Source organism: Pecten maximus, chromosome 13, assembly GCF_902652985.1.
Source record: "Pecten maximus chromosome 13, xPecMax1.1, whole genome shotgun sequence".
Taxonomy (NCBI): Eukaryota; Metazoa; Mollusca; class Bivalvia; order Pectinida; family Pectinidae; genus Pecten; species Pecten maximus.
In genome coordinates, this window is record NC_047027.1 from 18,570,742 (window position 1) to 18,704,527 (window position 133,786).

The following is a 133,786-nucleotide window of genomic DNA, read 5'->3' on the forward strand; positions in this document are numbered from 1 at the left end:
ATTAAATTTGATATATTTTTAACAACTCATTAAATAATTAAGATTTCCATTTCATGTTTGATTAATAAAGTTTTTCTTCCACTTAATTCGGATCTGCAAACTTTCTGTTGAGGGAAAAAGTAGGATGTAAAAAAAAAATTGTCTAGAAATTTTTGTAAGAATTTTTTTCTGGGAAGTCCAGAGCACTATGATTTCCAAAAATATTGATGGGTGTTAATTCTGAAAGATAATTAATGGGTATTTCTAAATTAAAATTTGAGTGAGTCACACACAAGAAGTGGCGGACAAGGACTTGAATACCCACCAAAACCCCTGTGATGCATCTTTGTCGACTTTGAACAGAGAATTATTTTAACGAGGCTAGGAAATTATGGTATTGTATTTTAGCAATAAATCCACACCTGTTAATAAGCCCATCCATGTCTATTCCTGTTCAGTCAAAAGATGTTAACAAATATACTCTATATTCTATTGTTCTGTGATAAACCCATCATTGTCTTTGGGTCAAAGTGTATATTGATCCTCTCGGCTTATTTCAGGACAGATACATATCAATATTCGCAATTTGAGAAAAAAACAATTGACACTTAATTTCCATGGTTTGATTTTAGTTGCTATTGATGTAAATATTTAAGTGAAAGATGTTAAAAGATTACTGCTTAATTATTGAGAAGAAATGTACAAATCAAACCATTTCCAATTGTGTAGATGACATATTAACAGAGTTTGATTGAATGCCGTATCCCTCTTGATCGGTATGAAAACCACCCATTAAGTTCCGGCCCTGTCAGTACCTCCAACGTGCCATACACTAACGAAGGGTCAATTATCATAATGAAAACTGATACTACAAAACTCATAGTAAATGAAATAAAAACACTCTTTTGGAAGAAAAAAAGACTTCATTCAAGTTTTCAGTCAAATAATAGTTGTCTACTTCAATTTGTAATGGAGAATTTATTTCACCTATCTTTTCTTTTTATCGACAAATTTCTGATAGAATACCTTTCCGAGATTGATAAGGTTATAAACCGGCCACCATAGACCATGGCCACCAGCAGCTACAGATCTTTAACCTGTAATCTGGATATTTTTTTATGACCTATCAACAGCTATTCTATTAAATCCTGTCCCCTCAGGGCAAAAATCCCAATGTAAAAGGGGGCCGTATTAGTCACAGCGGCCCAGGTCTCTAAAATCCAGCGTGCCCTTTACAGGATCAGAGACTTACCTGCCTTTGTTGGGTTCAAACCCTAAAATGATTAAACATTTCACACTTAATTTGAGTACTGGTGAGAATACAGATACTAAAATGTGTGTTTTTGGTTGTTTCTGATCCGGGAGTATGACCCAAGGCGATTCGTCTATGGATCGTTGATTAAACAGGTATTAACCTCTGAATAGTGAGATCTTTAACACAGGACTTGTACTTATATGACAAAGGTATTAAACAAAGTTGGGAGGAAAATTAGACCCATTGAATATCTATACTACATTCTATCAGTATGTCTGGGGGATTAACAGTTTGTCACTAATAGTATATTTTGTAACCAGGCTTTCCTTAATACTTGAACATACTGATTTTGCTTGAATTTTTTCTCTTTTTTTTTTTTTTTTATTAAATATTTGTCTGCAATGAATATAGCCATAATTGGAAGTATGTATAGAAAAAAATATGGGACTTGTTTAAGTCTATAGACTGTCTAAGAAAGCCTTCATACTGTTTTAGAACAAGAAGCCTGACTTAGTCTAAAGGTTTATCCATCAAATATGTCTTGATATTGCTATAAAACCAGGAGCCTGTGTAGACTAAAGGTAGTTCTGAGTCAGCCTTGGTAATTTTATAGAACCAGGAACCTGTGTAGACTAAACATAGTTCAGTCAACTTTTGTACTATTATATAGAACCTGGTCCCTGTGTAAGTTTAGATATAGTCTATCCACTTTTAGTACTATTATAGAACCTGGCCCCTGTGATTTCATGGTCATCGAATCAGTGCATACTTGTATCTATTATAGAATCTGTGACTTGTGTAAGTCTAGTAATTGCCTCGCCATCCTGATAATAGAATTTCAATCTTAACTAGTTGTAAGGGTTTTATCACTAGGACAGCTAAACTGAGATGATCGAGAAATTGTTCCTGTATAATGTAGCAAGGCTGGATACATATATACATACTAAGAAATAATGAACACACCTGTAATTTTACCTGTGCTACAGGTAGAGGATGTCGGTGTTACAACTTTCCACCGATTTGGTGTATATTGTCACTAATGGACCAATAAATAATCACTTTTGACAGTCTCCGATTTCCATTTCTATCCGATAAACATCTTTTTTCTGTGTCACTAATCCTATAGCCTCTCAAAGCTACTGCCAATTTTCAGTTCCCTTACAATACGGTCGGACCGGAAGTCACGGCCACTTCATTCAATAGTGAAGACTCGGAGCTCGGAAATTGTCAGAGTTTTGGACAAAAACACTTTGATATACTACCCGAGGTCTATAGTTATTGGATTTTTTCTGAAGAAGAAAAACGTAACTTAAATTATAATTCTATGACAAGTCCATAATTGGATTTAATTATCCTTCCATCATATATCCAACGGTTATCGAATTTACAGTAAAGAATGTAACAATTGTATCTAATGGACTAGAAATGATGGTGTCTTCCCGTGGAATCTTGGATGTTTTTGTAAGGATAATTACTCCAACAGACCACGAAGGTTGATGTTTTGGTGTGGATAATTTACCTCGATGAATGACTAAGGTTCATATTTTGATACAGATAATTTACTTCAGTAAAATGATGGAGGTTTGTGGTTTTATATCGATAATTTACTTCAGTGGGTATTAGAGGTCCCATGTTATCTTTTGTCTTGAGCTGCATCAGAAAATTCTAGTTGTCTGCATCTCCACTGAACCAAGACAAACACTCAGGAGACTCTGGGAAACAATATACACATCATATTCAGCTGTAATCTTGAATCAAATGGAAATCTATGTTGCAAATTAACCTTTGTAAAAGATGCTACACTGCTGACAGTGTATACACTGCTTGTCACAAAAAATGTATAAAATGACATCCAATGGTATAGAAATACATCTATTAAACACCAACAAATGAAAAAAATAATAAAAGTGTCATAAAAATGATTGATTACAAGACAGAAATTTATATATAAAATATAGAGACAGAGTTTGAAAGAATTTCTTGGGGATGAAATTATTTATTGATTCATGTTAAATGTTAAATCTGAAAGATAAAAGGAGCTAGGTACTTAAACATTTAGAGGTAATGGTTTAAAGTATGTAACTTTTGTTATAATTATATACAACTGCTTATTGTTTTGAATCAATTGTAATTGGTCCTTGTGGAGGATATAAAAATTTCGGAGGGAAATGTTTTTTGAGAAATTTTATCAGCAGTGAAGTTTTAATGACAATTTCATAAATCCCTGAAGAATGTGTTTGCCATTGAAGACAACATTGAAGAGATGTCTCCATTCAAAATAAAGTAGGGTTCCTTATAAATATACAGATAACAATTTTTGCCTTAGTCTAATCCACCCTGGGTGGAGATAGGGATCACCTTGATATCAAACCGTAACAGTAATCCCCTCGACTGAGACATTAAACGTCAAGCGATCGTAACAATTTGTCGATTTAAGATCTGGGCGGATGATTCTGACCGTGGCCGTATTGTTCGAGGGACAATTATCTGTAAATTTATGCTAAATTGTCCATCCCATAATACCTGTGATTTACTGACACTTCGCGTAACAGGAGAACACAATCCTAATAAGGTGTCCATCGTGGGCCAAGGCTTCTGATTCGGGTCTCTGTAGATAGTACAACACTATAGCAACTGTAGGCTCTCAGGTCAGAAAAATTCTACGTCTCTGTATGCTGCATTTATTTTGGATTTCATCAAGGCTGTTTCATCATTGCTCACAGGTCAGAGAAGTTCTAGGTCTCGTGAAACGGCAGTTATTTTGGATTTCATCAAGGCTGTTTCATCATTGCTCACAGGTCAGAGAAATTCTAGGTCTCGTGAAACGTTTCATCATTGCTCACAGGTCAGAGAAATTCTAGGTCTCGTGAAACGGCAGTTATTTTGGATTTCATCAAGGCTGTTCCATCCTCCAGATATTTCGTTTATATGTATGACCTTAAGGTTATCTAGCCTCAAGATTAGTGGAGTTGATGGGAGACTAATGAGAGTACTGTCAAACTGTCTATAAAGGACGTGTAAGTATGAATATTAAGGACCTTTATAGACAGGTGGCTGTAATATGGAGGTTCGTAGGACCCCAAAGGTGACCTTATATATACCGACGGCTGAAATAGAAAGGTTCAAAGAACCCCAAATATGACCTTTATAGACAGGTGGCTGTTATATAGAGGTTCATTGGACCCCAAATGTAACCTTTATAGAGAGGTGGCTATTATATGGCCATTCAAAGGACCCCAAATGAGACCCTTATAGACAGGCGGCTCTTAGATGGCCATTCAAAGGACCCCAAATGTGGCCTTTATAGACAAATGGCTGTTAATCTAACCTCCGGCTCAGGTTCATAAAACCCCAAATGTGGCCTCTATAGACAGTTGGCTGTTACATGGAGGTTCATAGGACCCCAAATGTGACCTTTATACACAGGTTTTTGTTACACAGGTGGACTTATAGATTTTACCAAGGTTGCATGCAGGGTTGTCAGGAAATAACAGGTCTGATGGTATTGCAGATTTCATCTAGGTTCTTGAATGGATGTATATGAAATGATAAATATTCTAGATTTCATCAAGAATCTATGGTCGTTTAGAAGTTGCAGTCAACATGATTAGAGGGTACTTTAGATTTCATCGAGGCAAGATGATTCCCATTAGTCTAGAATTCAGGAAAACATTATTGGAATATCCTTCAAAGGTATTTCTAGTTTTCATCAAGGTTCCATGAATGCATGACTAATGTAATGTATAGAAATTGCAGTGCAACCTGAGAGCATTACCAACTAATAAAGGTTGGAATTATCTTAATATAGATAAAATTTATATGCAAAAAGTGAAGAATCTTTAAACTCCTGGAAAATCAGTGCTTTTCCGGGCCAATAATGGGCCCCATTCCCAATTGAAATTATTTCATATTTTAGCCAAATTTCCAAAATTTGCAGTTTAATTCTTTAAATTTCTTTCCGAATTCACCAATTTTCTTCTCTAAATGAGATACAAAGGCTCTGATCCAAATATTTACAAAGAAAAAAAATCACTGAGCTTGATTTCCTACAATATATGAGGAGTAAATTGATTAAAATGAAAATGTCCTTGTGATAAAACATCTGTGAGGAAGGATTTCAGATAATATGTTATCTTGCATTTGGAGAATTTCTTGATATTGGTAAGTGTTTGAATTTGCATTACCCTGAGCATTTTTAGGTCATCTGACCCAAAGGGTCAGGATGACCTATAGTCATCGTGCTTCGTCCGTCGTCGTCCGCCGTGCGCCGTCCGCCGTCCGCCGTGCGCCGTCCGTAAACTTTTTCTTTCAAAACGCTACTCCTCCTTAACGCTTGGGTGGATTACTTCCAAATTTGGTTTGAAGCATCATTGGGGGAGGGCAATCATATTTTATATAAATGAGGCTGGTCTGACCCCTGGGGCCAGAAGGGCGGGGCCCCAAAAAGGGAACTTAGGTGAATATTGCTATAAAATCCTACTCCTCCTTTACCCTTGGGTGGATTACAACTAAATTTGGTGTGAAACATCATTGGGGGAGGGCGGTCATATTTTATATAAATGAAGTTGGTGTGACCCCTGGGGCCTGAGGGGCGGGGCCCCAAAAGGGGAACTTTGATGAAATTTTGCTATAAAATCCTACTCCTCCTTAACCCTTTAGTGGATTACAACCAGATATGTTGTGAAACATCATTTGGGGAGGGCGGTCATATTTTATATAAATGAGGCTGGTGTGACCACTAGGGCCTGAGGGGCGGGGCCCCAAATGGGGAACTTTGATGAAATTTTGCTATAAAATCCTACTCCTCCTTAACCCTTTAGTGGATTTCAACCAGATATGTTGTGAAACATCATTTGGGGAGGGCGGTCATATTTTATATAAATGAGGCTAGTGTGACCCCTGGGGCCTGAGGGGTGGGGCCCCAAATGGGGAACTTTGATGAAATTTTGCTATAAAATCCTACTCCTCCTTAACCCTTTAGTAGATTTCAACCAGATATGTTGTGAAACATCATTGGGGGAGGGTGGTCATATTTTATATAAATGAGGCTGGTGTGAGCCCTGGGGCCAGAGTGACGGGCCCAAAAAAGGGAACTTTGATGAAATTTTGCTATAAAATCCTACTCGTCCTTAACCCTTTGGTGGATTTCAACCAGATATTGTGTGAAACATCATTGGTGGAGGGTGGTCATATTTTATATAAATGAGGCTGGTGTGGCCCCTGGGGCCAGAGGGGCAGGGCCCCAAAAGGGGAACTTTGATGAAATTTTGCTATAAAATCCTACTCCTCCTAACACCCATAGTGAATTATTACCAAATTTGGTGTGAAACATCATTGGAGGAGGACAATCATATTTTATATAAATGAGGCTGGTTTGACCCCTAGGGCCAGAGGGGGCGGGGCCCCAAAAGGGGAACTTTGGTGAATTTTTGCTATAAATCCTACTTCTCTCTAACCCTTGGGTGGATTAATACGAAATATGGTGTGAAACATCCTTTGGGAAGGGTGGTCATATTTTATATAAACGAGGCTAGTGTGACCCCTGGGGCCTGAGGGGCAGGGCCCCAAAAGGGGAACTTTGGTGAATATTTGCTGTTAAATCCTAATCCTCCCTAACCTTTTGGTGGATTACAACCAAATTTGATGTGAAACATAAGGTGACAGCAATCATATTTTTTAATGAGACAGGTTTGACCCCTGGGGAAAAAAAGATGGGGCAAAAGGAGCGCTTAGGTTAAACATTTCTTAAAAATGCAATTCCTCCTTAATGCCTTAATTGATTACAACCATATTTAGTATGAAACATCATTGGGGAAAGGCAATCCTAATTGATATAAATGAGTCTTGTCTGACCCATTGGGACAGAGGGGCATGCCCCAAAAATGGGAACTTGGCTAAAATTTTGCTTTATGATGCTGCTCTTCCTGGACAAGCTAAATGGATAAAAACCAAATTTGATCTAAAACATAACTGGCTGCGATAAATAATTTATGGTAATAATGCTGGATTGGGGTGTGTGTCCCTGCTGTAAGTGTAAGTGTTTGTCAGATGACCGTTAAGGCCCATGGGCCTCTTGTTATCGTCAGAGCTACTTTACGAAATTTACCATTTCTTTTTAATTCTAGATCAAAATGTCTGTACGGTATGTCACTCTCTGGTATCAAATGTAACATTTATGTACAATCATACTGGACTATGTCTATATATTATGGCATGACCATAGATACATATGTCTACATATTATGGCATGAGCGTATCCAATGATTTGAAACTAATGTATCATTCCTAAATTTCACTGTCAAAACTCACCCAATGAGTTTGACGTTAAGGGATTGTCGGGTGACACTGTCAAACTTTGGGTCACGGATCGTTAAGTGTTACACAGGGGCAAAATACCACCTTTCTGAAAGGTCTGTCAGGACACAGCTTCACTGATTTTAACAGTTTATAAATTTCAAGGGCCAGCAGTTTTGTTTTCCCTGCCATACATACCAATTTATATGACATATTGTGGCCCGCACGATCACATTTTTGTCCGTGAATGTTGCGTGATTTGATATAACGTTCTCTGGTCTCGAGATTGGCATTGTTTTTATCCTGACTAATGCAGTGTGTGGTTTTTAATGTTTCATTGAACTCCCTGCAGGACATTGTGTGTCTGTCAGGTGTGTGTTAAAAACGTATGAATTCAACACGTTATTTTATGAAATTTGAATTCTGATTTCACAAGGTAATCCCCCGAGTACCAGATAATGAATGGCTGAATAGCCCATTGTGAATTAAAAACATATTAATCTTAAGTGTTGTTTTCTAGAGCTTGAATTCTTATGCATTGCAGTGTTGGCGGAGTGGGAAGACTTGTGAGGTTTGCGGTAAAAGATATCGTATCTGTCGGAGAGTTAGGTAGGTACACACAATCATACTATACCTTTAAAAATGGGTGGTCTGACAAGAAAATTAATTACTTTTAAATGTGTATAATGTCCGTATCAATTTCTGGAATCTTCTTTTTTGGAAAATTCAGATTTTTGTCTGGTGTAGCATTGAAGATCAGAAATAATCTGACAGTTTTTCTCCAAGATAACATAACTGGGGTGTCACTGTGGCAGTTATCCAAAATGTCTGACACATTGATGAATTTGACTCCCGGGTGTCCAGATGTCCTACCAAGCTGATACAGACTCCTGTCTGTCTGACTGTCCGAGTATCCTGAACTTAGGACCAATTTGATAAATGGATATTTTTAACAATCCAAAATGAAATGTATATATATATACTGTATATGTATGGGTGGATTGTCTTGTAAACTTCACACTTAACATGTCTGTACTGTTGTTGTTACTTTCATTGATCATATATATGATAAAAGTGTTAAGTATGATCCTTAAAGTATTACATAAAGAAACACTTGACAACATGTCTTTAATACTTTTTCCACCCAACCCTCCAAAATAGTAGACCCTTTCTCCACCCAACCCTCCAAAATAGTAGACCCTTTCTCCACCCAACCTTCCAAAATAGTAGACCCTTTCTCCACCCAACCCTCCAAAATAATAGACCCTTTCTCCACCCAACCCTCCAAAATAATAGACCCTATCTCCACCCAACCCTCCAAAATAGTAGACCCTTTCTCCACCCAACCCTCCAAAATAATAGACCCTATCTCCACCCAACCCTCCAAAATAGTAGACCCTATCTCCACCCAACCCTCCAAAATAGTAGACCCTTTCTCCACCCAACCCTCCAAAATAATAGACCCAATCTCCACCCAATCCTCCAAAATAATAGACCCTATCTCCACCCAACCCTCCAAAATAATAGACTCTTTCTCCACCCAACTCTCCAAAATAATAGACCCTATCTCCCTTTTTGTGAACTGAATTTTGATTTTAATAAGAATCAAATTTACTGAAGTTCCATTATACTATTTTAATGAATAGTATATTTTGCTGCTGTACTCGTTTGTTCCCGTTTGAAATTGTTGTAGATAGTGTAAATAAAAGTATTTGAAACATGTTTTCAATTTGAGAAAACTTTGATATTTTGTGTTGATTTTTGCGACAAGATTTCTGTGATTTTCAATTCTCCAAAAATCCATATCATAGATTTTGTTCTGAAGGGAGAAAAAGAAAATCATTTTCATATTAAAGAAACAGAGGTTCATCTGCAGCATTATCTACATGTTTGGATATGATCAAAAGCATTACAGTGCTGATTTTAAATGGCCAATATATTTGTATGGGAGACATGCTTGTCTGATTTCAAAATGATATTCAGGTATAAAAACTTGCATCAAAATTGATGAAAAAACAGTTAATATTGTAGCGTGTTTCAATTTTGTTGCCGATATTCATCGTAGATCTGATTTTGAAACAGATAGTCTTTATAATTTTCAATTTGTACCTGATGTGCATCGCTCTGGAGTGTCATCGTATTTGAGTCTCGGTGTTTATCATCGCCGATCTTCGAGGTGGTTTAACTTTTAACAAGTTGAAGACAGACAATCTTATTCTAAGTTACCGACAAGAAAGCTATTTAATTTACAGAAAAAGTTTCATATCAGAAGAGAAAATCTGTTATTTCACAGTCTCCAATGGTTTAGTATACAGAAAATCTTGTTACCTGATAGAAGGTCTACAATTATAATCAGAAGATAAAACTCCATGTTGTACCAAAGTGATATAATTTATAATACCGTATTTCTCCTTAAACGAACCCAGGGACCAAAGAGATAACATCTGACTCAAACAAGTTGCCAGGCTTATTGCAGGAAAATTAAACATTGTTACCATATTTATATATGAATAAGCCTCTGCCCGCAGATAAGTCCTTGTTTACAAATCGGCCCCTGTCTTCAAATAAGCCCCTGTCTTCAATTAAGCCCCTGTTGACAAATATGTCCCATTCTATAAATAAATCCCTGCCCATAAATAAGTCCATGTCTATAAATGAGTTGATGTCCACAAATAAGCTCCTGCCCACAAATAAATAAATTATAAAATTAAATCTTTCAATTTAGAGCTTTAAGATGAAATCTGTCCATTCTATTGTGTCAGCTGTTTTATCGTAGAATTCACCATAAAGAAGTTAGACGGTACATTTTTGAGGGATATGAATTTATATTCTTTAGTTCTGATGAATTTTACAAGGTTTAAGTTTGAATCACATGCTTGATTTCTAAATAAAATCTGTATATTATAACATATGTTGTAGTATATTTTTCACTCAATCTGATCTGTAATGTGTTCATGCGGTTATGAATGATATTCATTGAGGATCAATCAGGTGTGCTGTATAAGGTTTTGTTAAACGTTATATAAACGATCATTTTAATAGAGCTACGTACGAGTGATATACAAATAATAAAAACACCCGATTAATTTAACCAGTTATTATGTTGTGCTCTGTTCTGCCAGAAACGATATCAATTTTGTCATGGCTATTTTGAACATATGAATATATTTCCTTTCATACTAAATGTTCCGCTTTTCTTCTTGAATTTGTATGCTTTCATTTAAAACATAATAGTCGCGTGTACTCTGCTTGGACTGCTCATCTTCACATACATAGCTTTCTATTATCCCTTTGTAGATGATATCTCGTATTTCAAAGCGTAGAGACGAATGTCTTGCCATTTATAAGCCTGTTAGAGACAGGATGTAAATAAACCCTTTCTTTTTTTAGTTTTCGTTAATATTCTTTCAACCTTTCTCAGCTAAAAGGTCAAATCCTCCCTTGTGAAGATGACACGTTCATCAAATAACTTTAATAAAGAGAAACTGAACTATCTGGTACGGCTGAACAGATCGACATGATGATAAAAATTGATGTCTGGACTGATTTTTTCTTATCATAGACAATTTATCAAAAGTGAAGAAAAAGGTGACAGAGGGAAATGATCTGAAGAAGGTTAATATCATTAGTGAAATTATGTATTATTAATGTTAAAAGAAAGCTGTTTAATCTTTTTGATGAAAACTGGATGAGATTTTTCGGAGGTGGTATGACCTTATATTAACCGTCAAAGCTGCTTTCACACCTTTTTTTCACTTTGATAAGAGGCCTTGCAGTATTTTTTTCAATTTTGTAAGGGGCCTTGTATTACTTTGATAAAACGGACTAACTTCTTTGTGATCTTTTTTCATTTGCATAAGGGACCTGCATGCAAAGTTAATTATCACTATAGTGACATCTGATCAAGCCTAAGTGACTTATGTAAAAACTGTTGTCTATAATTCCATGATTTAACCGTTGGATCTGTTTTTCGAAAACTCCATTCGTCATTTCACTTTATGCGGCATTGAATAAGTTCAATGAAATATTTTCTGTATCAATTCAAAAATCTTTTGAAATCCTTTTCATGAAATCAGTGTTCACTGTTAAATTTACTGAATTACAACACATGGGGAAATGCCCCCTAGAGGTTCCAAGGCAATTATCGGTATTTAATTGTGTCATTCAAACAAATTACACAACTGATATGATTCTGACATGTCAAGCTTCGTTAACTTGATATGACATTTATCGTGGTATATTTAGAATCAATGGAATTTTTATAGGTATGAAAATTGGAACAAAATGTACATGTTCATGGCTTAAGCATGGTCGTAGTAAGACAACACAAATAAAATAATTATATTTCTGGGAATTGAGGAAAAAAACTTAATTAGAAAAATAGATGAATTTGTTAGTGAAGCAGGGTATACTGACTGTCTTGTAATAGTTATTTTTAGCAGTAAAGGATTTCTATTAGTGAGACAGGCATAAATTTAAGTAAATGAGTCATTTTTTTCGTGTTTACTTCCCTCATATCAAAGTGTAATTGTACATAAAACATTGATTTTGACAAACAGATTTTGTTTCAGATTGGCGACAGCTTTCCTTAACATGTCCTGTATGGGAGATATATTATCACACATTGCATGGGTAGAAATCTACTTTGAAAACAATAGTGGGGAAAGAAAATATCGGAAATGACAGATGGATCAAGTTTCTTATTATGTCATAAATACATGAATATCCTGATCGTCCATCACCCAGGAAATGTTTTACCAACAGGGTGGACTTTTTCTATTCAAATTTGTCATGATAATCAAGCGTATCATAATTCCAGTCGGTTTTGCTGGAATTAAAGGATTGCTGAAAATATGGAAACCGATATGATAGTTATCTTGATTGGACAGAAAGCATTCTACCTCGACAGGGATTAAGAATCTTGATATTGCCACTATCGGTTAGAATGAAATTAAACAATATGAAGCCATATATGTTAAGATTTTACTTTACTTGATAAGATGTTAGCTAGTATTGTTTCAGCTATCAAGTTAATTGTTTCAGCTATCAAACTTGTGCTGGTTCAAAGTTCAAACAGATCGAGATGTTGCTTCAAAAGTCAAGCTGATATTGGTTCAGAGAGATCAAACTGATGTTTCTTTAAATGTCAAACTGATGTTTCTTCAAAGGTCAAACTGATGGTGTTTCAAAGGTCAAACTGATGTTTCTTCAAAGGTCAAACTGAAATCTCTTCAAAAGTCAAACTGATGGTGTTTAAAAGGTCAAACTGAAATCTCTTCAAAGGTCAGACTGATGGTGTTTAAAAGGTCAAACTGAAATCTCTTCAAAAGTCAAACTGATGTTTCTTCAAAGGTCAAACTGATGGTGTTTAAAAGGTCAAACTGATGGTGTTTCAAAGGTTAAACTTGTGCTGTTTCAAAATCAAACTGGTATTACTTTAGATATTAAGTTAAAAATAGGTACCTCTGAATGAACTAGCATTGAATCAAGGTACAAAGCAATTTTTTTTTTCAAAATTCAAACTGTGTTTATAAGGTATTGAAATATTTTGATATGGCTGACTCTAAAATGAAAAATCTGTTTACCATACTTGTTTTATCATGGTTAATCTAAGAGACTTTATGTTCTAAGTTACAACAATACCCTTCACTTGAGAACTCTTCACTACCAGCTTCGGTCCAAGTTCCCACCATATTCATATCTTATCAAAATTTTATAAAATTTTACAAAAGTAAACTTTGGAGTATCTGACTGCGTTATAATCTATTACAAAGTTAGCGCTATCAATATTGATTGTTTGCCAATGATATAAGGGGTCAATTGATTGTTTGTCAATGATAGGAGGGGCCTTATCAGAGCAGAGAGAATCATGTATCTGTCCGGTCCTATCTCAGGACAGCTGACTATTGACAAGCATTTCTGACCTAGTTGACCGAAGCTCAGTACAACTCCACAAAGATTTATCTTTGGAAACCTAGGGATATCTGTTTGTCAATAAAACAAAAATCATTATAACAAATAATAATTTTGTGTTAACAGAATGGTAATGACTGAGAAATTTGACATATATGATCACGGTCACCTAGTTTCATACAAGTGGGATTTCCCTTCGACTCGGTCGGTACAGCTGATGAAGGCAGTCAGTGGCAGATAGTTTTATCTCTGGTTTATCAAGGAACACATATCTGTCTTCTTAAAAAATGCTTTCAGTGGTCCTCTCTGTAACTACACAAAACAAAATGAAAATGAAAATTAAAGCAATAGAGGAAGATAAAATTATCAGTTTGAAATTAAGAATGAAATTTGAAAAATTGAAATCAGCAAAGTTCCCACCAAGAACGTACCAAGAAAACAGAAGCGATATACAACTCTGAAGCCTAATTACCTACAGGAAGTACTAAAGATGATATAATGTCACGATCATGGAGGAAGAAATCCGCCCATCATGTTGAAGAACTGGATTGGAAGTGTGATAAGGAAGATATTCGGGATAAATTGGCCAATTTAAAGTTACGTTCTGTCAGTTAAAAAATCTACATGATAAAGATGCTGTCTACTTTTGGTATGTGATGCTATTCCAAGATGGAGATGTTTTCTGCTGAATTAGATATACCCAGTGTCTATGGTAAACATGGGAAGGATCTGATATCTTGGGTTTGGTTATAATTTTAATGGTGTGAGCAGTAAATTTTCAGTTTATTGTTTTAGCATTAGAATGTCTTGACATCTCTGATCTACAAACTTTTCATTAATGTTACTTAACTTACAGAATTCCATCATTTAAGTTTTTTTTTCCCACAGAGATCTATTAAAGTGTTTGTGGATTTAGGAGAGAAAAAAAAGAGCAGTGTCCATAAATTGTGAAACTACACATCAACATTTCAAAGGTCAAGAAAGATAAAAGGTCAAGGTTCAAAGTTACAATGGAGGCAACATGGGTATGTTGTCATGTAAACCTTAATGGTCCTGTTCATCTAGTTGTCTCCCTTTAATTATCTCCCCTTGTTTTAGACTGTAAAATGGGTAAGATTTTTTATAGACTTGCGCACAAGTTTTGTTGTTTATCGTACTTGGTGACATTTTATTGTTGTGACATTTTTACATTTTGACATCAAAACTTGTAGACATATACTGTATTTGTAGATACTTTATATGTTGATTCAGACATTAAAAACATCTGGACATTTACAATAATTGTATATATTTGTTATCATGAACTTGTGGAGGTTAACAGTAATTGTAGAGATTCTGACATCAAAACTTGTGGATATTTACCATACTAGTAGACATTTTGTACCAGAGGCTGCATTATCAATTGTGACTACAGCCAGGCAGACATACAGAGCTAACGGTGCTGCCCCCTGGTGCCTGTAATCGGTGCTGCCCCTGGTGCCTGTAATCAGTCTGCACAGTGCAAGGTAAACCAATTATCTCATGATTATCACTCAATTTATCTCTGTGTGATCTTGACCTAGCCAGGGGGCCGTTTACACAGAACCAAAAATTGATATTTCACAAAAATCATAAACTGCAATCAATGTTGATGTACTCCAGTGTAAGGATGACAGTATTTTGGTATAATTTGTCAGACAAATATTTTTTTGTTTAATAATGCTTTGAAAAATGATATATCCAGCATGAGATTTTGAATGATAAAAGCATTATCAGGCTATTCATCAGGAGCTTATTATTTCTGCATTTGACTGTTTACAGATAATTTTTCCCAATATAGCAATGAAAAAAACTGAGAGATATTTCTCGATATTAATGACATTTCCTCAACTGCTTAATTTTTGATCAATTACAAAATGATGTTGCTGTTTCATCCGCATTTTCCGTTAACTGAATTGGCACTGAAAAATGGACCCTTCACAAAAATGATAATTTTGTGATAATTAGGACAAAAAGGAGGTTTGTCAATATTGTTCTATTTGTACAGATTATGAGAAAATTGTTTATTTTGATATTCTTCTCGTTTACGTCTAGTTCCCCTAGCTCACTGTTGAGTCATGTCCAAGTCATTAATTCAATATTTGTTCAGTTATATTTCCCTAATGTCTGGTGAATAAACAGAAGTTTTACAAATTTTTGTAATTATTTTCCGTAAACATCATATCTCCTAATAATTGAAAAGTGGACCCTGTGCTTTGTTATTGACAGTTTCATTGGATTGACATCCTATTTGAGATTATAATCCAAAATCGATAACTAGTAATTAATAAATCAAATGTAAAAATTCATAATCCAATATTGTGAATCTACCATTTCATGTATTGAATGAGGCATGAAAAGAAAAAAAAAAATGAAAAAAAAAATGGCAAATTAATTAAAACATAATACAATTTGAACTCTACTGGAACCTGAAGATACCAAAGCCAAAGTAAAGGCAAAGATTCTCTTATCAGTGTTTTCTAACATCATTTGCTTGGGACCAAATTCTGTCAAACATTCCAGAACTTGTAGATGACCTTGAACTTGACCTTGGCCTCAACCTCAAATGACCTTGACATCAAATGATCCAGGGATTTTTCTCATTGGTTTGGAATAGGCCTTTCTGCCTCATTTTTTTGGAAAATTGGTGATTTTGGAAAGATATCTTCAGGAGTAAACAGCAAATTTTGGCTGGAGTATGTAAATTGGGCCAATCATCAGCCCCAAAATTCCTTCAGAAAACGCCCTGCACAGTGTGCTCTTGTATCATTGCTCTGTTGCAGCTTTCACAGCACCTGTTTTTGTATCTAGGAGGACACCATTATCTAGTGGTGAAGATCTGGCCAAACATATTTGAAACCATGACATTTCCTCTGTTATCAGTCGGTGCAGACTACAAACTGTTTTGTATAATCCAGATAGTTTTATATGAGATCTTCCTGGCTACAGATTTTTTCTGTTTCATAGCTAAGATGGGTGTTTCTGGAGGTCATATTATACGAAAACTTGAAATGCAATTTCAGAAATCTTGCCAGACTCGTCATAAATATTTTGGGCTGTTTACTGAATTTTTGGTATCATGCATAATTCACAGCTGTGCATGCATTCAAATGAATTTCTTGGGGATTTGAAAATAAAATTTTGGTTGAAGATCATTTCTGGATTTATTTTGGAGGATGGGATTACATTACTTAATATGTTTAAATTGAATTTTCACCAATAGTTTCAACATAAATTTTTATTATCTGTACAAGTTCAGAATAAGATTGTTTTATATCTATGAGGGAAGGCGACATATAGGATAAGGAAGATGGAAAGTTCTACAGAATTTAATATTTCTTTTAACCATTCTTTATGTAGTTTTGAAGACCTCGACATGATAACACATTTTTGGGTCATTCCTTTCATAACTGTTGTATTTAATGTCTTTTTGACATGAAATTTATAAATTCTTGCATGGAATGTGTAGATGATATTTCTCTAGAATATATTTTCTCTTTTGAAATGTGGAAAAGAAAAAAATGTAGTACCACTTTTGGAGATTTTGTTCTGCAATGTTTGAGATGATAAGGTTTAAATAAGCTATTGTTTAGCATGACTGTTATTCTTCATTCTAAAAATAGCAAATTTAAGATATCTTATGAAAAAACAAAATAAAATAAAAGAAGAAAACAAAGTTGTACTCTGAGATAACTGGATGAGAGAAGCTGTGATTTTTTTCTTACCTTTCCAACTGTTACGAATGCTACTGAAAATGCTAGATGAGTTCAGCAAAAAAGTCAAGAACTAAATTTTCTTTGGGCTCCAATGGTTTATAGATTACATTTGTCTGGGGACGAATATATATATCAGACTGTGGTTTATCCTAGGGATGATAAGGATGCGTATGATTCAGTGAATCATTTTAGTTATTTACACAGAAGGTAGGTAGAAACACAGAGAATCAGTGTATAAATTGTACAGATATTTTTATTTTGAATGTATAAAGATAAGAGTTTATAAGTGTACAGAAAAGTAAATTTAGTAACAATCTGACAAGCGTGTAGGGAGATCCTAGCCTTTGGAAGTTGAAGAATAGAAAGGTTGTTTAGCTTGAAATGAATTAAACACAAAATGTATTATCAATTGTTTTTCTTTATAATCCCCAGATGTCAAATCTGGAGTCCCAGCCTATACTACATTGGAATTACTTCTATGGTCTCTGATCCCTTGGCTTCTAACTTAACCTGACCTCACCCACCAACATGAACCCCTTCCACCCCTCAACACCTCAACCACTTCCACCCCTCAACACCTCAATCCCTCAACCCCCTCATCAAGGTTCTAGCCTTCTAGTGTTTCCATTTCCTCCACTCCCACACTCCACTCCAACCATACACTTACTCACTCCACACTCCACCCTTCACACCCACACTCAACTTACACACCCCACTTCCATATTCCACACTCCACTTCCACTCCCACACTCCACCCTTCACTCCAACCATACACTCCCTCACATCACACTCCACACTTCACTCCCACACTCAACTCACACTCCACACTCCACTACCACACTCCACACTCAGTTCCCACACTCCACACTCCACTACCACACTCCACCCCTACCTCCAATCCCACACTCCACTACCACACTCCACTACCACACTCCACTCCAACCCCACATTCCACTACCACACTCCACTACCACACTCCACACTCCAATCCCACACTCCACTACCACACTCCACACTCCACTCCCACACTCCACTCCACACTCCACTCCCACACTCCACACTCCACTCCTACCTCCAATCCCACATTCCACTCCCACACTCCACTCCACACTCCACACTCCACTCCCACACTCCACTCCCACACTCTACTCCCACACTCCACTCCCACACTCCACACTCCACTCCGACCGCCAAAGGCCCACAGGCCACGCCCACACGCCACGCCCACACGCCACACGCCACGCCCACACGCCACACGCCACGCCCCACACGCCACACGCACGCCGACAGCCAAGCCCACAGGGCACCCCCACACGCCACGCCCACACGCGCCACACGCCACACGCCACGACCACACGCCACACGCCACGCCGACGCCAAGCCCGCACGCCACACGCCCACACGCCACACCACACGCGGCCCGCCACGACCACACGCCAAGCCCACAGGCCACGACCACACGCCACGCCGACCGCCAAGCCCACAGGCCAGACCACACGCCACGCCCCACACGCCACGCCGACCGCCAAGCCCACACGCCACGACCACACGCCACGCTCCACAGGCCACGCCCACACGCCAAGCCCACAGGCCACGCCCACACGCGCACGCCCACACGCCACAGGCCCACACGCCACACGCCACACGCCACGCCGACCGCCAAGCCCACAGGCCACGCCCACACGCCACGACACAACACGCCACACGCCACGACACACTCCCACACTCCACACGCCACACGCAGACCCACACTCCACACTCCACTCCTACCTCCAATCCCACATTCCACTCCCACACTCCACTCACACTCCACTCCCACACTCCACTCCTACCTCCACTCCACATTCCACTCCCACACTCCACACTCCACTCCCACACTCCACTCCCACACTCCACTCCCACACTCCACACTCCCACACTCCATTCCACACTCTGCCCTCCACTACCACACTCCAATCCCACATTCCACTCCCACACTCCACTCCCACACTCCACTCCCACACTCCACCCCTACCTCCACTCCCACATTCCACTCCACACTCCACACTCCACACTCCACTCACACACTTCATTCCACTCTCCACTCCCACCTTCTATCCCCACCTTCCATTCCCACCCTCCATCCTCCACTCACACAATCCACCCATCTTACTTTAGACCCATCTCCTCCCTACCTTTAGACCCATCTCCTCCCTACCTTTAGACCCATCTCCTCCTTACCTTTAGACCCATCTCCTCCCTACCTTTAGACCCATCTCCTCCCTACCTTTAGACCCATCTCCTCCCTACCTTTAGACCCATCTTCTCCCTACCTTTAAACCCATCTCCTCCCTACCTTTAGACCCATCTCCTCCCTACCTTTAGACCCATCTCCTCCCTACCTTTAGACCCATCTCCTCCCTACCTTTAGACCAATCTCCTCCCTACCTTTAGACCCATCTCCTCCCTACCTTTAGACCCATCTCCTCCTACCTTTAAATGCTTTGTTGGTTTTCTCTCCATTTTCACATAAAGATATAATAAATTTCATATTTCTATAACTTAAATATAACTGGCATGCTAAATAGTACCTGTATTAAAACATCGTTATTTAAGATATTGCAGAACAAAATCTTCAATAGAAGTAATGCATATTGTTTCTTTTCAACATTTCAAAAGGAAAATATATATGAGACAAATATCATATTTCAATTTACAACAGTTGAAAAAAAAAGAAATATCATCTTATATTAACCATTGTTGGGCTGGATGGAAGCATGCGAGAGGTCTTACTGTAGGTGTTCCTGGAGAAAAGCCACTTGCTCAGGCAGGTGACCCCTATGCCTTTTCACGTCTGATCCAGAAATCAAACTCTAGCTGCCTAGGTGAATTACAGGCAAATATGTTATCACTGTGCCACCCGATGATAGCTGTTGATAAGATGTTAAAAAAACCCAAAGTAAAATCAGAACAATGTCTCCCCCTCAGCCTCTTCTTCCCTGTAGACCATCCAACCCTATCTTAGTTTTTAACCGTGTTAAATTCTCTCATTCTTTCTGAGTTTTGGACCCCCAACCTCAAACCCACAAATTTCAGTCTCTGCTGTAGTCTTCCCCTTCCTCAAAACTCTGTTCCTCCCCTGTACACTCCCTATAAGACACCCCTTACCTGACCCCTCCTCTGTACACTCCCTATAAGACACCCCTTACCTGACCCCTCCTCTGTACACTCCCTATAAGACACCCCTTACCTGACCCCTCCTCTGTACACTCCCTATAAGACACCCCTTACCTGACCCCTGACCCTTCCTCTGTACACTCCCTATAAGACACCCCTTACCTGACCCCTCCCCTGTACACTCCCTATAAGACACCCCTTACCTGACCCCTTCTCCCTCCTCTGTACACTCCCTATAAGACACCCCTTACCTGACCCCTGACCCCTCCCCTGTACACTCCCTATAAGACACCCCTTACCTGACCCCTCCCCTGTACACTCCCTATAAGACACCCCTTACCTGACCCCTGACCCCTCCCCTGTACACTCCCTATAAGACACCCCTTACCTGACCCCTGACCCCTCCCCTGTACACTCCCTATAAGACACCCCTTACCTGACCCCTGGCCCCTCCTCTGTACACTCCCTATAAGACACCCCTTACCTGACCCCTGACCCCTCCTCTGTACACTCCCTATAAGACACCCCTTACCTGACCCCTCCTCTGTACACTCCCTATAAGACACCCCTTACCTGACCCCTGACCCCTCCCCTGTACACTCCCTATAATACACCCCTTACCTGACCCCTCCTCTGTACACTCCCTATAAGACACCCCTTACCTGACCCCTGACCCCTCCTCTGTACACTCCCTATAAGACACCCCTTACCTGAACCCTCCCCTGTACACTCCCTATAAGACACCCCTTACCTGACCCCTGACCCCTCCCCTGTACACTCCCTATAAGACACCCCTTACCTGACCCCTTCTCCCTCCTCTGTACACTCCCTATAAGACACCCCTTACCTGACCCCTCCTCTGTACACTCCCTATAAGACACCCCTTACCTGACCCCTGACCCCTCCTCTGTACACTCCCTATGAGACCTCCCCTTACCTGACCCCTGACCCCTCCCCTGTACACTCCCTATAAGACACCCCTTACCTGACCCCTGACCCCTCCCCTGTACACTCCCTATAAGACACCCCTTACCTGACCCCTCCCCTGTACACTCCCTATAAGACACCCCTTACCTGACCCCTGACCCCTCCCCTGTACACTCCCTATAAGACACCCCTTACCTGACCCCTGACCCCTCCCCTGTACACTCCCTATAAGACACCCCTTACCTGACCCCTGGCCCCTCCTCTGTACACTCCCTATAAGACACCCCTTACCTGACCCCTGACCCCTCCTCTGTACACTCCCTATAAGACACCCTTACCTGACCCCTCCTCTGTACACTCCCTATAAGACACCCCTTACCTGACCCCTGACCCCTCCCCTGTACACTCCCTATAATACACCCCTTACCTGACCCCTCCTCTGTACACTCCCTATAAGACACCCCTTACCTGACCCCTGACCCCTCCTCTGTACACTCCCTATAAGACACCCCTTACCTGACCCCTGACCCCTCCCCTGTACACTCCCTATAAGACACCCCTTACCTGACCCCTTCTCCCTCCTCTGTACACTCCCTATAAGACACCCCTTACCTGACCCCTCCTCTGTACACTCCCTATAAGACACCCCTTACCTGACCCCTGACCCCTCCTCTGTACACTCCCTATGAGACCTCCCCTTACCTGACCCCTGACCCCTCCCCTGTACACTCCCTATAAGACACCCCTTACCTGACCCCTTCTCCCTCCTCTGTACACTCCCTATAAGACACCCCTTACCTGACCCCTCCTCTGTACACTCCCTATAAGACACCCCTTACCTGACCCCTGACCCCTCCTCTGTACACTCCCTATGAGACCTCCCCTTACCTGACCCCTGACCCCTCCCCTGTACACTCCCTATAAGACACCCCTTACCTGACCCCTGACCCCTCCCCTGTACACCCCCTATAAGACACCCCTTACCTGACCCCTCCCCTGTACACTCCCTATAAGACACCCCTTACCTGACCCCTGACCCCTCCTCTGTACACTCCCTATAAGACACCCCTTACCTGACCCCTCCTCTGTACACTCCCTATAAGACACCCCTTACCTGACCCCTGACCCCTCCCCTGTACACTCCCTATAAGACACCCCTTACCTGACCTCTTCTCCCTCCTCTGTACACTCCCTATAAGACACCCCTTACCTGACCCCTCCCCTGTACACTCCCTATAAGACACCCCTTACCTGACCTCTTCTCCCTCCCCTGTACACCCCCTATAAGACACCCCTTACCTGACCCCTGACCCCTCCTCTGTACACTCCCTATAAGACACCCCTTACCTGACCCCTCCTCTGTACACTCCCTATGAGACCTCCCCTTACCTGACCCCTTGTCCCTCTGTACACCCCCTATAAGACACCCCTTACCTGACCCTGACCCCTCCCCTGTACACTCCCTATAAGACACCCATTACCTGACCTCTTCTCCCTCCTCTGTACACTCCCTATAAGACACCCCTTACCTGACCCCTTGTCCCTCTGTACACCCCCTATAAGACACCCCTTACCTAACCCCTGACCCCTCCTCTGTACACTCCCTATAAGACACCCCTTACCTGACCCCTCCTCTGTACACTCCCTATAAGACACCCCTTACCTGACCCCTCCTCTGTACACACCCTATAAGACACCCCTTACCTGACCCCTGACCCCTCCTCTGTACACTCCCTATAAGACACCCCTTACCTGACCCCTGACCCCTCCTCTGTACACTCCCTATAAGACACCCCTTACCTGACCCCTTCTCCCTCCCCTGTACACTCCCTATAAGACACCCCTTACCTGACCCCTGACCCCTCCCCTGTACACTCCCTATAAGACACCCCTTACCTGACCCCTGACCCCTCCCCTGTACACTCCCTATATGCCATATGAAGACAAATGATAAGAACAAAACCTATATGATAACAGAGACACCTGCTGCCGTAGTTTACGCAATAAATAAGTATAAAAACATCCACATGTGCTAATCACCATCTTTATAGTAGCTGTTTGTGCTTCTGGTCCGAGATTGTCATCGCCAGGGCGAACTGCCACCGAAAACTCCACAGGCGTTGTCTTATCTCAAAACGCTTATCATAGGGGCGTAAACGAGTTTCAAATGTTTTTCGGGTTGATGTTTCATTTGCATGGGAGAGTGAGGTAAAATTGCACCACTGCTCACGTTTTCTGATATTTTTCATGAAGGTTTATCAGTGGTGCCTGATATAGGTTTCCATTAGATTCTTTACATCTATTTCACTTAATTTCATATTTGCTCATGCATCTGGTTACTATATATAATTATGTTCATACAGTCGTAAATGCCGATAGTAAGCTGTAGTTCAATGCTTCTAATTGAGGAACATTTTAATAGCTGATGACTTAGAAATATACTTCTTAAACTTTTGGTGAAATACCATGTAGATTTTAGTCAGAGTTTTATGAAATATTTTGACTTTTTTTTCGAAATTAGATTTTAATTTTCGTTAATTTAGCAAAGATAATTTGTTCTTTAACAAAGATTGCCTTTCCTGAGGTAGCTTGGAATTTTTGGAAATCAGAAAATGTATCATAACATTTTGGCATGATGTCAATTTGGATAATTTTATGCAAACATTATCTTTGAATTTTTTTTATTTAATTGCAAAATTTGAAAACACCCTTGAGATGAGATATTGCAGAATGATAAATTGAAATGTCAAAAATTAATTTTGTATCTGGAAGATAATGTAATCAAGCTTTTCAAATTTTTGATTTGCTATTTTCTACATCAATTAAAAAAAAGATGATTTTTGCAACAAAAAAAAAAAGAAAGAAAAAGAATTTTAAAAATTATCTGGAATACTGGCCATTTACATTATAAAATATTTTTTTCCATCGAAATTGCAGATAAAAAGCAGTAATACCCAACAAACTTCAGTAAATCAAAGCAAGCTAAGCTCAACAAAAAAAAGAAAAGATTTTTGAATGATTAAATAAAAATATGACAGATTTCCCCTCCGATGGCCCCTTTCAGCCCTGAAAGAGTGAGACAAGTGTTATGATAAGCCTCCCCCCTCCTGATCCCCCTCCTCCTACTCCCCCTCCCCTCAGTATTGAGACTATTTACACTAACTGCATTGATAAATCTTCAGAGCTGTTGTTGATGTGGGGGAGTTAACACACTGTTATTTTGATTCCAGCCTCTGTATCATTCCTGTGGATTTATACCCTTACTGGAATTAATTAAGCTGTTGTCTTCAATTGGTAAGTAGACTCCCTCTTATCCTGTTAGCTGTGTTGAGACTTGGTGAATGACTTTGTCATTTTATGAAGCTGTGTCATGACTCAAATGTCAAAATAAATATATGGAGCATTTTAAAAATTATTTTCAGCTATTTTGGGATAAAACAAATTTTTATTTGTTTTTTTTATTAAAAGATTAACAGTGAAAAAATATATATGAAATTATTAAATTTTAAGTGGATTATTGAAAAGATTCTGAAGTCTGTGCATTGACATCTTGAGTCATTGTTTCTGATAGTTACAAAGGAAAGTCCTTGAAAAATGGAAAAACTATTTGAACCATTCCCACTTAGATAAAAACTTTTAAAGTGTTTAATGAACTAATTAAAACCATGTAAATCATCATAATTCAGTATTATGTACTCGAGATTGAACCCGCTACCCTCAGGTCCTCGGCTCTATACCTATAGAGCTAAACGGAAAATCCATGTAGTTTGAAACTAGAAGGCGACTGTGTTGCTATTTACAATTAAAACCTGAAAAAACAACAACAAGTATATATTGTTAAGAAATTAATGTAATACAGAAACTCCGTTGTTGAATGGAGACCGAAAATTAAGAAAACAAAATAATCGGTTAAGTTTCCTATGTCCGTAACAGCTAATCGTGTATCTTTGAATTGACGAAAAGTAAAAAGTATACATACATACATGAGCAGGTGGATGGACTCGAATGAACAGATTTTAATTTCACAGACTGCTGGAGTAGACAGCTGTTATGTTTTAATAACTTATATGTCACCTTTATGTAAATCTTACGATTCCAAAGCTCCCCAGTGGTAGATATATATTTCATCCTTTTGAATGGCACTCATATTTCCATATTAACCGTCAGGGATTCAAACTGCTAACATTATAAGAGCTCCCTTGGGTCCACCTGTGTACAGATATAGCTTATTTCATTCTTTGCGACAGGTGAAAAGCTCGTATAAATTTCAATAAACTTTCAGCTAACCAAATGTTCTCTATTTAAAATATGTTGAAAAGGAAATATAAAAACTCCATGTTGTTTCAACCAGGATTCTGTGGAATTGTCTTGAATGGTGTAAATGATATTTTATTTGCCAACTTCTTCTGTTGCAAACTGTTGATGCTCCGATTCGTTCAGGCGGAAACTATAGAAATGGTTGGTCTTTACGAGGCTGTATTATCGTAAAAATCACATGTAGGGTTCTAATAAGCCATAGTGTGGATATTTAATAGGTTAGCCATTTCATAGCCCTGTTAATACGTTTCATAGAGAACTATATATCCGAACGGCAACCCATGTCTCCAAAGAATGAAAATATCCCGTATTCAATTCTAACCATGTCGAAAATCTATCAATCAAGCTATTAGAAGTCTCCTGAGGTGCTACAGAATGTGTTTTATATTTTTTCTGTCGTTGCAAGGCTGTCGATGTCACCTATGAATATTCCTAGTCAGCAGACCGTTTACTGTGGATAACATTGAGCATCAGATACATAGACATTGTCCTTTCAAGCTAAAGCTGTGTTTATGGTTGAATATGTCGCGACTTCATCTGATATTGATTAACATAAAGGAAAGAAAATGTCTTCGGTCCTTTTTTTTGTAGAGTAAGAAGATCAGCGTCTTTTGCGTATGTATACATAGAGATAATCTTTATCTTTAGAATGAAAAGTGAGAATGCCGCCCTGATTGACAAAAGGAGAGGACAAATTACCCAAATATAAAAGGTTATTAGATTTATAAAGACCGAATTTTCAGGTCTAATGCGTGAATTTATCAGATTCACGGTTGTAACCTAATTGAAAAATTTTGTATAGGAACTCTAATCCACTGTTTGATCAACTTGTGTATATATCCCGAAAAAAATTAACTTCATCTCGCATTTAAATTTTTGGTGGGTTAGTTTAAGGGGAGTTGATGCACTTCAGGCTAAATGTATGATCCAGTTCATGAGGCAGTCAGATGTTAGGTAACGTTTTTATCGAGGATCATTAATCCATAACTACATCAGAACACTTCAGTCAACAACTACATTATAGCACACTTAAACAAGAAGTCAGGTTTATAAAATGTCTTGTCACCATCCTGACACAAGTCAATTAGCTTGAGTCCTAATTCTGATCTGGAGCCCTGGTAGCTTCATCAGTAGAACATCAGACCATTAATTAACCTGAGGTAAAGGTGTGAGGTATATGGTTCGATCCTACCCAGGGTAGTTTGTATTTCACAGGAAGACTAGCTCCTTGACCGTCTTGTACTGCTGTGCTGTTGTGATTGTTTCCCTGGGACAAGACTCTATTCAAATAATTGCCCTGGAATCATGGCATGTGCCTCCCATATATTATTCATAGAGGTAGCCACCAGCTACTACAAGGAGGTCTGAGCCTCAAAATGATTCTGGCTGTCCACTTGAGTGATAAACCCCTGATTAAGACCAAGCAAACTGTTCTGAAATACTCAAGGTCATGCTTACAGCTTTGACATACACCCTGACATGCACAGAGGGACATACAAATAAATATTTAAAAATTAACACATATTTACATAATGTCTACTAGCTCTGGTTTTCAGGGTAGTGGAATCATGCATTTCTGATTGAAATGTCACATCATTGTGGCATATTTAACTCCATTATGCATCTCCTAAGTGAACTGCATATGAATGGGACCGATGAAGCAAGTTCGTACATCCCAACGACGTGTACTTTAGTGAGAGTACTTATGTTAACGCATATCATGTCTGATGGACCACTTAAAACAACCAAGTATAAGTGATGTTTCTCTTCATACAAACCGTGGTATGTTAACATTATGAGGCTATCAATACAAACAAGTCTTTTTTCATGAAAACATATGATCTAGGTGATTTATGTCTTCAAGTACCCAAGGTTGTCGTTTTTTATCAAATCTAAATATTTTGGTTTGAGTACTTGTTTGTGCAGCTCCACGGACTTAAATCTACCCATTTATATGATAAGTTATTACTGTTTGAGCACACTTGTGTTTTTACCCTGGTAATATGTCATGATTATGTATACAGATCATTTCGACCCTCTGTTCATCTGTCATGGAAAGTTACAGAAAATTTTAATCTTTGATCTATCACACAGAGAGCGAAGATTAAAACTTTCTGTAAATTTCATTGGAAATTACGTATGATAGATTGAGGATTCAAACTTTCTGTAAATTTCAGGAGACTGAATGTCCATCTTTTCAATGAAGTTCTTCATAAGATCTTTCTAAGATTATATATATAGATTCCCCTTGTTCTCAAATAATTAAGAGTAAGAGGGGAAAGAAAGGGAAATGGAGAAAAGATCAGCCTTTCATAAACCCTAAAGATCGTTTAATGGTGTTTGCCAAGATCCATCTGGGATCTCTTGTTAATGATTAGGGATACTGTGTGTTAGATACAGGATATCATTGGTGTATGTTAGAGAGACACTGGTTCTGTATTGTGTATGAAATCCTAGGGTGGAACATTAAAGGGGTGAGGGAGGTTGAAATCTGACTTCAAGTTCAGTATTACAACCCAGAATGGGAGGAATTACTACATCAAAGATGCTGCTTGAAAAATCGAACCCATAGAGACAGAAAAAGGGGGACAAGGTATGCCCTGACAGATCATCTTCAAATTTTAGGGGCCGAAAAAAAAGGAGGTGAATGTAACGACAGAGATTGATTTTAACTTATTTTTCTTCTTTTCATTCGTTGACTCATCTTTTGAAAACACACCTCGAATCCCTGTCGGGCCACAGTGGGGCGAATCAATCATTAACATTGAGTCGTGTTGGGTTGATCGATCGACCACGAATACGTGTATTATTGTTACAATATAACAAAGATTGTATTCAAGTTTTAAGTTTTAAATGACCCCAAACATAAATGGTTGTATTTAAATACAAGCTCTGTTTATTCATAGAGTTGGAATTTTTTAGAGTTAAATATTTCCGGAAATGAGAATTTCGTTTGGAACATAGAATGATTGCTATAAAGTTTGTGCATCTGTTACATCTAGAGAAGATTGATAGAATTTGATACAGTCTCTTAGGGCTTTTAAATAGTCTGGTAGGCTGTCCTTCAAATAGAGAAACAAAAGGTGGGCAGGAATTGTCTTCGCTGTCTTCAATAAACTGGTTACATTGTAAATATTTCCTACTTTAACTGGACAGAAATTATTTTAACTTTGTGAAGACAAGCTAGTTGTGGGGATGATTATTTTCTAACTTTGAGAATGTGATGTGGAAATTTGACCCTGATTTCAATGGTGGTGGTGTTGGTATTGCTGAAACAGAGGACGCTTACTCTTCCTTAACACCTGGTCTTGTTCTCCTTGTCAATCCATATTTGTGTTCATATCTTCCCCTGTGTATCCATTGATATAAGATATGCGCGGTGCAATTTTCCTTAATTCTTATTGGTTTTTAGTTTTGGTTTGTTGTTTTGAACGTCCTATTAACAGCCAGGGTCATTTAAGGACGTGCTAGGATTTGGAGGTGGAGGAAAGCCGGAGTACCCGGAGAAAAACCACTGGCCTACGGTCAGTACCTGGAAACTGCCCCACGTGGGTTTCGAACTCACGACCCAGAGGTGGAGGGATAAAGTTTTGGGACACCTTAACCACTCGGCCACCACGACTCTTAATCTTACTGGTTAAAACATCTGCACAATGACATGGAGGTCACTATTTTAAGACATTGATATGATGTTTCTGTTTTTAGAAACACTAAGTCAGATTTGCATTTCATATGCCAACATGGTAGAGTCTAAAATGTTGACCTAGAACTTCGCCATCAGTCAATATTGGATTTTACGAGGTTAGTATAACACTATATTGACCTCACAAAACATTCATAATTGAGTATCTTATTGAAGGATATAGACACTGAAATTGCACAAAACATGTTGAATTCACCACCTGATTCAAAGTAAAAAACAGGACAATAAAACGAAAATTGAAATAAAAATCTTGTTTACGGAAGTCGCAAAGGTACATCGTAAATATCTGAAAATTAAGAGTTACAATGAGAATGATTGTTTTTTTTTTAGGAAGATTGAGTGTTGTAGACAAAGTTCTGTTCTCCTTGACAACAAAAGTTAGTGTTAAAAGTTGTGTTTAGTTACAATATATCATTACGGGACGTGTCGATTAATCTTGTGTTTTAGTCGTCGACTCAGTCATAAAAATTATCTGAGCCACAAATGTCAAAGTATGGTAACATTTGTTGATGTTTTAACACTTTATGTACAACAGAATATTTATGGCCTGATGAGTTAATTAATGATCAGTACCTGTGTGAATATAATTTCTTTTGTCCTATTTACCTGTATAAAGTCCATAAAGTTAATTACCTGGTAACAGGAAACGACAGGTGCTTCAGGAACTGCCTACCGTATTTATCAGACAGTACACCCATGCCTATAAATAAGCCCACCCCTGATCATTTTTTATTGCAATTCAGTAAAAACACAAACAAGTGCTGTTATATATAGATGGCCTGCAGTAAGGAACTCTCTACCATATTTATCTGCAAAAAAGCCTCTGCCCTCAATTAAGCCCTTTCTTCCTTTTTACAGAATCATCATTTAAAAGCTAGAGGTGGTTCACAATAAGCCCTCTCAAAACTTTAATACTGAACTTTTACACTGGTTTAGTGGGATTATTTGAGGATAGATACGGTACTAAACTTTTATTCTAGGGAAGGGGGTTTATTTGAGGGTTAATATGGTACTAAACTTTTACAGTCGGTTAGGAGGCTTAATTCAGGAGAGTGATACTAAACTTTTACAAAAGGGAGGGGCTTATTTGAGGATATATACAGTAATAAAACTTTCATACTAGAGGAGGGGGTTTATTTGAGGATCAATATGGTGCTAAACTTTTACATTAGGGGAGGGGGTTTATTTGAGGATAAATACGATAATCAGATAATAAACCCTATCATTCAACCCATGCCCTAAAATAAACCCATCTCGGACAATATTTCTATTGCAGTTTAAGTAAAAACAAATAGTACATGTATTCCGTTGTCCTGTAATAAGCCCACCCCTTGTTGTGAGTCAAAAGTTTCTATCACTGTATGTTGGTACCCTGGACTTGTTACAAGAAAAATTACTGTGAGGCTAAGTAAGACTGTTTGTATATACCATAATCTTTTGAAGTTTCAAAATGTGCTGGGGAAAAAGAACAAAAACTAGGCTGAATGTATTTCTTACAAGAAATTGATTGCGGTTTATCTTTTAAAGATAAAAGACGTGTCAGATTTTAAGTCTGGGGGGAATACCCTGATAAATCATGCCAGTATCTGTAGCAATGACTATAAGACTCGGAGGAGTATTCAGGGATACTTCTGGGTATACAAATCACAGATCTACTTCCCTGCATATGAAAATGCATTTTTGTAACTGCATGGACTGAACTTTTGAAAATAATTGGACATCTATTTATCAATTTTTACTGGCAGTAAATATCATCAAGCTTACTATATATTTGGCAAGTTTCTTTGTCGTTTTTATTTCCTGGAAACACTAAACATTTTGTCATTCCTGTCGCTCCAACATATCTAGTTTTTCTTACCACTGGACATTAATACTAGCGGTAAATCAAGTTGGTACTGTAACTTATAAAATCAGATTGGTTTAATTAATTAGTAACACATTTCATTGATAAGTAATTTGTTTATTACGACAGATTGATAAACCTGTAAAAAATACCTGTAATTAAGAATCTGATTACAATTGAGAACTCGTTAACAGGTGTATTTGTGCCGAGTTGGCACAGGTAAGCAGCGCGTCATAAACATGTCAGGTTTCACCTGTAATTATAGGGCACACCTGTAAATAGGTATAGCAAGGTCGTTAACGTGTGGTCATCACGGACCATTCATCGTTGACCATTCATCTGCCTTAGCAATCTGAAACGAGGTTTAGATGATTTGGTTAGCTTCTCTGTCGTCCCTAACATTCCGTACTGAAAGGTCTTGTCCACCAACAATATAAGTTGCTACATTTGGGGATGGAAGACTCAGTTTTCATGATATATAATTTTCAAAATGGCATATTTTATGAGAATTATTATTATCACAAAAGATTTGGAAACCAGGTTCTTTTTCATAGGAATATGTTAAACCACACCTGACATTGGGTCAATATTCCACACCTGTCGCTTACATACTCGTTAGCAGATACCTGTTTATATCATCTACAAATGGTACAAAACATCATAGGCTATAATCGAAAAGAATATCAAAGCCTATCTATAAAGGTCACCTGTACATAACAAACCTGTCTGTAAAGGTCACCTGTAAATAACAAAAACCTGTCGATGAAGGTCACCTGTACATTACAAAAACCTGTCTGAAATTTCAGCTATATGTAACAAAATTTGTCTATAAAGGTCACCTGTACATAACAAACCTATCTATAAAGGTCACCTGTAAAAACAAAAACCTATCTATAAAGGTCACCTGTAAATAACAAACCTGTCTATAAAGATCACCTGTACATAACAAACCTGTCTATAAAGGTCACCTGTACATAATGAACCTGTCTATAAAGGTCACCTGTAACCACATTACAACAAAACCTGTCTTTAAAGGCCACATTATATAACAAAACCTGTCTGTACAGACCACCTGTTTCAGTACCAGATGTAACACCATTCTCACTGAAAACATTAAATTTTAAGCAGATGCCAGTGCAATTTAAATGATGAAATTATATACAACATTGATATTATAAAAAAGATATCAAGAAGTATTAAAGGTTTGAATATAATTATGTTGATATTTTTCACCTGTAACCTTAGATCTTGTTTACAAACACCAGTAGAGACACTGAGTGACTAGCCGCTGGTGGTGGTCAAGTTATGGTTATAGTGGTCAAGTTATGTTTTACGACCTGACTATCAGTCTTGTCTCTCCATCACTGACCTGCAATAATCACCTGTTACCTGGACCTTACCTGTACCTTACCTGAGATTGATTGATAGGTATACAGGTATATAGGTATTGCATATGTCTATATATCTGAAGCTTATACCCCATTTGGTGTATATTCCCCACCAAAGGCATGATAATGTATTTGTATATGATACACAACATATACACATAGCCTCACATCCCTAAATTCTGTAATCAACTCCCCCACTTTCATATACAGGTATGGGTTTATCAGTAGGAAGTGATACCCATGGAGGGGAGAGAACAAGGTAGACTCTTCCACTCACAGAGGCTTTCCCCAACACAGGTAAATCCCAGCAGTAGTAGTTATAGTAAAACTGTCAAACAGGTAACATGTGACACAGGTAACGCAGCTAACGAGAAACATACTACAGGTAAAGGTGTACCGTGACATAGATATACAGACGACTTATCTGGATAAGAACCGACACATCTGTTGATAGCAGCGATCGTGTTTATTTAATCATCAATGTTCCTACAGGATTTAACTACCCCACTCCAATTGTCTTCAAGCATTCGAGGATAAGTGCTGTGTATTTTCCGGGGAATTATTTACTTGGGAGTGTGAAACTAATGCCCATTTGTGGACAAGACTGACCAATTCACTGGTCAGTTGTATGGATATTTATCATAATTAATGGTCAGTATCATTTTATAGGTGGATGTTAAACATTATTATACTGAATATTTACATCAAAGTGGAAAATTTTGGATAATTTTGTGACTTCATTACCGGATTTTACAGGGATCTATTCATTAACATTGAAACAGGTTGGTAACGTTTTTGAAAAAAATATATATATTGGAAGATTCAAGGAACTACATTGAAATCTATTAAAATGTTAACTATATAGCACATACAGGTGTAGAACTTCCTACAGAATGAATGTCTGATACACATTCAAAATTATAAAGCAAGCTGACAATGAAAACAAATCCTAACATTGTTATTTGTTATAAGAATTGGAAATAAGTATTTATAAATATTTGATAAACAAATTTAAATAAATCTTAATCCATCTAAAATGATAAAATAGAAAGTTTTTAAGTTTTTAAAAGCGGAACAAAAATCATGAGGAAAAACAAAATTCATGCTAATATGATACAATATTTAAATTTCTCCTCTGTATATTACATCTCTTTTGATGAATGGTCTGAATTCATTTGAATTGTTTTGATTTAAGACTTCAATCTTTCATGCAAGTTCCTGTTAGAGTTTATCACCTACACAGTACAGTATGGATTTTGATGTTGATATGAATTAATGCAGACTTGATGTTAAGTTATTCCAAATATTAATTATCTAGTCATATATTCCAAATATTAATTATCTAGTGACAAATTTGATTAATTAGAAAAAGTTCAAGGTTTTCATTGTTTAGTTTGTTGTAGATATAACAGGAGAGGGCACGTGTCCATCGAAATAGCTATATATACTGTATATATATAAATTATACCTACATTTATTTACGATAATAATACTGTAATAATCTACCTTCAAAACATAATCATAATTATAGAAACAGAATGTTTGGATTTGACTCTCTAACTGGACACTTCCCTTCAAATCACAAAAATAGTAATTCCATGTCAGACTGAAGCTTTTCTACCAATCAGCTTTAAGTTCAGAGTTGAGTATAAAAACATATCTATAACATTCACAGTTTCATGAAATAATTTCATATTTGTCTGACTTTTAACAATTATTTCCAGTAATTTAACCAATGGTAGATTTCTCTAAGTTAAAACATAATTAATTTGTGTAAATACAGACTTTTCAGTATACCTTCCACTTTTCTTTGAAGGACATATACATGATGTATATATATACGTCATTTTAGTCCCGCTAGAGTGAAATTTAATTACAGAATAATTGAAGGCTTTCTTAATTTTCTCGTTTTCCCCTTGTGATGTTCGATCATATATAACCTAAAATTTGTTGGGGTAATTTTCCGTATTATTTTTTTTCACGAAAATTTTTTATGTGGCTGTAGAGTGTTGTTCTGTTAAGCGTTTGTGTTGACAAGCCTGGGAAGTGAACAGGCTAAGTGGCTGGCTGGCTTTATGTTCTGATACTACAATCTGTTAAAGGGGTAGAAAATTGTGTGGCTGAAATGAAATCTAAGATATGAGGGCACTAGTAGTAATATAACTCGGGAGACTAAGCCTCGATACCCTTCGCACACATAAAAGATTTTAATTCAAGCTTCGCTGATTATCGTAGTTCACCATTACATCCCAGGATTCAGTATAAATGAAAACTCTAAATAACGTTTTTGCTGAATATGAATTTTGGTTTGATACATTTGAATTTAATTTGTCATATGTATACACTTCACTATTACATCCCAGGATTTAATATAATAGAAAAATCTTGCACAACATTTTTGCCGAATATGAATTTTGGTTTGAAATATTTAAATTTAATTTGTCATACACTTCACCATTACATTCAAGGACCCAGTATAAAAGAAAAAATCTTCAAATAATATTTTTCCTGTATATGAATTTGGGTTTGAAATATTTATATTTGTCATAAACTTGCACATTTAATACCGGATTCGTTCAGTTTTAGTAATTTTGTATAAATATTTATGACAGGGTACAAACAGTTCAAAGTGAATACTGAAATACTCCTGGAGTGAGAAATGTTACTGACTTAGAGGCCTGGCTCTATAATATTCTTACATCAGTTATTAATCGTTCACAACTTCATGCTCGACTTAACTGTCTATAAAATCCGTCTCTACGGAGCGTAAACAATTTTCTGACAATGTTCAGAATGAAACCATGACCATAAAATTGTGGAAAACTGTGTTGACGAAATATTAAACTGCGGAAGCTGACATAATTAATTTATAATGACGGAAGTTGTCATAAAGCTCTATCTTCCGTTGTTGAATATCGTAGAATTCAAATATTGACCAGTCTAGTGCAATATAGATGTGATAAACCTCCTTGTGTGTGTGTGTGTGTGTCTGTTTTTGTTGAACATAAACTAATCCCAGAATTTATTTCTTCAAAAACTTGATTTGTTATTTTTGAAGTCTGCGTCTGTCTACTGTGTACATGTTTCGTGGCAGGAGATTGAGAAATCACAATAATGTACTATGTCTGTGGACAAATCAGAGAAGATATTTATCACCATGACAACATATGCTCTACTGTAGAGTCTATGTAAATATTTTTGTTAAATGATATACATACTTTTTTGTATTTAATGGCATTATTTAATACTCCATGTCAGTGGATTATTTTGACTTAGCATAAGGAACGACATTTTGATTGAACTAGATTTTTTGTTTTTATCCAGAAATCACTTGGAAGATCTTTTTCTCCGTTTATGGACAGAGGGATACTTGGCTTAACTGTATAAAATCGATCTCTAGGGCGTATAAACAAAATTCTGACAATAATTGTGGAAAACTTTATACTACAGTCTTTAAGGACATCCTGTAACATCCGACCATTTCCACTGGAACAGAAACATGCTCCACTTTCACTTTGTGACACTGACTTAACTGACACACCGTCATATCCTACACGACACTGACTTAACTGACACACCATCATATCCTACACGACACTGACTTAACTGACACACCGTCATATCCTACACGACACTGACTTAACTGACACACCGTCATATCCTACACGACACTGACTTAACTGACACACCATCATATCCTACACGACACTGACTTAACTGACACACCATCATATCCTACACGACACTGACTTAACTGACACACCATCATATCCTACACGACACTGACTTAACTGACACACCATCATATCCTACAGTCAGGTTTCAATGTTCACTGTGATTCAGATAATTTTGACATTTACAATCAGGAAATACATTCACCATCTCTTTACAAGTAATATTTGAAGTTTTAATTTGATAGATGACAGCAGTTTACTTTATCTTTAGGTATTTTATTTTTATTGTGTAGGTAATACAAGGGTGGGTTTGGTTGGGTAGGGTAGGGTTGGGTTGGGTTGGGTTGGGTAGGGGGCTACAATTTTGATGTTGACATGGAGGGAACGTGACTACAGGTCTACAGGTCATTATCTTGTCATGCTTTTGATCGTGGAAGGTCAAGGGGGGGGGGGGGGGGGGGGGGATGACTGGATGAAAAATGTAAATGTTGACATACAAGATGGAAAAAACATATGGACATGAGAGGCCAGATATTTTGAAACAGCTACTGGTCAGTGAGATACTGACCACCTGGAAGTGAGAGGAGGGATACTTCTGATATGGGAGGAATTTTGATACCAGTTCGGCTAAAATAACACACACCATGTGTTCCAGTGCACCATGCTGTATGTTCCTGTCCAGTTCAGATTGGAGGGGGTGAAATTTATATCAAGTAGACACCACACAGTGTTGAGTGACAGTGATATTGTAAAAACAGCTGATTATTAAAGTGTAGGGTTCCTATTCATCTTGACATGTATACCTCCTCCTCCTCCACTGACAGCTGCTTTAGAGGCAGACAGTAATACCACCAACCCCCACCCACACACCCCAACCCCATCCCCCTACTTCTCTCTCCTCTCCTCTCCACTCAGGAGTCAACAACAATTACCAATCTAATAAAATTATTATTTAGTGCTGTAGTGGAGACGTCTCGGTCCCTAAATGTGGTCCCCAAAAGCTGGTCCCTTGATCTGACCCCCAAAACCTGGCAGCTAACTCTGGTCCCTAGATCTGAACCCCAAAAGCTGGCCCCTAACCCTCTGTCCCTAAATCTGACCCATAAAGCTGGTCCCTAAATCTGACCCTCAAAACCTGGTCCCTAGCTCTGGTCCCTAAATCTGACCCCTAAAAGCTGGCCCCTAACCCTCTGTCCCTAAATCTGAACCCAAAAAGCTGGACCCTAACCCTCTGGTCCCTAGATCTGAACCCCAAAAGCTGGCCCCTAACCCTCTGGTCCCTAGATCTGAACCCCAAAACCTGGCAGCTAACTCTGGTCCCTAGATCTGAACCCCAAAAGCTGGCCCCTAACCCTCTGTCCCTAAATCTGACCCATAAAGCTGGTCCCTAGATCTGACCCTCAAAACCTGGTCCCTAGCTCTGGTCCCTAAATCTGACCCCTAAAAGCTGGCCCCTAACCCTCTGTCCCTAAATCTGAACCCAAAAAGCTGGACCCTAACCCTCTGGTCCCTAGATCTGAACCCCAAAAGCTGGCCCCTAACCCTCTGGTCCCTAGATCTGAACCCCAAAAGCTGGCCCCTAACCCTCTGGTCCCTAGATCTGAACCCCAAAAGCTGGTCCCTAAATCTGACCCTCAAAACCTGGTCCCTAGCTCTGGTCCCTAAATCTGACCCCTAAAAGCTGACCACTAATGTGAATCAAGTATGCTGTGTGGCCAGTAGATTTTACTGGTCAGTAACATACTCATTACAGATGTCATTACATCATTGTTTATGTTAGGCTAGGTTACAAAATAATGGTAACAGTTTTCATACCCCAGCCTCTTACTCTCTAATAAAATAAACAAACCCTGCTGACACACACTCCAGTTAATGTGTTAAAACAACAGTTTATATATACATATAACTTTTCCTTCTAATTCTCCAGTGATATCAGCTCTTTAAAGATCCCTCATTAGTCCTTATCTACAGATACCCCAATCCCCAATCCCCACCCCCAAGTTCTGGGCGGGCAAATTATCTCCAAACATTGGGGTTTATTTGACAGAATGAAGACCATGTTGAATCAGGTTTATAATTGGTCTTGACATATTTTTTGAGATTACAAAAGTGTTGGGCCAATTTATCAGAAGTGTTAATTACATGACTAAAACTGATACTTTCTGTTATATGTTATAATTAGTTAGAGGTAGGGAGGGGTGTGTACCATAGTAACCGTTATAGAAGTAGTCCTTTCTCTTACTCTCTGTTATATGGTAGTGAGGAGAAGGGGGGGGGGGGGGGGGGTTATAATAGTTATACAGTATTACCTATGCCTGGTAATAAGCCCTGATGTCCATTTCAGTTCAGTAGAAATGTCATCATCCTCAAAACCAACCTTCTCCTGTAAAGTACTGCACTCGGATGTCATGTCTTCGAACCATTTTGGTATGTAGGTCTGTGGTGGACTAGATATACATACTAAGTTCAGTGGAACACACTGCATTTCAGAACACTGCATTTTAGAATTAATTCTCAATTATCCAAACTTCTTCTACATAACAAAAAAACCCAGAAAATACAGACTTAATAAATACAGACTTAATATATCAAACTCAAAATCAATGAAATAAGGGCAAATATAAAATAAAATAAAGGTTTCCATGGAAATCATTGAAAAAGCTCAAGGGGAATAAGACCAGGTGTTCCGGAAGAGTAAGAGTCTTCTGCTTCATCGACACATATGCCATACGAACCTAACTCATGTGTTGATAATTGAAGTGACATATCGGAACATATGCATAACGGAACAATATACATGTCTCCAGATTGGCTCGGATATACAGCCTTCTACTGTAGGATGTTTCAACCTGTAATAAATTTTGATTGAATTTAATGAGGTATATGATAGATTTTTTGGTCTGTTTACAAGGTCTCATCAATCATCCGATCTCATAAATCATTTCTACATCAAGTGATTTATTTACTGATCAATGTTTATAAAACATGATAAAGCGTTTTGAAATTCAAATTTTAAGTTTCATTTCTATCAAATTTAGGGCTTGAAATCAAGTTTGATTGGGCTTGAAATTTACCAATATTGAACATGTTGACATATCCATGACCCAATTGTAAAAAGTTAATTAGGGTAAAGTTTTTCTTTCTTTCTTATTCTTTCTTTCTTTCTTTCTTTCTTTCTATCTTTCTTTCTTTCTTTTTCTGTTTCTTTCTTTCATGTGGCTTTAATTCTGAAAGGATTTTAATGTAACTTTTACCAAAAGGTTAGGTATGAAAATAGTGAAAATGAGGTCAATCTAGGGTCATTTAGGCTGTTTGTGAACATCATTACTTTTGTAAAAGTTGGTCAAAAATGACAGCATCTGTGCACGTCAGTTGTATTTGGAATATGAAAAGAAAAGAAAAAATCTGATGAAAATATTCAGAGTTCTTGTTAACAAAAAAAACCCAGTAGACTTGCTAAGACAGATTTTACAAAAATTGAATGTTGCATGTCACATTTAAAATTGACGCATATCATTTTCATTATTTAGATCCCATTTATAATGGAGAAAGTACTTCTGGCCTGAAATTTCTCTGCTCTATTTGTTCTCTTTGTTTAGTTTAGAAACACACTCTAAATGACAATATGCCAGTTAACCTGATGAAGAATTGAGTAGAGCAATTAACGATGTTTCATCAGACTTGGAAAGAGCAAGTTGATTAGGTAATTCTATCATTCATGATATTTCATATGCCATATGATAACTTCAGTTTAAATAATATGTTTAAAAGTGTAAATTTTAAAATTTTACAACATTGCTGTTTTATGGTAATGTTGATGTCAGGTGGTGCCTTGTGGAGATAATTTTTGCCTGTAATGGACAGATTTTTGCCTGTAATGGACAGATTTTGAGATGTACGTCATGTAACACGATATGCTTGCTGTGAAATTTTAAATTGTGTTGGGTAGTGTTTCAAACTTCTGAGTTACTCATGGAAATTCATAAGACTGTTGGTGATATACGCGTGCTCTGAATACTGGAGTTATGTTGGAGATATACATGGCACAACTCATTTTTAGATGAAATTTAAGATTATAATTATCTGAGGTATAGAGCTCTCCAAGTGCATATGTTTCAACTTGCAAGTTCATAAAAACAGGAGACCAGTTTCGGCTGAAGGATATATATACGTAAATGAAAAATCTGTTAAAAAATTCTACAGAAGTCAGATTTTTTAAGTTAAGTCGATCACAGCATGTAATCTAGTGTACGCCGATTATAAAAATTTCTGAATTTAACTGATAATCATTTGCTCGTTCCAACATTTATATTGATTTAAGTAGATGGAAATGTATTCTGAGGATGTGCAATAAAATGCTGGGAGAGAAATAGGTGTGAATTTATATCCCCGACAGCTTGGCAGACGTCTGTAATTTGAGAGAGAAAAAAATCATGAAAATGTCTTATCCTAAAGAGAAAAATATTACAGTGCGAAATTAAAATTAGATTTTTGTCCATCTGATATAGAGAAATGGAATGGAATTTTTTTACCTCAGTTGATGTTCATTGAAGAGTTCCACAAAAGTGCATTGTAAATTTGCCTTTTCATTTGATCTCTAGTGACATGCATACCTCATTCCGCCACTGCAAAAAAATATGACACTGAAAAATGTCTGTCGGATTTGACCTAGGCATACGTTTATATCTACATTCTTTCGGCTTTCAAACCGATTAGATTTCGTAAGACATAATGATGGTTTACATTGGTATTTTAGACTCAAAACTGCACCCAGTTTTGAAAGTACAAGATATTATGGCAAAAACCAGATCATAGTTTACCTCTAATGTACATATAGTCTCATTTTGATATATGATATCTCTTAAAAATCTGAAAAAGAACCTCGGGGAGATGGGAAGGAAATATCAAATTTTGGTAGAATTATAGATCAAAGCGAACACATACATATACATGTACTTTCATTGTTTTTTTTCTTCATTGTTTTTTTTTTTCCTTTTGACTGTAGCCATAAACCAGACAAAAAAAATTGTTGTGAAAAAAAATTAACATTAACTCATTTTTATTGATGTGTAAGGAACAGTTGATCACAGAAAATGAGATATATGAATGAAAATTTGAAGGATTAAATCTGTTTACAATAAAAGTACAATCTATATATATATGCGTTACACTCCAAGCTGATGAAGGTAGGACTCCTAGCATTTCTGCCAAGGAATTAACTTGTAGTTGGCACCTTTAAAATACAATGCCTGTCTCACAGTAGACATGTGGCATATACAGCCCTGAAAAAAGTCTTTTAAAAAAGGGTACTTTATAAAAAAAAAGATCTTTTAAAGGGTGGGATGTTACGTGAAAGTGCATTTTATACGAGTTAATGAGCTTTCGTTCCCATGAAATGATTTCTTAAGAATATTCTATACTAGGGGAGGTTCACGCGAGTTTTACATCTGTTATGGTTCACCGATTGGATCCATTTCACCGCACACAAAAGCGTTATTGTCCAGTTTTTATACGGAGCAAATTCAAAATACCTCTCAGTGTTCAGTCAACGAAGAATATTTGACCTACGGGAAGATCATGTAGCATCTAAACAACATATTGAGTTGATTTCTGAAAACATATACCGCATTATTCATTCAACAATAGGAATATTTACTGTAATATGATACCCAGATCTTTTTCATTTATACAGCAGTCACGACCCTTCGTTTCCAACAATAATTGCTATGATCTGTATCGTGCTCCTATAGAAAATGGAGACATATTTCATAAAGAAATGTATATTTCATATCTGAAAACCGTGACGAATGTACTTTCTTGTACATAGACATTAACAATACGATACAGATTTTTTTTTATTCATTTTTACAAGTGTACAGGTCTGAAATAGAGATTACTATTACTTCTTTATCCAATTTATGTTCAGCACATCTGGTTTCAGATTAAATATAACTTTCAATTTTGGAAATATAAGTGTAATTCAAAATTCCGTGACTGGAGATTTCTAGCTTTGTCAGCCAGGTTTTATATCCAACCTCTTAAATCTCTTTCGATAATATGATAGCTATCAATTTTATAGAAATATAACTTCTGTGCCCCTGTATCGTGTTTTAAGGTGACAGCTATTCCATGGCTTATAATGCTCGAGTACCTTTGCCTCATTTTAACATATTCAAAAAAACAATAGTCTTAATTGTTTTGACAGAACACATGTGTTTAACAATAAAAATTTCAATGACATATTCCTGAAAAATTGTTTATACATTGATATATGATGATTTTACTTCAATTTTCTCATGAAATGTGATTGATTTCATTCTGATGAAAATATTATAGTTAAAATTTAATGATTTTATATTATTTCTTGATTTGATTTTGATGCTTTATCATATATACCATTGACTCTCTTCAGGGCCTTCACAAGCAGTCACAATAATCATGTATCACACATTCATTCTATCAAATACATTTATTTGTATACACTTCTTTTTAATTAATGCAGTAGTTTCAGTTAATGAGTATGGTTATCCATTCTTCCTTAGCTTTAAGCTTGCAAAAGTCTTGTTTTTTCACTAGCATATGTATGGTAATTAACTCTAAATTTATTTGTAAGCTAATTAGTTTGAGATTAAGTGTGTTTTCACTAGCATATGTATGGTAGCTCTAAATCTATTTGTAAGCTAATGTAGCTTGAGAAAAAGTTCTTCGTTTATTCATCTGTAAGCTAAGCTTGATAAAAAGTCCTTCGTTTATTCATCTGTAAGCTAAGCTTGAGATAAAGTCTCTATTTTATTTTAGAATAATATTATTGATCTCAGCTTGTGGAGACTTAATGACACTGTTGATGATGCTTTAGTTAAACAACTCGTCTCGGAAATAGAAATTAAATTATTTGACGTTTCGTAGATTTATATGATGATTTTATCTAGATCAATCTAGGTCTAAAGCAGTTTCATGTTTAAAAGTCAAATATGATATTCGATGTCATAATAGAGTTCACTTTCACAAAATGATAACGTTTTTCATTAAATTGACGGTGTTTAAATATCCCCAACTCATAAACTACCATTATGTATACATATTCTCTCATACTCCATTCTTGTAGTTTGTGTATAGAGAAACCTCTTCTATACCAAATTGTCCTAAAACACACCAAACTTGTCAGGGAGCCTCATGTCCTTTAATGATCACAACCATCTGTACTTTGAACTGGAGATCATGAGAGGAGCTCTCCTGTCTCATGACTCGTCCTTATTTAAATAACAAAAGCTAATATGTTTTATTTATCTTGCTCTGGTTTACAAGCTGGATCACAGCAGGTGAAATTTCAAACCTACTGCGGAATATGACACCATGTCATTATAAAACCACCATCATGAAAATTTAAACAACCTTCATTCTTGTCTTTGAGCTCGAGATGTATGTCCTTTCTTTGACCGGAGTTGCCATCTCAAAGACGAAAAAATATATGACATTTTATGTAACTTGCCTGGTTGATTGACAGGTTTAGGCAACTCCCAGAAATATTTTATTATAATAACTACTTTTTATTTAAAATTATTCACATTTTACAAAATTTTACTCTTAAAATAAATTATCATTGGTTGATGTGCACTGTTAGGTGATTTTCTTTCCTTGGATAAATAATTTTACAACCAATTTGTTCTAAGCACTTAATTCTGTATTGATTAGACAACAGGGAAGGGAGTACCCAAAATCTTGTCCAGTATACTAGACAACAGGGAAGGGAGTACCTAAACCTTGTCCAGTATACCAGACAACAGGGAAGGGAGTACCCAAAACATTGTCCAGTATACTAGACAACAGGGAAGGGAGTACCCAATACCTTGTCCAGTATACCAGACAACAGGGAAGGGAGTACCCAAAACCTTGTCCAGTATACCAGACAACAGGGAAGGGAGTACCCAAAACATTGTCCAGTATACCAGACAACAGGGAAGGGAGTACCCAAAACCTGTTCCAGTATACCAGACAACAGGGAAGGGAGTACCCAAAACCTCGTCCAGTATACCAGACAACAGGGAAGGAAGTACCCAAAACCTTGTCCAGTATACCAGACAACAGGGAAGGGAGTACCCAAAACCTTGTTCAGTATACTTGACAACAGGGAGGGAGTACCCAAAACCTTGTCCAGTATACCAGACAACGAGGGAAGGGAGTACACAAACCTGGTCCAGTATACCAGACAACAGGGAGTTACCCAAAACCTTGTCCACTATACTAGACAACAGGGAAGGGAGTACCCAAACCTTGTCAGTATCCTTGACAACAGGGAAGGGAGTACCCAAAACCTTGTCCAGTATACCAGACAACAGGGAAGGGAGTACACAAAACCTTGTCCAGTATACCAGACAACAGGGAGTACCCAAAACCTTGTCCACTATACTAGACAACAGGGAAGGGAGTACCCAAAACCTTGTTCAGTATACTTGACAACAGGGAAGGGAGTACCCAAAACCTTGTCCAGTATACCAGACAACAGGGAAGGGAGTACACAAAACCTTGTCCAGTATACCAGACAACAGGGAGTACCCAAAACCTTGTCCACTATACTAGACAACAGGGAGTACCCAAAACCTTGTCCAGTATACTAGACAACAGGGACCTTGTCCAGTATACCAGACAACAGGGAAGGGAGTACCCAAAACCTTGTCCAGTATACTAGACAACAGGGAGTACCCAAAACCTTGTCCAGTATACTAGACAACAGGGAAGGGAGTACCCAAACCTTGTCCAGTATACCAGACAACAGGGAAGGGAGTACCCAAAACCTTGTCCAGTATACCAGACAACAGGGAAGGGAGTACCCAAAACCTTGTCCAGTATACCAGACAACAGGGAAGGGAGTACCCAAAACCTTGTCCAGTATATCAGACAACAGGGAGTACCCAAAACCTTGTCCAGTATACCAGACAACAGGGAAGGGAGTACCCAAAACCTTGTCCAGTATACCAGACAACAGGGAAGGGAGTACCCAAAACCTTGTCCAGTATACCAGACAACAGGGAAGGGAGTACCCAAACCTTGTCCAGTATACTAGACAACAGGGAAGGGAGTACCCAAAACCTTGTCCAGTATACCAGACAACAGGGAGTACCCAAAACCTTGTCCAGTATACTAGACAACAGGGAGTATCCAAAACCTTGTCCAGTATACCAGACAACAGGGAGTACCCAAAACCTTGTCCAGTATACTAGACAACAGGGAGTACCCAAAACCTTGTCCAGTATACTAGACAACAGGGAGTACCCAAAACCTTGTCCAGTATACCAGACAACAGGGAGTATCCAAAACCTTGTCCAGTATACTAGACAACAGGGAAGGGAGTACCCAAAACCTTGTCCAGTATACCAGACAACAGGGAGTACCCAAAACCTTGTCCAGTATACTAGACAACAGGGAAGGGAGTACCCAAAACCTTGTCCAGTAATTTTTTTCAGGGACAAATGATACACAGCATTTGATTGGTGCTTTCTTTTTTTAAAAGTTTTTTCCACCTCAAATGAGGTAGGGTTATCTGTTTCATTTCATCATAGAGACTAGCACTGGCTGTTGTCGGGAAGGACAGTATTCTCAGTCAACTAAAATTTTATTGGAGGTCTAAATCTTAAATGGTTTGAAATCTGTCTCTTGAATACGATTACAACAAGGTTTTATTTACATTTAAATCGTGTGCAAATTAAATTTTCCGTATTTGAAATGCGGGACAAATTATGTAATACGATCTGCAGGTAAGGCTTACCTGACGACACTCTGGACTTTACCACTGAATGAATTATTTATTTTATGTCTATGCACGATCCACAGAAAACGTTTTAGTAGAAATATCCTACGACTTTTCCTGGCATGTCATCTTAATAGCGCAGTATAATGAACCTGTCTAGGTTATAGAGTAACATGGCTATCATATATAACTTCTGCTTTTGAATGCAGAATGAGATTTTCATCCATATTCAAGAGGTTTTTTTCATATTTGAGAACACAATAATGACAGTGTCACATTGGCGGAGATCACATTGTAACCATACACTGTTCTCCGGTTCGTGGTAAACGTCTGACCTAAACCTATCCTGTATTACACTTAGGATTCCTTAATTTCCTGCATGGTACCTGCTCCAGGGGATAGTCTGCAAGAAAAAAATGAATCATAATTTTTTTTTAGCAATTTGTAAAAATATTTCAAGATGTCCAGCACCAGCAGACTACCGATTGGTAGTACACTGAATCCTCTCTCTTACAAAAGTGACATTCAGAAATAACTATTTAGCATGTAGGGTATATGTAGAAAGTTATGGTAGTCCTTTAGCATTGATGTTCACTATTATTTGGTTCACATGACAACATCATGAGCTATTCCCTTGACCGAATCTCTTCCCTTAACCAAGACTCTTCCCTTGACCATAAGTCTCTTCCCTTGACCAAGACTCTTCCCTTGACCAAGTCCCTTCCCTTGACCATAAGACTCTTCCCTTGACCATAAGTCTCTTCCCTTGACCACAAGTCTCTTCCCTTGACCATAAGTCTCTTCCTTTGACCAACACTCTTCCCTTGACCATAAGTCTCTTCCCTTGACCAACACTCTTCCCTTGACCATAAGTCTCTTCCCTTGACCACAAGTCTCTTCCCTTGACCACAAGTCTCTTCCCTTGACCAAGTCTCTTCCCTTGACCACAAGTCTCTTCCCTTGACCAAGTCTCTTCCCTTGACCACAAGTCTCTTCCCTTGACCACAAGTCCCTTCCCTTGACCAACACTCTTCCCTTGACCAAGTCTCTTCCCTTGACCATAAGTCTCTTCCCTTGACCAACACTCTTCCCTTGACCAACACTCTTCCCTTGACCAAGTCTCTTCCCTTGACCATAAGTCTCTACCCTTGACCAAGACCATCATCTTTATGTAAGCCTAGCTGTTATATCTCCTCCGAGATGAGACAAAAGTATTTATTTTATAAAACATTAAAATCTCTTGAGAATTCTTTCCAAATGTCAGAGGGGGGAAAAGAGGCATTGTATACTTTTGTTTAAATATTTATTCCAAAAGAGAAAAACAGAGGTAGTTGTTTCATTTCTGTCTGCCATTTCAATTAAGACACTCACGTCTTTGTTCTATGAAAGACACCAAGGTTGTTGGGGGCTGATATTTATATAATAGTGTGTAGGTTCTATTATATATAAATAATAAACAATATTTGTGTGTGGTTAGGTGGCTGCCTGTATGTCGTATAAACAATATTTGCTATGTGATACAGTCCGGTTGATTGACCTGGGAGTGGACCACATCGACAGATTATCAGCCGATCTTGATGTGATACCTGAAGTATATATATATCGCCACTCTGATAACGATTACAGACTACTCACAATAACAGTCAGTTAATTTGGAGCGGCTGATGTCACAATACATTATAAAAAGTGAAATTTTATTGAAATAATGGCAACAGCTGGTTTTTAAACAGCACATAAAATTTAAATTACTGGTTAGATGAAATGAAACTCTTTAGAATTATGTTATTCTATTTTAGCGAGACATTGATAGTTTGAGGTCCAGGGCGGTCAGAATGTTTTTCATTACTGACCTGCCCATTACAGATTTGGTGCCATGACCACTCTGATTGTAAGCTTCGTCAGAGTGAAGATTTTGTGAAGAAGGTAATAGTGTAAAAGTAGATTCTTTAGAGACAAAGAACCTGGGCTATGGTTGTCGTCAGGGAAAAGATTTCGTCAAGAAGGTAGTAGTGTTAAATTAGTAAGTACAAAGTCACCTTACTAGCTCCAACTAATGTGAATTTACCTTTAGCCTAGTGGTAGGGTGTCCTGGAGACTCGGAGGTTGCTTGTTCGACCCCCATCGCTAGATGTCATTTTTCATTACTCTTTCCTATAACATTGTGTTGCTCTCTGTTGTGACTGCATGGTATTGTTAGACATGGTTTGTTGAATAAGGTTGATGGTAGCTTTTCAGTCGTCTGAGACAAAGTCTGACACTTTGCTGTAGTTTATAAAGGGAAATAACATTTTTGACTCATTTGTTTGATTTCTATTGGAATTCGCTTTAACTTATTTGTCAACATTATCAGTATGGGATGACAGCCTGGTGGTATGCACGTGTTGGCCCTGACTGCCCCCTGGTCTGATGGGCAGGGCCAAAAAGGGTCAACTTCACTTAAATATTTCAAAACTCAGGTGACTCAGGTGACCGTTAGGACCCATGGGCCTCTTGTTCAGTCATGATCTTGGATGTTGTTTTCCGTTGGACACTAGGTATTGTTAGACATGGTTTGTTGTATATCGTGGATGGTAGTTTTGAGTCAATATGTTGGATATTTCTGTGCTGTTTTCTCACTTGTACACAAGGTGTCATTAGACGTGGTAAATTGCTGTGTACTGTGGGTGGTAGTGTTTTGATCGTGTGCCGTTTATTATAAAGCCATCGGTTACTAGAGCAAGTTTGAGTAAAGAAGTCTAAGATCCCAAACCATGTGACAGTTTTATGTGTACTTTCATTAACCTTAACACTGTACGCAGACTGTAAGCCTACTGTAAACCATCACACAATCTCGGATACTGTAAACGGTCGTCACAATCTTCTGTACTGTAAACGGTCGTCACAATCTCTGATACTGTAAACGGTCGTCACAATCTCCTGTACTGTAAACTGTCACAATCTTCGATACACCTCAGTAGCTGTTAATTATAGGTTGACAAGTGCACAATGATTTTGTACACCAAACTAATACATTACAGTTGGGTTGTGGGTTTTAGGGCTTTCGTGGACATGATTATTTAAAATCTAGGAAATAGCATTGATAATATTTCTTATGTAGTCTAAAGCTGAAAATTGAGTGGTCGGGTGGTAACACACTTGCCTTAAATGCAACCAGAGTTCAATTCCCCATTTGGACGTGAAAAGTTATAGGGGTCACGTGCACCTGCCCGACCACATGAGTTCTGGTTTCCTCAGTGTGGTAAGACCCCTTAAGATCCCTGGTACGCTTCCATCTGAGCAAATATAAGATTGAATAACTTTTTTTCACAATTGTTGTAAAATTGATAAAGTTTAAATTTTAAAGCTAGAAAGTAAAGATAATAAATTTTGGCTTTTAAACTATTATCAAAGATATAACAGGATTATAATATTGCTGCTAAAGAGGTACAAAGATACTTCTTAACAAAATGGTCTAAGGTTTATATATTGTTTCTCTGTTTTACTGTCTGCATGCCCTCAAGTTGAGAAGGTTATCAGAGATATGGTACTGTCAGGAATCATTGATATAGATACTGTACTGAGGTCTTGTATCAAGGTTGTTCTTTTTGGGTTAAGACATTATTGGTGTGTAGTTGAATTGGAATTTGTTTTCTCTTCCATATTTAATGACTTCTCTTTAACTGATTAAATACAATTTTTTTAAAAGCTCATTTTGGATCTGAGAGGTTTATACATTTATATTTATTTTTATCGAAGTCGGAATCAGCTGTACAATTTTCACAACCCTTCTCCGGGTTTTTTCAGGATCATAACTCTAAATTTAGCCCATGATAATTTTAGTTAAGTATCTGAACTGTAAATCCTCATAGATACTGTGATTGGAGGGGTCATACAATGTTCACAGACATTTTCCAGTTTTTTTTCAGGATCGTAACCCATAGTCCATAGTTCAGTACTTATGTTGTGAATCTAAATCACGGATCGTCCGATGTATCTTACTTATATCTCAGACAATAGATTCTATGTTTGTATATAGACTAGGATTTGTATTCAAGTTTTGTTGATGTTTACTCTCTGGTAGAACCAGGTGTTAAATCTTACGAAAACATAAGTATTGTCCCGCCAGACGTTTCTATTGGCCAATTGAAATCTGTTTTCCTCAGTAATTGTCAGATCTATTGAAAACCGTGTTTGTAATCCCTTTAAATGTGGGATAATGCTTTCTGAAACGTGTTTAAGAATAGGTACACTCACCTAGGCCTAGATATAAAATAAATATTTGCTTGGTCACTGAGGCATATTGACCAGGCTGGACCTTAGTGTCCAGTTAGCAATTATCTGGGCGTAATGCTACAGTGGTTTGTGAGCATAATCAAGAAGGTGCGTAATACTGAAAATGAAAAGTATTCAGTCAACTGTCTGCATGTTATTTATGTATTTGTTTGTTTATTTAGTTATTTATAAAACATTCTTTATAATGGTTTATAAACTTGTATCAAAAAAGTTTATAAAAACTATGAAGAATGTTTTACATGTGAAGCTTCGATTCATGTTGGAACTTTTTGGAAAAAGAAGATATGTTTGTTAGGAAAGTAGCATACAGCCTTAAGCAAATATTGTTCCATACAGTTCTACCCCATTAGAAATGTTTGTTAAAAATATTTGTTAGAAAAGTAGCATACAGCCTTAATCAGATCTGTTTCCCTACAGTTCTACCCCGTTAGAAATGGACTGCCTCCATTTTCTTCTCACCTGGAATTAAACCTAGGATGACCTGTCACAGGTATACACAATAACTGACCATGATTCTCATTTCCTAGGCCGAGAGGATGACATAAGCTTGTAGCAGTCCAGTGTGATATTGACCAGTATGTGGTCTTTTCTTTGACAATGTTTGTCCAATGTTAGACTGTTCTCCATAAAATCGTTTTATTGACCATTATGTAGATATAGCTGTTTCAGCTGTGACCATAGTGTGAAACTGACTGTCCAGTCTAAATTTTTGGTGACCAGTATAAATCTATAGTTGTTTGAAGATGTCTTGCTGTGCTTTCCGAACACTTCCACTCCCCATAATAGTGTTTTAGACTGATTTTGTGAGCCTCATAAGGTTTTGCCACAAGTCCACGATGGAAATTTTTGTCACTTTACGTCAAGACTTTACCAATGTGTGTTTACTGTATGAGAGTCTTTTGTAACCTAAAGCTCTATTCCTTACAGGCCTATGATAAGCTCTGCAAGACTTCCTGCAGGTGTAGCTGTCTAATTTGATCACCAGTCAGACTTTATCAATGTGTTATTTACTTCATATACGACTGTTTTGCGTACATAAGCTCTAGATATGGTTTTGCCACAAGCCCAGGATGAGCTGTGTGATACTTCCAGCCAGTGTAGCTGTCTATTTGTACCACTTGTCAGACTTGACTACTTGTAGACTATAGGCTCTATATTATTGCCACAAGCCCATGTGAGCTGTGTGAGACTTCCTGTTTTGTAGCTGTCTATTTTTACCACTAGTCAGACTTGACCAATGTAATACTGGACATTGTCTACACCTATTGTAGATTGACAGGGTGAAAAGAGATAAAGATCTTGGGACAATTAGTTTGACCACTGTCCAGTGCCTCGGGACACTATCCCTATACACCTGGATTAGCAGCTTGACCATCTAGTCTTTTGTGTGGCCAGATTAATGGGAAGATTTACCTGACAGTCGGCAGATATCTACAGAAAGTCGTTACAGGTAAACAACAACAGCTCGTAATCCCTAAATTGTCAGGTATCTATCTAAGACAGACAATTCTTATTCATTTTAACTCGTAACTAGTCATCCATGACCCTTAAGAAAATGAGAAATTGAAATTTGAAGATGCTCAATTAATTTAATGTTTTATTAGCAAGAACTTTTATACGTCTTTTGATTGGATGTTTCATGATAATGTATAGACGATGCCTTTGACCCCTATATGACGATCCACAACCATGGAGCCTTACTCACGTTCAATGAACCGTGAAAGGGGACGATTGAGAGGTCTTAATCAATCTGTCAGAATTTGTCACCAGCAGTCATCAATGGTTGACCCGTTAGTTTTATTACGAGTCATTGGACGAGTATAAGCCTCTAGCACGTGTTATAGGACAGACAAAAAAAAGGTGTCGGGGCAGATCATCACTAGAGAGACTTGACAAAAGTAGCATGACGATAGACAAAGAAGGTGTTCAGGTGAATGATCTATGATTTGTGTGAAAAGATTTTACAAAAAAAAAAAAAAAAAAAATCTTAAAAGATAGATCTAAAAGTTTCTGACGTGACGTGTTTTGTTTGGAAGCGTTTTACTGAAAGACAAACTGGATTAAACGAAGTGTTGATGTGGATGGATTATCTCTGTTCTGGCTGAAAGGATTTTATCAAAAACTCTAAAGGATATAGACTGAAAAGTGTTGAGGTGAGTTATTTGAATTCTGGTTGAAAGGATATTATTAAGGGGGAAAAAATGAGAAAAAGACTGCACCAAAAAGGTGTGAGACGAAGAATCTGTCTGGAGAGAATTTAGACCCTGAAAAAAACAAACGATAGGCCAAGAAATTTGTCATTGGTGAATTATTTTGTGTTTTCCATATGAGAGGGCTGGTTTTGCCATAATTATAAGTAAAGAATATTATAGAGGTGTTAGGTATGGAGCAATATACTTCCTGTTCTGAATGTGAGTATCCTGACATTCTCTGTACAAAGGAATACAGAGAATAATTCTTTACTGAAGTATGACTTCCTGTCTCCAACAGACAAAATTTTGATATTTTTAAGAAGATTGAGATAATACACCAAAAAATAGAAATTGTATCAGATATATTGTAGTAAAGAGGATTGGATTGACACAATTAAAAGTGATAAGGTGACTTTCTTTTCAAATAGACAGAATTATGATATTCTTTAAGGAGATCGAGAAAATACACCAAAATTGATGCTGTATTTAAGTGCATTGTATTAGAGAGTATATTCCATTGCATTGACACAAACGATCAATATTTCCACCAAATTTTGAGTCACAATTATATTGTAGGAAAAGTTTAAAAAAAAGAAGAAAAGAAGTTTAATTTTCAGCAATATGATAGATATGGGTTAAAATGGCAAACATTTTGTAAATATTTTTTAGATATGAAATATGATCTGTCTCCTGAATTTATGCACCATATGTAAAATATCAAATTTTTCATGTATTTGTGTAGACTGGAATTTAATTAACACATTATGACGAGATAAGGAGACATGTCTTCTGTCTGTGGGACTGGTGTAGATTTTAGTATTGTATGTGATAATCATATTTGTGTTTTTCAATTGAATATTTTCATGCCAATTGCTTAAATTACACTGCAGGTATATAAGGGTAGCTCTGATATTCAGCCATATGGACAAGGGCAACTTTTGTGCAGAGCACGAATTATAGGTAGTTGTGTCCTATCTCATTACAAAGAAATGGTAATTGAAAAATTGCTTTGTCCCTCTAACATTTTTAAAAAGTTTAACATTGAAATATTCTTGTTCTTGTGTGTCGAGTCAAATTTTGTCAAGAATTTAACAAGCAGATTTCATGATGGAATCAATTATTGTTATTTTTATATTTGTCGGTCTTCTATACTGACTATTTAAGTGGAAGGATAATTGACGTATTTCGTAAAGATCATGTAATTTTAAAAATCATAATTGATTTACTTCCTTAATGAAATATAGACCTGACATGTCATATATATCTTCCGTTTTTAATCATAATGAAAACAAATTATTAACCTGGTACAAAATAAACATTAATTTATTATCAATGTCCTCAGATAAATATCTATATATGGGTCACCTTGAACAGGAAGTAAGGTCAGGTTTTCTTGTCTGACCCCTGGGTGGTTTATGAATATACTGTCAAAAGTCACATGGTTCTATTTACAATCCATCATATTTCCCCTAGGGAGCCTCTTTATATTATGTGTTTAACACCCCCCTAAAGCTCCCCCTGTATACTTTTGTAAATTTATATACTTTCTTTTTTAAATTCATTAGATTATCAGTTTATTGCTGAACTATTCCTAAAGTGTACATCTCAAAATGACTATTTTTTTTATCCATTATGAAATTACCCCATGGCAGGCCCCAGATCTTTATGATTTGTGAGAATTGCCCCATGGAAGGCCCCATGAGTAGATATTATGAGTAATTAGTACACCTGGACAGGTGATGGATTGACCTGACACCTGTCTACAACACGAGCACACATATTTCTACTGTACATCAGGATTTTTTCCTACATTTTTTTTACGAATCACCACAAATTGTCGATGACTTAAGCGTGACCGATACATCTTCACTGTCCATATCCACCCGACACCATTGACCTTGAGTTTACATGTTTTAAAATGTTCTAATATTTCTCTTCAATCCAGAGGTCAAATTAAGGCCATTGGAAGTGATGGAAACTATAAGAAATTAAATTAATATATATATGTTCTCAAAGCATGCACTAAGAACACAGATAATGAATTTGCAATAATAGATGTTCACATAAATAACAATAAGATTAAATAGTAATTTATTTAAAGCTTAATTAGCTCACAAATAAGCCCTCCCCAAACTTAGAAACTTTTACCCTAGAGAAGTGGGCTTATTTGAGGTTAAATATGGTATTTATGTGTTTTGCCATATACACCAACCAGTACTCGTTCTTTGATATAACTTCCAGAATCATTTAACAGTTTGTATAACACACAGTCTCATAAAAAAAAAAGATTTTAATCAATATCATAACAATGCATCATTTTATCTATCCATGAATTAAAAAACACCTGACTTAGCAGAATATCTTTTTATATAATTACTGGCTTCCCTGAGACAGGTCCAATTTAGATTTCAATTAAAACGAAAAGTTAGATAGATTTAATTACAAATATCTTATTACCTAATATAGATGTCTTATTAAGAAATTTAATTGACTTCATTTCTGATTAAAGGAAATTTAAACAAAATCTCGACAAATCTTCCCGATCTCAATAATTAAAAAATACTAGTTAGTATCACATTTCTTGTAATCTTAATTAAGGAAGATTTTAAATCTTTCTTTATGACTTATAAGACTATCGCAGAATAAGAATAAATTGCCTGAGCTGTTTATTCTAGAAACGGCCTTGATACTTCAAGTATCTATAAGTCTTTCTTGCAACTGTTGATAATTTTACGCTGATATCTAACGACATATAATTGCTTACAGGTCATGATCCATTTTAAAGTCATTAATGTTTATAGAAAGTATATTGTCTGGAACTCTTGTCAAGGAAATAATCAAATCTGCGTTTGAAACAAACTTTCTGTGTGTGAATTTCGATCTGTAGTAGTGTCACTGGTACAGACTTCTGTAGAGCTTATCTCATTGGACGAGCCTAACTGTTATCTTTTATCTCATTGGATGATGTCATTATTAGCATTAGGACTCCTGTTGCGTACCTGGTTGAGAAATGTCATGGCTGTCCATCGATTGATGTAGACATACAGGTGTTATATAGCGTGACTATATGTGATGTTTACACATGTAAGTACTGACACACACTCCCAGAAAACATGTCATGTGTGTATTTGGTAATTCGTATTTTATTGATTCTAATAACATCGATTACACATTATAAACATGCCTGTTTTTTCATTGATTTTGTAATTTTCATTGATTTTGAGATTCTGATATTTGAGTCCTGTAGTTGTCCTTTTCCTGTCCGACTTGTCAATTTTAAGTGCACTATATCTCTTAGAATTGGGATATCAAAATTTTGGATGTAGTGTTCTGGACTAACCTGAAAAATATTCCTACAAAAACTGCTTAGTTCATATACTAATTCATAACTTTAGTATTGGTTTAAAAGATCTTTTAACTTTTAAACATAAAATCGTTTAAGTCCTGAGCAATCGTTTTGATTACAATATCTTTCCACCTGATATTTTATGCCGATTTAACAAATGCTCATTGTGTCCTAATACGCAACACCAAGTGGGCGGGCTCACCTGAGATAAGGCCCTAATCTATTGTGGTTCCTATCATCTGTTACTATGGTAACTGTGATCTCCAACATCTGTATACCTCATTATGATCGAGATATTAATACTCATAGATATAAATAGGTATTTATAGATACAGTCAGCGTTACCTGACTTTATTACCTGTGCGCAGGTGAATGTTTACCTGTATATAGATAAATAATGCTGTCCTAGGGTAGATAATGTTACGATTGATGTTCCCCAATTAGATAAATAATGTGTATTTTGATTCTGAGAAAAATTGTCACTCTATATACCGTATTTATGTGCAGATAAACTCCTGTCCACAAATAAGCTCATATTTATTTGAAAATAAACTCCTGTCCACAAATAAGCTCGCTAGCTTCTTCATTTTTTCAGAATAATTGATTTTAGAATAGTTAGATAAATGGGGTTCAAATTTCCAAGATAACTTTTACTTAGGGGGGGGGGGGGGGGGGTTGGTGGAGGGGAAGGGTTTATTTGAGGATAAGTATGGTATATAAACAAGGAATATTACTTGTCATTGCACCGTCCAGCAGTTTGATAGGAATTATTTCCTTGATAAAAATGTCATGTATTTCGTCTATCAGGTATAGATCTCATCACAATCCTGAGATCTGAGTTATACATGTACATAATTCATCAGAACATAATGAGATTGTAGACTTGATAGCTGTTGATAAATGGATTGTTGATTCAAAATTAATTTTTTTGTGTATAATTCTTAGATTTGTGTTTTATTCAAAATTAATTCACTTCTGTTATCTTAAAAGAATTATGAGATATTGAGATGGATCTGTAGGTCATTATGTTTTAAGTTAGATCTGGTGATTCTCACTAACATCACAATAATTTATAAACTCCAGGAACTGTATACTTGTAAAACAAAATAGATATACTGACTATGAATACAGATTAAAAATTCATCAGCTGGAATGTCATAAGGCCATGATAACAGAGGTAAAACCCATTGAATAAATAAATAAAACAGTTGAAAGCAGGTTAGTGATTAAATAATTACAAGATGTAAATTAGAAATAAATTTCTTATCGGCACTTTTCCCAGTACCCTATCACCAACAACACAATCTATACCCACAGGGACGAGTTTTAATCAGGCTGAAAATTAATTGATGTGAAATATTCATGTAATGATACAGAGAACAAAAGAGTATATTGATCCATTCACGCAGTTGAATATACAGTTTCACAGCTGTCGATGTTCTTTATTACACGAACATTATTGATCTTGTATATCAACGATATAGGAATATCAAGTCAGAAAATTTGATAATGGTGTCAACATTCATCATATTATCTTACTTACACAATAAAATGGAATAAATTAATGATATATTTATCCAAGTCTAATACTCTACATCAGTAAGGCCCCGAATCAGTATACCGTACCAGGAATGTAATGATATAGGAGTCGGACTTGGCTGAACACCTGGGTGGCCAGCGAAGCTCAGGTGGTTAGAGCACCGTCTAGAGTTCCGCGGTCCTGGGTTTGAGTCCCTGTCTGGTTATTTCAATATTTTGTCCTCTCCTATTACATAAGGGTGTCCACATATTTCAAGTGGTTAAGTGTCTGTCTACAGTTCAAATGGTTGAAGTGTCTGTCTACAGTTCAGAGGTCCTGGGTTCGAGTACCCATAAGGTCATTGTATTTCCCTTCCCCTGTTACATATAGCGCCCAACTAAATACCCTCAGAAGGTGGTGTGGGGTCTCCTGTGTCTCGGTCAAATGGTTTCTTGACGGAGTGGGGAATGTAGTAGAACTGGACTGGGCTGAACGCTGATGGACAGGTTAGGTTTTGGTTTGGTTTGTTTTTGTTTAACGTCCTATTAACAGCCAGGGTCATTTAAGGACGTGCCAGGTTTTGTAGGTGGAGGAAAGCCAGAGTACCTGGAGAAAAACTACCGGCCTACGGTCAGTACCTGGCAACTGCCCCACGTAGGTTTCGAACTCGCAACCCAGAGGTGGAGGGCTAGTGATAAAGTGTCGGACACCTTAACCACTCGGCCACTGCGGCCCCTATTGAAGGACAGGTAGCCGAAATGGTTACAGATCCTGGAGTCAAGTCCCAAACTGATCATTGCATTTTCCTATATTAAATAACGATCCTCTCTGTCCTGTCTGCCTCCAAGTTGTTACTTAAACAGTCTCTCTGAAATTTTATTCATGGACTCCGTCTGATATCATTTCTAAATGATAATTCAAACTGTCTGTCTGAGATTTCTGTATTAAAAGGCGATAAGGTTCTAAAATAGTTCGGTTCAGGCATTTAAAAATAAAATAATGAATTTCGATTTTTGTCATTAAGTCTGACTCAATATCTAATTGAAATCAATAATTCTCTCGCCAATATCTGGTTGGTAGCTTTTATTGTATGAATATAAAATTAGCGCAAGTCAAACAGAAAAATCAGGAATGTGGTCCGACTGTATTTAAATTTATCAATTGGGTATTCTACAAGGTTGTTTCAACCTGCAGTTAATGAGCTTGTAATTACCGCAGGTAAATTAAGTCCTACCTGTGAGGTGAATGAAGGACACACACATTGATTACAATTTACCTTGTAATGATCCAGGTGGGCGGGGATGGCTGATGTAAATATCCTTGAGATTTGAACTGAAAAATTACGTTAAACTACGAAGAAGTTTTTAAGTAAGATTTTAATTGAATGTTTGTTTTTTGAAGCCATTTTAAATTTAAACTACGAAGAAGTTTTTAAGTAAGATTTTAATTGAATGTTTGTTTTTTGAAGCCATTTTAAGTTTAAAACTGTTTGCATCTTAAAAGACTTCCATAATTATGTTTTGAAGGATGCTTGTTTGTCTTGAAGGACTGCCACATATCTTTAAGCCAGCATGACTTTTATAGCATGAAGGACTTTCAACTGTAATTGAAGGACTTTTATGCATTTGATGGACTGGTACATATTTTGGAACCAGGACTTTTTTATGTCCTGAAGGAATTTTTCAAGTTCAGAAGCAGATTTTAACCTGTCTTTGAGAACATTTATGAGTATTGAAGCTGTTTTGCATATCTTGAAGGACTATTACATGTCTAAGTATTTGCAGTTTGATGTCTGTAACTAAACTATTTGTTCATATAGTTGGGTTCAATAGAGAAAATATGGAGAAGAGGGTACAACTCAAAAGTTTTCCCTTAGAAACAGTAATAATTTTCTTCTTATTTAAACATGATAGTGATCAGAATTATTTTTAAGACAACTGGTATTACTGAAGTTTTAAAGTATGAGTTCACTAAACTGAATGTAATACCTAGACGTATACCTACATGTTCTTTTTATAAATAAAGAAAACGTTTACAACAGAGATAAAATCTCATACCTGAAAAATCATTGGAGTATAAAATAATAAATAAACTTCCTATGTACCTGTATGTGTTTTTACTATAGATTCCTCATGGCACTTTGATCTTGAACAAGCCAAGATTTCAAGTGGGGTGAAATTCTCGGCTAATTTGTAGATCTCAATGATTAAAGTCTCTATTTATTCAAAATTTTCTACCTGGAAAATTTTTTTTATTAATCTGAAAGTAGAAAATGTGACAGACAAAACAAACTTTAGTATATTAACATTGCAGGTGTAGTCGTTTGGAGAAATAATCGAATGTTGAAAAGGTGATAAAATTATTAGGTTGACCGAATGAAGTAATATTTTTATTTTTATTCTTACAGTTGAAGGACTAGAAAACACTGAGAACTGTTGGAATTCCTTTGAGGAAATAGTGTGGATTTTATAATTACGACAGAGGAAAGTGTACCCAAAGATTCCATTGTCACTGGATTAAAAACCTGAAATAAATCAAGAATATCGTGATAACTGGACCTTTCCTGTGGAATTATGTGATTCACTCGTGGATGGCCATTGTGAATTTAAATGTGAAATTTTCTGATGAGTTTGGATTATACAAGCTGTCCACATCACGTAGATAGAGTGGATTGAGTTCAGTGGATCGACTGTGTTACATGAAGCCTCTTATTTCTCCGCAGTATTTGTGACAGTCGAGGAGATGTCATGTGGATTTTACATCTTACTTACGCTAAGTCTTAGTCTCGTAATAGTCCCAGGTAAGTCTACATCTTACTTAGATTAAGTCTTAGTCTTGTAATAGTCCCAGGTGAGTCTTCATCTTACTTACGCTAAGTCTTAGTCTCGTTATAGTCCCAGGTAAGTCTACATCTTACTTACACTAAGTCTTAGTCTGGTAATAGTCCCAGGTAAGTCTACATCTTACTTACACTAAGTCTTAGTCTCCTAATAGTCCCAGGTAATCTTCATCTTACTTACGCTAAGTCTTAGTCTTGTAATAGTCCCAGGTAAGTCTATATCTTACTTACTTACGCTAAGTCTTAGCCTCGTAATAGTCCCAGGTAAGTCTATATCTTACTTACGCTAAGTCTTAGTTTCGTAATAGTCCCAGGTAAGTCTACATCTTACTTAGACTAAGTCTTTGTCTCCTGAGGACCCTGACTGGATATGAATTATTAGAAATGATAGATTAATAGTTATGTGAGGGTCATGACTGGATAAGAATTAGAAACAAAAGAAGTTGTGTAAGGCAGATTAATAGTTATGTGAGGGTCATGACTGGATAAGAATTAGAAACAAAAGGAGTTGTGTAAGGCAGATTAATAGTTATGTGAGGGTCATGACTGGATAAGAATTAGAAACAAAAGAAGTTGTGTAAGGCAGATTAATAGTTATGTGAGGGTCATGACTGGATAAGAATTAGAAACAAAAGAAGTTGTGTAAGGCAGATTAATAGTTATGTGGGGGTCATGACTGGATAAGAATTAGAAACAAAAGAAGTTGTGTAAGGCAGATTAATAGTTATGTGAGGGTCATGACTGGATAAGAATTAGAAACAAAAGTAGTTGTGTAAGGCAGATTAATAGTTATGTGAGGGTCATGACTAGATATGAATCAGAAACAAAAGAATTTTGAGGGTGGGGGTGTCTTGGTTGGATATGAATTAGTAACAATTGAAGTTTAATAAAATTTCTGACTGAATATGAAATTAGAAAAAGAAAATGTTCTGTGACATTCTGCCAAGACTGGATAGGAATTAGGGTCCTGACTGGATAAAAGTTCACTAAGATAGTCGTTGGAAGAGAGAGGACAGAGAAAGGGTCCCTGACTAACACCTGACGAGTTTCTATAATGATAAAGCCGACTGATAGGTTATCAGGAGTTTGACAGAGTTAGATAGATATGTGTCTCTATGTTTGTCCGGTAGAGGTTGGACATCCACAGATAGAGAGTTCCAAGTCCTATTAACTTGTGATACCGTCTGTATGATAATTAGGTTGTAATTGATTTGACCATCCTTTCACATACTGATGATCTCCATATTTTGGGGGGAAATAAGAGTCTGTTTTTTATCCAAATTTTGACATAAATTACCAGCAATATTGCAAATCTAACTACTATGAAATGTTAATCCGAACACCTTCGTTCCCAGTCCAAACCGTCCGGATTACGAGTTTTCCGGACTGCCGAATTTCGTGTACCTCAAAAAAATTGTCATGTAAGAGTTATCTCCCTTGATTATATACAATCCGGGACGTTTCATAAACTTGTCAGACTTTTTAACAATAACTATACTTATGTTTCTGATATGATTCTTGTTTTGTTTTGTTGAAGTAAAAAATAAACTATGTTTTTAAAAGAACATGTAAAGTGAAAATCGTTTTATTTATAGCGGGCATATGTGACCTATAAACAACACACATGTGTCACGTCCCGGAGGTTCACAATCAAGTAGAAATTACAAACGTTAAATACCTTAAATAAAATACCCGGATTTTACAACTTACCGTCAGTCCATGTTTTTTTGATGATTTTTACGTACCAGAAACCCCAAGCTATCTATTTAAAAGTACGCGACACCAGCGAGAACTACACAAGATGTCCGATAATTATTAAACCCGTATTCACTTAACAATGTGACGCTTAGTTAAGTATCAGACGACTATTGACTAATTTGTGTGTAATCAACCTAGTTCTTGTGATCACTGCTTAATACGTAAATCATTCAATGAGTCGTCGTTTCACGTAACGGTGTTACAAAGCCGATATTCGTGTTTACCCAATAAAAATGTTAATGATGTTAATTACCGATCATAAATTTATTACATGTATTTGAGATTGATTAATTATCGTATCACGTACTGTATGTTTGTGCATAAATTCTGTAACATTTAGGTCGTAGAGAAAAAACAATGTACCGTTATAAAAACAAAAGCTACACATTGTAACACAGGTAAACACCCGGGGCTATGACCTGGCAGCGGTCTCTATGACTACGCACAGTGTCAAGCGATAGTCTGTACAGCTGTCGACACGGGTGACTTGCCCCGACATTTTTTTCTCCTCGTGGTGAAAAAATCGTCCGGATTATTGAGGGAAATTTACTAATGAAAAGTACGTTCCGTTCCCAAAATGGGCTTCCGGAATCGGAATCCGAATTTCCGGACTGGTGAGTACAAATAACGTTACGGAAATCCGTTCCCGTGCATTTCCGTCCGGACTGTGAGTTTTCCGGACTATCGGCTTCCGGATTATCGCGGGTCCACTGTACTATGAAATGTTAATCTTGACTGGATATTCATAGTGGAGTGTTTGGACACTGTATAGAACACCTAAGTAACTTAAAAGATTACATAAGAGGAGAATTCTCCAGCATGTCCCCATACTATCTATGTTGGTGTTGGTGGCCGAGTGCTAATATCCTGTTACCAAGTGTATAGGACCTAATATAGACTCTTTATTATCAGGTAGACAGTATTTATCTGATCTGGGAAGAGTCACATCGGAAATTGTGGGAAGGAGTAATAGGGAAGATTACTTATGGTTGTTGATACCAATATGGCTTGTAGAAGTACAGACTATTTCAAATAGATTTGACATGAATTAAATGAAATCTAAAAAAAAAAAAATGAAAGAAAAAAAATCAGTTTTAGCTGAAAATTTGATTTGACGTGAATTGAATGAAATCTTAGAAGAAGAAAAAGATGAAAAACATCAGCTTTAGCTAAAAATTCTAACTGCTATTATTAAAGTGTTTCACTTGCTACTTATGTTAAGGTAACAAACATGCTACTCTCTAGTCTGCCCTTCACTGGACTTTTGATTTGTGTTAGAGTTATCTCAAAATATTGTAAATTTTATATCAATAGCAAAAGTGAAAATAACAAAGACTTTAATCAGCTGTTGCAAGCATTTATGATCTGGTATCAAAGTTTTGATGGGTCTGAAAATTGTTTCACTGTAAACATAGATGTAATCGTTATATAAATCTTCATGCTGAAGCATTGGGCTTGATAAAGATTAATTTGTGCGCTAAAATTTGAGTGCACTAAAAAATTAAAACATGACATCAGTAATCAACGACTGAGGGGGAAAATATAAAAATATAAGGTATAAAATAAAATTGTAGATATTGATTTTTACTGGGTTGGTTGATAGTAGGTAAATTTGTGATTTAATACAGTGAACTTCATATTTTTTTTATACCTACTCAAAAGATAAAAAGTGAAACAAATTGAATCTTGAATGATATTTTTTTTGACACTACACATCAATATAATCAAGCATCTCATTTTTACAGGTGTAATTTGTACATCATGGAAGACAGAGCCTACGGATGTGTCGGTCCGGGTCCACCAAGAAGCAATTCTGATGTGCGAGGTCAACGATCGTGGATCAAAAGTTGTGGCCTGGAATAAACAAGGAACAATATCTGTTAATTCACAAATTATCAACTCGCAGTATCAAGGACGATATGTTATTGAGGGAGAGTTCAACCTCAAAATCTTCAATGTTACGATAGCGGATGATGGAGAATTTGTGTGTACAGTACAGAACTTTACCAATGGCAATGCGTATCTTAATGTACTGGGTAAGGAACTATTATCTTATGTCCATTTGATGGTGGAGGGGGACAACAAAATCTGTTCTAAGCCTGAGCGATTTCGTAATGCCATAATCTACATATAATTAGATAATTAGAACTATTTTACTAAACATCTGAAAAGGCAAACTGTAGTGCTCATTCTTAGAAAAAACTTAGAAAGACTAACCTGTTTCACTATAGGTTCAGTGAGGTAGCCACCAGCTACTACATGGAGACACTGCTTCAGAATGAACCTGCCTTTTGAGAGGGTGATTAACCAGAAAACAAATATCCTGCCAGAAAAATTTAGGAACAGATAAAGTAAAAATGGATTAAAAAATGCAAAAAGAAATTTTGATGGGATATTTAATTTCCTATTTCTTTACTTAAATTTTAATTGTTTAATTTAATTTATGGGTGATTAATGATGTTTGATTCTATTTCAGTGCCACCTGGAGCTCCAAATTTACAAGTCAATGATACCAGACCAAGTCTAAATGAAGGGGACTATGTTTCTTTAACCTGTTACTCCTCTGGTGCTAATCCTGCCCCATCATTTCGATGGACAAGGAAAATTGATGGGACCAAAGAGGATGTTCCTTCTAGTGCTATTTTGTCTGAGAATGTTCAGGCCAAAGGCCAATCTTCTAGTCAAATTGTGATAGCTCTGAGGCCAAGAGACAATGGAGCCGAATATATGTGTGAAGTTTTCAACAGTTTAAATGCAGCTAATACACTTTCTACTACCCATACATTTTCTGTATTTTGTAAGTATAAACATGTTTATGTACAATCAAGCTTATGGTCAATCATTGAATACATTTTAATATATTATTAAAACAAAACTCATATTCATATTGTTATAATAATAGCCAACAAGTTTATATGAAATGTATATAAAAAAAAATTACTTCATTCAATAGTATCTGTATGCTTTTAGAAATTTGTGGGCCGTTTGTAATTTACTGCTCATTGGAGAGTGTGGTCTAAGGGAGATAATCGACTCTTGGTCTTGAAAGGTGGTGGAAGGGAAATAACTCTTGCAGTTATCAAAGTGTATTAATGCAGTAGGCAAGAAATAGTATTGTTTCTTAAGATTTGAGGTTTTTCTTGTAAAACCAATTTTCATGATGTAATACTTACCATAACTTTATTATGCATTAGTCCACCAGTACCCCATATATTTGTATAAGAAAATACAAGGTAGAAATCCCACACACACACCCCTTGGGAGGCCCCACTAATCCTAGGATGTGCACACATACCCAGGGTACTTCCTCTTCATTATCCCAACATGGAACTGATGAAGCGTAGGATAAAGTGAGTCAAGGGGAGGAATGTAAAAGGGTGGGACTCACTAAAGTTATGGTAAGTATTACATCATGAAAATTGGTTTTACAAGAAAAACCTCAATTTCATTTCAGTAATACATTACCATAACTTTATTATGCGAATTCGTCTTACCGTAGAGGAGACTCCGAATCCCAGCGCCATCAGCCGAACAATAACATCACTCCAGGGCCAACAAAAGGGGAAACCAAAAAGCAAACCCAGATGTTTGAAACTGCCCGTGGATAAACAACGTGGGACATGAAAACGCAAAAAACCTACTGACTAGAGGAAGGGGGAGCTGCAATCTGCTGTGCAACTACCACCGGACCAAGAGAGAATAGGTCATCAGAAACTGATGCCATAGATCTCAAATAAAAGTCAGTGAAAGTGGTCTGGCCACGCCAAAAGGCAGCAGACATAATTTCCTGAAAAGAAGAGCCAGAAAGAAGTGCCCAAGACGAAGCAAGGGCCCGAACTTCATGAGCTCTAACTTGAACACCATCAAGTGTCCCTTCATCTGAAGCTTCGTAAGCTAGACGAATTACTTCGCAAATCCATCTGGAGATAGACTGCGAAGAAATGTTCTTCTGACCCTGCTTAATAGGCAAGAACAAACGAGTTCGAGAGCCCCGCCCCCCCCCCCCCCTGGTTTTATCAAGATAAAACCTCAAGGACCGACAAGGACAAAGCAAAATGTCCCCATTAGCAGAGCTGACTACAGAATTCAAAGAAGGGATCTTGATGGGTTCAGGAGAAAATCCAGGAACCTGATTCTTGGCTAAAAAAACCAGGATCAGTGCACAAAGACACGGCAGAAAAATTCCGAGACCATCGAAGACAGGAAGGAAGACAAGAAAGAGCATGTACTTCACTACGTCTACGACCTGAGGCAAGGGCAACAAGAAAAACAGTCTTAAGAGTGATGAATTTCATGGAAGCACTGCCTAGCGGCTCATAAGGAGCCTTAGTCAAGGAATCCAGGACGAAAGACAGATCCCACTGTGGGGCTAACTGCCTGACTCTGGGCCGGTCAAGGCTAAAGCCTCTGATCATGGCAGACAAAGAGGGAGAAGAGCCCACTTCTGGTCTGCCCAGAACAGAAAAAACACTAGCCAAAGCCGAACGGTAACCAGCAACGGTACCGGGGGCAAGGCTTTTGTCTCTGAACAGAGAAAGCAGAAAATCTGCTATCAACTGAATAGAGGCCTTGACTGGATCAACCTGCCGTCCACCACACCAATCACAGAAGATTCGCCATCTGGACTGGTAGATGGCAGATGAGGAAGATCGAAGAGATCGTGCGATGCGATCCGACACCTCTGAAGAAAAGCCTGCCTGAGAGAGGCCTTCTTTGATAGCCTCCACGCGTGAAGGTGGAGGATCCCTGGGTGTGGATGCATTGACCTTGACCGAGGCTGCCGGAGAAGGTCCCAACTGGGAGGTAACTGTAGAGGTTGATCTACCAGAAGGGACAGCAACTGTGGAAACCAAGGCTGCCTCGGCCATAACGGTGCTATCAGAAGCAGTGAACATGGATGTTCCATGAACTTCTGAAGCACCCTGCCCACCAAATTGAAGGGAGGAAACGCATAGGCGCTCATCCCGTTCCAATCGAGAGAGAGGGCATCTACTGCCCAAGCCATAGGATCCGGAATCGGGGAGACGAAGGTCGGAATTTGAAAGTTTAGGGAGGTAGCAAACAGATCTATGTGAGGTCTGTCCCACACCTGACAGATTGCCCTGAACACAGCAGGCTTCAGTTGCCACTCCGTCAGAACTGGCTGACGACGCCTGGAGAGGGTATCGGCCAAGACATTCAGTCTGCCTGGAAGATGTTTGACTTGGATGGTCAAATTCATCTCCTGACACAAAAGAAGGACTCGGATAGCGAGAGCGCACAGTACATGAGACCTGGTGCCTCCCTGCCTCTCCAGATAGGCCACAACTGTCGAATTGTCCGTCGCAAGACAGATCACCTGAGACTGCAGAACCTGCCGAAGAGACTGCAGTGCCAACAAAACCGCCCTCATCTCCAGCACATTTATGTGCTCCGAAAGCTGATTGCCGGTCCAAACACCTGAACGGGATCGACCGTTCAGATATGCACCCCAGCCCGACATGGACGCATCCGTGTACAGGGTCATGGTAGGGCTTGGCTTGCGCAGAGGTACCCCTTGAAGGACATTGTCCCGAAGTGTCCACCAGGCTGCAAAGTCCTTTACTGACTGGGTTAAGGGCAGCATAGCCTCCCAGTCCCTTGAAGCCGGGACCCAGTTGGAAAGAAGGAACATCTGCAGGGGCCGGATGTGAAGCCGTCCCAGAGGGACCACATCTGCCAGGGAGTTGATGAACCCCAGAAATCTGAGGAACCAACGAACCTGAACCCGAGGCATGTTCATGAAGGAAAGAGCCAAATCTCGAGCCTTCAGAAACTTGTCCTCTGGTGGCAAAACAATACCCTGGACCGTATTGAAACGGTTGCCCAGGAAGACAAAATCCTGGGAAGGAACCACCTCTGACTTCTCTCTGGAAGGAATGAAACCGACCTTGAGGAAGAGTTTCAGAACCGATCGAGTATCCTCCACTAACGAGTCCCGAACCATGTGCAACATGAGGGAATCGTCGAAGTAGATATGGATATCTATGCTTCTGGAGTGAAGGTAACTCACCAGGACTTGCAACAGCTTGGTGAAAACCAGGGGAGCAGTGGTGAGCCCAAAAGGCATGGCCCGGAACTGAAATACCTTGCCCTCGCAAGTGAAACGAAGGTATTTCCGTGCCGACTTCTTGATAGGAATATGGAAGTACGCGTCCTTCAGATCTACTGAAGTTGCCCACATTCCATCCCCAACGGCGGCAATAATGCCCCTGGGGGTCTCCATCTTGAAGTGAGGAGAATCCACGTGCTTGTTGAAAGCACTGAGATCGATAATCGGACGCCAAGCACCCGACTTCTTGCGAACCAGGAACATCCTGGAGTAGAAGCCGGGTGTGCAGTCCGTCGAAGAAATCTCCTCGACCGCACCCTTGAGAAGCATGGTCCTTACTTCCTCCCTCAGGGCAAGAGCCTTTTCTGGATCTCCTGGCGGAGAAAAGAAAATTGGCTCTGCTGACAGAGGGGGTTCCAACAAGAGTGGAATCCCCAAACCCTCTGACACCACCGACAAGGCCCAGCTGTCCTGGGTGATCTCCATCCACTGAGGAAGAAAGGAAGTTAGCCGACCGCCTACCGGTAAATCTGGTAAGGGAACGTCTAACCCCTTCCAAGGATCGGAAACGAGTGCAGCTGGACCCGAACCGAGACTGGAAGCGACAGCTGGAGGGTGGACGGAGGGACAGTCAGGAACCCTGCTTGCCCTTTGAAGGAGGTTTCTTGCCACCCTTACCCTTCTTGCCCTTGGCCTTGAAGAGAGGCTTAGACTTAGTCCCAGAGGCACGACGCTTAGGATTAGGTCTAGCCTTCTTCACAGCAGACCCAGCACCCTGCGAGGAACTAGGAGTCTGACTTGGCTTGGCAAAAAGAACGCCTGAAGCCACAGAATCCTCCTTCAGATCCTTCTGAACGGAAGGCAAAGTGCCCCCAAACAAAGAAGAACCTGTGAAGGGGGCCGTCAAGAGGCGAGAGCGGTAAGGTTCGCTCACTTCAATGCCCTTCAGGACAGAGAAGCGTCGGGCGAGAACTACATTACAGAGGAGGGAGCACTGCAGAGCAGCTACCGTCCTCAATGCAGCATTCAGGGCAGATGTAAGTCTGTCCTGCATGTCCTGTCTTTCCTCCTCGGATAAACGATCCTCAGGCAGATCGGATATCCTATAGAGGGAAACCGTGAAAAAGTCCACATAAGACAGGACATGGAGAGAAAGTCTTAGCATTCTCTCCACCTTGTGGTGTTCCTGAGGCTGGAAGACCACCTGGTCGACTTGCTTCCCTGGCCAAGAAGCAAAGTCCCTCGATTCCAGCTTGGCTGGATGAGGGGAAAGCTTCCCATCATGGATAGCATAATCTGACGGTTTAACCTCAGACAAATCTGCCAATCCAATCTGAAGACCGGGAAAACCAGGGAAACGGGTAGAAGAAGAATTCTTCTCAACGACCCTACCCTGGGCAGCGGCCAAAGCAGAGGACACAATAGTGCCCTCGGGCAGGGTCCCGTGGCTCCTAGGAGCCGGCTTAGGAGGAACCACCGAGCTAAGCAAGGTAGTAGCCTCAGGGACCGATGACATAGAAGGAGGTGGGCAATCCTTCTCGCCGAGAATGCAAGCAACGTCAGCACGGAGCTGACGCATGCCGGCAACAAGATGGGAGGCTTCAGCCACAACATCCTCGGCCTGATCTGATTCCCTAGACTCATCATCAGAAGACTGACCATCAGAAGATGGAGCAACCGATTGTGAGTTGTCCAAATCGGAACAACCAGGGGACAGATGCAGAATGTCATGCTCTGCCTGACCCGATCCCTCGCAATCCATGGTCTCCGGAGAGTCCAAAACTTCAGTCTGGACTATTAAAGGAGATAAGGAATTAACCAAAGGGGCTATCTGGAGCCGTGGCTCAGACATAGCCTCTGAATGGGAACGCTTCTGTGAACGTTTACCCACCTTGGCCTTGGGACGTGACACAAAAATAGATTTAGTCCGAGTCACACCCTTTCCTAGAGACTGCATAGCAGCAGGGACCGTCTGAGAAGCGGAAGCACCAGAAGACCGGTGTCGTCTACTGGAACCAGCCTTAAAGGCTCCCGAACTAGAGGATTGTTGTGGAGGGGGAACCAACAAACCACTAAAACGCTGCTGCGAGGGAGGGACCAAACCCCAAGGATTCCACTGAGGAAAAACATATGGGTTGAAACCAAACCCCGGAGGGCAGGCTGGAGGTCCCATGGGTTGGGAGTGACCCCAGGAATGGTCAAATTGACCTGCCTGAGACTGGGGCTGGAACCCCTGCCCAAAGGACAAAGAGGAACCGCCACTCCCTCCAGCTGCAAACCCAAACATGTACGGACCCTGTCCGCAACTGCTAGGATTCTGGAATTCCAAACCACTCGCAGGCTGATTTGGATGGCCCGGGAACGCCTGCGAATCCGCAGAGTTAAACCCAAAGCCTGGGGAGGGCGCCGGGTAGACACCACCCGACTGACCGACTGACCCGTAGCCCGACGAATACGCCGGGTTCCCAATCACCGATACACCTGGAGCAGACACAGTGTGACTAGGACCAGGCAAAGAATAATTGGGGGGGAAAGAAGGCTGAGGACCTGCATGGACATCAGGTTGCCTTGCAACACTGACCAAAGGAGCTAACTGCAAACCCGAGGGATTGCAAGAGAGAACCTCTGGGCCTGGTCGTGCCAAACCAGGGTCCTGACAAGGACCTACCCCGATTCCAGAAGCAACCGGAACACCTGAGCCACCGGAAAAACCAGCGACTGGTGACTGGGACATCACTCTACCCGAAGGCAAGCTCTGAAAAGGCTTACGAGGAGTCCCAGTCAATTCAGCTGAAGGGCGTGCCAACCCCATGCTAGGCTGACCCTCCCAAGAACCAGACTGAGGCTGGGAGGAAGGGGCCACCTGAGACTCACCTACTAAACCTGAAGACACAGGACAGGAGGGGACAGAAATAAGGTCCCTCGAAGGTACCTCCTTGGACGGTTCCGAGGAAACCTTACGTTTACCCTTACCCCTAACCTTCTCAGAAACCCTGGGTTTCCTAGGAGGGTTAGAGGGTTTGGGTAACTCATCAAGAGGAGCCAGCAAACAAACATCACATGGCGCATCTTCATTACAGGACCGGCACTGTTGACAAGACTCATGAGGGTCCAAATCACTGAAGAAGTGAGTGCACCCATGAGCAGAGCCACGCCGGAGACCAGAATGGGACATATTATATCTAAATAAGACCCAAACACAACAAAACTGACAACAATTTATTTATCAAATAAAATTTAATAAACTGCTGTAAATTCAAATAAATACAATGTAAAACACACTGTAAGAATGAAGGAAACAGTTGTGCTGCAATACAATAACAAAAAAGACCTGTGAGTGGTATACCACACAGTGAAAATCACAGGTGAGTTTTATATATGTCACCACCACGTGTAGATACACGGCAGTAACAAACAAGCCAAAACTATAGGCACAGTAACAAATTTGGTATGGGGCTTTGTATAAGAGGTCAAATTCACAAAAGGATACCAATTGACCCTGAAAAACTTATCTGTATCAGTTATCCGGCTCATATAGCAGGAGAGAGTTGAGACAGGTCTTCCAAAATGGTGGCCATAAAAAGAAGAGGAAGTACCCTGGGTATGTGTGCACATCCTAGGATTAGTGGGGCCTCCCAAGGGGTGTGTGTGTGGGATTTCTACCTTGTATTTTCTTATACAAATATATGGGGTACTGGTGGACTAATGCATAATAAAGTTATGGTAATGTATTACTGAAATGAAAAAAGGTTTTAAAAAGTTAATTTATCGCAAACCTTACATTTGTATCGGTAAAAACAAAGACTTGTTTTCAATATTTTTACTTGATGTTCCTGATTATTCTTTTAATTAAACATTTAGTTACAAAAATAAAAAAAGGCAAAAAATAACTTACAAAACCCAAAATGCACAAGCTGAAATGATTGCATTATTTCACTTAGACCTGATTATTCTTTTAGTTGTTTCAGGTTTTACATTTGCAGTTGAATACATAATACCTCCATAGTTGATCACCAATTAATTTGATATACTTTAATAAACAAACATAAAAACATAGTACCATTTTTACCTTAAACATAAAAATACCACAGCTTTACCTTATTTCTCTCTAGTCTCTTAAAAATAATTTTCTTTTCCCCCCCTATAGTCTGCATTGCAATGCATATTATATCATAATACAAAAATTATAAATGACAAAAAATAAAAAACATAAAATATTAATAGAAAATGAAATATTGCTGGTAATAAAAAATGATATATGAATTTAAAAAAAATGCAATTTTGATAAAAGATGAAAGTAAAATTTCAATAAACATAGATAAAAATCTTAATTGAAAATATAGATAAACAAAAATGTAGAAATAAAAAATAAGGCACTGTTTGTAAAGGGTGAATATCATATTTGTTTACATATTTGTTAACATGTTCACACGTTTGTTGACAGATGCCCCAATCATATCATTTCCACCTGCCTACCCTCAATTTAATATCCTGCTTGGTTCATCATTTAACATGGAATGTCTTGTCGATGCGAATCCCTCAGCAACCTCGATCGTCTGGCGTAAAGGTTCATCAGTATTACGGACGGGGACAGGTATGGTTCTATCATAACTACAGAAATTTGTTATCTGATGCTAAACATCTGAAATTATGAAATCTGAAGTTTTAAAAACAGAATTACAGTTAAACTGCTATTACTATAGAAAAAAAACAAACATACGGAACTAAAAAAGGCAGGAGAATCAACAGACTTGTCTAAAAACCGCCTTTGTTTCGGGAATCAATCTTGATTTAAGTTAATTAATTTTAATTAAATAAGTGTGATTTTTTTTTTAATTTTCAGGTAACAGTCTTACCCATACATTCCGAAGTGCCCAGAAATCTGATACAGGAGAGTATTCCTGTACTGCCACCAACAGTATCAACAGCATTGTCTTGTCTACACAGCTCACTGTCATGTGTATGTATTGTAGTGTATTCTTCCTCTGTTATCACAGGGTTAGCACGGGCCTTGAGAAAGCCTTCTTAAAGTCAAGGCAGGGTTAGCACGCCCCTTGAGAAAGCCTTGAATTTCATTCTGGGCCTTGAAAAAATTGGTCTACAGACTTGAAAAAGCCTTGAATATTATGGTTTCATTGGGATAAGTGAAACCCTGGCCACTGATTATTTGGATGCAACTTTGTCTATGTTGTCTCCCCTACAGATGTTACTGTTTTAGTAAACATCCTAGGGAGACTCCCGGACGTATAGAACTACCTACACCGGATGTTGGATCTCATTTTCTTTGTATTGTTTTAGTAAATGTTTGATCAGAATAATTACAATGTCTAGGTGAAGAATAATTACCATGTCAAGTTGTATTCTGATCAAGTGGATAGTTATAAGTGAGGCATTTGACAGATTGACAAATGTAACAACCAAGAAAAATTGAAGCAAAAGTATTTTGATACTGATATGAATTGATGATAAATCACATTAAATTATCTTTAAGTTTTTGTAATGAAGTTATTATTAAGTTTTTTTAATGAAGTTATTATTAAGTTTTTGTAATTCTATATTTGCTGTGTTGACAGACGCCCCTATCATCACTGTACCACCCATATACACAGCTCGTAAATCTGATGATATCAGTATGAGATGCAGTGTGGATGCCAATCCGCCCGTGACCTACCTCCAGTGGCTCAAGGTTGATGGCAGTATTGGATCAAGTGGGCAAGATCTAAACTTAACCAATATCAGTGTCAGCCAAATGGGCAACTACTCTTGTATAGCCAAGAACCGGCTACAATTATCCAATCAGGTGGCCCGAGAGGAAGTGAGCAGGGGATACTCATACCTTTATGTGCAATGTAAGAATGCCCGTGATTGGTTGAATATTGTGTATGGCAGCTGTGGGAAAAAAATCTAGTTGTATTACTTTTAAAAGGGTGTATAACTAACTTTTTTGTTTAGTGAGCTTGATATAGTCTGTTTCAAAGTTTGTTTCAGCATTCATGGTCTGTTTCAAAATTTGTTTTAGTATGACAATCACACATGATTATCTATTTCATACTTTTAAAATTGATTGAAATACTGTATTTTAAAATGAATTCAATAATTTGATCTGAAAGTTTAATATTTCAATATGACATGGATGAAAGTGTAATATTATATCTACGATATATCTATTTTGAAAAATCCTTGTGTATTATTTGTGATACAATGAGTTTTAATTAACAGTGTACTAATTGTGTTACAATGAGTTTTAATAAACAGTGGACTATTTGTGTTAAAATGAGTTTTAATTAACAGTGTACTATTTGTGTTACAATGAGTTTTAACTAACAGTGTACTATTTGTGTTACAATGAGTTTTAATTAACAGGGTATTGATTGTGTTACAGATAAGCCCGGTGATGCCTTTATATCTCCGTACAGTCCGGTAAAGGTCGGGGAACAACTCACTCTCACCTGTTCAGTCAATGAGCCAGGTAAGAGACATCAAACTTGTAGTCAGAAGTCCATTTAAAACCATTGTTCTTTACATTCGAGTTAGGAATAATACCAGTGACTTGTGGCTTTGATTTAATTCCTTGCGGAAGATTACAAACAGTCCGAGGCTTCAAGATGCCTTCCTGAATTGATGGGTATCCATTAAAGGTTTTCTTTTAAAACTTGGTGTCCCTATAAACAGGTTTTCTGTCAAGACGAGTGACCTCTATAAACAGGTGACTGCTTCAGACAGGTTTTGTGTCAAGACAAATGCCCCCTATAGACAGGTTTTGTGTCAAGACAATTGCCCCCTATAGACAGGTTTTCTGTCAATACAAATGCCCCCTATAGACAGGTTTTCTGTCAAGACAAATGTCCATATAGACAGGTTTCTGTCAAGACAAATGTCCATATAGACAGGTATTTTGTCAAGACAAATGCCCCCTATAGACAGGTTTTCTGTCAAGACAAATGTCCATATAGACAGGTTTTCTGTCAAGACAAATGCTCCCTATAAACAGGTTTTCTGTCAAGACGAGTGACCTCTATAAACAGGTGACTGCTTCAGACAGGTTTTGTGTCAAGACAATTGCCCCCTATAGACAGGTTTTCTGTCAGGACAAATGTCCCCTATAGACAGGTTTTCTGTCCGGACAAATGTCCCCTATAGACAGGTTTGATGTCAGGAAAAATGCCCCCTATAGACAGGTTTTCTGTCAGGAAAAATGTCCCCTATAGACAGGTTTTCTGTCATGACAAATGTCCCCTATAGACAGGTTTTCTGTCAAGACAAATGCCCCCTATAGACGGGTTTTCTGTCAGGACAAATTTCCATATAGACAGGTTTTCTGTCAAGACAAATGCCCCCTATAAACAGGTTTTCTGTCAAGACAATTGCCCCCTATAGACAGGTTTTCTGTCAGGACAAATGTCCATATAAACAGGTTTTCTGTCAAAACAAATGCCCCCTATAAACAGGTTTTCTGTCAAGACAAATGCCCCCTATAAACAGGTTTTCTGTCAAGACAATTGCCCCCTACAAACAGGTTTTCTGTCAGGACAAATGTCCCCTATAGACAGGTTTTCTGTCAGGACAGGTGACCTCTATAAACAGGTGACCTCTGATCTCATAAGACAGGTTTACTGTAAAGAGACGACCACTACAGTCAGGTAACCCCTTTGACTGGTATCTTTCTAGAGAAAACAACCAGGATTTAGACTAGAGTTGCTTCCCCTTTAATGTTTTACAAATGATGTGTATGACAATCGAGGTTTAAACTAGAGTTACCTCCCTTTAAACATTATGTATGACAATCTGCACAGCCCTTTCTGATCACATTGCAGTTTGTCTTGTCTCTTGCTACTCTGGGAAAGACTATTATTTGTACCCTCATCATAAGTTCTTTTAAATGTCAAAAAAGAATTTATCAAATGAAATCGAAAGTTCAATGAAATTATCATACATACATACATGTATATATTGAATTGGTGGGGAAGAAGGGATTCATGCTAAAATTGATATTATATATCTACCATAACTGTAATCCTTGACCTACATGTATACAATATACTAAAATAAGCCAGGAAATGTCACACTAAGGGTTTTATTAACAGGCTATCCATCTCCGGTGTTTGAATGGCGACGTGTGGAAACCAACTCCATACTAGCCCAGAACAAGGCCGACCTGGTGATTCCACAAGTGTCCCTCAGCTACATCGGAAACTATTCCTGTGCAGCCACCAATATCATCGGGTCAGGAGGACGAAGTACCATCCAAGTGGATATATACGGTAAGTAGTGACAGGTGTCGGTAAGTAGTGACAGGTGTCGGTAAGTAGTGACAGGTGTCGGGGAATGCTTGTTCACTTTTTATGTCCTCACCATTTTATGGAAGGAAGATGGTATTGCCTGTGTCCAACGTCTCATCCTGTCCCATAAAAGGGTCAAAGTTCACCTACTGCTTGGGATGCATAGGAGCAGGGGCATTCATGTCTTACAGACAGTGTTTTTATTGATTTAAGTAGAGATGAAAATATACAGCATTTTATGGCTGAATTTTGAAGTTTTTTTTTTGGAATGGAAACTTTTCCTTTTTTCACTCTATAGAATAAAACTTCTAAGGTTTCAGCTTTCATTTTCTGCAAGTTGATATATATATCTGGGCTAAAACAGGTAATATATATCTGGGCTAAAACAGGTAATATATATCTGGGCTAAAACAGGTATTATTATTCCAGTTTCTAAACTACCTGTCAATGTTCAAAATCTAAAATGGTATATTTGTTGTATATCTGAAAATTGACCTCAGTTTTAATATTTCTAAACAAACAATTAAAAAAAAATTGTCTTTTTCCAGAACCAGTATCATTCAAGGTGCAGCCAAAACCAAGGGAGACAATCTACCATAACAACACAGGCTTCACATTACAGTGTGTCGTTCAAGGTCGGCCTCAGCCCAATGTCATCTGGTACAAGGATGGAGTGCGGATTGATCAGAACAGTGACTTCTATACGGTATCGACGTCCGTCAACCTGGAGAGTGCATACCGATATGTTGTCACCAGTCGCATGTCTTTCCAAGGTAATTCACTCTATTAAAGAGGAATAGCCATCCTAAATGATTTTGTATCTTTTCAAGGTAATAATCTGGTTATAAATGCCAAGGGGCTGTGTAAGTTCTGTAAGTAGCGCATCAGTTAAATGGATCTTTGATTCCTCTCTGGAGCTGTTTGTGTTTCTAAGAAAGCTGAGGTCACCCACTGCTCAATGGTGTTGGAGTTATGTCCTTGAGAAAAATGCTTTACCCTGGTTGTTTTTGATTGCATGTGACAGCCCCCCCCCCCCCAAATAAGTAATCCAATGTGGTAGCCACCAGCTGCTACAAGGAGATTCTACTTCAAAATGACCACTGACAAGTCAAAATGTTACAAATAACGATAAAGTGACAGCAAGCTATAATTAAGTTTATGTTATTTATTTATGTATTTTGACATCATATTGATAACTTCTTCATTGTAGGTTCTGGACGCTCTTCATCTAGAGGGACACTTCTCCTTCAAGACATGGGTAACTACACTTGTTTGGCTTTATCTAACGCCACCGGATCACAACAGAGTCATACAGTAGAGCTCCTTATCTTCTGTAAGTATCCAAGGTTACGACCTTTCTGGTAACGGTCTCAATACGGGCTGTTAGTGCTATTCATCCGATTCTCAATTATCATTGGTATCTTTCAGTTAAAAAATTCGCTGACGAATTTCATACTTACCAAATGATAATATTAATTATGTTACCAATTAAAGGTACATTTGTAATTTCTCTTCAACTAAGTACCTACAAAACATCTTCAGAGAGCAAGGTTTTATACAGCCACAAATGCTTGGGTGACATTGTATCGAACCTGAGGCAAGATGTAAAATAAGATATTTGAAAGAAAATTTATTACCAATAATGCTGCCAAGGTTCAATTTGTTTCTAACAAAGTATATTTACAAACCTTTTATTTTCGCGATACAGTTCCACCACAAACTGATGCAGATGAGAAGGTGGCAGCGACAGCCAATGACACAGCCAGACTTTACTGCATTGTCCAGGCATATCCTATCCCACAATTCCAGTGGTACAAAGGGGAGTCACTCCTACCTCTTGGGGGCAGATATACACAGGAGCCAACAGTCAATATTAGTGTTTTCATGGCGAGGAATACTCTACAAATAGCTGATGTCCAGAATGTAGATTTCGGAGATTACCAGTGTCGAGTGCTTAGCAACCTGGGAACGGCAGTCAAAATTATAACACTTGCCGTCAAAAGTAAGTTCATGTCGACTTGATACAAGGGGAATAACCTTAGTCACAATATCACTGTCCTCCTTAATGTGAGCAATGGGCTTTAAAATAATGCATGTATTCAATTTTTACTGCAGATTTTAGTCTGCCGTCTGAAATGATGTACATTTGTATATAAATTAATAAAGGAAATACTAATGAGGTTGAATGTCGGAAAATAATGGATGGAGGACAGACTTATTTGAAGTAAATTGAAGCTATTTGTCTGTAGGGCTTTAAAAATTATATAATTTGGCCCTTTTTTTTTACTTTGAATGTATAGAATATTTCTCAGGGCATCAAGTTGACCATTGTATGTTTTTAACTTCCCAAATTCAGATTGGACCCTGGGGATTAAAGGGACATAGGTCTATTTGATAATGTTTTGAGGCTTCAGATTTCTGAGAAATAATAATTTTGACTTCTGAAATCAAGGTTCAACTGGATGCTCTCTTTCTATTCCGTTTTCATTTTGTTTTAATTTCTCCTCAATTTGTAGATAAACCTGAGGCACCTACTGAAATAGTCGTTACCTCTAAGACTTGGGAGTCTGTGTATTTACAATGGACTCCAGGATTTAATGGCGGAGAATCTCAGACGTTTTATATTCGCTACACAAGCCTACCACATTCTTCACACGGTGCTAACGATGTCGACGTGGCAACGGCAGACGAGTACAATGTAACAGGTTTAATGCCAGAAACGACGTACGACTTCAAAGTTTACGGCGTGAATAAACTTGGACAGGGGAATCACTCCGAATCTATAAAAGTTACAACAAATAGTAAGTTCAATTATCAAATTCTGAACACAAAAAAAAATAAAGAAAATTAGTTTTCATTTCTTGTTTTAGATTCATGAATAAGTAAATCTAAAATTAAAAATGAATATTTTTAAGATTGATTGAATGGGTATGAACAGACAAGTGCACCTGATCTGAGGTGTGTGGTTCGGTCCCAATAATTAATAGACCTTGGCACTCTAGAAATATACACATTTTTTAAATGAAGTAACTAGCTCTAGTTTCATCAATGTTCCTTTTTTGAAAAAGCAAATTTCTTCACTTTAAAATTTCCAATAGAAAAGCAGAGTGTGGAAAAAAATCTTAGATATATATATAATATTTGAAAAAAAAAAATATATGTCCATTTTTCAGGGAAAGAAACTGAATACATGAGTTTAAAAATGTTGTTATATAAATTAAAACAGACAATAAGTTTTTGAGGAAAATATCATTAATCATATGTGTATAAAAAACATTTAGTGCCTTTACATTGAGGAATTTGACAACGCCAAAAAAAAGTGCTAGCTAACTTTACCATGTTTGTTTATTTTTTTCCAGGATTAACATTCCCAGCGATAAAGACAGTGCCAGTATTTAAGGTGGAAGATAAGAAATTGACATTGGATGTTGATATCAACATTACATATTGTGTTCGTATCAAAGTCAGCCGCAATGGCGGCACAACATGGTCAACTGTTATTCTTAATAGTGTGGATTGTTTTGACGCTTCGCAGAAGTCGTATTCCGTGCTTGAGGATGGTATTAATAAGTTAAACATTTCGCTGTGTCTACAGTCCCGGCAGGAAGTGTGTGGTGCTCACGTATCTGCAGAAATCCGTAAGTTTTTGTTTTTAATATTTTTTCTTTACTTTTTATCACATTTGAGGGGGGGTTTGTTTGGGTTTTTGTTTTCATTAACACAAACAGACATGTTGATTGGAAAATGAGCTGCTTTTACATATAGGCATTTGACAAGGCCAGCTTATCGGGATCCAACTGATAAAGCTATTCAGGTTTTTGTTTCATTGATACAAAGCCACTCACCAAATCAGGGTACAAATACTAAGTGTTTCAGATGTTGTGGATTTTGAATATTTCATTATTTTCATATATTTTCATTTAGGAATTTTTTTAATCGAAAAACATCTTCAAATAAATTCAGAATGTTATTTCATTGAAATATATACCATACTTCTATTTAAGATTGTCAACTGGGTATTGCAGGGCACCGCTGTACTGAAATATTACCCGGTTCGTAGATTTCTGAAGTGTTGTGTTGGGTTGCATTCTAATTTGATTTTAAATGAATTTTAACTGTTTTTTTATTGTTTTTAACCATAAATGTTAGTTTATCAACAAGGGGGATAACTGTGTATTATCAAAGATACTTAGAACATGAATTGTGATCAAAGGGGCATTACTCTTATAGAATAGTGATATAGAAATATTTAAGAAGGGAGTTAACTGTTGATTTATTGCTGAAATATGCTTAAAATATTGTTTGTGGTCTCATTCAATTTTTGAATTAAAAGAGAGAGATAAAAAAAAATGTATTTACGGCAGATATTTTTTCCCCTAAAATATTAAATTTCATCTTCAAAACTAGTTAGGATATTTATCAAGCAGCTGTTGGGATACACCTATGCACTCTTGCATAAACGGTTGCTATGCAACAACAGAAGAAGGAGCCTGCCATATGCAATATTGTGTTACTATTTCGCCTGGAACATGTAACACTACCAAGCCCGGTACAGTGTGTCTGGGGCGTGAGATTAGCATGTAACATTAAACATACTGATATAATATAGGTCCACCAGCTGGCCCTGTCAGCTGTACGGCATCAAAATGCTGTGTATCCTTTATACCTAAATCGGCACCAGGTTACAAGCTCAACAGAGATCTTATTTCTCCATTAAGTGTGAAAATAGAAAATTTCAGTTTATTTGTTGCAGTTTTGTTTTGTTACATTAAAATTATTTTTTTGTCATTGAAACGTCTCAGGTTATGAGAATATATTACATTAACGACCGGCATAGTCACTCATTAAAAATGTAAAACCATTTCCTTTAAAATGTATTCATATTTCCCAACCTGATGATAAACAGGATATTTTCTTTCATTCAAAGTGCGTCAAATTGTATAACCACAAAATTTAATGCTATATCGCTCGACGAGAATTCTCTTGCAATTCTGTCACCAGGAAAAATACAATTTACATAATCCGGATATAAATCTGTGTCAATCATGCTGTATTACTTTTCATTCGGACAGATTTATTCAGGTCGAATAACTTTACAAATTCTTCTCACTGAGGAAGCGATTTACATAAATATGTCAACCAGTCAGTCATTTTGTGTGACTGTTTTATGACTGTTATGGCCGGAAGGCTGAAGACATCCTTCCTGTAATGTTTGTGTACCATTATCATACGGTTTGGTCTGTACTCAGGAATATACCCATGTCTGGTAATAAGCCCACCATGTCTGATACATTACAGTGAAAATGTTAAATTTCAATTTCTTGTATTAAGACATTCCCAACTTTAAGTCAAAGTTTGAGTGTTGGCCTCTGGGCTTATTACAGGATAAACACAGGTATCACATTTAATGTACTCGGTTATGAAGCTATCTTATATAAGGTAAACATGGCTGTTAGAAGTATTTATCCATTAGGACTCATTTCAGACTTTATTATACATTAACTAAACATCAAATTCATGCTCGCCCACAATTACCACTCTCAATTATCACACTTCTCCTGAAACTTTCCCAAAATGGTCTATTTGTGTAATTCTACCTTTGATTAATCAACTGAAGTTAAATAAAATCACTTTTGAATTATAACAGGTTTTCACTCTGTTGAAGATTCAATACCTAGAGGAGAATTTTCCCAGATTTTTACTAGTCGATCTATTCTTACTTTCCCACCAATCTTGGTTCTCAACCTTATCATTAGCACAGCTGTAGGCTGACAGTGTTTCTAACTTGTGCCATTCCCCCACCATTTTTTATTTTTTTTTTGCTGGGAAACATGCAGTAGTATCCAATTCTTTGTGACAATATTTTAAATTGTAACAAAGATTGCTAGGTGCGGGTTCTGATGTGACACTTTCCCACATCTTATATAACTACAGTTGTTACCAAGTCGGTTATCATCTGTTGAGAAAATCGTATTTCATCAAGATAATTGATACATACACCTGTGTCAATACAGCGACAGGTAGATATTTATCTTTCCTGAACATGTCAGCTTGCAACAGCATCTTGAAAAACTTGAAACATTAACAGAAAAAAAAATCTGGCAATGATTTTTAAATAGATTGAACAAGAAACTATGTGAAGGTTAATTTATCCAATTCAGTTTTTCAAAAACTGGTAAGAATAAAGAATGTGGGAAAAGAGTAAGAGGATTGTTTTTAAGTGATGAAACTAACCATACTTTGATCAGTTGAGCTGTTCTGAATCTGGGAATGTTTTGTTACATGAATTAGATTGCCCTCTGGCCCATAGCTACCGATATACATTACTTTACAGCAAATCGGACTTTTATCACATTTTTTACATGAGTGATTCTGTCATAGGATGGATTTTCTATACCTGTACATTGTCAATAGAATCTTCCCTTAGGTGTTATGGGAATGGTCCATTCATGTTTTTAGGTTAGACAGGTATAATTTTGTACAGAAGTTTGAGAAAACATGGCTACCATATATATTTATGAGAAAGTGTTCCCCGTTCACAAATATTTAGGATTTAATGACGATTCTAATGGTTACATTTTGTCACCTGTGTCAGTTTTCTGTTCACTCAACCGGAAATTATTGTAATAGCTTTATTTACACATTTTAATGGAAGTTGTCACTATATCCATGGTGACGAATTTCTGGTCTTATAGTTTACATATCATGGGGAAAAGGGGGCGTGGGATGGTATTAGTTAGTATTCATCATTATGAATGTTTTCCTTATTTCCGATACAATATAAATGGTTTCAAAAGTTGATAGAATTTGTTTTAATAGACTATGTGGTCTATATCCCGTTTAGAAATATTCCATTTATTTACACTTTATGAAATCAGATATGTTTGATACTTGTTGATGTGACAAATGGTTCTGTTATCACCTCTCTAGTTCTGATTTTGAGGATTTGACCTAGATTTGTATGGCCGGTATCATCAATGAAGATACACTTACTCCCTTGGAATGCCTGGTCTGATTCCCCTGTTTGGTTTATTTTGTTTAACATCCTATTAACAGCCAGGGTCATTTAAGGATGTGCCAGGTTTTGGTGGTGGAGGAAAGCCGGAGTATCCTGAAGAAAAACCACCGGCCTATGGTCAGTACCTGGCAACTGCCCCACGTAGGTTTCGAACTCGCAACCCAGAGTTGGAGAACTAGTTGTAAAGTGTCGGGGACACCTTAACCACTCGGCCACCGCTGTACTTTCAAGGGTCTCCATAAAAATCTATATTTTTGTTTGTTTGTTTGTTATTGATTTTAGTATATTTATGATTTTGTTTACCTGTTGATATTTTCTGTTTCCATCATCAGGTTAATTTATAAATACTGCATTGGGTTTGAACCAATATATGGTCAATCTGATGAGCTGAATTACTCAAGGAAATAAACTAGGAATTGCTGGTCAAATTAACTGACCACCCTGTGTCCTGAACGGTCATTCTCAAAGCTGACCAACAGGTGAATGAGATTTACATACCTGAGTTACAAAAGTCAAACTGACCCTCCAGGTATTCTGGCCGGACGTGATGTTAAACATCAGAAGATAACGAGTGACCACTATAACCTACAGGGGTCAGTTAAAACTGGCCTTAGGTGGATAGACATGTGGCCAAACACACCTGCCAACAAGTTGTCTTGTCAGATAGGGACAGGGAAGCTGTTTGGCCAAAAATCAAATTATTTGTTCCACAACAATCCATGGTTCATACTAGCTAGCCAGCAACATTTTGGAATCTCTGACAGACAGTATTTGTGTATATAAAGTTTAAGTTTACATTTCTAGACTTTCTTTTCGACTCTGAAAATTAAAATCAACATTTGAATTGAATTGCATTTGTTTTCAAAGTTATGAATAATAAAGAAATGTTGTTGATGATTTTAGAAATAAATTTTTAAATTTTGAAGTCTTTTCCAAATCAAGGAGGGTAGGACAAGTATCACAAGCAAATAGAAATCTGTTTCTTCCTATTGTGGATTCTCTGGTTTTCTTTGACACAAAATGAGGAAATATTGTGTATATAATGTACTTTTATTTGTTGAAAAGGGTTTCTATAGGATATTTTTAAACTGTGTTTATTTCCTTACAAAGGATTTCATCTTCTGGGTATCTTCTGAGCAGTACAAACACATTTTATTTAGAAATGTCTTTATGGGTGTAAGTCTAGCTGTGAAGGAAATTTAAACAAATATCTTACAAATGTAAATATAAGGAAATGTATACAAACAAAAATACAGTGTTCATCACTAGTAATGTAATACGGGGAAAAAACCCATGTTTACCAGTATACAATTGTACACCATCAAAACAATTCTCAAAAAGGTTCCGCACTTGGTGGACAATACAAAACAAGACTTGCCCGCTGTCAGGTGTTAGTGTGGGATACATAGCATTGGGTCTGGTTACTCATCGAAAAAGATGAAGAGATATTTTTTTCCTACTGAACCTTTTGTTAAATCAAGATCACAGGAAAGCTTGGACAATAGCAACATCTCTTAAAGGATTGATTTTTCATGTGATTTTCTAATTAAATGATTTTAAGTTTGATAGAAATTTTATGTAGACATTTTGAGTCTTTCATCTGAATGCCGTCAGTTGAAGAAAATTCTTTGTTAAATGAATTTGTATTAGTAAAAGAAAAAATGTTTTTGACAGATTTGGGCTAATAATGACAATCGTGTAGCTGTAGTTGCCCACTGTCACATTTGGTGGGGTTTAGTGCAACCCATTGGATTAATTGATTGCAGCAAGGTAAAACTTCAGAACCCTTGGATTTTAGAAGTACTTATACACACATGTACACATTATATTGTAATATGTGGTGTGTATCATATACAAGGAACACAAGTTGTTATGTTTTATTTATACTGTCATGGCCTGTCTTAAATCATGGATTACAGTTTGCTATGCTTTCCGATATTGATCAAAGAGTGCAAGTCAATATTGATACCAGTCCACACTACCTATCAAAATATACCAGTCCATCACTTACACTATGCCAAAACTTACATTCAAGTTTGCAGACTGTGAGAAAGTGTACTTATTTATATAAGACACTGTCAAACAAGGAGGACTGGTTTAGCTAGCAAGCCATAGACCAATATTTATCTTTCTTCTCTCTGCTTTGAATCTCTCTCTTTCTTTGAAAACATCCCTTCCTTAGAGTTTGACAATGAAGGACGTTAGTATAAAGTTTACTCAGAGATTAATCTTAGGGTTTACACCACAGTGTGAATTAACTGTCATGTCGTTCTGCTCCATTTTGTATGAGATGTTTTAAAATTTCGATGAGAAAGCACTTTCTTTTATTTACTTTTCTTAGATTATCAAATCTAATTTAAAATCAAAGTTGACCAATTGGATTTAGAAGAGAACTGTCTGCTCCTAAAACATACTTGTCTAAGCCGATTATATTGTTGTTAGATTTTTTTCAATTTTTTTTTTTTTTTTCTAATTGTAAAGTTGAAATTAAGACATTTTAATAATAAAGTTTCCTGCTAATTATAATGCATACTAGATTATATTCTTTCTCGGTTTCCTTTAGAAATGAATAATTCTCTTTGATCCTCTTGAAATATGAAATGATATTCATTACAATACCATTAAAAGTGCAAGTTTGTGCAAAAATGTAATTTTATATTTAAAAATCTTGATAATATCTCAATAATTTGGTAATCAATCCCAATGTATAACATACAACATTTAAAATACTCTGTTTTCCTTCTGACTTCTAATGGTTGACATTGTATGTGTAATATGGAGGATATGTGCATATTAAAACATTGTTTAATTTCTATAACCAACAGATGGCTTGATCACCTGATCTGACAACATGACTGAAAAATACTCCCTTTTGGGGGCCTCATTATATATATTCATGTTTTTCTCTTGCATTTTTGAATGCAAATTCTTTAGAATTCCTCAATACAAAAATTATCAAAAGAAAACTTAAGCAATATATATATTTAAATGTGTAAAAAAATCTTTCAAATTAAAAATGAATAAATAAACAACCTGGTAGGGGCCCCAATTTATATTTACCAGGCAAAGTGATTGAGTGGTGTTTGGTGAAATTAACAATATACCTACTGATAGAATTGTCTATATACCTTTACAGTACAATCTGTACTTAGGGACAAACATGACTCTCCAATTTTTCCTTGGCATTGAGTCGCCAGTGTATTGTAACACCTATATGCCAACACAATGGATTCTGACCTGGGTCTAAAATAACTACAATAATTTTCCATAACTGCTCATCCAAAACATCCCTCCTGGCACAATTAGGCAGAACCGATTGTTAGTGTTGATTGCCATGTTGGATGAGTCCATGTATTACCTGTAAGGGGGGAGGCAGGTGTCACCTGTATGTCCTGTGTTGTGGTGTTGGGTAGCTGTGTGTGTTAGCTTGTGTAAACTAGGCCAAGCCAGGCAGCCATAGTAGATTGTGTACAACAGTACTGTTCCTCTAGTTGAGAGGGGTAAATTGGTTTCCAGTCCTGTCTGGTTTTGGGAGGGATCCCTGCAGTGGATGTAGCAGATTCTATAAACACACCAGAACTGAGAGAGGCCAGCAGACTCACAATAAGGAGAACAGACTACAGTAACATCAGAGGAAGTCCAACAAAGAAATATTCCTACCTGTACTGGTCATCAAATTTTTCTGATTCTCCTTCATTAATAAGATTGAAATTCGTGAGGATTTAACTTCAGTGTTTACAGTGGTACAGACTATATTTAGTAAAACAAGGTTCAAATGTGCTGGTAATATTTTCTATACCTGGGATTGTATATACCTGTATTTACAATTAGTGGATCACAGGGACTGTTTCAGGTAAAAATACAGGTAGATGTTTCCTACTACAGGCTTGCTGAACATACACAATACCTGTACTACCTACAGGTAAATACCTAAAATGTCAACCAGCTCGGAGGAAAGCGTGATTTTTATATTGGAGAGAAAACTTGATCAATATTCACCTGAGAGTGGAGGGGATTAAATTGTGGAGATTGTACAGTCAACAGGATTTTATTTCTACCCTGGAAATATTCTTATTTACAAAATTGATTTATAAACCCAAACGTATGTGGATTATATATCTGTTTGGGAGGAAATCGTGAGGATCTTAATATTTTATTAAAAACATGTGGATTATATAAACAGTGGAAACAATTTCTGCTGTTTAAAGAGAAAACAATTACTGATTTTTACTCTGAAGATTGAAGATCACCAAAGAGTTTCTGCCAAAATGTCTGATGGTAAATATCATAAATATGGCGTAGTTTTCACAACTATAGCCTTATACTTCTTATAATGTAAATTCCTCTTTATATCACATACTGGTTAATGTCATGCATCTGTTTATATCATGTTTTCCTTCTGCCTATTTATATATGTTATTTAACTTAACCCATCACATAATTTGATATAATTCTCTTTATATCATGTTATGTCATTTTCCTTAATGTACATCATGTAAAATTCTCAGAAACACATTTAATGATATGCAAAGAGAAGTGATTGGTCCACTTGTTAAAGGAACTAAATGCTCTCTTAAGTAAAACTCTAGCTTGATGTAAAAAGCAACAGAACACTCTAGAGAGTCCCAAAAAGGTTCTATCATGAGCAGGAATTCGTAACTGACAGGTAAAATACCTGTTAATATCACACTTCACATTGGACCTTTCCCTCTGACAGTTTATACTTGATATTAAAGGGAATTTACTAGACACATGACATTAAAAGGAATGTATAAATACTTATGTGTTTGAAAGTTGTTCAGGACATATACAGCTATTGTTTCATTTCTCATTGTACAGTAATAACCTTGATATATATATAATGCCCCTCTCAGTCAGTACATGCATATAGTGTTGTGTACAATCAAGGAAGTGGTCATGTGACTCCTACACACAAATTGTATATACCTATTTGTAAGAGACTTCAGTGTTTGTGGGTTTTTTTTCGTTGTTGAGGTAAAAAAAAAAAACATTATGAACTGGACATTGTGAAAATGCTGGTTCAAAATTAATTACCTCATACAAGGACATTTTAATCCTGTACTTTCTTCCTTTGATGTAGTTTCTTTTTGTTCTGGTATCTCATGTTTCATTTATCATAATCTTTGGTTTTGAAAAGAAACACAAAGACAATAATTATGCATGGTTAATTACCTCTGACGAGACAACGTATAAATAATAAAGGGAGGTCATTCTTCGCATGAGTGATCTCCCTTCCCTTCAGATCAGTGAAACAGAAAGAGTTAAGAGAGAAATCTACTACATTATATATAAGGAGAATTCTTTCCTGTATTTCTTTGTGAAAAATTATAATTAGTTGAAGATGTGACATAAATGAAATAATATATTCATGTATCGGTGTACATGTAGGCGGAGTTCGTGAGACAGCTGTTGTTGAGAGGGAAGATATTTAATGTCAGAATCATGTACTAAAATATTCAAAGACTTCTAGGAGTTTTCTGATCATGAGAAGGGAAGGCCTTGAAAGTCAAAATCATAAGGCAAAGTCGATAAAAATTAACGAGTCTATGCAATAGAGTTTGGCAGCAAAGGGTGGGTTTATTTCCACAGGATTCCACAAAAGAAATGGATAGTAACTGATTATAAGATCTCGGAGCATACCCAGATAATTCAGTTATATTAACCCAGAAAACAACCAGCTTTAAATTGAGTTGATGGATATTTTTATCCTTCAAAGCATATGAACAAATGCAGAACATCTGGACTTCATTGATTGGAACACATATAAATGTAAATCCATGTTCTTGTTCTTGGGGATAAGGCCAAATAAATCTCAGCTTCTGGGAAGTTAAATAACTCTGTAAGAGTATAAGGCCACACCAATGTAAACCTCTGTTTCTTGGTAACCCCTCAGAAATTGGAAAAGCAACTATTTTTAGAATTTTGCTTCTTTTGAGGAAGAAAAGCTTTTTCACTCAAGGATATAACGACCTTCCACGGGGCATACAGTGATTGTAGGAGGCTACCAAAAACACAAAAGAGGTCCAAATAAATGGTAAAATCTTGATGAGGAAGTTCAAGAGGCCAATAATTTCAATAGATTGAAATAATTTCATAAAGTTAATTAGATGATTACTCTATTCATACCACAACTCATTTTCTAAGACTACAGTGTTCATACAGATGATTATAAGGTGATGGTGTGCATGTGGTTCCTGTACATATTCTTGTGATAATCATTCCCTTGGCAATGTTATGTGTTGTTGGCGATGATCTCATGTTTTCAGTTGGTGTAAAGACCTGTTAGCTTCACAGTATATGTATCAGTAATAGGAAAAATTGAAATTTTTTAATCATTTAAAAGATATGAATTGCAAAAATAGTTTTATATTAGAAGGTTATGGAGAACTAGTAAATGTTGAGATTTAGAAGAAAAAAAAGTTTAAAGAATAAAGAAAATAACAAAATATCTCCTGCTGCAATTAAGCTTATTAAGTACCTTATAACATGGCCTGGTTCTGTTAGATGCAGTGTCTTTTTTTCTCTCGGTGATATACATGTCATAAATTTGGCAAATGTAACCCATTTCCTATCTTTGGGTCATGCCTAAGACCCAGAGAGATACCAATGGTTATAACAGTTCTAGAAAAAAAAGGTGCAAGTTCAAAAGTGTTCCTAATGGGGTGGGTGTTGGTTCCGGACATCATCTCTACTCTGGAAGTTTACCAGTGTCTCCTGGTTTTGTGGTGTTGGTTCCGGACATCATCGACACCTGTACTCTGGAAGTTTATCTCCTGGTTCTGTGATGTTGGTTCCGGACATCACCTCTAATCCAGAAGTTTATCTCCCGGTTCTGTGATGTTGGTTCCGGACATCACCTGTACTCTGGAAGTTTATCTCCTGGTTCTGTAGTGTTGGTTCCGGACATCACCTCTACTCCGGAAGTTTATCTCCCGGTTCTGTAGTGTTAGTTCCGGACATCACCTCTAATCCAGAAGTTTATCTCCCGGTTCTGTGATGTTGGTTCTGGACATCACCTCTATTCCGGAAGTTTTAATATCCCCATATTCTGTGATGTTGGTTCCGGATATCACCTCTACTCTGGGAGTTTATCCCCCGGTTCTGTGATGTTGGTTCCGGACATCACCTCTACTCTGGAAGTTTATCCCCTGGTTCTGTGATGTTGGTTCCGGACATCACCTCTACTCTGGAAGTTTATCCCCCGGTTCTCGGGTGTTGTTTCCCGGACATCACCTCTACTCCGAAAGTTTATCTCCCGGTTCTGTGATGTTGGTTCTGGATATCACCTCTATTCCGGAAGTTTTAATATCCCCAGATTCTGTTTTGTTGGATAAGGCCATGACCTCTACTCCAGAAGTTTATCCCCTGGTTCTGTGGTGTTGGTTCCAGACATATGCATTACCTCTTCGTGAAAAACAAAATTCTATAAATAACTCATGTAGCTGTAGATCTGGCCCTATAGGATTAGAACTAAGGGCTAATAATGATAATCCTCTCCGTAACTAATCCTCTTGTCCAACTTTTCTTATCCTCCATTAAATAATCCCAGACGTTAGATAATCTTAGACATTAACTACTTTTAGGCACCTGTTGCTTGAGGTAGGAGGTAATTTGTCGAGGCCTAACATAATTTATGTATGCTGCAAAATGTTTCAAAGGGAAGAATATGAACAAGGTTGTTCAGATTTTACAATAAATCGGCTGATAAAGTCAAACTTCATTATCTCAAACTCGGATAATTCAAAGGCACCGCTTACTCTAACAATATCGGAGAGAAAACATTATGTATAAATCATAAAATTATACACTGTTACCTTGAATACTCAGATATATTGAAGTTTACCGAACCAACTCAGATATATTGAAGTTTATCGAACCACAATTTTTGCCCAACCATTTTATTGTTTATTTGATCATTATTCAATATCTGTTGGCAACTGTGAGGAAATCAATGATATTAAACGTAGCTGTTCCGTCATTTACATATATATATACATGTATGGCTGTCTTGGATACCATAATTGTTCCAATACAAAGTCATTTACATATTACTGTTGAGGATATTTACCGTAATTGTTCCAATACAATGTCATTTGCATATTGCTGTTGAGTAATATACCATTATTGTTCCAATACGAAGTCATTTACACATTACTGTCGAGGATATTTACCGAAATTGTTCCAATACAAAGTCATTTACACATATTACTGTTGAGGATATTTACCGTAATTGTTTGGATACAAAGTCACTTGCATGTACCTACCTGGGTATATATTGTGTTTTTGATTTGTGTCAAATCTGGGTTGATCAGGATTAGTGATATCCTACATTCCTTAAATACTTGGACAGATTCATTGAGAAATGAATTCCATGTGAAACATTTTAGAATATATACACACCTACATATACTGAGTCCAGACTTTCGGGTATAAGTACATGTAGGAGGACCAGACAGTGTCTTTGTCCGAAATCAAAAGTCTAAACCAACATACTGGAGATAGTTGTGGATAATTACGATTCCGTTAAAGTGTAATTTCATACCTTGTTACTTTTGTTAAACACAAATATAGGACGAGATTACATTGTACCTGTTAATTACACTTGTCGTTATTTTGTCATTAGATGAAAAATTCCGAAAATTAAGAACTTATGAAGTCATTTTTTCCCTGATTAGGTATTATACAGGCCGTTTTAGGATATAAATTACAAATACTTTTCCATTGTGTATGGACTTGAAAAGTTATTTTGCTTTAGTTTTATGTACATGGGGCTTGAAAAACATGACAGGCTCTAGACTCAAATTATCAACTCTAGTGTCCATTATAGACGTTATTTTCTAGAAATAGTCTTGTGATTGACAAGGTGGCATTTTTATGGTACAGTTAAGTCAACATAAAGATTAAAACATAGATAAATGTTCTACACCAGAGTCCAGCATGATAGTGCTGACATCCAGTGACCACCATTATGGTCATTCACCCATCGAGTGATAAGATTGGTTGGGTGGCGATGGGGTGAGTTGGCAATACGCTTGTCTCTTTCACTTAGGCAACTGGGGTTGGATACCCAAATTGGACAGGGTTGGATACCCAAATCGGACAGGGTTGGATACCCAAATAGGACAGGGTTGGATACCCAAATCGGACAGGGTTGGATATACCCAAATCGGACAGGGTTGGAAATACCCAAATCGGACCTGGCCCCGGTTTCAACAGCATTCTAAAGAAATTTCCTTAACTTAGAATTATCCATAGAAAATCATTATTGGAAAAAATCTTAGCTAAGGAACTTTTCTCAAATTCTGTAATGCTTTCTTATGGGTTTAAGTTAAAAGATTTCCTTAAGTTAAGGATTGTTGATAAAACTATGACCTCAACAGGTATTTGGGATGTCACCTGTCCAATATCTCCAAAAACTATGGTTTCCTTCCACAGCAAGACTCCCTGAGTTTGCTTCCATCTGAGACATCATGCCAGAACAATTAGTAGAAGTTGGTACAACTTTGAGATGTAAAGTTTAATTATTTAGTTTGTCTTTGTTGTAGGTTTTACAATGTAAAGCATATATTTATAGATTTCGTTCTAAGATTTAGGGATACAATACCTTAACTCTGTAATGTTAAATTGAGATATTTGACCTGGATATCATACAAAACATGTATACAATGTTCTGGTCATTTCCTTAAGGAGATTTTTATGTTCTAATGATGAAGAATGATTTCCTGTTTGTTGTTCTACATGTAAATCATTGGATAGTTAGTATCAGGCTAGCACTGTTTACCTGGACCTAGAACCACAAGCCCTACAGCTATTTACTCGTAGTAATTACACATTGGAACGAAGCTCGCATTTCTCTTCACAGGGCATTTCCACAATTTACAAAATTTGTATAATTTGATCGGACCGCTAACAAAGTAAAAACAAGAATTACACTCGACAAATTCACCTTTTCGTTGACAATTTTGTGAAATTTAATCATGGGTCCGTCCCACTACACAGGTGAGACAGCCATTACACTCAGTAAAATAGCCACAGGGGACATCTGTCAGAGTGGAACGTTCTAAACTGGCCGGCCAAACCTTATTATAGAGGACTTTACCTGTGAGTCATAAACCAACGCACCAACAATGTCTTAAAGGAACTTACTCATGTGTAAACACTGAGGTCGGAAAATCAGGATGTCACGGTTCACCTGTCAGACGTGGACTAGTCCTGATCCAAGTTCACTACAAGTGCAGACAGATCTAATTTTGTTCCCTTGTCCAGTTCTCTGCTGTCAAGGGATAATTAGGGGTCACTCTTCTGCACGTCCTTTTATAAATTCATCCAGTTCTCTAGATCTGTTGTCATGGTGATAAGGGGTCAGTGGTATGTCCATCTTTTTATAAATCCATCCTTGGCCAGTTCTCTAGATCTGTTGTCATGGTAATAAGAGGCCAGCTTTAAATTTCTTTGCATGCACATTTTTATATGGTAATTAAAATGGTTATTGCAATGGAAGATAAAAAGGAATTCTAAAATCCCTGAAAATAAACTGCAAGAATATTCACATTTTGTAATGTTATAATATAAACACAAATATATCAAACATTTTTCTCTGTTTTAACTACTATCAGAATCTTTATAGGTTTTAATACAATATTACAATTTCAGAATTATCCAAATAAAACATTTTTGGCAAAATGAGGAAGATAAGTCATTGTTGATGTAAAAATAAGCCATATTGGAGGTTTTCTTACATATTTGCTATTTTCGTACAGTTAGCACTGATTCTATTGATTGGAGAACATGGCAATCTGACCATCTACAAAATACCTCATCAAGGGAGATAATTAGATTTACTGAAATGTATGATGTTGATAGACACAGTTAGGTCTGTTTCACAAGTCGCATGATACAAAGTTTCCCAAGAATATCCTTCCAATCCTCACAATCCTACGCTGCAGATATAAAGATAAACTTGTGTCAGTACCTGTCGGTCTGTCCTATCATCAAAGGGAGATAATTAACACAAGGGAGATAACTCTATCATAATATTTCATTACCACTGATCCTATGGGTTAGATAGTCTATCAGGGGAGAGATCAGCTCTTAGCCTATTAGTGCAATCTCTCTTAGGCTTTTAGTTTATGGGTGATAAGACTGTCAGTGAATGAGAGAAATGTTGGCAACTTCTGGATTACTTATAAAATAATAGTTGTGATCTAGCTAATGGATTTGCACCTACAGAGGGGAGAGGGGTTTATATCATTGGTATTTCTATGTCTTGTAAAACAGGAATTACCTGCAAGTTACAAGCATGAAAGTGATTAAGACAGTCTATATATATGCATTTAAGAAAGAAATAAAGAGAAAGATATTTAGATATTTTGCTCCATTTCAAACTGACAACTTGGATATCTAATCGAGTAAAAAAAAAAAAAGATAAAAAAGACTTTTTTTATTTTTATTAAGATATAGGTACTTATGCTAAGGGCAGTTATCTTTATATAATTATATATTTGAAGTGGAGAGGGTTTAGTTTGACAAACCGGATATTTAAGTGAAAAACCTATACGAATGGTTACAGGAGTGCTTGCTTTCACAAGGTTCCACTAGTTTCTGTCTGCCAAAAATACTTGGATGATATGTGAGTGAAGTGTTGGGAATTAAAAGTACAGCCAAAATGATGTCTTCTTTATAGAAATATCAAACTCCCCCTGGCATATATACATACAGGATGATTTAAGAGAGACTTGCATCGTAGCCATTTCCTTCCTTCTATAACATCCCGCTGCAACCCTCCCTTTAAGTACCTTCCAAATGTCATCATTCTCCCAATCAGCATTTTTTTTCCTTCCTAACAAGAATTTGATATGATGTACAGTATACTGACTTCCTGGGGAAGTTTTCTAAGCAATTTGTATTTCCTTAAGCATGGTCCATATATTATATTACATATTTGTAACCAGATGTAGCTCTTATTTTTAAATGAGTCAGGATTTTCAGTCTAACATGTGGTATACATATAGAGATTTTTTTTGTTCAAAATTAAAATTGAAATTAAAAAAAATTAAAACTCGGCAACAAGATTAATGTATTTGATTACTCGTGATTTATGATAAAGATTTCAACATACATTGTATGCTTGATTTGATATTTTATTCACCTGGTGTTTGATGTGACTTGGAAAAAAACTTAATGACAATACACAATGTACTGTAGGAATTATTCTACATGTATATTTGCATGCTTTTGGATTTTCGCATTAAACAGGTTGGGCACAAATTTTTAAAACAAAAAGGTTCATATGAATACCAAAACTGATCATGACAACTTTTTAAAACACTTTGATGACAGCACTGAACTGTATCCCGATTTGTCAGCTTAGCAACTCAGAAATCTGAACTTTTAATCTGTCATCTTTCAAAAGTTAGTCAATTTAGAACTAAAATACTAATGCCCTGATATCAAAATCACCTACAATGGACAATACATACAGATTTGATTGTATCTCTGTGTAATATTTTGAAAATATTGAAATTTGAGTTGACATTGTGTAAGTCGAGGAAGCGGTGTTGTTGTGATAGAATGTCCTTTCTGGTTGCATAATACTCAATTAGCTCAACAAACAGAATTTTGTTTTGTTCATATGTTAAATGTTGGCTATTGGTAAACAAAATATTTCCATGTTGACATTCTACATGTACGTCAACGTGACTTAGATTATTCATGACACTGTAACCAACTAGTACATTACAGATGGATCACAGTTTGTGTTATTCATTCAAAAATTATTTTTAAATCTATCCAGTTTCAATTCCCATGACATAATGCTTTTCTTCCATTACAAATTGTTTAAAGCCAAATATACACTAACTCAGATGACACTTGTTTGGGCCCGCGATTGTTTGGGTGTATAATTTGATAACAAGATATGATTACCGGTACATCATTTGGGGACACAACAAGGAGCTTGGATACCATATTTATCCTCAAATAAACCCATTCTTTTATATTTTACGGAAGAGTATTTAAGTTTGGGGAGGACTTATTTATGAACCTATCATAGATTGCTATATAAAAATTGATGATTTTACAAAAATGAAAATGGGGGCTTATATATAAGTGGGTATGGGCTTATTGTGGACACATACTTATTTGTGGGTATGGGGCTTTTTTGGACACATACTTATTTGTGGGTATGGGGCTTTTTTGGACACATACTTATTTGTGGGTATGGGGCTTTTTTGGACACATACTTATTTGTGGGTATGGGGCTTTTTTGGACACATACTTATTTGGCAACAAGGGCTTATTTGTGGATAAATATGATAATTGAAAGTTCAGATATGTGATGTTTGAAAATTTCATGTTAAGCGAAGTTCTACTGATATAGCAGTCAGTTTATGTTCTATGGGTAATCGACATCGCACAGTACCCTGAATCTGACACATTCTTACATTGTATAGGAACGAAATTATAAACAAACATCCGGATGATAGGATCAGGGTGACAACAGTGTTTACTATCGGGATTGCAGACCTGGCCATATAGTGGCCACAAAACACTTTTCACTAAACCTCTGACCCTTGGTCAGTTAGCAGACTGACCAACATACCTTTTTAGTTGACTGTTATATATCTTTGACCAAAACCTTAGAAAAATGGCAAAATATACCTAGGTGTAAGTATATAACACTGAATTTCCTTAAACTGGTAGTGTCATGCAAATGATTAATAGTTGAATTTTGTTTCTTAATTCTTGATTTAATTTTATTTGATGTACTTAGTATTTTAGGCTTATAGCTTTTCTAAGTTTCTGAAAAAATTACGGTACCAAAAAAGTGTTGAAAAATTACTTTCGCATTTTCACGAACAACTTCCAGAATTCTTTTCACATATCAATAATTCTCTCCTGAAAGTTTTCAAAAGCCAAAACTGTTTCTTTAAATGTACAGTAGAATGTGGACAGTGTTTGAACTCAGTGATGGGGTCAACCGGTGGAATGATTGAGCTGTTACAATAAAAGGAGATTGTAAAAGTGAAATGAGGGAGATTTCCTTGGTGGTTTAGGAATGGCTGGTGACTCACACCTCTATAGTACTGTTAGGTGTACAGTGTGTGGACTGATCAGCTGGTCAAATCAATGTCAGGTCATTAAAAGGAAATCCTGGTATTTACTCTGACATTGTGGGGCCACAAATGGCTTAATTTTCATCAACAATAAGGACATTAACAAAAAAATCTTAATTGTTTCAAAAATAATGTTTAAGAATTTGACTGGGTTTTTTTTCCTGGAATAAACTATTTGTTAAGTTTTGCAGCCTTTTATTCAAATATACCTGGGTAGGTAATATGAATTATGCTGATATATATTTTTCTAGATTTTTTTTTATATGTCAAACTTTTTTCTGTGCAGTCAAATAGGAAAATTACCAGAGGTACCTTTTACTTTTTAATTTTTTTTTGACATTGTCCCAAATTTTGAATCTGTGTGGGGAGGGGTTTCCTTCATGTTTTTTTGTTTTTTGATTATTTCCTAATGTTGCCTTTAAATAACATAATGCAGTCACGGATGAAGAAGGTTAGGATTGATATACCACAGAAGTCGGGGCGTTTCCTTGGCTTGGTCAGCTATGATTACGAGGAAGTAATTAGATCCTGCACAGGTTTATTTAAGGTGTTTTCTTTCAACAGTAAAACTGTAGTTAGAATGTCAGAGCTCTAACATACATCCTGAGCCCCATTATGGGTAGGTATATAATGGGAGGGCATAAAGCTTGGTCTGCTTATACTCAGAGGTAGGGTGTCAGCTAGCGTGGAGCAAGTGGAAAAGGGGATGTCAATTTGTGAAGAGGAAGAAGGGAGAAAAATGAAGGCAGATCAGGATGTGATGAGAGAAACTAGGCCACCATTTCATTAGTGTTCATTTACTTCCCTTAGTAAAACATTATTCTCCCTTATCTCCCTTGATTCATCTCAGTTTTGTGTTATCTCCCTTGACTCAGCTCTTCACATCCAACATTTATTTTGGAATCCCTTAAATGATTGTGTTACCGTTTCAGAAGCTTTTGATTGGTTGATTATGATTTTATCATAATCGGCTGCACTTTTTCACCCCAAGAGTTTAATTGCAAGTTTTATCTCTGAATAGGGAACAACTTTTATATGTCCAAAGCTCTACAAACAAACTTCATAGAGGTCAACGAAGGTCAAGGACACTTCATAAGGAAGAAAGGTGTTAACTTCACGCTTGATTATAGTTCTTAAATGTTTGAAAATGCTTTAAGGGGAATACTTTTATGGCTATTTTGATTTTATTAGCAGTAATAAAATTGGAAATTAAATCTATCCATTGTTTATATCAGCCAATAAAAAGATGCTAATGTGATAAACTTATCAGCATGATAAATTAAATATATAACATATATTTTAAAATTCCAGTTGTATACAAATAGGTTATGGGTGATACAAATTTTCAAATGTGAAATAAGATCGTGCTAAGTTTAAAATTTTACTTCTATTTGAAAAAATCATGCAGAGTTTGAACATTTGGTTTGTCAAAAGAGTTGTTTTTTTCATTTCTGTCTGCCAATCCTCGTGACAGCCTCTCATGGTCATGTGAGAACAGAATCATAGAATTAATATCGTGTTATAAAAGCACTTCAGGATGGTGGCTACCTTGATGAAACAACCCTCAATGAAACAACCTTTCTCATATTGTGGCCTCTGGCCTGGTAGATATTGATGTTTATTGTATCGATTCATTTGAAGTAGAAAAATCATGACACAAAAATCAATAGAATCGTGAGTGTTGATAAGTACATAGATCTGTGTATCTGATATATAGTCTACTTAAGGTATCTAAATAGACCTACCTGGCTAAACGAGAAAAGTATGAAAAGACTACAAGGTCATTAGGCTGAATGTGTCAATAAGGTTTGGTTGAAACTAAGTATACATTTTGTGTTTAACTAGATTTCAGGATTATTGATGAGTCACACTGTGATTTTTGTACATCTAGATTAAAATAACATTAAGATAGGATTGTCGGTTTTGTGGCGATAGCTGACCAATGCAACCTCAGATGAATATATATCCGAAAATGTGTGGTTCGATTCTACACTGCATTGTCAATTTGTGTTTCTCAGGAACCTGAGATCCCTAACCATTCTGTCACTAATTGCTCTGGACGGTATACAACATGACTACAGTATGTTATACTGTGAGGTAGGCACCAGCTACTACATAGCCACCTAGCCTCAAAATAAGCTTAGGTGCTGATGGGGCCATAAACCCAACAAACAAATAAGCAGATATTTGATAAATCTTATACAAAACAAAAAGTAATTAATTTCGCTTCAAAACATTAAAATGTATTTTAATGAAAGATCTATACTGGTGAATTTTGTATTTTGGTATTCCTGATGCATCCGATAGGGAGATTTGGCATATATAGTCATTTTATACAATCATGAAGTGAAATGGAGTTCAATTCCTTTCCAGCAATAAGCAGAGGATGTATTCCTGGTCAGGTTTAATGATATGAGATAAAAGTACGTGATACATCGTTAGCTTGTTATGTACAGGTCTTTTTGTTCAGATAGAATATATCTCATTAATGAATTTCAAAAGCACAGCTGAACTTTATTATCGGTATTGATGATGTTCTACCAGGAGTGATTTAAAATGACTTTATATGGCTTTGTGGGTATTGACATTCTATTTGATATCACCTCTGATTGGAATTATCAGATAGAAAATCCAATCTGTATAATGAACATCCACTGTGAGAAATTATAGTAGAAGTATTCATCACCCCAAGGATTTACGCTGTTCCGCGGCTCCGCTGTTCCCCGGCTCCGCTCCTCTCTGTGGCTCATTGTGGTGGATGACTTGATGAATTACACTAATGGAGAAAGTTACTTTTCCCAAATGTTTCTTAATTATTTGTAACTACTTAGTAGAATCATTAATTTGTGTTCATTATATGTCAGGGTGAATTTACAGTATTTATCCTCAAATAAGACCTCTACCCTATATTGTAAAAGTTTAGTACTGTATTTATCCTCCAATAAGCCCCTTCTTAGTGTAAAAGTTTAGTACTGTATGTATCCTCCAATAAGCCCCTCCCTTAGTGTAAAAGTTTAGTACTGTATTTATCCTCAAATAAACCCCCTCCCCTAGTGTTAAAGTTTAGTACTGTATTTATCCTCAAATAAACCCCCTCCCCTAGTGTAAAAGTTTAGGGAAGGCTTATTTTAGAATTGAAGATTCTGCAAAAATGAAGAAGAGGGCTTATTTGCGGATAATTATATAAATATGGTATGTGTATCCCAGATCTGAAGTACTGCTGGATATTTGTGGAAATGAGGCAGAGTTTTCAGGCTTCAAATGAAATGTTAAGACCTTAGAATGTTGAAGTTAATGTATTTGTGAGCGTGGTTTCACCATTTGTCAAACGATTGCTTTCCCTCACCGTAATTTAATAATCGGCTGATTTAAAACACAAGATGACTGTTTGGCTACACCAGCAGAATTTGGTTGTTGTTAAACTAAGTGTGATGCATGGAGGGCAAGGTGTAAAATATTGTCTGTATATGTGGGATAAATATTTACTGTCTTGTATTTTGAAAATGTGGAACTTTTGTTGTTGAAGCTTAAGTGATAGAAACATGGCATGGACCATAATGATGATTTACAATAAAAAATATCAGTCATTTGGTGACTTATTTTTTGTTCAATATTAATCAGAGAAATTGTCATTTCAAAATTCTTTTAATGCAGCGTTCTAAATCCTTCAGTCATCAATTAAGGAGCTTCTATGATTTTGTTTTTTGATCTCCATAAAAGATGTTTTTATTCTAAATTGAGGATGATAAATTCAGCTTCATTGCCAGATCGAGTGTTGAGTTTGTTGGATGCCAGTCCTTGTTTTACGTGACGCCATGTTGAACTCTTGTACTGCTAATTAATACTATATGTGGAGTGATACCAGCATTAATGTCCAAATGAATTTTAACACTGCTTCTTGGTTCTTTCAATTCTGTAGAGACTGATCAAAGAAAGTGCATGAAACAGTTTTGTAAAGCAGACATGCTACAACAGAAAAGTCAACCGAGACTTCAATTTTTTCATCAGTTTAGAATGAGTACTCTTTGTCGGGTTGTGAGAAGAAAATTGTAATGATGGGTTTCAATTAAGGACAAATGTTGGAAAAGATGCATGAATAATAGATCATTTGAATTTGGATTTTGGGACATTTGGGACATAGTCTCCAGAAAAAGCCCTGTGTACTGTAAAATTGTATAAACTGGACTTATTTCTGTGTCATTGAAGCCCTTGAAATGAAATGCATCTTAAGCTTGATGTGTTTATAGATAACAATAACAGTAGTTATGTATCACAATTTTTCGACTGACATTTGATGTCATACATTTTCATTGAAAAAAAAAACATTCAAAATCTGTGTCAAACTTAAAAGATTAGTGTCAAAAGATTTCTTCCTGTGTAGAATTTAAACAGAGAGTTGTCCCGATTTAATCACCGGAAGTTTGACTGTCTGTTTAATCTGGATGTTGACTTTAGACGACAGCTATATCATTGACCTTTTTTCATTGACAGGGAAATGGCGACAATTGAGTCTGAAAAGCAAATTATTATAATCTGTGCCTCGATAGTCTGTGTCCCTGGCTTATGGGATGGTTAGAGTTCAAAAGTAAATTTAATAATTATCTGTTTGTGACTAAAGATCTTAGACAGAACAAACTCCACAGTTTAATTGTCTGCTCCAGTCAGCTGTGATATTTTGTCTGCTCCAGTCAGCTGTGATATTTTGTCTGCCCAACAGATTTTAAAGATAACCAGCTGTAAACTAGTACTTTATGAAAAACTTGAATTTGAATTTGTCTCATATTCATTTTTATGATGTGTCAGTTTTAAATTCATCATCATAAAATTACACGAAAAAATTTATTTTAGGATTGTATTTGAGACAGGTATTACAGAAATATTTGTTTTAATTTAAAATGCAGGTGCTTTCTTCCTTTTGTTTTTGTTCTTTTGTCCAGATGATTCGTATTTGTGTTAACAACCTTTGACCTTTGACCCGACATTGATCACCCATCAATCAGGATGGGAAATGACTCGGTGATCGGATTTCATGTCGGTTAATCTCCTACATCCTTGGAACAGAGGGAAATGACTTGTAAAAAATAATAGCTGTGTGTGTCCAGAGAGGAGAACAGAGGGGAATGACTTGTAAAAATAATACCTGTGTGTGTCCAGAGAGGACAGGATAAACGAACACCTGACACAGGATAAAAAAATCATCAAAATAAAAACTCAACGCATGGAGGAGACACCTTCCGATGTATTTTTGAGACACAATTAATTACACAGTCAATTAATTATAAGGTGATCAGAGGCTAAAAAGTGTAAGAGTCTGAAAAACAATTTATTTTTCTGACACAATTTCAAATGTGATCATGATCAGAATGTTTCGGGAGGCTAAAGAAATTTAGAGTCCGAAAAATAATTGACAGAACAAAGAGATTTATAGACCGTTCGCATTACTGATGAGTCCTTGAAGGATGAACCAATGGTATAATACAGTTTATACTGATTTTTCCTTTACCCTACCAAGCTCACAATTTATATTGGAAGGAAATGTCTAACATGTCTTTTGTCCAGGCTTTTTTCAATAGTAGTAATCTGTATGATTGTAAAAAATAATTTATCATACCAAGGTTTTTTCTTTTACCTGAGGGAAAAAACTCCAGGTGAATACATGTATTTGTTTTCAATATATATCACATGTACAGTAGTTGTATGTGTGGTGTGGGGGTTGGAGATGTGTTTCTTCTCAACACAGCCCTCCAGGTCATCAATCTTCTATTTAAGACTTATTCTGTGTTCATGCTACAACTAAACCTATCCTCTGTGATTGAAGAGTTTGTATTGATAATAAAAAAGCTTCTATATTCTGTTTGTAAGATCTTAACATCACACAATTGTACTTTTAACAGTAGAACTGGAGTAGTTGTTTAAGTTTCCCATGGGAAATCCATTTGGGCATGGTCCCATAGAGTTTCTCTTCTGATGGCAAAAGTATTGGCCCATAATTATCAAGGAATAAAAAAAAGAAAATTGGACAGTTCTTATAGCACATGAATTATACCATTATAATTGTCTGTATGCAAAATTATGTAACAAATATCGGAAATGTAATTTTGATATTCAAATTTCAATTAGTTTGAATAGAAGCTTAGATAATCAGAATTGTTTCTATACAAATATTTGAAAGATATTCAGATTTCAAAGTTTTATGGGGTTGGTGGTCAGTCTGTGTGCTGCAGCGGCAATAACTTTTATACTGCTGGCTAAATTAAGATTATTCTTTGTAGATAGGGACTTGAGCAAGAATATTTTGTACAGTTGTGCCATTTTGACTAACCAAAGATTGCTAGGTATAATGTCAGCTGTACATCATACAACAGGCTTCCATTAATATAATTCTGGGGGGGGAGAGAGTTAAGATTGATAGTAGGCTGATTTGGGAGGGTGGGGAGAGTGTAGATGTGGTAGTAGGCTGATTGGGGAAGTTTGGTGGGGGGGGGGGGGGGGGGGGGGGGGGGTAAAATGGATAATCAGGATAAGAAAAACATAATTACGCTGCATTCCAAATTTTTGGTAGAATATACATGCAGTAATTACTCTCAGAAGAAACAGTATTTGGAATGTTAGCACTAAACAATGGAGGTGTGAGAGATGGTCTGAGGTCACGACCTCTAGCCTCCAATTGGTATACCACATGGTACACAGGAGTAAACAATATGTCTGCCACTGTAAACATTTGTATCTGTGTAATTACACTTCCCTTCCAGATTCCTGGGGCGCTAACATCCTCCTTCTGGTTGGGGAGGCAACCTGATAGGGGCCTAGTTATACAGGGCAGAGTGGGGGAAGTGACTCCTAGAGGGGCCCAGACAGGGGTCCGATCCCTGCTAGGGAAATTACTTAGATTTTAGTTATGTGTGTATTGACAGCTTAGTGAAATAAAGAGTTGAGAATCTTGGGGACAAAGGGAAGACAGGAAAATATAGCATGTGCATTGAAGGTCCTAGAATCTCACTTTTTATAGTTATTGACATCCTCAAGTTATTCAATAAATTCAGACACTCTTTCTTTTCAAAAAATGATTAAATAACTATATCATTAAGCAAAAAAAAAATTTAAGTAAAAAAAACTTTTATTAAAATGTTATTGATATTTGAAGTAAACAAGGAAATAGTAATGGTTTTCCATGTATGTGTAATGATCAGGTGATCACCAACAATTTCAAGGTATTCCAATTCCATTTAAATTTAATTTCCGATGACTCATATAGGTTCAGTGTTATTTGTGGGAATAGGATCATTATCATTGTTGTAAGATATTGTCAAAAGCGCCTGTCATCCAGAACGATTCCAATTTCTGCATGCATGGTATGTTTTGATTTTTGTGATAAGGAGTTTGAGCTTTGTCTGCCCAAATACTGTAGAAACTTGTGCATGGACATGTGTGTTATATCATGTTAGAGACAATAGCTTCCTGATCAGGGTCATCTGAATGATTTAATGATTGATATGCACATTAAAGAATTCTATTCAAGGGAGGTAATTGCACAAATAAAAAACAAATGATTTGAAGATAAAAATGTGTCTATATTTAGAGTAGACATCTAAAAATAATATCTTGAATCATATTGCCAATAATTGTTTATATATATATTGCTATTTCATTGTGCATGTACAAAGAATACTGACATAGTTTTTCTATGCACAATGAGTCAGTTATTAAAATATTACATAAGAATTATTAGAAATGGTACATAGAAGTAAAAATAAAACAAAATAAAATTGAAATAAATTCATGTATCAGATAATAAAACTTGAAAAATGAAATGAAAATAACAAAATATTCTGTATGATAATAAAACTTGAGAAAATTACTATAAAAAATCAGTATTTAATAATGAAAGTTTTTTTCTTCAACAATTCTTCTAAAGGTTTCAAAATATACTATTTCTGAAAATAATTTTCAGGTTAATATTTTTTTTTTACAATTTCCCCCTTGTGAGCCCCAACTTTGGGTCAGTGGTAAGGTTGAATACTTCATTTAGATGGCTTTAGGATAATGCTTTCCACACATACACTGTGCTGTGGTAGCCAGCTTCAATATTTTTACTTTAGTGCCGTTCTAACTCACTTTTGACACCATACATAAGTCGGACAACAGCCATGTCGTACCAAACAAAACAATCTCTAGCTGCCCAAGGTAGGTTCTTTTTATCTCTGAATAGATTTTGAATGATATGGAAGGGAAAGTTTTTAGGCTACTGTGCTAAAAATGTCTTGTTTCTACAATAACAGGTCATATGTTTCTTATTTGTTTACAAGAATTTTCCCACAATACTGTATTTATACTTTTGTTATAAATTTTATCTAGATTTTGTCTAAAACTGAAAGTCTTATCAGAATAACAATGTATAACAGTGTCGATATATAGGTGTGGCGGGATAGTGTTATCTTTTGGTAGTGCTCTTGTGAAGTGTTCCGACTGTTCTACAATATAGTATCACTGTCAATACTTTCTGCTTCGATTCAAACTTTCAATCCGTCAGTGTTTGCCAGTTGTCAACACACATACACATGTTTCTTTGTCCGTTTACGAGATAGCCATCAGGATTAATATTGCTCCCCTTACTTTTCAAGTTTTCGATTATGACAAGGGTAAGTCGGTACAAATCTGACATAGAAATCGGCAGGTTTTTGTTGGCAGTAAACCATGTTCAATGAAAATTGAACTTGAGGTAGTGTAAGTGTTTAAATTCCTAAGAAATGAGCCCCACTCCCTAGTGTAATAGTAAAATAATAAAAGTTTTGTAATGGCTTATTTTTGTGAATTAACCACTTTTTGCTGACTATTGGAAAATTGATGATTCCAAAAAAAATGAAGGGAGCTTCAGGGCATCCAGCAGTTCACCCTTGATTTTTAGCGATTTCAGAAGTAAAATCAATATTTTTCAGAATCTGAAGGGTCAAAGCATATGCCATTAACATATGTCCCCTTAAATCTCAAGAAATGATGCCAAATCTCATTATGGGAAGTCAAAAACATAATCAATTTACTCTCAACTGGATGCCCTCGGCCTATTGATGGGAAGGAACAATTATTTGCCAATAAAAACCAGTAGTGTTGTCTCCGAGCTGATTACTGGTGTTGTGTAATGTTTGGAGCAGACACTGATCAGACAGCTATGACTATGTAAACATATTGTGACAGAAACACAAAGGAAATGATGTGTTGATATATTTATACAACAACACACTAACATGTCCTACCATTAGTATCTGACATAGGGCAGACATTACGTACCATTAGTCATACCTAGTCGGGGCCCTTTATAGTCATACCCTAGTCATGATCAGGGCCCCTTTAGGTAGTCATTCCCTAGTCGGGGCTCCTTTAGGTAGTCATACCCTACCCGGGGCCCCTTTAGGTGTTCAGGACAGCCCTTACTGTCCATCCCAGGCCATTATTGTGATTTATAAGGGGCCATAATTGGATTTGCCCAGGGGAGAAAAGGTCCTAGTATTGTCACCATAAGGGACTGCCTGATAATCTAGTTTGTAATGGATGTTAGGTACAATGGTCAGAAAAATGGACAATGGTCAAATGACCTGGGAAAGTGAAGGTAAGGATACAGACATCTAGGGGCTGTTGAATGGCACAGTTAATTCGTTGTCATGGAAACTGGAAGTGACCTCCTGAGAATCTTGCAAAAATAAACAGCATGAGTTTATAGAGAGCTACTTTTGTAAATTGGGGGCAACATCTCTGTCAGGAAAAAGAACTACCAGTATATGTATTGAAAACTATTTTCAAAACACCAGGATATTAAACGATATTGATATTTCTGTAGTCGCTTATCAATCAAGGAAGGGTTGAGGGGTAGGACCACTTATAGAATTTGAAATGATATTCCCCCACCCTTGGAAGGCAATGTAAATGATACACATGGCTGTGTTGTTTTCCTTTGTCATACATGTCCTATTACTGGTAAACAATACGCAGTGTATTGATATATTGTTCTTTTGTAAGTTGTGTGATGTATTAAATTCTGAATTATGCTCTTCTGAGATAATTTATTGTCTTATAATGCTGAATCCAAAGCCAAATCGCAATTTCACAAACGTGATGATGTTAAGATTTTACAAAAACTCGTCACAAGTAATGAGGTTATTTCATCCACAAAGCAAAGCAAACAAAGGAAATAATCATTTGTTATCTCTTGATGCAAATCAATTTTGTATTTGTTAAATTTGAACAGACTGTCATTTGAGATTGTGATTTAATCCGGATTTGACCCAGATTTGTATGACTGCATGATCTTGTTGATGAAGCAAAATCACTTTAACTCTTCCAGAGTTCCTTGTCATATATCTGTGTATAATTACTGTATTGAGTTTTTATGCCAATTGGTAGTTATTTTCATATTTTGGTCTAGTTTTATCAAGATTTTGTGGTTTTGTCATTACCTCAGGTATGTCAGTGTTCTCTGTTAAATTAGTGATAAGGAAAAGCCACAATTCTTCTCTTTTTTTTTTTTCTTTTTTTTTTTTTTGTAAAATTAGATTCTCTCTATAAAAAACTAAATTGCAATTTTTACTGGAAAAACTTCATTTCATTGAAAGAAATGGGGAAAATGGAAATCTTGTTAAAAAGTAAATTGCAATTTTTGCTGGATTGTACTTAATTTCATTGAAATATTATCTCCCTTTATCTTTCTATCGGTGATCTGGAAATTATCGGTTGGTGTATTGCACTTTTCAAGTTTTAACCCTAAAGGATCAGTTTTTTCTGCAACCAATCAGGTAAATTGACAGGGATGAAAGCAAAGGCCAAACAAAAAATGGCTTATAAAATGTCAAAAGTTTCTATAAACACGACATGAACCTGTATATGGAATGCCCTGTGGTTGAAATGAAATCACTCCTTTCTTCTCTGTTTTGTTTCATACAACATAAAATATCCCATTAAGAAATTGCATTACCGGTAACACATGTACAGTTATGGTAAATATTCTTCAAAAGTTATAAAATTGATAGACTTTAAATGAAATGTTAAAATAATCATATAAATTATTTCCAAATCCATATAAGAAAGTTTTTAAATCATGTAAGGAGCTTAGGTGATTTTAAATATATAACTTGTCATTTATGAAATGAAGTTAAATTGTTGATAAACCAGTAGACCTGTATTAAAAGTGACCCCCTATTTCTCATCCATGCAATTTTCTGTTGAATGATACTGACTCTGTCCCAGCTGTGGGTAACAGTTTTCAGTTCTTTCAATATGGAATTCAATATTTTGAGGGTAAATATTCCTCATATATGTCTGATAATCTTTTATAAAAAAGCAGCAACATGAATTATTAACTTATTAATCTGACACTTTCACCCATATGTCTAATTAAGAGACCAGCTTTCTTGAATGTCAGCTTCTTTATCGCCCTAAATGGATGTACATTTTCTATTTTGTATTTGAAAAAAATACTATTAAATGAACAAAAAAGTTAAGATGTCATATATATTTCATTAAATAATAGAAATCCACAGAATTTGCCAATTTCTCAATAAAAATGAAAAGCGGAAACTATGTATGTAAGTAATCTAAATATTCATGGAAATATCCAAGTTTGTGACGTTCATGATTTGGGAGTTTCTACCGTAATACCAGACATGGACATAGGGTTTTTGTTTGGCACATTGGTCTGCTTCAAGTTGCTACATAACAAGTACAAGCCTTCAATGATTTATTTCATGTTTGCAACAAGAAGAGAAAAAGCTGTACATTCCAAATATCACTAGAATTAATTGGTTCCATCATGCTGCATAACTAAGGGTAGAAAGAAATTCATGGTAATCATAGGAAATGCATCTCCCGTCACCATAGTGATACATTTGTCAATACGTGGTTGTGTTGTTATTGGGTAACCATGTGTTTTGTGTGCGATACGGAATCATAACGGATAATCTTCTTGTGAATCTCTGTCGTGATGGGAGGTAGGTGTTCGCTGAAACAGAGATAAACCTCTCTCATCTACACTAAACAATAGACTGATAAATTTATTGTCTAAAACTAACAATAGACTGATCAATTTATTGTATAAAAATAAACAATAGACAGATAAATTCATTGTTTAAAAAAAAAAATCAAAGACAAAAGGGTAATACTACTTTTATATTTGAATTTTATTCTTTTTATTTATGGTTTCTTCATTCTTCTGTCTTTCCAGGTCAGCAAAGTAACCCGGACCTTTCGGCTACGGGAGTTATCGCCATAGGAGCCGTTTGTGCCGCCGTCCTCATCGCTCTTCTCTGTGTACTTGTATACTTCATCTGTCGGCGGCGACAAAATAATGGTAAGTTCTCAAAATAGACACCTGCATGTCCTCAAACTGTTTTGTTCAGCCTCACTTTGGGAATTGATATACAGAAAGTTTTGGTCATAAGTTGATTGTGGGCTCGTATAGGATTTTACGTGATATATATATATGGATGTGTTAAATGGCTTTGCTATCTTGTGACTTTCTTCCCTATTTAATCAAGATAAGCGAGATAAGCTATTTTGTAATGATCTTTTCTAATAATGAATATTTACAATGTTTTCATAATATTCATGTCAAAACATGTATGATCCTAAAAATGTTCTGAAAAATATCTACTGTAATATTTTACTCAAATAATTGTGTTGTCTGAAAGTTAATTAAAATCACTTTTATTTTGGATGGATCCTGGAACCTTAATGATGAAAAAACAACATTTTTGAATAAAGCTTGAATGAATTGAGCACACATGGTATTTTTCGTAATTACATTTTCATTAAATAAATTCTCCTTTGTGTTGCTGTGTTAAGCCCATCATGACTCGAATTAAATAAATTAATGCTGTGAGTATAATTGATTCTCAACGGTCTCTGTCACAAAGAAAAAGACACTTTCTTATGCAGGTGTTGGTTGCTGAAATTGACATGCTTGTTCATATGATGAACTAATTCTCATACATCTTCGATATTTCAAAAAATTCTGTCATATTACGACCAGGATTAAAGTTTTTCTGGCCAGAACTGGTTAATTATTGATGAATTTGTTGTAGTAGGTTGATTATTCGGTGTGTGGGGTTATTTCATTATTCATGCTATCCCAGATCTGAAGTTATGATGTCAATGAAAGAATGGAATGCCCTGATGTTGGTGTAATGAACGTCAGTGGTGATAGAGAGGGGGAGTTTATTGTTTCTGAACATGTGGTATCCATGTTACCATCATACTGGGGGGAAAAAACTTGTACTTATAATTCCATCCGTCATTCTGTAACGAAATGGGTTGACCCTCGGCAGTCAGTCTTTGCATATCTACATAAATATAAGATTGAACTATCTTCTTTGTGCATTCACGGTGGTGTGACTGCAATGGAATAGACATATTCTTACTATAATTTTCTTCCCTACCTCTTCCAAGCTTTTCTACCTGTTGTCTGATCTTTGTATGTCCAATGTCTGTTCTGACTTTCTGTCCATTCTATAATAATATGATAATAATTATAATGTCTAAATATGCTTTTGTACAGTGTAGGAATTTAATTTTGTCCGTCCATCAATAAGAAAGATAAATTTTCTTCAGTTTTATGCCACTCGTATCTTAACCTTCTCAGGACTTTTTAAATTTGTTTCTTTCTAACAGCTGCCAAAGATTTTGAAAATGCACAAAATGCCAAGTAAGTAAAACTTCCGATTTCTTATCAATTCTCCGTAATGTTATTGAATGGGTCCTTAGTACCGAAGCTTAACAATCTCCACATACAGTCTTATAGACAAGTTGTAACCGGTGTCGTCGCTCTTCAAAGTAAGCCATTTTTACACTCTTTTGAGAACTGTTTGAATAAGCATTTCATACTGGAATATATATTTGATATATGAATTTTTTTCTAAATTAAAACACAGATAATGTTCCGTTTTACAGAAAAAACTCAGTGAAATATTTTGTGAAAAATGTGTTCTAAATTTGGTTAAATAATAAAATTAGAAAAAAAAGTTTTCTTAAAATAATGGAAAATTTGTTTTGGTTTGCTTTTAGTTTTGAAATGTTGTTGGATAAAATAAAAGTAAAAATATAGAAAGAAAATTCCACATTCAACTGAGTTATGATTGAGAGTGTGAAAATATCAGCCTTTGGATGAGCAGACGACACATATGTAATGGAGTTTGAATCTTTATACTGCACCTATAAATAGCTTACTATTTACACTTAGAGAATGCATGTCATTTATACATTCATGTGTTCCGTATGGAAAATTAAGTTTGGTTTTGCAATAATGTTTCAATGTGTTATGCAAATAGCCCCACAAAAATATTTTGCAAAGATTCGAAAAATATATGTGTTGTATCAGAATATTCCTGATTTATGTTAAATGTTAAACCTCATATGAATCTTTATCTGATTCTTGGAAATGGATTCTTAATTTGACATCAAAAGATGATGACTAGACTGGCCATCTGAGATGTTAATTTTTTGTAAAGAATTGCTCAGCTCAATCTGAATACTAGATTACCTCCCCCTAGTATGAAACTTCAAATATGCTAGAGACTAAAATTATGAAACTCAATTTTATTTACAATTTTGATATTTTAGAGACAGTCTTGATATTGATGGAAGTTTCAATTCATATATGCTTCTCCATCAACAGTGATGAAACTCCTACACTTCAAAAATGACAATTTAATTAAAACCTCTTGTCTTTTGATAACTTCTTAAGAAGCAAGATTAAAGCTGAAAAGCAATTTATATATATATATAAAGCCAAAAATTACTTTGGAATATATATATATTTTTTATTATTATCTTAACCTACAGACCTACACATTTTGATGATATAAGTGCAAATTTTATTGAAATTGGCCTTGAAAAATCTGATGAACACATATTTTAACAGACTTTGCCTCAGATGTTTTAAGTTATGTTGTTTTAGCCTGATTAAACTTGCGTATAGAACATTGATGTAGTTAACCCCCTTGTAGCCTTTTAAGTTCACCCTGATGTAAACGTTAAAATCCCTGGTGTTGCTTCCTCCTCACGTTTTTTCATTTGCATTTTGTTTTTCAGCAGGCAGGCACAGCCGGTTAACGGCGTTAATATCCCCGCAAAACCAAAAAGAGGCTTCGACAATCCAGGTATGGACACTACAGAGTTTCACGAGCCCTATCGTCGGGACGGCTCTAGTGGCATGCGTGGTAGTACTAATATGTGTGAGTAGTGGATTTTCTCTACTAAAACTAGGTCACAGCAACCCGATTTCTGAACACACAATCACAAATATTTTTCTTTACAATATCACTACACTCACCAAAAACTACAGCTGCAAAAGATGAGAAAATATTCAGATCCTGTGTTAATTATCTTTGTTTAAAAAAACAAAACAAAAACTATAAGAATAACATATCAGGTCATAATGCTATAATGACATTTTATTTTCAATATGCTTATTGAATTCACATATATATACGTTATCAAAGTTTTACCGACTTATCCAAAACTAGGTCACTGTCACTGAATTCTGCACAACTTCAATTTTCATCTTCGAAAATTTGCAAAAATAATAAAGCACAATTATTTCAGCAAATATATGACACTGCACAACTTAAGTTTCAATGAAGAAATTTTATAACATCGTCGGAAAACTGTGATTTTACAACCAAAGTATCCTTCTAATTCAGGAATTTTTTATAATAGTGAAACAAAAACAACACAATTCTATACATCGAAATCCAGTACCATCCTGTTGTTTATATGATTAAGACAAGTTGCTGTTTCCTGCCGCTAACATGCTTTAGTCACTAACAGACTTTTGTTTCTGAAATGAGGTAATCATGTTCATCTTTGAACTAAAAATGTATTTAGAAAATAAAAAATGTCAGGATTTCTTTAAAAAAAAAAAAAATATTGTTTAAGCGCACTGAGCTTATTTTTGAAGTTTGAAATAGACATTTAAAAAAAATATTGTAACAATTAGGTGATATATTTGATTGATTTTACACAATACTTTTTTTGTTAATTCCTGTCAAATGAGATAGAAGTCTGTCTTGCATCTAGTATTGTTTGCATTGTTGTCTGCTTGTTTTCCTTGTATGCCTTGTCTGTTGTTGTTGTTTTGATAATGTTGAACATAATTTGATATTTGTGCTGGATTGACAGATTTATAATTATTGTTCCAATTGTAATACCATTTATAGTTATTTTTCCTTATGTAAAGGTATTGTTAATAAGAAATATTTTTTAAAATGTTAATAAATATAAAAAAAAAAATACATATTTTTCAAAAAAAAAAAATTTAATATTTTCATTCACAATCAGCATATTAATAGTTAACACTGCTTGCCCTCACACAGGAGGGGACTCATTCACAATTTTTTCAAAATTTCATATATTTCTGTTATTGTAATATCTGGATTCTGTTGTGTAAAACATCTGTCAGCTGACTCAAGATATTTAGAGCAATTCAGGCCAAAACATGTCAAACTTTGTTTTCATTTTATGTATTATTAGCTGTACCATCTTTTAGTTTTATTTTCATCATTATTGTTTATACAGTAAAACCTTGTTATACTGCCATTGTCTTATTCTGCCACTGTTTGTCAGAAGAATAACGGTACTATAAAGGTATTATATCATGTGAGTCATGAGATGGCGTTGGCACATACTGTCAATAAGCAATGTAGTTGTTGTCAGTGAACAAGGTAGTTGTCATCAATGAGCAAGGTAGTTGTCATCAATAAGCAATGTAGTTGTCAATAAGTAGGTGGTTGTTGTCAATTAGTAGGTGGTTGTCGTCAATAAGTAAGGTAGTTGTCGTCAATAAGTAGGTGGTTGTCGTCAATAAGTAAGGTGGTTGTCGTCAATAAGTAGGTGGTTGTCGTCAATAAGTAATGAAGTTGTCATCAATAAGCAATATAGTAATCACCAATAAGCGATAGTTGTTATCAATTAGCAATGTAGTTATCAGTGAACAAGGTAGTTGTCAATAAGCAAGACATATATCATCAATCAGCAAGGAAGTTGTCATTGATAAGCAATGCAGTTGTCGTCAATAAGCAAGTCATCAATAGGAAAGGTAGTTGTTTTCAAAAAGCCAGACGGCTGTTATCAATAAGCAGGACAGCTGACATTGATGAGCAAGGTAGTAATCATCAATAAGGTAGCTCGTATCAATAAGCTGTAAAGTATCTTTCATCATTGAGCAAGTGGAACTAGAAAACTGGCAACTACACATGAGATTGAGGAGGAATGATCGGCAAAGACTTTTGTCAATATCTGTAGTGGCAGATGAATGGGATGGCTTTCTATCAAGGTTTTACAATATAAACATTGCTGCATTTTGTGCGAAACGTCTAACTGTATTTCTTCGCTAATAAATCATACCTTATCTTCACAAGCATGAGACATTCGTCAATTCTGTTTACTTTCCATGAAGCATCAAATACATTATATCCATATACCCTTAGCTTGGTGGTTGGTTACCTCCCTTTCCTTAAGGCACTATCCACCCTGACAAGTTTACCCTCTCTATGCTTCAATTACCTCCCTTTGCAAACCTAGTGACACTAATGCACAAATTATTTTATTCATGAAAAGTAATTCACCTTTCTATAAAATGATATTATGATCAATAAGGAAAATTAATTTTCAAATTATTTTTATATATATATAATCATATGAGATAAAAATATTATCCATAAAAATATTTTGATTTATGTTTTGTTTCTCTGCAAATTACCAATTGATGTTATAGAAGAACAATATAAGAAATAATATTTTAATCAGTTGTGAAAAGATAAAGCTGCCGTTTTTATCCGGCAATAAGCCCATGTCTATCTGTTGAAAAGCCCTCTCATTTTAAGTAAAAATGCCAAAACACCATTACACTGTCATGCAATTAGTCTTCCCTCCAAACGCACTTATCTTTAGTCAAAGTCATGATTGTGTTTGGCTCCTGGGCTTATTACAGGATAATTACGGTATTTCACAACTCTCACAATTACACTATCACCATTGAAGTGTTGATTCACAGTGTTAATTAATTAATTTCAGATTCTGGACTGAACCATATGAATTATCATTCTCATGTTAATACCCATAATGGCCAGCCCCCAAATGGAAATATACCTCTAGACACCTCATATGATTCTCAGTTAGAGAAACGTCTGTATGAAAACGAAATGAACAGACGAAACGACAGTAAGTTATCAATCATTACAACAAATATAAATTATCCTTTTTCATCCCTTTGTCAGTAAAGTGGAATCTTCCTTCCTTTGGGTTGGGTGATGCTATTGTCTTATGTGGGTTGATTTCTGGAAAGTGTAAACTGTATACTTAGAGGTGACTATTTCACCAAGGGAGATAACTATGGAATTACATAGCATGTTTTTTTCACCAATAAAACCATTTGAGCACTATCACTTCATATTTGCAATGTTTTCATAATTCATCTTTCACTCATTTTATCCACTTTAGTTTGGTATCATTTTTCGTTGTTCTGTATATACCGTTGTCATGATAGTAAATTATAGTTTATTTGTTGTCTCCCTTGTTCAGTACTCTTCTGTATTTTAAGTTTATAGTTCAGACTTTTGTTGTACTATGTATTTTTGGTGATATTTTATGTTTTCATTATTATATAATGATAATATAGCTTATTCATGTGTTTGAATTTTTATAAGCAATCTGATTGGTGGAATTTTAAACCAATCATATTGTTTGATTTTCTCCTTTTGAGTTTGTTTGGTTTTGTGAAATTTAATAATACTACTGACAATTTTCTGGGTTTGGGTTCAATTTTGTACCTAACTTAAATTTCAAGACTTTTCAACATGTATGTTCACAATATCCGGTCTACAAAAAATAATTAGCAGTTTACCTGGGAAAGTAATCAATGTTTATTATATTTCATATACCTGAATATTTATTTGAAATCTGCTTTTGAATAAGAAATAAATTTGTTGTTTACCATTTCATGGAAAAGAGATTAAAATCCAAACATGAATATTTCATGTTATGACATATGAATGATTTAGTGTTACAATTCCATTGATTGTTGAATTGAACAAAAATTTTAAAAAATAAAATGTCTTTAGAAAATCTCTTAGCCAGACATGTCTGGACTTGGGCATGGTATAAATTCTAATATATGCTGATGTTTAACTCATCTTTTGAATTTTGAATTTAAATTGAAAATTTTGTGTTTACAGATATGAATAACGAGGCATTCAACCATAACAAACATACAGGTTGGTACAAATATATGTATTTTGTTGTATTTATAAAATCAGAAAATTAAAAGGTTTTATCTTCCCTTACAATATGGAATTTCTTTCTTAAAATTTTGAAATTTTTAGACTAGATTTTGTATTTAGTTACGTTTCCATCAAAGAATGAGTGGGGAATATATAATGCTTTACTTATATATACAAAATGTACTTGTATAGTTTAGCAAACATCCTAGTTTACTTAAGCAATATTGATAGGTGGTCAGATGGTAAGTGGCTTGCTATTCACCTAGGTGTTCTGGGTTCGATTCCCCGATCGGACGTGAAAAGGTATGGGTCACATGCCCAACCACGTGGGTTTACCCAGGGTACTCTGGTTTCCTCCCAAAGTAAGACCCCTCGCACCCTTCCATCTGGGCCAACAAGCGTGATTAATATAAGTTGATATCACTTGTTTCACAATTGTTGTAAAATAACAAAAATCCCTTGGATTTCAATACATGCAGTTTTTAAGATTGTCCTGTTTTTCATAAAGTAAAGAAATAATACATTTACCATATTTTTTTGCTTTGATGTGCTACAAAGTCTATGATACTTCAGGATAAACAAGTCCAGGTTTGAATTTAGACATTTAATTTAAATTTGTCTATAAAGGATTCGCATTTAATCAGGTCTTCGGCAATTCGTTGATGCGATCATGGGCGCAATTTAACGGACAATTAATTCTGTTTACATCTAGCCTATCTGATTTTACATGATAAAGATTTTCCCACCTGAAGCAGATTTGTTTAGAATGGTAGCTGCTATATACCAGTAATTTGAATATATCTTTTAGAATTGGTGAAACGTTTAAATGAATAATGTGATTTGCATATTGATGTCAACATTAAATACAAAATCTACGTTAATTTGAATAAATTCGATCATTATGGTTTAATTTTGTCATTGTGTGACTTTTTTCCTTAATTCAAATTAAATACCAAAGTTACTTTGGGATTAAATATTCTTTGTTTGTTAGTTTGGAGTCAATCTCAGATGTTGATTTTAAATAATTTTTGTTTTTTAAAATAATGTTTAATGCTATTTATGCCAAACAACAAATACAAATAGTTAGAAACAAAATTTCAGAGAATTTTCTATTTGTGAAGATGTATTCAATTTAAAATGTCAGAATGTCTTGTACCACAGATTGGTAACATGTACCCTATATATATATACGCAAAGTTTTGGCCATTTGTCTGGGGTATATGAATCACCTGGAATTAACCAGTCAGTTTATTGGCCCACCTTCCCCACACAATGTTTAGAGTTATTGCCCTTTATCAGTTCACTTTCAATATTTTGGCGAGGGTAGGGCTGTGAATTGCTTGAAGTAATCTGCCTTAATGACCTACATTGACATATACATTATGTTTTTATACCTTGTACTTTAAAACAGCTGTGCAGTGTAATTCATTGGCTGTACTATATCTTAACTCTCAAATTGTTATGCCCTCTCCATGGGGCATATATAGTGCTACTCGTGTCCGTTCTGTCCCCCGTCCTGTCCCTGTCATGTCCCGTCCCATTCAAATGTAACTAACTAATCTGAGGAACAGCTGATGTAAACCTCACCAATCTGTGTTTTGGGGTTTCCAAGTGGCAGCAGGGTATTTATGTCTTGAAGACATTTTCTAGTTCTAAAAGTGCTTATATGTCATGTGTGCCTTTTGTAAAGTCCTAGATTTTGAGCAGTTTCTAGGAAAATTAAACCACTGCTAGAAAGATTATTATACCATCCAAAATGAAGTTATAAACTCAGCCATTTTAATCCTGTTTCAGATTCATCATTTCATGGAACACCAAGGAAAGAACAGCAACAGTACATCGACCTTCACCCAGAGGACCACAAAGAAGGGGGCAGTTTTGGAAGTGGTATGGAGAGTGGTTACTCGACTCCTGATTCGTCCAAACCGAAAAAGGTTATATACGAGGTTGTTGTATGATGTTCTGGAGCTGCTCGTGCTATTTATAGTGTCGTGAAGTACGTGTGAGGTTACATGTTGTCATGGTGATCAGGACAAAGAAGCTGCCTCATTTTGAGCAGAATGAGAAAGAGGCTGCCTCATTTTGAGCAGTATGACAAAGAGGCTGCCTCATTCTGAAGCAGTTTTAATGATACCATGTTATGGACACGGTGACCTCTTTGACATTTTGTGCTTCCAAAAGTGATATCTCCAAGCATGGGTATTCCCAGTACTGTGTCGTTAATCGATGTTTGTGTTGACACCATATGTGTTCCTCATTCTGATTGGTGGATACCAACAAACCCATGCTTCTTGTCATACATCAAAACTAAAATCCCAAGCTGGCTACCAAATCTGTTGTGTTGTGTAAAATACATTACCACCAGCTAATATCCTTTGATGGCCAACATGAAGAGAATCATTGTAACTGAGAATTGTTTGCCAAATAAAACTTTTTCCCTTGTGTTGTGAAGTCTACGGCAGATATTTTTATAGCGGACATTATGCAGACAAGTGCCCTATGACCTTTTAACCGTGGTACACAGCAACAAACATTTTGGGGATTTAGGTGTTTTGTCTTATGACAGAAAGGAAGACTTTTATATGATAATCATGCTTGATTATGATCTCGAAATTCCATGTGCTCAGGGGAAGCAAGACATGGGAAGAACTTTTCTGGTGAAGAGAATCGCTGTGTGTATACGCAAACACACATCGTATACGCAGATATCATGACACACAACATGTATACGCAGATGTCATGACACATATTGCAATAACTTAGAAACTTTTCATTTGTCAAAGTTAACAAATCAACCACTAATTCTCGATTATTTTGTAAAAATTATCTTAAACCAGTAGAATTTTTTTTTATTTAAAACAAAAAACGTCATCATGGAAATTAGCTTGCAATATCATCAATCATAAGTTCTGAAATCCAGTAGAATTGAATTATCATTTATAGAATATTTAAAGATTTTACTGCCATTTTTGTCATCCATTGTTGTTGTCGTCTTGGCTGCGGAACTGTTATGGTAGTCCCGCAGAAAAGAATATTTTCATGATTGGTGCTCAGTTGTTGATCATGTTATGTTGCTGTTCAGATTTCAATTGTGGAGGAAATTTTTAAGTTCAAATTTTAGCATGTTAAATAAAATGTTCATTTTGATGAAAATTTCATTATATTTTCCCACCATTTATGTATTTTTATCAAAACTTTGTTCATCATTTCAAAACAGCAATTTGTGTTTTCTGTATTGTAAATAAAAGATCAGAAAATATATCAAAATAAAGTTTCAATACATATAAATTACTGTATTAGAAAGTTTGATGAATATTTTTAGAGTGGATTTTTCTGAGCTTGTTCAAGAATGAACTTTCAGGGTTTAACGAGGGTTTAACTGAATATGTTATGTATCACAAAGTGGCCAACTTCTAGAAATTCATCTTTGTTATGAAATACTCAGTTTAGGATCTTGGCAATAAATTATAAAAATTATTTGTGAAGAAGATTTTTCTTGAAAATATTCGCTCCAAATTTGATAAAAATAAAAGGTTTGATAAAGTGATTCATTTTCTGCTCCTAGGGATGCATGCATTTTCAAAGCTGTCGTAAAGAAATTGAAATGACAATCTACGAAGCGGTGAAATTGTCACCTATTAAATGTATAATTTATTTAAGAGGGGAAATATAACTTTGTCTTAAAAATTCTTCTATGAAGTAATTCAAACAATCAGATTAAAAGATTCTGTTCTGTTTATTTCTTATTACATTGATAGAAAGTGTCCGAGTGTGTTTTATATAAGTCATTCTGTGTGTATGGTTTTTCTCATATTTTATTCTTGTACCTCAAAGTTATATGCATTGTGTATGTAAATACAAAAACGTGTTAAGTGTGCTGCCCATGTAGTGTCTACAGATGTACGGAAGTTCGGCTTCAAAAGCCAGAGTGACTGAATAATCAGGATTCAAGGATTTTTCTCTTGATCTAATTAATAATTTTTGTAATTTCAGTTATATTGCCATAGTAACCAATAAAGTCATGCATTCAATAGTAATAAGATATATTTCTGAAACTGTATACTGTTAATATGCATTTTTTTGTAGTGGTAATATATCACTTGTCACAGATTTTGGCGCCTATAATATCTTAGTGATTTTCATTATAAATTGACAATGACACCAATTGCAACAGCAATTGACAGTGACTCTCAAAATCCTGCAGTAAATTAAAAAGTATTATCCAAAATTTTCTGTGAAAAAAGAAAATAAATGTGTCAAATATAGCTATTTTGACAGTTTATTAATGAAAACAAAAGTTGAATACGACCTCATGATGTAAATGACTGGTGATTCAGGAAATTCAAATCTACAGAAATAAAGGCTTCTCAGCATTACACAAAAAATTGGAAAGGAATGGAAATTTTAATGTAACATGACTGAATTACAAAGATTAAGCAAGAGATCGAGATTAAATTCCTTGATTTGTGAAAAAGAGTGATTATTTTTGTACAAATATTTTGTAATTTCTGTAAAGATGTAAATATGTAACCATTAACATATCGGACATGTACTGTGTGTAACGCTGTACATTTACACAATGAATATAACAATATTTCCACAGGTTCATCCAAAATATCATTTAAGGGGAGATAACTCCACTTCACACCATACCCATGTAAAATAATATTTACTAATCAAAATCAAGTCATGCACTAACTGAAGGGAGGTAACTCTTTCATAAGCTGTTTCTTTTTATGTGCCTTATGTCAAATAAATTTTCATACTGATGCAATATATAAGCACATATCATAACTTTTCATTCAGTCTAGTTTAATGAAATGCAATATTTAAACCGTCCATTAAAATATAGTGTATTGCTATATATGAATGGAAACACATGTCACACAAAAATTACCTGATCCTGGTATGAATCTATATATCTCTATTAATTTTGAACTTAATTAACTGAAGGTGGAACATACACAACTTGTAAAGAATGTGATTTTGATTTCATTCATCAGTTCTATTTTTTTCTTAGTTATTCCTATCAGCTATTACAAGGAACACTGGTTGAATTATAGGGTTTTCCAGTTATCTTTTTGCCATTTTGCATAGAAGTTTTCAAAACAAATATACCTGGGATATATTTTACATTTTGAAGATTTTTTTGTTTTTTTTTTCATCATACAAATCAGTTTTGATGCACCACTTACATGTCTGATGTACTTTAAACTTTAAAGTCTTTGAAAATATTGGAAACAAAGTTTGAAAAATAATTAATAATGAGAACGTGTTTGTTGGTATCTGTACCATGGCAAAAACGTGAAAAATAATTAATAATGAGAACGTGTTTGTTGGTATCTGTACCATGGCAAAAACGTTTTGAAGACATATTAAATTTAAACAGCCCTCCTTATCCTTAGTGTATTTTGATTATGATGATCTCGCCTTAATTTAGTTTATGCTCACATTTCATGTAAAAGTTCTTGGTTGTAAAAGCTATAAACCACTGCCAAATGATCACGAAATTAAAGTTAGGACGTCTCTCCCAAAGATTATTATAAATTCACATCTCTCATTACCAGTATTTTATTTCAATATTTCTTTTTTTTTAAATGTTCAAAATTTCTAAACAAAAATATTTAAAAAAACAAAAAAACAAAAACAAAAACAACAACAGCTGTGAAATCCTATTAATATCTTCTTTTTGTGTCAGTTACTCCCTTCATATTAATTTTTCATACCTTCACAACAGTAAGACTGAAATATTAAAAATGCCTAAATTTTATTTTAATCTGGATTTTATTAAGAATATATTCTAAAGGGATAAAGTTTAACAGGATTTTTAGTTTCAAAATTAATATTAATAATCATCTGTGTATATATATATACAAAAGAATATATGAAAGGAAATTTTAGATACCAGTACATGTATACTGAATGACTTGTTATTTTTGTAGGTATGTAATTTGTAACTTTTGAAGGTGCATGCACTATGTCCAAACTGCAAAATTTAAATACAGATGTACTGCAAACATTTATTTAAATAATAAATTCCACAACTTGGAAGCAAATTTTATAAAGTTGTACCCAAAACATTACAAGCTATACAGAATTGCATTATAATACATATCTAGTTGGATTATTATACTGATTATAAAACAATATCAAAAAGTGACAGTTGCATTAAAAACAGCCATTTTAGAGAATGACCTTTTTTTTTTTCAAGAAAACAGACTTATTGAAAGAAGGCATGAAAAGTGAATCAAAACATTATGGAGAGTGAAAGAGCATGAGAGAATTAGAGGTGGACAGACTTTGAGAGATGGATGAAAACGAAATCAGATGTAGAGAGAGAGGGGGGAGGGAAAAAGAAAGGAAGAGATGAATAAGATTGAAAGAAGAAAGGGAGATAAACCAAGAGAAAAATACAATTTTATTTTTGCACCAATGAATAATACTTGTAAACAACATGTAGATTTATTTATACTGTATAACTAGCTCCTGTACATTGTAGGAATTCTAATTGAACATTTTTGTAACAAAGAATGAAAGAAACAAAAAGTCATAATAAAAATATTATAAATAAGTTAATTCCTTGTGTTCTGAGTTGTTTATGTCGTATTTTGTTACACCACCAACAATTCTTTTGTCACATGTCAGAAGTTTGAGTTTACAATTACTGCTTATTTTGATAGCTGTTGATTGTTACTACAGAGCTTACACAGAATTTCGGTGCATCATTGAAGGGATGCATATGCACCTCAAAAAAACATTTTACTTTTGAGTACATATGATGTATGAAATTATATTTCTTTTAGAAAAACTAAGAAAAAAAAATCTTTTCGAAAAACTAAGTAAAAATGTACATTATATTCATTGTATTCCATTTTTGTTCTTCTACTCTTTAGTAAATTTAGATATAGAACTGCAAATTGGTATGAAGTGGGAATTTGACTATTTTACTCACGAATTTTAGTTACAATTTTCACAAAAATAGTGTGACAAAAATGGGAGAGCCTTCCTAACTCCAGTGAATTTTTTTTTTAAAGAGGGGGGATACCAAAATTGTTGAATCTCTTTTTACAAAAAAAAAATCCATTCATACTTTAGTTATACTTTGAAAAGTCACCTCTTAATCAAGCCAATTAGACAGAAATGCCAAAAATCTTCTTGGTTACCTGCTGGGAAATTTATGTTTCTACAACACTTGAATATCATGGCCATGGCTGGAGAACAGCAACCTCATCTTTTAGTTATGGTAGATGTTCAACAATAATGGGAACAAGATATGTGTGTTGTAAAAACAGCAATAGAAAACTGAAATTCAAAATTAATTAAAGCATCAATACTGTATTCAAACACTCACCGTGAGAATATGAAGACATTTACTCTCATCTTGAAATCGAGCTCCTGTTAGGCTTGCAAGCCCTTCTGATCATTTTGTTGGTCTACTAGATAAGAAAACAACGAAAAGAAAATATTCAGATTCAATCATTAAAAACCAAAGACTAGGCCCTAGTACATGCAGGGATTATGTGATAACATATCTGAGGCAGAAAGCACAAATTTTAACAGAATAACCATGAAATCTGAGGATGAGGACATTATAGATATATTAGACATTTTATGATACACTTTATTATCGGGAAATATACAAATATTATGCCATCTAGAATATGTTATTCATGCGCCTTTTTCAAAGGGGGCAAACTAAAAGAATATTTGGCATATAATCAATATCTTCAAAGAAGCTCGATTGATACGGCATGTTTTCACTCTTCAAGCACAAGGAAATTCCTTCCTGGTTCTGCATGGGCTCCAATTTAGTTGCCTCCTACGACCAGCATACAGTTGAATACAGCGGGACATATTCTAGGGCTCTCCAATTCTAGGGCTCTCCAATGTCCCCTGTACAGAAGATCTGGTCTTCCTGGAGCTCCACACAATTAGTCGCCTCTCACATACAGTGATATAAAGCCGGCGTGTTCTTTCTCCGCTCCAGTTCGAGTTTACTGGTAGTACTCAACATTGTGACCTTTGTGGTTCATGGATAATGGAATGATCCGAAGTCTAAAATTGTCTACTGTTTCGTCATATGGTGTCTCGAAAAGTGACGTCATGCATGAATGAATTAGTAAAACATGATGTATGATCCTGAATTTGCTCAAACAGAACTTTCATGTGTTGTTTTTTACCACAGAAACCATATTTTGTTGTCTGTTGGAATTTGTGCTGATGTTCTTATTTTTGTAACCCGGGATTTTCGTTTTTTACGAATTCAATGATATTTTATCAACTATTTTGTTTAGATTTGATTATATTCGTTGTTTTGGTTTTACGTTCTCAAAAATTCCAATTTCCTGAAAACAACGTCCAGCTGTTTCGTCCTATGGCCCTGAGTTTTTTCATCCTGTTGTATCCTGAATTCATCCTGCTGTATCCTTTGTCATATTTAGTATCGATTTTGTCTTTCTGGCTTTGGCGTTAGGATATCATGTTTGCCATTCAAGCACATATGCGTCCTGTTAGCATTTGTACCATTTACTTTCTAACTTCACTAGTGAAAAATATCACTTTATAGAATGAATCATTTTCGAAATTTCACTGGTAAAAATGTAATAAAGAATAATATTTATGTGATTCATAAGTCATTAGTGTCCTCTATATGTCAAATATATATATATATGCTTTCCTTTTTTCTAAAATTGTCTACAGATTTCCTAATCATACGATTTACTGATTACTGCATTTATTTTCGCGAACTTCCTGCGTGGCTATTTATATTGGCGAGTCACCAAACCGTTAAATGTTATACAAGTAATTATATAAAAAAAATATTTTGTGTGTGTGTTTGCGTTTAAATAAAAGCATGCGTGTGACATTACCCTCTCCTATATAATGTGTCCCCCTGTATGTGTGTGGCATTTATTCCTTTTGTACCAGTTGTTTTAATGTGGAAGGGTTTCGATGGGTAACAAGGAAACGTATCGGATTGAGCGCCAATCTTGGACCAGGGTACCGCTCTGCTTTGGAGCCAACAAGCTTTGTGTTCATACAGATGTGACATATTTTCGCGTGTATTTCATTGATTTTTTAAAATATGTTCCGTTATTTTCCACAAAAACTTCGGAAATAAATAAAAGATTTAAATGTTGCTCTTGTATTTTTCAGAATCAGCGAAACCATCATCTTACGGATTCTTCATACTACTCCGAACATTCACAGTTTGCACACGACCCGCCGGGACATACGTGTGGTCTCCCATGCTGCAACAGTGACCTTTACGTGCACTTAAAAGTTCAAGGTCATCACGCTGGATGCATGTCGATTCCGTTTCTCCATCGAAAAATCATCGAGGATAATTTTACTTTTAGAAAACACCAACGGAATCTGTTAACCGGCAGACCAACATTTACAAATGGCTTTCATTCGCTCCAACCGCCAAAATTACTTAATCGTAAACCACTTCCTAAATTTGGAACCAGTCGGAATTTGTTTCATCCGGGGTCATCGTCCACTGACCCAGGGAACACACTAGATCACGAGATGTGGGAAAATCAAGGTAATTTTCTCACTGGAAGGGAAATAACTCTCCCAAGAAATATAAATCAAGTTTATGATCAATACCATTTGAAGGACTTCGACATGGGAGAGAGTGTGGATGTTGAAACAAGTGATAGTGAAAGTGGTTCGGATTCTTCATCTGACACAGATTACTACGCCAAAATACCAAGTATAAAAGAGGAGTATTCGGCAGAGATACCGCGGTTGCCTGGCAACCTGATTTATCCTTGGGATATGCTTAAGTCCAGCAAAGACAGTGACGACCACACAAAATCTGACCTGGAAGAAACATGTATATCTACAATGTCACAAAGTGGAACTGACAACAAATCCCCACGGGAAAAACAAAGTGACATACAGCAAGCTGTTTTACAGAACAATACCGGCGTGACAATAAGTGGGTTAACTCCGGGGGGAACTTCTCCTAATGATGTAACCAACAGTGTACACATTGGTAGAGATTTGAATAAGTGTGGTCAGAAGCAGTGTAAAGATTCTAAAACTGACTCAAAATCTCACAACACGAACCCGGAGCGAGAGAACGTAAATGAGAAACAATCCGACAGAGATTCTAAAGACATGAAACCCGGAGTAGACTCCTTAAAGGAGACAAAGACTGACGGAGATTCACAAATCATGGAATCTAAACTTGGCAATTTTACGAGCATTAAATCCTGTAAAGATTTTAACAACATAGAACCAGCAGTAGACAATTCCAAAGTCTCAAAACCTGACGAAAACCCTAGCCCTTCAGGTCAAGGTGTAAATGCCCCGAAACTTGTGGTAGAAAAAGGTGTAAACAATATTGTTGATATCAGCAGGTTTATCTCTAGACAAGAGGACAGTAAGATCAACAGTTATGACAAAGTAGAACCGATATATTATGACATCATGTCTGATTTGAAATTTGAAAGGTACGTTAAAATGCCTGGAATTAAAAACACGGATTCAAGATGCAGTGTCCATGTCGGTAGGAAGAGCCAGAGTCTTCCTGTATCTACTAAACAACTCGGGTACGAAACGCTAAGCTTTCAGAATAACATGTTCAAAAACCATCAATTCAAAGTGAACTGGCGACAACAAACAAACAGAGGAAATGATGACGCAAGAAGACATACTCTCGATAGAGCGATGAATCTCGGGGACAGTGTTATCGTAGAGGTCGACATTCATGACCCAAGTTTGTCCACTGGTGACGTCACAAACATTCGTGCGGTACCTAGCGAAGACAAATTAAATGAAATCATTCCTAGACCTAAAGCTAAATTCTTTATCGGCGAGAACGTTTCAGAAACTAAATGTTTTCCTACTGAAGAGAAGGCTGAAGGGACCAGAAAAGTTGTAAAGCCACCTCTACCCCGACGAGATTGGAAAACGCCGGCGTTTGATTCCTCGACTTGTGACGTTGAAAAAACAAAACAAAACCACGATGTTGAAGACGACAATTTTGCTGGAAGGAAAACAAAAGAAATGAAGAATTTGTTGCAGAGAAAAGATGTATGTCTTATAAGAAGCATCTGATTTGTACCAAGGCAGACAAAGAGAAAGTCACAGTTGTAAATATACCCAGGGAAGGTTCTCCTAATAAGGACGATACTTATAATTACTTGGAGATAAATAGAAGTTCCTCAGACGAAAATGATGATTATGAAGAAATGGAAGCCTGTCCGAAACAAGAAGTGAATTCCAGTGTCAATTCTGAAAAGGCAATGTCGTCTGATAGAATCCCAATTTTGGCCTGTAGTAAAGAGGAACATAAGGAATTGGAGAAAAGGCTCTCTGTAATTAATGAGGGGTTCGAAAACGAGGAAGAAGCGACGAATAGACAAGGAGCCAGCACCATACTAACAACCACGCTGAATCATGAAAACACTGGCAACACTGAGATTGTCTCCGTTACTACGAAATGTAACAACGATCAATTTCAAAACCAAGAACATTTGGTTGTAAATCAGGACAAAACATGCATTTCAAAAAATTCAGTCGACTGTCAAGAAAAAGTCGAAACCGAAGATGATTCCGTCTTCGAGCCGCCATGTTTATATGAAGAAATTCCTATTACATTAATACTATGATGTAGATATCAAATGTCTTTCACTTAAGTGGACATTTTTCATGTCAAACCTAACTTCAAAAGTAGGACATCTACACTTTCTTCTATGCATCCGTCTTATCTTGAAGCTATTTGAAATATTAAATTAGTTCCGTTTGATGTATATGCGCATGCGCGAATAACTATTCCGCAGTGAAATGTCTATACGGCGTTTATGTGATTTATGTACAATATTACAATATAAAGAGACATCAATATGCCTCAGATAGAATAGCTTCCTTTTTGACGCAATCTAATTAAAATCTAAATGGTCATTCTTACTACGTTCATGTAACGTAGTGAGAATGACCATCTAGATTTTAATTAAGATAGTTTTTGACGCCCCCTGCTGGAATAGTTCATGGTTTTATCTACCTTTGTGTATTTCCTGAGATGGTCCATCTTTAAATATAATGTTAAAATGTTAATGAGTGAATAAAAAGATAACCTAGCTGTTTTAACACCAAAATAACTAAATAGAGGATTTAGGACTTATTAGGGATTCCTGTTTATCAAGAGATACATATGTTGATATTTTTTTAACATCGCGTTGCATATTTTACTACTTCTTAGCAAATAAAAAGTTTCTCATTACCAAGTTCGTGCTTGATTCAATGTGTGTGTGTTATTTTTTTTTTTAATTTTTTTTTTTTGTGGTTTTTTGGTTTTTTGAAAAGAATATGTGATATTTTGAATAAAAAAAACAAACAAACATGATTTTCCCGCCATCGGGTAACCAGAATGTATTGAGTAGCAATTGAAATAGCAGCAATGTTTTGAGTTCCGCTTAATGTTTCCTATTGCCCATAGAATTTATAGATGTAATCATATGCCTGAGATTAAATTGAAATTTTGAAAAAAAAAAAAAAAAATGAAAAAAAAAAAAGTAAATAAAAATAAACATGCAGCATTTACAATAATTTCGTGCTTATTTAGGGGGTTTTGCTGTCACTGTCCCAGTTCTTATTGGAAACGTTCACCTTTCAGGAACATCTGGTCTTATTGTGTTTGTGCCGGGATATCTAATTGTCAGTATTTTTCATGTGGATGTTACGTTCTCAAAATGAGAAGTTGGGTAGTGACAATGAAATCCTTAACATACTAAAACGTATCGCATGTATGTCAAACTTCATTTCGCAAGAGGAAATAGAAGATATCCCAAAGATTCCGTGATAACATGTTCTACAGGTAGTTATGAGAGTTTAAAGAGAGTGGCGTATATCAAATACGTTTATATTCCTCACTGATGACGCATGCGCTCTTTATGGTAGAAAGATTCGAACATTTTCTTCAACACTCCCGTCTAATTAAAATCTAGATGGTCATTCTCACTACGTTCTCAATATTTCATTTTCAGGTCGAATTGTCAATTTTTCGATGTCATCCATCTCGCCCATTCGTCACAGCATACCGCTGATGCTAACCATTTCGGTACAGCATGTATATTGCTATATGCTCGGTTGGACGAAGTGACTTGAAACAGATTGACAGATTACATACTCTCGTCACGCTATTTCGCATATACGAAATTCACTTCCAACATGTATAAGTAGTAATTTTATTGGTTAATCCAACAGATCATCCTGATGCGATGTCTTTAGATGTTCATGTAACGTTGTGAGCTGGTTATCTAGATTTTAATTAGATTGTCAACACTCTTGACCTAAAGGGGAATTCCAGACAAGTTGGTAATATATCCTCAGTATCCCTTTAACTTTTGTAATTATCTAAACACGTATTTCATGTGCCTAGAACAATTTTTTTTAGAAATAAATGTAACACAAAAATTTTAATAATTCAATCAGTTGTAAAACAATACATAATATACATTAATATATTTGATTTAAACATATTAGATGTCAAAAGACAAACATTCAAGATATACGCACCTTTCACAAAAAATGACACAGAAGAATGAAAATGAATCATATAGCGCCATAGAGCTGTTTCTTCCTACTAGAACTGGTAAGTGATGTTAGGGACACCACACAGCTGTTTCGCCCCTCTATAATTCGTCACGGATGCCCGGGGCACCATACAGCTTTTTCGCCCCTCTAGAACTCGTCACTGATTCTAGAGACACCATACAGCTGTTTCTCCCATCTAGAATTCGTCACTGATTCTAGAGATACCACACAGCTGTTTCGCCCTTCTAGAACTCGTCACTGATTCTAGAGATACCACACAGCTGTTTCGCCCTTCTAGGACTCGTCAGTGATGCTAGGAACACCATACAGCTGTTTCGTCCTTCTAGGACTCGTCAGGGATGCTAGGGACACCATACAGCTGTTTCGTCCTTCTAGGACTCGTCAGTGATGCTAGGGACACCATACAGCTGTTTCGTCCTTCTAGGACTCGTCAGTGATGCTAGGGACACCATACAGCTGTTTCGTCCTTCTAGGACTCGTCAGTGATGCTAGGGACACCATACAGCTGTTTTGCCCCCCTAAAACTCGTCACTGATGCTAGGGACACCATACAGCTGTTTTGTCCTTCTAGGACTCGTCAGTGATGCTAGGGACACCATACAGCTGTTTCGTCCTTCTAGAACTGGTAAGTGATGTTAGGGACACCACACAGCTGTTTCGCCCCTCTATAATTCGTCACGGATGCTAGGGACACCATACAGCTGTTTCGTCCTTCTAGGACTCGTCAGTGATGCTAGGGACACCATACAGCTGTTTTGTCCTTCTAGGACTCGTCAGTGATGTTAGGGACATCATGCAGTTGTTTTGTCCTTCTAGGACTCGTCAGTGATGCTAGGGTCACCCTACAGCTGTTTTGTCCATCTAGAACTCGTCACTGATGCTAGGGACACCATACAGCTGTTTTGTCCTTCTAGGACTCGTCACTGATGCTAGGGACACCATACAGCTGTTTGGCCTTCTAGGACTCGTCAGTGATGCTAAAGTGTTTATCAAAGGAAGCGACAAAAACAAAACTCGAAAGATCTAAACAAATGCCAAAATCTGTATGGGAAGCTGCAAAAGACCCATCATTCAATAAATTTTATCATTTTCAATATATTCCGTATGTATTAAGCACATGCTATTTTCCTACAATGATATTACGTTCATAAATCAAAGTATGTTGCTGGATTATATATAAGATGGTTATTTCAAATCAAACAAACAAAAAACCAAATTGAATTCAACATTAAAAGTGTAACAATACACATACAATTGTATACACAGAATATTCGAACTCACGCTCTAAAGAGAGAAATTACAAGAAGCTGGTTGGGATCATTTCAATGAGAGAAAAAAATGTTCGCGTAATAGCGTTGATTTCGTGTAATTGCACAAAAAGAATTATTTTCTACTACGAAAATGAATCTAACAGTCTTTGGTAAGAAATACATTCTCACACGGTTTACCACAAGTACGTGCAGAATTCTACAACGTTTGTCATAAAACAAATCGTAATTAGGGAACTCCATTTTTGTCTAAGCCTTGTGCGCAAAATACTCAACATACACTCACCGACTCCAAAATATATAGGGATGTTATTGATGTAAATCTGACTTTAATAAAATAATGCTCAAGATGGCTGTGAACATACTGCATCATATAAGACGTGTTAGTTTGTTTGTTTGCTTAGTTTATCGCCCCGTGAACAGCCAGGGTCATTCTAAGGCAGGGTCTTCTTGTAGTAGTTGGGAACTACCTCACTGAAGAACATACGGGAGGCCCGTCGAATGTCATCCAGAGCAATTACGCCTGAGAATACCCTTGTCAGCAAAATTTAGGAAAACATATGTAAAACGGTCACATACTATGTTAACAGAATCACGACTACTACAAAGTCAAATCCAATTATAAGTGTACATTAGACCAGTGATGTATTTTCATTTATTTATTTACGCTTTTATAATTTGCGCAGTATTTAAAAACCAGATTTTACACTTATAATGAGTTTTGAAATAACAAAGGATCGAGAAGGACCACCTAGCCGCGCCCATGTCCGTCACAGGGAGCTGTCCAGCCCTGCCGCGCCCATGTCCGTCCCAGGGATCTGTCCGGCCCTGTGGACGAACTGGATGGATATCATAGGACAAGTCTCACCTGAGGGGGATACAGGCACCGGAGGTACGCGACCACCGACCCCCTCACGTCGCCTGAACATAGCACACGCAGTGGAAGGAGACGTTAAACCAGTCAACCAACCAACCAACAAAGGATATCAACACAAGCAGTACAATCATCATGGCCTCTGATCAAGTGACCTATCAGTCGGATCTACAAAAGAATCAATATAGTATCAAGGTTGTATTTAATCTGACCGGTACTGGAAGGATCCGTTATAATACTAAAGAGTAAAATGGAACCCATCGTATCAAATACAGCGTGATTTCTATCCTAAGCAGACAAATCATCAACGTTTTAATCTCCTAGTAAATACATTTGTATGGCGGGTGTTTTCTATGACGATGAAGACGTTTATCCGTCCTGAACACCTGGTCTTATTCTCACTGTACGTTATCAGGAGTCTCCATACAAAACTATAACTGACCTTATTATATGCCATGAATCATTAATGTATAAATGATTAGTTTTTATACCAAGAGATATTTGATTGGAAACTAAAATCAATTATCAATATGTCACGTGCCATATATCACGTGCTGGAACTAATTGACAAGGTAAAGAACTATAATTGTGTATCAGGAATCAGTTCTCCACAAACGATTGGGTATAGAAAAAAGAATACATCCCGACACTCTGACAAAGACTGGCAATGGGACCACAGTCACAAATCGAACCAAGACCTTTGAAATAAAACTAACTGAATTAAAACGTGGCATGCAACATTATATCTCTCGTCACCACATGTGGTCCCCGTAATGATGTCACACGTCTTCATGTGTGGTCCGGTAATGGTGTCTTCAGTCACCACACGTGGTACCCGTCATCACGTGTCTTGTCACCACAAGTGGTACCCGTCACCTAATGTAGTACCACCCTCGCCATTTTACGTAGCATCCGGCATTATCTCTACAACAGACATACTACTATATTTTTCCCGCCATGGTAACCTCGTCGACACTTGTGGTCCACGCCTGATGAACTCGTCATGGTATTTCTCTCAATTCCACATGTCGATCACCATCCAATGTCCTATAAACACTCGATGTCGCCAGGTTTGCTAAGTGCATATTTGAATCACGGTCTGAGAAATAGGTTATCGACAGGCCATAATGACTATCGTTACTAAGAATATAAGTCTGTATAATATAGAGATTCCCATTATGAATTACGATCAATTATCATTGTTATTATAGGTAATTAGTACGATATATATATATAGTATCAGGTTCAATTTCTCTCAGTTAAAGGTCAAAATATCCCACGAACAGAGTACGGTCTATTGTGGAGCTGGTAAAATAGTAAAAAGAGTCTATTGAAGTATCATTATAGGTATCGTGAAAGGATAGACCTTAAATAAACACCCCCATTCACAGCATTAGTGTATTGTCAACACAATGAAAAGTTGAAAATTTGTATAGACAAGTATTCAATGGATTTTCTAT

General features: G+C 36.5%; 2 protein-coding genes across 10 annotated transcripts; both read left to right on the forward strand.

The window, feature by feature from the left end:
* The first annotated feature begins 8,072 nt into the window (after positions 1 to 8,072).
* On the forward strand, positions 8,073 to 119,869 carry LOC117341271 (hemicentin-1-like). 9 transcript variants are annotated; one of them, XM_033903122.1, is made up of 21 exons: positions 8,073 to 8,137; positions 24,489 to 24,552; positions 59,665 to 60,057; positions 63,600 to 63,890; positions 64,331 to 64,651; positions 72,369 to 72,518; positions 72,768 to 72,884; positions 73,498 to 73,773; positions 74,307 to 74,393; positions 76,009 to 76,185; positions 76,752 to 76,976; positions 77,414 to 77,536; positions 77,912 to 78,205; positions 78,720 to 79,004; positions 79,563 to 79,841; positions 109,565 to 109,690; positions 111,010 to 111,043; positions 112,429 to 112,571; positions 115,411 to 115,557; positions 116,571 to 116,609; positions 118,410 to 119,869. In XM_033903122.1, the coding sequence occupies exons 3-21, from the start codon at positions 60,000 to 60,002 to the stop codon at positions 118,571 to 118,573; spliced, it is 3,336 nt and encodes a 1,111-aa protein (XP_033759013.1). In that variant the 5' UTR covers positions 8,073 to 8,137; positions 24,489 to 24,552; positions 59,665 to 59,999; the 3' UTR covers positions 118,574 to 119,869. The 9 variants fall into 9 exon arrangements, with proteins under 9 accessions (XP_033759013.1, XP_033759020.1, XP_033759019.1 ...); XM_033903125.1 differs by lacking the exons at positions 8,073 to 8,137; positions 24,489 to 24,552 and adding an exon at positions 32,835 to 33,291 and having other exon boundaries at positions 112,432 to 112,571; XM_033903127.1 differs by lacking the exons at positions 8,073 to 8,137; positions 24,489 to 24,552 and adding an exon at positions 32,835 to 33,291 and having other exon boundaries at positions 112,432 to 112,496.
* Positions 17,704 to 19,332, forward strand: LOC117340517 (mucin-2-like). Its single transcript, XM_033902277.1, has one exon. It carries the CDS (start codon positions 17,704 to 17,706, stop codon positions 19,330 to 19,332), a length of 1,629 nt encoding a protein of 542 aa, XP_033758168.1.
* Positions 119,870 to 133,786: the final 13,917 nt, after the last annotated feature.

Coding starts and splice junctions, on each gene's coding strand:
- LOC117340517 (XM_033902277.1), top strand. CDS start 17,704: ATGAACCCCTTCCACCCCTCAACACCTCAACCACTTCCACCCCTCAAC.
- LOC117341271 (XM_033903122.1), top strand. CDS start 60,000: ATGTCATGTGGATTTTACATCTTACTTACGCTAAGTCTTAGTCTCGTA. Junction 79,005..79,562: donor TATAAAAGTTACAACAAATA/GTAAGTTCAATT, acceptor ATTTTTTTCCAG/GATTAACATTCCCAGCGATA. Junction 79,842..109,564: donor TCACGTATCTGCAGAAATCC/GTAAGTTTTTGT, acceptor CTGTCTTTCCAG/GTCAGCAAAGTAACCCGGAC.